The sequence below is a fragment of the Rhipicephalus microplus genome, chromosome 7 (genome assembly GCF_043290135.1).
Source record: "Rhipicephalus microplus isolate Deutch F79 chromosome 7, USDA_Rmic, whole genome shotgun sequence".
NCBI classification, from domain to species: Eukaryota; Metazoa; Arthropoda; class Arachnida; order Ixodida; family Ixodidae; genus Rhipicephalus; species Rhipicephalus microplus.
Genome location: NC_134706.1, coordinates 128,197,217 through 128,341,395, shown reverse-complemented (window position 1 = coordinate 128,341,395; position 144,179 = coordinate 128,197,217). Strand labels below are relative to the sequence as shown.

General features: G+C 45.8%; 2 protein-coding genes across 2 annotated transcripts in view; both read right to left on the bottom strand.

Annotated features, from left to right (window-relative positions):
- Positions 1-8,232, bottom strand: part of LOC142767863 (peroxynitrite isomerase THAP4-like) — a 12,383-nt gene extending 4,151 nt beyond the window's left edge. The window contains exons 1-2 of the mRNA XM_075870110.1: positions 7,906-8,232; positions 7,698-7,832 (exon numbers count right to left, since the gene is read on the bottom strand). Of these exons, the coding sequence (XP_075726225.1) occupies positions 7,698-7,832; positions 7,906-8,232 (462 nt within the window). The remainder of the gene's footprint in view (positions 1-7,697; positions 7,833-7,905) is intronic.
- A 43,470-nt stretch (positions 8,233-51,702) lies between these two features.
- On the bottom strand, positions 51,703-137,693 carry LOC142767623 (BCL2/adenovirus E1B 19 kDa protein-interacting protein 3-like). The gene is made up of 6 exons (XM_075869689.1): positions 137,366-137,693; positions 69,515-69,662; positions 67,680-67,734; positions 66,662-66,729; positions 56,085-56,237; positions 51,703-52,111 (listed from the first exon to the last, which is right to left on the bottom strand). The coding sequence occupies exons 1-6, from the start codon at positions 137,421-137,423 to the stop codon at positions 52,069-52,071; spliced, it is 525 nt and encodes a 174-aa protein (XP_075725804.1). The 5' UTR covers positions 137,424-137,693; the 3' UTR covers positions 51,703-52,068.
- Positions 137,694-144,179: the final 6,486 nt, after the last annotated feature.

Here is a 144,179-nt window from a genome sequence, read left to right as displayed (position 1 = left end):
GCACAGAGAATGTTAAGTGCTACCTATAACTGTAGTATACTAATTGCGAAGACAGTTGAAGGGAATTTTAGTTTATGGAAAATCACCATTTCCATAGGTGGGATCTGAACGTTCAAATTTCGAATAAAGCATAATTTTTCGTAGAGGGGGGATGGAATCGCAAATATTCAGGGCTAAACACTGAATGTGCCATCATTTAACCACCTTGAATTCATGCCATATCGACAAAACTATACCATTGGCATCATAGCCAATACCACCCATAGCTTTCAGTTTCTGAGCAACATAATGCAGTTATCCTGAGCAATGGTGCACACCAATCTTTGTGCTAAATGTTTTAATTAGGCATTTCAAAATGAGAGCACTGCGCAAGTTTCTACAGAAAATCGGCCAACAAAGCACCCTGTGCTCTGGCATTCCATAAATTGCCAACTTGGACACCTTGCCCTGATGTCATTTAAGCTCTCATACTGCATGTACAGCCTCCTCTACGTAGGCTGTACCTCTTCTCAAAGAAGTCCACTTTTTGCTGTTTTTACAATGCTTGTAATAAGTCACCATTGTTATAGTTGTGTCTACTGTCTCTTTCTCTCTGCATGCCCCGAGGTATCGTTAGTCTGAGAAAGCTCTTTGCAAGAGGGACTAACATCAAAATTTTCGATACTTTTTGTACGTACAGGCTTTGACCACACACTGGCAAATTGGTCAATGATGTTCGGGCTGCATCCTTACAACACCAAAGCAGGCTACCTGCAGCAATGAATAAGTCAGGCTTAGGTTATTGCAGGTACTATGTTGAAGCAACAGCTGGCTAAAACATCGAGAATTGAAGAAAATCAGCTGGACTGTGGGGGTATAGGAAGCGCAGCGCCAGTTATGTGGAGATAGGTTTGCTGGAAAAACTCACCCTACGAAGCGACTCGGCTTCATGAAAACCTAGCTCTATGCACTACCACCGTGCATAGAGCCGGTTTTGTGAACTCTGCAGCACGGCACAGAAATGGCATTCGCGGCAGTTCGCCAACAGGCAATGGTTTATTAACCAAAGATGCAGCACAGTGCGACAATCACGGAATGGCCAGCCATCAGGGTAACTCTGCTAGAGCGATCAAGTACACCTGCTTGCGACACTACACTTACCACACAAAGCAGAAACTACCCAAGCGGGAACGATAAGTAGCACACAAAGGCAGAGCATGACTTCTTCATTGAGGCCATTAGAGCATTTCTCCTGCGGCAACAAAGCGCCAGACAGCAGCGAGCTCCAAGTGAAAAAAGAGGTGTCACTGGCGACCAATGAGGATAGGCGTGCACGGCGGCATGTCGTAGCATGCCGTGTGCTAGCCCCACACGGCTTGGGCTAGCAGAGAACAAGGCCACAAGGTCAAAAGGGATTCGCACATGTACAGACCCAGCCTTATTTTACTACGTGTCGTGAAGCCAGTGCTTGTCTATACATCAGCCTTTGAAGCATATGGAGATCAGTCACAGTTCAACTGTTTTTCTGCTAGGTTAACTCTCGGCTAATTAGAAAAGAACACCAGGCCTGCACAGCAGAACCTAAAAACTTTTCAACAGCCTTTATTCAAGCTTGTAATCTCCCTCGGGACCACTTGTACGGTAGTTCCTACACAATAAAATTATCACGATTTCATTGAACCGGGAAAGCACTCGCTATGCCATCATTCGTTACTCTGCAGAGAAGCGTGGTGCCCGTTACACGTCTGCAAAGCATTATGTGGCCTTTTTCAATGGTGTGGCTTCTATGTGCATTTTGTTTACGCTGCGTACCAAATTTAAAAACACAACCGTCAAGCATTTTCCGCTCCCTCGAAAATGTGGCCGCCACAACTCATAATGCATCATTTTGGACTAAACTGAGGTATAACCACGGGCTCAGTACCAATATACAAATCTACCATGCCTTGTCTTCCACCCCAATTTTAGTGGCATTTGCTTCAACCAAAAATTGCTGACAGAAATAGTACCTATCCAGATTTTATCAACATTACCCTGTAAAATTCAAAGAAAGTTCCAGACTAGGAACAGTTAAAGCATTCACTCACTTTTATTTCTTGCAGTTAAGGTGAAGTATGTCGAAGAAAGAATAATGGAGAGTTATTTACCTTATAACAATATTACAATGTTTAATTAGTAACGGAGTTGGTGAACTACTATCTACAAATGAAAACGCCATCTAGCTTATAAAAAATGCCACATCACAAGCTATTCTTACATTTCGCCTGTGCAAATGTATACGTAAAAAGCGCAGTATATATCAAGCACGGAACATTACCAGGTTAAAGGGGCAAATAGACGCAATGGGGTTAAAGGCCAACTCGGGTGATTTTTCTACCATGACATGATAATGGTGCTTTTAAGTTTCTGAGACACTCTTGTGACTCGCCCGATAAGCGAAATACTCAACCAATTCAGAAATTTATTACCAAAAAATTACAATACCAAAATTAAAAACCCAACCAAGTACGCTTTTATGCATGACGTAATTACATTGACAGAACCTCCCTGGTTGCGCATAATACTGCCAGAAGGCACTACTTGTCCAGGCCATCCAAGTTTGTGCCTGCGGCAATCGGCTAAAATGCTTATGCTGTTATGATGAATATATGGTGAATCATGTGTGACCCATAACGCAACACCACTTGCCACAAATTGCACGCCCACAAACACAGAAGAAAATCGCACGCTAAACCAAGGAAGCCTTGGCCAAACTCGCACAATCCATGACATACAAGCAGATTGTGCAGTGGCGCATAAGTTCCGTCACTTCTGCTTTGCAAAAACCAATGTCCAACACACAAAATGTTCCCATTATTTCTGAAAAGCAAGGCAAGCTAAGAAATTCATTTGAAAAGAATATGTGAAACTCTCAAGCCTATAATTTGGCATGAATGGCTCAAATGTGCAAGTTAATGTGCCCAGTGCATTTCATTGAGATCCATTGAACTAGAAAAATTTCCGGTGTTGGCCTTTATTGCATCTCATCAGCTATAACTAATTGATTTTTATGACAAGCAGTGATAACAGGCATCACTTTTGGGGCACAAGCTCCACTCAAGCAAACTTTTTGAAACCAGTCATGGGCCCGTTAGCAGTAAATACTAACAGTATTAGTTACAGAAGCTAAAAAGTAACTGCCACTTAAAGCCTGGATGGTTCGAGCACCCAGGGCGGGGACACATCAGCAAGCGACGGAGGGACTCAGTGTGAGATTCCGCCAGTGAGTAAAGGCCGTCCTACAGAGGCAGCATGCGAGTGGACAACGGTGATGACGGCGAATAAGTTTTTCGGTAAAAGCGGAGACAGTTGAAGTTTAAGTGTGGGGAAGTTTTGAAAAGCTTTTTCGGAAGAGAAACCTCGGACGCAGCGACACGACATTCAGCGCTAGACTTTCTGCGAGTATTTCTTGGCAGAGAAGCATTCCAGCCTAATTCCAAGGACTTATGACTCGAATTGTTTGGAGAACATTCTAATCTATAAGTGTTCTTGGATAGTTCATGCAAGAGATCACATTGCAGTGCGGGTTGCGGTTTGTGCTCGTTGTTTTGAATGTATCGGAGTACCTTGGGAGTTGTTTTTGATGTTAATAACTGCCAAGTGTGCATGTCTGTGTGTGGTTTATACTGCTTTATCTGAGAAAATAGCTCGTTTTGTTATCAACTCTCGGCTCTGACTCCATCTTAAGACCACGACCAGAATATGCTCGAAAACCAAAGGGACCAACACTAAATTGTCTGTACTTTCGTGGTGCACTTCGGGAAGCCGATACGTCAGCTCTTGGAATCAGCCTAGTGATTGCCTCCCTATTAAAGGGACAAGTGACACCATCACACAACATATTGCTGCTGTTGGTACAAGGTTAGCATAAACAAAGAGGCGTTTAGATTATGTACCCTTCATGCCCCAGGGGCTATAATGTACTGCACTTTATAGTGTGCTAACATTGTGCACTAGTTACGCTATACTCGTCCAAAACTTATCTTGACATTTGAAGAAAGGCTACGCAGGCGAGGTTTCCACACATTGCTCCACAAGTAGTACGGCAGCTTGTGGCTGATTTCGGTTTTGCTCGTTCACAGCTTTACAGCTTTTGAAAAAACACGTACTCAAACCTTTTTTGTTTGTTACATCTGAAAATTCATTACAAAGGTTTATTGCTAACACTATATCTAATGCAAGACAATTTTTCATTTACTTTATTGTAACCAGTACTTTGCGTTATCTGGGCTCGTTATATCAAGATTTGAGTGTACTTGAGAATGCGAATGGGAGGTACATTTCAATATTTTAGCACACATTTTAGTGCCGTATTGTTCACTTACAAAGTGAACAATAACTGTTTTTTTACATACGACTTCCCACATCTGTCCGAGTCACCAAATAAATAAAGCAGTATTTATTTCAGCAGAATAAATGAGCATAATATCGTAAACTTAAGTGCTATTTTTTTTGCCATGGTAGCAGGCATGCACTTCTGTTTTGTAGCTTCCATAAAGCTGTCGAGAAAAGTTGTCACCGAGCACTGTGTGCTCATATTGCGCCAGCGGTCATAACTAAAGAGCTGTTGGTGCGAGCAAAGTCTGCGCTCTTTGCTGTGTGTCAAGGGTCGCTGGGGTATCTTGGTAGCGATCTGCGTGCAGAGTTCCGGTAGAAGGTTCTGAGGAAGCTCGTGCTCTTGCGACACTGCCGTTGTCAGGATGGTGCTTGAGCTACTGATTCTCACAGTTCTGCATGCTGTAGAGCGTTCCGAGACAAAAGCAATGTCAGACATGAACTGCACTGGCTGTTCTTTGAAAAGAGCGGTCTCAGCTTCTAGGAGGTGGTGCTTCGCATGTGCACACCCAGCCAATGACTGCGGGGAATGTGGCTTCTGACTCTCGGTCAAACCTGGAATGGCGGTATGTCCTACCACTAAAATTAGTTCTGAGGACACTAGCATTACAGAGTAGGCCAGCGCCTCAATGCTCTGTAGTGCTGGCCAGCCTGGAGGTCGCGTAGTCAGCTGCTGTGAATGGAGAGCGGTCACGGAGTCTTTCCAAGACGTTATGAGTCATACAGACGCAGGGTCCAAGGTTGGAAGTGGTGAGCCTGGTCTCTCAGCTTAGCAGGTACTAGGACAGGTTGTGAAACTGCCTGCAGGCAAAGAATTTAACCAGTTCCATGGCTTAGGAACGATCAGACTGCATGGTTGTGAGCACGTGTGTGTGAAAGTAGGTTATGAGTATTTCTAGCATCACAATCACCATCAGTCCATTCCTCTTATTTCTAATTCCTCCTGCCCCCTTCTTGGGTCCCGTTACCCGCCTTCAACTACGACGATGGCCCACAATAGGCACCCGGAAACGCAGTTTACGAGATCGGATGGTAACCCTGCATAAGACAGCCTGCGAATAGGCGCTGCAAAAGCAAACTTGCCACTGCACTTTTTTTTTCTTCAGGTGAGAGTAGAGGGGTAATTGGTAATTACGGAAGCACCCAGAAAGCCTGCTTTGAAAACGTGCCATAAAGGGCACTGACAGTTCAGCATGTCCATGTGTTAAGCGAAAGTTTTTTCTTGGTATCTTTATTTATACCCTGGTGATCGGTTGGTACTGACAATATCACCAATGCTGAGGCGGCCCAAAGTAAAGCCCCTATATTTTGAAAGTAGCGACACTCTCCTCCCTCCGGCCGCTTTCCTCCTCGGATTTCGCTCTCGCACCGGCCGGCGCGCTGCACACGGCACGCTTTGCCGCCCTCCGTGCTCGAGACGCTGCGGCAGGGTCAATGGGATCGCTTATTGCTTCGGCGTTTTTACGTATTATTATTAGAACTTTCGCATGCAGACGCCACGATGGCTATGCAAAGGTCAGACGATTGTGATGGACAGGTGTTAACCTCTTAACGAAGAAGTGGCGACGAGAAAAGCGGCGACAAACACAGAACCCTGTTATTGTATTACCAGGTACCTTGCCACTCCGTTTGTGGCGTTTGGTTTTTTCGCTTTAGCTAACATTTTATATATTGTATCATGCTTAAAGTGTTTTTATTTACTATGAAGTTTATGTCTGTACCCACTCCCCTCTGTAATGCCCATTCGCTTGTGACGATATTATTTATGAAAACGAATAAATACACGTTGATCAGAGCACTCTACGAAAACTCTTTATTTGTACTTCATTTTTATTATAATTAGGACATCATGATGCACCCAGAAAATACTGGACACACATTTTTGGAAGACATGTTCACGAGAATGAAAGGCGCGTACACTACATTTTAGGGTATATACATGCATTTCAAGAAGACAATCAGAAAAGAACACGAACAAGAAAGAACATATATTACTAACAAATTATACAGATTATGCACCAAATAACTTCGCACTCTCAACGAACCTCGGCAACAGCCGCCCGCATGCCAACGCTTTTACTACCGCATTTGCTACTTTTCATCGTAGCTACTTTTGCGTCTTCGTTCCGGACAAGTATTTGGACTCAAACCTTTAGGAACACACGCAAAATGTCTTCGAGGACGTCATGGCACGTGGGAAAAGAGGTGACGAAGGTAATGCTGCTTTTTTTACTGGCTTGCAGTTGTGCAGTACTGACCGCATTTTTCAGCAGTGCTTCTCTGTTGGAGCGGAAAAAGTTCTCAGCAATTTTCACAGTCTCTACCAAGGCTGGTGAGGGGTTTGTCAATGACTGTCGCGACTGTGAGAAATTCTTAAGCTCAATTAACTTCGATGGTGCACAGTCCAATATTAAAGAAGCACGGCAGTTTTCACAGCGGAGCGTGGATCGTAGCTTTGATGCCACATAGCCCGCCAAGTAGATTACTACTTGCTCGATCTCTGAACTTAAATCAAGCAGGTCATCCGGACATTGGACTTCCTCTGTCGTTTCTGGCGCGGTTGACTAATGTGAAAGAGCGAATTCACCACATTCTATGAACTCCTCGTGCCGGCGGGGAAATACCAAAAATTATAGTTTACCTCACACAAAGAAGTCCTTCTGGTAGGCGCAAAGTCTTTTCTTCCGATATTGTGCAGCCATTGCTTCTTGCGCTGGACATCTCTTTTTCCCCACGGAATGTTGAAGAGCGAGAATCCTTTTTCGCTTCTGCTATTACATTGATGGGCGCAGCAGAACGGCATCGCGATGATAAAAACAAGCGCGAAGAAGCACGTGCGCGCTGAAAGTCGCCGTGGCGACAGGGCGGCAAATGGCGACCAGCGAAAAAAAAAAAGAAAAAGGCAAACAAGTTTGGCCCCCGCTCGACGAAGGGCGGAGACGTCACGGTGACGTTTCGCTCCCCGCAGCCAATTAGGGCCCGCGGAAGCCCTGTCGTCTCCCCTCCTGAGAGAGCTTGCGAGGAGGGAAGTGGCGGGTAAGGGAAAGGGCGGCAAAGATCCAAGAAAGTCGCTACTTTCCAAAATATAGGGGCTTTAGCCCAAAGAGCTCCGCCGCGCCCTCTATTCCAGTTTCGGGTGCCTAGAGACAATAATCGCAAGCCATGCGACGGCGTCGATGCAAGAATGATGCTATTTCAGCGTACCAAAAGTGGCGCAGGTCCCTGCCCACGCCACACCAATCTGTTCTTCGCTCTGCAAGTGTGCGCGTCAGGCCCGCCCAACAGTGCTATTCAATGAATCCCGCCTGGTTGTCGCTCGTACTGTAGCTCGTCCGCTTTCTCACCTCAGCATTCGTCATCGGAGATAACGTCCTGTCGCCAGCCTGGTAGGCGTCAAGCGCACCGGCAGTCGTCGACGGCATGCAGTGCCCGTCGGAAACACGGACAGCTTCGGCACTCGCCAGTGCATTCCTAACGATCTGAGAACGTGCAGACGAGTGTCACACAGTGATACTTTCAATTAATATGGGACAAGTTAGGAAACACGAATACCTCTTGTCGCCGACGCTTCTCGAACGGTGGTCGGGGCTTCCCGCTGGCGGGTTTGCGGTGACTGAATATAGTAGGCACCACGCCAGGCTTTAACAATCTTTTCATTTTGACCGGAAATTGGTCGAAGATAGAACGGTCGTGCACGAAGTCGTCGTCCTGGAAGTGCGCTGAGCAAAGCACCGAATGACTCGACGGCTCCCACTTCTCTCGCCGCACTGCGATAACCCACAACTTGCGGAGCTTTGCACTCTTCGGAAAAGCGTGAAAGCTGATCTCGGCCGCGGCATACGTGTTCTGGCAGCCTACAGCCACGCATGTTGCTGGCATCGTACGTATAACAATATAACAAGCGTTCTAATCTCGCAGCTCGTACGCTGACCAGAAGAAACGAGGCGTATGCGATATACGTCATTTCCGGCTCTGTACGATTTGCCTGGGTTCGTCACTAGAGCTCCGGCACTCCGCATTAAAGCTGATTCTGCCTGCAGGTCAAATATAATTTCAGTTTCTTCAGATTCACAATTTGTCTTAAGCGCAGTCAGGACCAACGCCTCCTCTAGAAAGATGCCCGAGGAATGGCTCGCGCTCCTAACGGAGTTGGCCTGCCTTCAGTTTTAAACAAGCGCTGCGCAGTGGCGCTTGCGACCGACACTATCAAGGGAGCCTACATGAACGGCCGTTTGTAGGGTGGAGACATCTTAATAAGTGCCTTCAAGAAACTCAGCCAAAACCAGCGGGCAACGGGGCAGGCTGTTGCCAGCTTCCACCAAATTCAGCATAGTTTTCTGTGTGCCGCCATTTTGGAGCCAGCCGCCGCTCCCTCCAGCTAGGCGAAGTACGGCGCAACAAAAAGGAGCCGACCGAGTGACAGCGGCGGTTCTCGGGGTCGTGTAAGCGACCCAGTTCTCAAAGTGAGCGCACGAAGAAATTCGCAGCCCACACACAAACACTTGCGACATAATACTGAGGTTACGCTGACACGAACGCAAGCGTGGCAACAGCTCAGACTAGCGAGCGCGTCTCCGTAAGAACGCGCGGACGCGTCCCGTTTGTGGGCTTCCTACTCGCAATGCGTGGACGCAGCAACGACAACTTCAGTTATCTACTCATTCGCGAACACCGCGAAACACATATACGTGTGCCGCAGGAAAAAACAGTGAACGAAATACGCAGTACTCACAGAGCAAAATACGAGACGCACTGGTGGGCTCCCAGCCGTCTCGCTTCACTTGAGCCAGCCATAGTTGTCGTCGGCCAGGGCTCGCTGCACCCCCTTTCTGTTGTGGTTAGTGCAGAGCAGTACGCAGCATCCAGGCATTCTAAGGCTTCACGGGCAGCGTTTAGCACGCTACCGCAATGTTCGACGCCGTATTATTGAGAGCTAAACGCAACCGGGCGTAGACGCAGTGCGGGCACCAAGATGGGGCGACAGCACGGCGTTGCTGTCTGGCAACATTGTGTTTTGGCGGGCGGCGGTGCCTTGGCGGCATGTAGTGGGTCAAAGGCTGACATCACCCTAAAAACGGCTGTTCATGTAGGCTCCCTAACACTATCATCACGGCAGCCCTTCCTCCGTGACGGCAGCGGACGCTCCCAGCTAAGCGTTTTTCATCTGCGGCCCATATGGCGCGTCAGTCAGGAGTTGTTCGAGACCTGCAATTGTACACCACTGTTTCAGAGACTATGCAAAGTGTTGCGTTGTTGCACCGTCTGCCACAGATGACGCTAGCGACCGAGAACATTCTTGAATGAAGGAGGAAAAGAGTGTGGCAGCTGTTTTTCTTCTCATACGACACGCATCCAAAGAGAGGAGGTGTTGTCAGGACCTGCCACTGCGCTCGAAAACATCGTCGCAAAGACCAATTCGTTAGGCAATAAATAGTTTTATTGCATAAGTGTTTCGGGAGTTGGACACCGTATCAAGTATCTAAGTTTTTCTCCCTAAGGAAAAATTTTGGGAAAAGAAGGCTGCATGTACTTCTGGGTTTGTCGCATTCATCCGTCGGCTTTTAAGAAAGGAGGCGTTTTTAGCAGAGTATATTCCCTCCTTTCAGGGCTAATGCAGGGTCGACGTCACAGCTTCGGCCCTGCATGAGCGCGAGAACAGAACGCCGACACGAAGACAACATGGACAATTTTGGGGATAGCATAAACAGTATAACTTTATTGTGAGTTCCGAACCACAGTGACTCTCTGAATAGCGATCAAACTGCGCTCCTTCGCGGGACTACAGTGTCAAGAAACGAAACCGTACATACGCAAACCCAGCCAGGTTTCATGCAAAAATTGTAACTGCCAGGTAACATGTGGCTTTTGCGATCGGGTCGCCCAAGTAACTTCCGGAGCATATCGCAAAGGCTACGTTTTAGTTGCTTTAGTTTTCATATGTTCCATGGATGAATGAATGGATAAAAGGTTGGATGGATAGATGGATGTGGCTGTACCCTTCAGATCGGGTGGTGGCTAATGCCACCAAGCCGCAATACTTAGTGAACCGAAAACTAGATTTATTTTTGTCCTTCAAATAGTGAAGTTGAGGAGTCGTACTTTGCAGTGAATGGTTTATTTTCACTCGTGCCTTGACTTTAGCCACCAATCACATAACCTCCTTCTAGTTAAGTCTACCCGCTTAAAGTCTATTTTGCCCTCCCGGTCCCTAAACCCCAGTGCTTTGAAAAACTCTGCGCCATCATCCTCAACTATAGGGTGAAGCCCTTTACAGAACTGCATACTGTGTCTACCACTTCGTATTAGGCTCGATATGTCTTGGTTCGAAATACTCCCGTCCTGGCCTCAAACAGTAGAGAACTACCACGAGTATTATCATAGATCCTTTCCTTGGCGATTTCGTGCTTAAAAGTTCGATAGATCTCTAGTGCGGACTTCTTAATCATGCCGATTCTCCACATGTCAGTCTCCGTTTCCTTCACTTTCTTTTTAATTTGATTTATTTGTGGGGTTTACCGTCCGAAACCACTATGCGATTATGAGAGACGCCGTAGTAGAGGGCTCCGGAAATTTCGACCACCTGGGGTTCTTCAACGTGCCTTTCTTCTTAACCAATAGTTCTTTTTGGTTTGGCCACCTGCTGTTTTCTAAGTACTTACCAGTCCATTTCCTGGTTCGCTTCCTCCATTTTGTATCGACATTCTTCATGTACAGGTACCTGAAAACCTTCCTAGCCCAACGCTCCTCCCCCATTTCTTTCAATCGCTTCTCAAATTTTATCTTGCTGCTAGCTTCCCTGCCCTCAAATGATGTCCATCCCATATCACCTTGTACTCCCTGATTTGGTGTATTCCCGTGAGCTCCTAAAGAAAGCCTACTTATTCCACGTTGCTCAATTTCTAATCTTCCTTGAACTTCTGATCTCATGCACAAGACCGCATTGCCGAACGTCAGAACTGGAACCATGACCCCTTTCCATATTCTTCTTACAACATCATACCTATTGCAATTCCACAGTGCCCCATTTTTCATCACTGCTGCATTCCTGTTACCTTTAGTCGTCACGTATATTTCGTGTTCTCTTAGGTACTCGGTCCCATTGCTTATCCATACGCCCAGATATTCGTATTTATCTGTTATCTCTAGCGTGACCTCCTGTATTCTAAGCTCACTACCTTCATTGTCAATAAAAATCATGACTGCTGATTTTTTCTTACTGAATCTGAAATCAAACTTATCTCCCTCATTACCGAAGATGTCCACCAATCTCTGCAAATCTTCCTTGTTGTCGGCCATTAGCACTATATCATCTGTGTACATTAATGCTGGTAGTACCTGATCAATGAGTTTTCCTTGTTTGACTAAAGAGAGGTTGAAGCCAAGTCCACTTCGCTCTATTTTGGCCTCTAATCCTTGTAGGTACATAATGAATAACAAGGGTGAAAGAGGACACCCCTGCCTAAGTCCACGTTTCACCTCTGTGGGCTTGGATACCTGTTTTTCCCACTTTATAACTACATTGTTACTTTTATAGATTTCCTTTAAAAGATTAGCGACTCCATCTCCCACACCCAGTGTGTCCAGTATTCCACACAAGTCCTCATGAACCACGCTATCATACGTTCCCTTGACATCCAAAAATGCTAGCCACAGGGGCCTGAGTTTCTTTTCTGCTATTTCGATGCCCTGCGTCAAAGAGAACAGATTGTCTTCCAACCGCCTGTGTTTCCGAAACCTATTCTGCAATTCCCCCAGCACCCCCTCATCCTCTATCCATGCCTGCAGTCTTTCTTTTATAATCTGCATCGCCAGCCTGTAGACCACTGATGTTACTGTTACAGGACGGTAGTTGTTTATGTCATCTTTGTCCCCCTTTCCTTTATAGATCATGCTCAATCTGCTAAGTTTCTGTCCATCAGGGACTTCACCATCGATTATTGTTCTGCTCACTGCCTCTCTCAAAGCCTGTTTATACTTGGGACCCAATGTCTTTATCAGCATAACTGGAATGCCATCTGGGCCTGTTGATGTACTACATGGAACCCTCTTCTCAGCCCTTTCCGACTCTCGTTGTGAAAATGGAGCCATTGCGCCACTTGATCCATCCTTCTCTATTGTGGTGCATAAGGCACTTCTTTGTTGAAAATTTTCTGTCAACCTTGTTCTTGTATATTTAATAGCTTCGTCCCCTTCTAGCCTAGCACCATGACTTGTAGTCCTAAACCTCTGCTCTAGGTTTGTTTCATTTCTTAGGGAGTTTATATGGTTCAAAAATTTCGCAGCTGCCTTTCTGTCCTTTTTATGTACTTCTGCCAGCCACTGAGCACCCTTTCTTCTAGTATTTTCATTGATCAGGAGGGATGCTTTCCTTCGAGAGCTTAAAAAGATGTCCCACTTTCTTTCAACCTCATCTTGCGGTTCACCCCGCTGCTTAGCATGTCTGTGTTTCCTAGAGGCTTCCTGATCTTTTGCTATGGCTCTCTTAACTTCCTCATCCCACCAACTCTTGGGCTTGTGTCTTCTTTTCCGGGGTGACTTGTCACGTGCCTTAGCAAGCTCTAGCCCAAACAGTCTTATTAGATTTGTGTATGTCCACACAGTTTTATTATCCTCAGCGATTACTTTCTCAACATGTTTAGTAGCAAATTCTATTTGCCTTTTTGAATGAAAATTTTCCTGTAGTTGCTCATCTTGTCTCCTTCCCGCTTTCGCTGCTCTTCCAAAACTTAGCTTGATACGTTTGTGATCACTACCCAGACTTCTGGAGCCACCTTCATCTATGTGCATTCCCCTGAGCTTATCATACATCCTATGTGACATCAGTGCGTAATCTATCGTTGACTGCAGCCTTCCTACCTCCCATGTTATTTGCCCTTCACACTTCTCGGTACTGTTGCAAATGATCAAATCATGTCTTTCACACATATTCATGATCATTTTGCCCGTTGAGTCAGTATACCCATCTATATCTTCTATGTGCGCATTCATATCTCCTAGTATAATTATCTCGCACTTTCCTCCTAATTCCTCGATGTCCTTTTATATACACTCCACCATTGCCTGGTTTTCCTCTCTGGCCTTTGCCCCCATCCACAAGTACCCCAAACCAAAGAGTGTCATCTGCCCAGCTACTTTCCCTCTTACCCATAAATGCTCCATGCATCCTGCTTGACTCTTCGCCAACCCATGCTCTTATGTATAAATGGACCAGTTCCACCCCACTTTTTGCTGCCTTCAGTTATATTGCAATATTCGCATACGTAGTCCGGATTGCAGGGTGGTTGCTCCATGTCCCGAAGATGTGTCTCCACAACCCCATATACCATCAGCTCCTCCTGCCTCAAGTGCTCTTCTATCTCTTCCTAATTTAACCTATTCCTGCCACCCTGCATGTTAATATAGCCTACATCTGACTTAGCTTGGCCCTTGTGCTTACGTCGATTTCTTCTCCCACGGACTTTGTGTGGCTTGAATATTTGTGCCCCATTAAGTCCGTCTTTGGCTACACAGTTGGCCTCAGGGCTCTGGGTCCCCCTAAAAAAGCTATGGCTTGGCGACCCATTCTGTTACCGACCCTCCTGCCCGTCGCTCTACTGTAGTGAATGCCATCCTGTGCAAAGGGGCGAGCGCCGGGCTCGTACACGTCTTGGTTAACTTCCATTACGCTGTATCCGAGTTGCCGGCTCAAACCCTTACTCTCACAATTGGCCTCCGCTACCCTTCTTTAAATCCCACGAGGCTGCCCCCAGACCTCTATGCTGTGCATACGGTCACATGCACTCTCCCAGAAGCTTCTCGAAGCTTACGCATCCCATCCTCTAACTTTCTTTGAAGGTTCTGATACTTGCCCTTCAACACATCATTGAGCCCAGAATGAATAATGACGAGATTTTCGCCCTCCATGCTGTCCTCTACAATCTCCTGAGCTTTGGCCAGTGCATCCACCGTGCTCTTCCCTGACTGTGCATACACACTGACTCTCACATCTTCCTTCAATGTCTTGAAGACGCCATCCCAAACCCTGGGCACGTTAAAGTCCCCCACCACTAGGACCCTTCTATGCTCCAATCGCTGGCTTCCTGTTTGTGATGGCGCCCCTGATTGCTTCATGTGTTTCTCTGCCGTCTGTCCTGTGTTCCTGCCCTGCTTAAAGACTGCCGTGCCACCGAGCTGTATGTTCTCGTAGCCTCCGTGCTGTGGCCAGACACTGCGGCCCCCTGACCTCCCTTCTCGCCTGTTCCTTCCCACCTGTCGCCTTCTTTGCTACCCACGCCTTCCATCCCACACCGCTCAGGGCCAAGGCAAAGCGCCATTAGCTCCTTTACCCGCTGCTCGAGCTTGGTCCGCCCTTCTTGCTAAGAAGCGCACCACTACAACAAAGAACACACAACACAAGCGCTTGTTATAGTGGTGCGCTTCTTAGCAAGATGGATCCTTACCAACTGGCCCGATACAATTGTTTATTGGTCCGCCCTTCCCGTTCTTTTCAAAGGTAGCCCTTCATTCGCTCTAATAGGCTGGCGGTAGCCTCCCCCCGCTCACGCGACGCTCCGAGCTGTGTTTGGAGTTCTATCCTCTGCTCTCGTTCCGCCCTAAGCCCCCCCTGAAGCCCCTTGATGCTAGCCTCCATGCGCTGCACGACCGCCTTTAGTGCCTCGCACAGCCTGCACACGAAGCCCACCTTCTGCGCGTCGGCCAAACTCGTGAATGCTGTCTCATCTAAGTAGCACCAGCGCTTGCATTCTTCGCACTGTACCAGCTCACTCTCGTTCGTGGTTTTCCTAGCCCCCTTAGCCATCGCCCGCCCAACCATCGGACCGAGTGCCTGACAGGCCTACGTTCAACCCTAATCCCGCTATCCAGCCGCCTCCGTTAACTCTCCTACCTCAACAACTGTTTGAAGCTGCCGCCTACACCGCACACATACGTGTTCAATTTCGCTAGTAGCCTCTCACTAGGTCCCCTTCGTGTTCGGCTCTAGCTCTTTAACAACTAACCGGGCGCCCCGACCTTCTTCAAAACAGCCGCCTAGCCCGTTGACGTGGTTAACGTCACTACAACGTTGCCCGTGTCTCACACCTACAGTACTCGCAACGCTAATTATTGATTAGGAGAGAAAAAATAATAATGGTGTCCACAAACACAAAGAAATGAAGAGAAACTTATCTCTCGTTGCGCGCTGGTTCTGCACCAACCGACCTTGCACAACCTTGCACGACCTTGGAATCGATCATAAGGGGTTCTGCCAGCGCCACCAGAGAATACACCGCAAGGTCGCGACCGTCGTGATTTCTGGCACCACTTATCCATGGCACCATTGCTCAAAAACTCTTGCGCGAGTAGCTGCAACCGCATGCTTACGCTGGAGACTTCAAAGACTTGATTGTACTGGCGTCGGCCGTAAGAATCGGTGCTGCGGCTACGTGTTGTCGTCTAGATACTGTTCGCGAAACAACTTCGCAAAAAACCCACGGCTACAGTGTACTCTACCACGGCTGTCATTTGATGCTAGCCGCCGGTGGCTGCAAGCACAGGCTGACGACGTATCCTACCACGGCTGTCATTTGAAGCTAGCCGCCGGTGGCTGCAAGCACAGGCTGACAGCGTATTCTACCACGGCTGTCATTTGATGCTAGCCGCCGGTGGCTGCAAGCACAGGCTGACGACGTATTCTACCACGGCTGTCATTTGAAGCTAGCCGCCGGTGGCTGCAAGCACAGGCTGAACAGGACAGCGTTCGTACACCTACTTTTTGTGCGATGATGGAAGCGTCGGGTGAGGAAATGGTGGAGAAACTGGAAGAAAGTGAGGATGCCAACACAACGTCGATGCCTGGGGACAGTGCGTCTCCCGACAAAACCGCTGGCATAGGTTCATACGACAGCATGGAGTTCTGCGAGCTAGGCCTCGTAAGGCCCACTGCCCACGTTGTCAGCATCGACAGCTGGAAGGACGAATTGGATTTCGAACGCGCTTGTTCGGCGTTGGTGCCAGGGGAGAGGTGCTGGTTGAGCAGCGAATTGACATCGTGGAACCGAGTTCTGAACAGCCTCGAATACGAGCTCGTAGAGACACGCCCTGGCTGTATTCGCCTGAAGAAAGCTGACTGCGATAATTGTGACTCCGGCAAGCATGTGAAGGACGTCGCCCGCGGAGCAGCGCTTCTGATCTCGTGGCTTTTGGAGCACCACCTCTGCATCCAGGAGATAAAACTGTTTTATCCTAGTGGTTATGGCCACAATGCACCTCCGGTTCCTTTCCCAATTCGCGTGCGCCCTTTAGTTGGTTTGAATCCCGACCGCTATCTAAAACATGTGAACATTGAGAAGGCTCCGCACTGGTCTTCTAATATGGTCAGCGATGATCATAGAGGTCATTTGTTCGAACTTGAAGGGATTCACACGGTCCGGGGCGTTGAAAAACTCAAGGTCACTTCCTCAAGCATCACTTTCAAGTTTGCCGCTGAACTGGAGTCCCTGCTACGACGCAATGCCAGCACCCTCAAAGTTGTTAAGCTTATAAAAGCGAGACTGCCCAGAAACGTTGACTATGCACTACGATGTCTCGAGAACTGCGAGTCGCTCACGCTCCATTCGTATTATGACTGGGACCGTCGTTTCCCGAGCCTTGTCTCAGTGGCACAGCTGTTGCACACATCAAGTGCACTGAAGGAGCTCAGTATCATTATCTGCCCGATCAAGAGGAAGAAACAGGTGACCACAATTGCCGAAGCCATCAAGGCCAACACTTCTTTGACGAAGCTGTCCGTCTTCTCTGGGGACATCCTCTACTCGCCTGAGCCAATATTTGCTGCGCTTCTGGTGAACAAGACCCTGAAGGAACTGCAGCTTCAGCAGTGCAACTTCGATGCGCCTTGTGGACGAACACTGGCAATAGCACTTTATAAGAACACTAGCCTCCACACTGTGCGCATTACTGAAAGTGCCATCTCTTTGTACGGCATGCAACTGCTGGCAGTCGCACTCAAGGTAAACTCCACACTGGAAGAACTTGAGCTTTCAAGTAGGGAGGCTCTGCTGTACAGAGGAATCTGCTTCCTATGTGCTTCCCTGGCCAAGAACAAGACGTTGAAGAAACTAACCCTTGGCACATTTCGAGCCACCAAGCAAGAACGGTATGAGTTTACGTTGTTTTCTTTTTCCCAGTTTTCTATAAATAGGAAAGAGTCGGGAAAATTGGCACTCTTTTCAAATCATATATTTAGTTTTACTTAACTTGAATGCAGAGCGTTGTTTTATGTATAACACAAGTTTGAACAAGTGGCAAAACTTCTGAGATGCACTGGACCCATCCACTCTTGATTCAACTGTACAAAAATAGTTTATCATAGGTAAAATCTATTTCATTTGACCAACCTCGAGTAATACATTACATGGTAAGAGTAGGACGTATGTAAGATCATGGTAAAAATGTCTTCAATGGTCATTATAAGCTGACATTACAATATCGGACATGAAACAGTACTGCACAAACTTTCTTCCCCAGTAGATTTTGATGCTGGCACCAATTTCGTCTTTGGGGAATTTCTATATCTTTCACTACAAGAAAGCAAGACTTCTTTTCCACGGAACTGCATACTCACAATGTTACTACTGCTCTTGACTCTCCCCCTTTATTAGGCGTCAATATTTGCAAGAGTTGACGAGAACAGAAGCGCCTTTTTTCACTTGAATAGGCCAATCGATTTGACAAATGTCGCGCCAGTTATTGTCAATAGCTGGCATGTCATTGTCGAAATCATCACAAGCTAGTGTGTGTTCTTCACTTGAAAAGCTGGAGTTCGTGAGCATAGGCCATTTCTTTTTTAGGCGGAAATGTTGTAGGCTCGTGTGCTCAGATTTGGGTGCACGTTAAAGAGCCGCAGCTGGTCGAAATTTCCGGAGCCCTCGGCTACGGTGTCTCTCGCAATCATATGGTGGTTTTGGGACGTTAAACCCCACATTTCTATTATCATCTTTTTTGGGCGTATGAGAGGGTCGCACAGGGGTGTGGCCCACGAGATGAGATGGCGCCAGCGTCGAAGAGGCAGCTTATCCATCTTTGTGGTCTCTCTCCCGGCCGCCGCAGGCAAGCAGTCGTAGAACGTACACTACAGGTTTTTCCGCTCACTTTAATCCAAGTGCCAGCTTAAGCGATCCATCGCCATTGGAATAATCTGAGCGCCAAGCTATTTAATCTGTGTGCCAAACATTTAATTCAAGTGCCAACTCAGTTCGGCCGCATGCCAATGAGTTTAATCCAATTGCCAATGGCTTCATTTCAGGTGCCAGTCAGTTTAATCCATGCCCCATATACACATGGTTTGCCATTTTATGAAGTCTAAATGTCGGAATAATGTAAGCATGAAGTGAAAAGAAGAACATGAAGTGACAAGAAGTGCAGTGCTATTTTCTCCTAATATTTCGGTGTGTCTTCTGCCCAGCCCAGTGAGAACGACGGTGACAGATATGTGATATTCATCTTTTCTTGAAATCAGAAATCTCCATTTAAAAAACAAAAGTGAATTTATTTGTGTTCTTGTGGAATTAAGTTTTTTTTAAACATCAAAAGTGATACTGCTGTTTTCATGTAACAGACGTCGCTAGTGTTGCTGAAACGTGTTTGCTTGGAACACGCGTGTTTCATCGAATACCCATAATTTCGTTTGAATAAAAAGATAACAACCAACATGAATGTAAAATAGGACTACCGTCATCCACATCGGGATCACAACTTTAAGTCTTATGTGAACTGCAAGATGAAAACCTCTTCGAACTATTTCTATTTCGATCTGCCCTGTGACGGCCTCCTAATTTCTTGATTATGTATTTGCTTTTGACCTATTGCTGCCCACGGCCAGGTTTTCCATATCTTGGTATGTATTCTGGCACTACAACAACCATAGTCTCTCTTTCGCATTACATGACCTCTCCTGGTCATGTAATGCTGCTATACGAATCCATTTATGAGCTTTAGTGACGAACAAAAATATCCGTTGACATGTATCTGCTATTTCTATCGTTGCCAATAAAATGATTTCACCCGGGTGAAGCACTCGTCTACAAACATGCACATAGCAAAGTACAAACATGGCTCAAGCAAACAATGGCAGTAATTTTTTTTTCACAAATACTAGCGGCGAATCAAATAACAATGATTTATTCTATTTTTCGACCATCTTTTATCTTACATATAGACCCTTTCCATAAATATGCCACCCGACGGTGAGCTTTTCGTAAGTTTCACTTCGCAAAGGAGCGTGGGATAGCTAGCGCCATCATGAGGGCATGGAAAGCGAGCCGTCAGATGCGTGAGTGCTGTGATGTTTATGTTGGCGGCTAGTTCTCCGTATCGTCCGCTGAAATCGCACCGCTTTCTAGCTTGAACGAGCTCCTAGTGCTCTCCGATAAGCTTTCTGAGCTGCTTGGGCTGCACATGAGCAATATTTTGTACCCTTCAATAGGTTGGACAAGCAGTTTGGCTTGTGACTAGCAATGCATGAATCCGTCCTGCAGAAACGCAAGAGGTGTCTGTGCGTGCTGCAAGAAACGCGCATCAGCGTTGCTGGGACACTGTCTGCGACGTCTGCTGTGGTGCCCTTACAATGGCGGCAGACTGTAGTTCGCGTCCGCGGTGCTAGGGGCACCCTTTTTTGAAAAGGGTCTATTGTAGGAACTGCATTTCAGTTCTCCTGTCGTTTTTATGCCTCGTATTCTGATTTTTGTGCATGGATTAAACTGACTGGCGCCTGAGTTAAAGCCACTGGCAATTGGATTAAACATGATGGCACGGGGCCTAATTGAGTTGACGCTTGGAATAAATATGTAGGCGCTTGGATTAAATGTTTGGCACATGGATTAAATAGCTTGGTACTGAGATTATTTCAATGCCGTGCAGATTATTTAGGCTAAAACTTGGATTAAAGTGAGAGAGAACCTGTAGTATGTAGGCGTTCTGTGGTACACTCACGCATGTGCGTCCGTGCGAGATTCCTCTGGTCGTAATGGTGAACTGTGCCATATTCGGTTGCTACAACCATTCGAGTAAGATGGCTCATAATGAGAATGTGTCTTATGTTGGCTATTTTCCCATACCTAAAATGACTGTAAACCAATCGAAAAAGTTTGGATGGCTGAGCCACACACTATGCCGCGTGTGCGTTAAACATTTCATTTCATTTGCGGTAAGTGTTCAGAGCCTATGCAACATCATAGAGGTTCGCTTTTGTGGTGAAAAACTTCAGTTTTCGCGACGTTCCATGAAGCTTTGTTTACGCAGCAGGAAACGAGCGCGCGCACTACGACTGCGATCGCTGCTTATCAGGGCTATCACTCACGTAGGTGTGGTGTGTTACTGATTTCGGTGTTAGTAAACAGTCAGCGACGCAGTCTGCTCTCGTTTACCGATGGTGTGACGAGCTGAGCACATAAACGGTGAATCACATTAACGTCGATCAGTTGTAATCGAGACCGTATGTGATCTCTGTGTGCGCAACTGCCCGACGCGTGTCATTGGACCCTGAAGCAAGGAGTATTTTTGATCGCAAGCGGCTTGGGCTCAACTACGAATGAACTATGCCAATCGTATCACCTCACATGCTCTTGCAAATGGTGAAGCCCTTCCACACAAAGAATGCGTGGAGCGACACCACTGCAGTGCAAAAAAATATTCGTCGGAGCACTGAACAAGGGAAACCAGTCACGTTTCTGATGACGATGTTGCGGCCGTCTATGAGGTCTCTAACTCGGTGCTGTCGGACCCATCCGCTAATCAAATAGTTGTGGGTGTCAATCAATTTATAGGCTTTAAGCTTGTGCCTTGTTGCGAAGCTTGTGCCGCCGACAAAGTGGTCCTTAGTGTCCGTGAGCTCGATGCGGGAATAGCACTTCACATCACACACAGCTTCATCGCTGCTAAAGTTGAACGGGTCAATATCCGCCGCAAAGGTGAACCTTATGTTCGTAGTGAAGTTTCGCCGGACCTTGAAAGTCACGCGCGTAAGCACTCGGTAGCATTTTACCAAATTGGTACCGCACGTAGTGGCATGCACACAACCTCACACTGCCGCTTCAAAAAGGGCGTGCCCAGACCACTGACATGGCGCTAGAGGCAAACGCTGCTAGCGCCTTAAGCAGCAGATTATGACACGTGCAACCCTCCTATAGAGGCGAAATGCTCTGAAATGTCTTTTTGCGTTGTCGTCATGCAATCCTTGTTTTATGGTTGTGGTGCTAACCTCTGAAATTTCTTGTTTAATTGTACGCTTCCCTGATCGATATGTGGAACTGTTGTCCTACCTTTTTTACTACCTTTTTCGTATTAAGTGATAGTTTAGGACGACGGCCTACAAAGCCAGTAAACTAGTCTTGCCATGATGCCAGGTACTTCCAGTGTAAGGCTGTCGCTAACTGGTGCACTAGTACATGCAATTGAATTCTCATAAAGCAGTAAGGCATCTTGCTTGTTACCGGCAAACACTCTTTCAAGAGTATTTCGTCATCTGCTGTGATGACCACCCTGTGGACAGAATTAGACTTGAATACCACCGTCACACGGCAAAGAATGTCGTTTGTTTGCTGTCACACGGGGAGACTCATGCCATTTCATGAAAATGACATTTTCTATCGAATGAGTTCCCGATACGCATTCGATTTCGGACCGAATTAATAGTCCCAATGCTTAGGACATTTAGGGAGATGACTGTTAATTTATGTTAAAGGAGCACTGACATCAAATTTGCTCATGCCAAGATTTTTTCATCAGCGAGTAGCTATAGACCCCGTATCAGCGATTCACGTCCTAAAACGCTACTGAGGGATGAATAACTATCACTTTTATTGATTTATATCACTGGTGTCCAGCACTATTCCAAACGGCCCGCAATCCCGCCATTTTTAGAGCTGGGAGCACCAGGAGTGGCCCTACCTCGCGGTCTCCTCCGGATCATGCCACAGTTGACCACTTCTCCACAGAAAAGAGTGACGTGGGGCTCAGCTGCTCCACAGACATTTCGTCTGCTAGGCGGACACATTCAGTCATGCCTTGTCACTTGCATTGCTGTCGTCGCCGTACAAAGTGTCGACTCAGGTTCAATATTATAGCCTGGAGCTTGGAATCCCCGCGATTGGCCACATCGCGAATTATTTTTGCTTCGATCGACCTTTTGCAGAACAGTGATTCCGAAATGGATGCCGTTCCAAGTAGCATTGCAGATGTGCCCGAGGATGCACGCTTCAGCCATGTTGGCTCGTGTGTCTCAGCTATATTGGTGTCTTTTGTCATGCAAAGCATTCAGGTATACGCAGAGGGGTCAGTTCAATGTAGCGATCGCAAATGAGCATCAGCGAAGGTATAGATAAGTTTCCTGCTTGCCAGTTTTTTTGTTTTTTTTTGCGCCTCCAGATGGCCCCACTATTGCAGCCTTTCGCGGTTAACATGCTTTTACCACTTTTACGTGGACGCAAAGTCTGCGGATAAACTGAAATTCAACAATACCTGCATGTTACTTGTTAGCGATGATATCGGACTATACGCTGTTCCACTTTTGATAGCTCATGGTCATGTTGATGTGTAAGGCATAAGTGATAATAAAAGACATCCTCATTGCGCTTTTTCTTTTTTTGTGTGTGTGCTTCGAAACGAGACGACTGCAACTCACTTTTATTTCCCTACGATTCCCCGACATGCTGACCGACAAGAACCCGTTTAATCATGCTCTTTTCTTTCGCCGTTCTTCTAAAGGTGGTTTTTATCTTGATAAGTTCACGAAATCATTCAAGCAGGTGCAATGAAGATAAGACGCGATGAGCGAGGGCGATTCTGCGCTTCGATGCCCGTCGACGCCACGATAAGAACACTCGGATCGTACTCATCATCGCTACTAGGGCATCGTCACTCAGGATGGTATTTGTGGAATGTATCACACCAAACATGTAGCACTAGTTTCGATGTTGCAGGGCAGTCTATTTTCTGTTTTTTTCTCCTCGGCTTTTCTACGCTGTTTGACATAGAATTAAAATAACTTCCACGCGACGGATGCCGTTCGAATTTGGCCAAGAAGGCCTATGCATACCAAGTGGGGAATGATCGGTACATCTCGATCTTGAAATTGGATGTCAGTGCTCCTTTAACATAACTTTGATTATTCGTAAATATCTTGTTCTTTACTGGACCGACTTATTACTAGCTACCTATCTCTTATTCTATATCACCTTGTCTGGCAAAGAGGTGAGTGAGTGATAGCCAGAATATTTTTCTGTTGGGGGGGAGGGCACTCTTTATGTGTGTTCATGCCTGCATATTTGTATCTGTTAATTTACATACACCCTCAAAAGTGAGAGATTTGTGTAAGAAAGATGTTAAAACCCAGCTTCCCCCCCCCCCCCGCCCTTGCAACCACCTCGAGTCTCTCATTATCATATGGTATCTGTGGGACGTTAACATACTAATCCTTCGCAACCCCCACTCTTGGGTACAGGTACCAATTCTCTTCAACATGTAAAGTTTGTTGGGATTCTTTTTTCTCTACACTCTTGCCATCCTCTCGAAAAATGTAAATGATTAGGTAGCTCGCTAATCGAAACGGTATAAGAGTCGTATGAGCGTGCGCATGCTTTTTACTCTGCATTTATTAGGCTTGCTTAGCCTCAGCAGCACTGATGTTGTAGGCTAGTTCATGCACTTATCTAGCAGTGCTCACAAGTGTGTAATGAATGCTTATTAATAGATAGATGTGTATTTTAGTATCCTTTAGTTCACATCACTTAATCCAAATTTCAGTCTAGCCAGCATGTCCAATTTTCATGGCATTGAACATTTATATGCTTAAAGGGACATGAAAGTCAAATAACAATTTACGTCAGAGTGAAAGCTCAATGTATGGCAACATCTAAAATGACAATACTATCAACAACAGTGCCCTACTTACCGAGAAAATAAGGCAAATGCACAAGAACACAAGAGCCACAGTAAGACATTTTCAAAATGGTCCCGATGACATCAGACGAACCTTTCTAGCCCAATGTGACTTGTAAATGATGCTGGTTTGCCAGTGACTACACCAGCCTGATATTAGAGTAAAATGGTGGGGAGTGTCTCGATCCACCTTTAGCTGCACTTTCTCGTTCCTCCCAAGCTACACTGTCTCAAATAAAACAATGTTCGTCTCAAATTCAGTCATTAGGCTTAAACTTTCTTTTTAAGGGAAACTGGCTTCTTTTTTTTTAGTATTCACTGATTTCAATAAAACTTTGAAGGTGTGTTCTCGTTGGTACCGTGGTGATATGTGCCAAATTATACAACAGCAAGTCATTTAGCTTTTTAGGTGACAAATTTTAAGACGGGTACCCGATTTTAGAATCACACTTGTGAACACAGGCCAGGCCACCCTGTGTATTTGACGTAAGATCCTACTCTTTTTCGAAAACCCTGCCTTTAGATGGATGCAGTGCGCGCTTTCTTCTACGAGGTGACGACAACGCGATCAGAGTTCACTTTTGCCAGTTGCGTGCAGCGTGTTAGCAGTCGTCGACGTCTGGTCTTACAATATTGAGCAATGAGTAAATCATTTCAAGGCATGTCAGATGCGTCACGTGCCTGTGGGTCAAAATAACAAAAAGCGACGCTTCTGCAATCAGATAGTAGCCGCTATCATCTCTGAACTTCTCACTGGTAAGTTCAGGCGAGCTGGCACAGCTTGATCTCGCGTCGAATGACGTTGCCAACTTGCTTTTCGCGCATTAGAAGAGACACGTCAGCTATGTTTACACCCCGGACAGCCGTGGCGGGGTGTAGCGTATCTCTTGACGTCATTGGCGACGGAATCTTGTGATGTCATCGGATACCCACCATTGACGAAAGAGCAGCTTTTTGTTTCGGTTTCTGTTTTGACTGGTCATTTATTGCTTAATTAAAAAATTATTGACAAGTGTCTGAGCAATGTGAACGTCCCTAGCTTTTGCAGGACTGTCAATACTATTTGAAAACAGCATTATCTCAGCATGGTCGAATATACGCCGAAGTTCCCTTTTAAAGGGCCAGTCCCCAAGGTCCAAAAATTGTTGTGAAGAGAAATATGTGCATTTTTACTTCATAAACATGCTGCCGCAAGAATTTTGCGAATACGTGATATGTTAAAGAAGTTAGAAACATGTATGATGAGAAATTGTATTTCACGCACTTGTGGCAGTTTTAGGTTGCGCCAGAGAGTAGTCCCTGCAAATGGCGGAGAAACGCAAACACTGCCTCCACTGCCGCTCATAATAAAAACAACAAAATATGTCTGCCAGCTTTAAACGACCACTGTGGTATTTGTTTTATTATCAAAGAGATCTTGATAATAAAACCATACGTGACCCGCCGTGGTGGTCTAATGGCCAAGGTACTCGCCTGCTGACCCGCAGGTCACAAGATCGAATCCCGGCTGCATTTTCGATGGAGGCGAAAATGCTATAGGCCCGTGTGCTCAGATTTCGTGCACGTTAAAGAACCCCACGTGGTCAAAATTTGCGGAGCCCTCCACTACGGCGTCTGTCATAATCATATAGTCATTTTGGGATGTTAAACCTCACAAATCAATCAAAGCAATCAATAAAACCGTACGTGGTTTCAGTTTTCGATTTCCACAGGCAATACAATTGTCCTTGCCTCCACCGACCAGTGTTGTGGGCATTCATCCCACCGATGGATGAAGACTGAACACGGATCAAAAAATTCTATTTTAAGAGTTTCTACACACCATCCAGAGAAACCGCACAAAGCTGGACACTTCAGACTGTGTGCTTTTTATTGTGGCACAAAACAGAAAAACATTGAAGGACGTTAGGCAGTGCCTGTCTAAATGCTCTTCGTGTTTTTTTAAGCGACATCGACTTGGCGTTTGCCTTTAGCGTTCCTTGAAGCTGTAAGCCAACTCTGTAAATAGCTACTGCATCACAGATGTTAACTTGGCTGGGTAAGCGCCTGATACTCTACCAACGAAGCTACCATGGCGGCTATCCGCCTGTCACTTCGTGGGGTAAATATGTGGGAGCTTCACTCAGCGCAGCCAAGTAGCGCACGACACCAAGTGTGAATAACTTTTTTTCTGCCTGTTGGGGTTTTTTTGTGCCTTCAATTCATTTGATTAAGGGACGACTTGGATGTGTCGGTACACCTTTTCAAAATACTGCAATGCAACAAACAGACAGGCATGAAACAAGACATGTAAATTCATACATGTGTTCTGTCCAGTATAGCAATGTCATCAGCAGCGTATTTGTAAAACTGCTAGGTTTTTATTGAAAAGCATTATAGACGCAATGCTAATGCAACCTTCTCCAGGATTTGAGATACAGTCAGCTTCAGCTATTTCTCACTTCACAGGCATTGTTTTTTTATTGTGGAGGTGTGTTGCTGGTAGGTTGAGTAATCCCGACACTTTCGGCATTGACTAGTTATAAACGTCTGTTCCTTCAGAGCCCACAATTTTCTTGTTCGCATGCTGTTTTAACCTATCATTTACACATCTCTCTGTTTGGCCAACGTATGCTTTCTTTACACATCCCTCTGTTTGGCCAACGTATGCTTTCTTTACACATCTCTCTGTTTGGCCAACATATGCTTTTTGCACCTTGAAAGCCAACTTCAGTGATTTTTCGAAGTCATTCAACCTGAATGAAGTTCTCTGGTACATCTGTTTGCATGTTCTGATCAGTTATTTCAAAATACAGTCTAGATAGATATGCAGATTGCTTAAAAGTGAATTTGATTGCCTTGGATAACCCACCTGGCTTCCTACAATTGTTATCAAAATTGTGAGTGTGCCGTTATTTACGTACGAAAACTGTAAAAGCCGCGAGAAGCAGACACTCGGCGGATAGTTCACCACGCCGACAACACCTCACCATGTCCGTGACTGATCGTGCCTCATGCACAAGCTCCTCGAAGCTGTAAAACAACTACAGTTACGATTTGCACACATTTGGAGGTCACCCAGCATCACCGTTCCCCTTCAATGAAGTAGGTCAGTTTCTCGTATTTGTTTTCCTGGTTGCGCATAATGCTCCCAGATGGCACTACTCCTCTCGGCCTTCCAACAATAATAATCGATGGTGAAGTTCCCGATGAATGGAAACTTAGCAGGATGAGCATGATCTATAAAGGAAAGGGGGACAAAGCTGACATAAACAACTACCGTCCTATAACAGTGACATCAGTGGTCTACAGGCTGGCGATGCATATTATAAAGGAAAGACTGAAGGCGTGGATAGAGGATGAGGGGGTGCTGGGGGAACTGCAGAATGGGTTTCAGAAACACAGGAGGTTGGAAGACAATCTGTTCTCACTGACGCAGTGCATCGAAATAGCAGAAAAGGAACACAGGCCCCTGTGGCTAGCATTTTTGGATATCAAGGGAGCGTACGATAGCGTGTTTCAAGAGGAATTGTGGGGAATACTGGACACACTAGGCGTGGAACATGTAGTCACTAATCTTTTAAAGGGTATCTATAAAGGTAACAAGGTAGTTATAAAGTGGGAAAAACAGGTATCCAAGCCTGCAGAGGTAAAACGGGGGCTTAGGCAGGGGTGCCCCCTGTCACCCTTATTATTCATGATGTACCTACAAGGATTAGAGGCAAAATTAGAGGGAAGTGGACTAGGCTTCAACCTCTCTTTAGTCAAACAAGGAAAACTTATTGATCAGGCACTACCAGCATTAATGTACGCAGATGATATAGTGCTAATGGCCAACAACAAGAAGGATTTGCAGAGATTGATGGACATCTGCGGTAATGAGGGAGATAGGTTAGATTTTAGATTCAGTAAGGAAAAATCAGCAGTCATGATTCTCAATGACAACGAAAGTAGTGAGCTTAGAATACAGGAGGTCACGCTAGAGATAACAGATAAATACAAATATCTGGGCGTATGGATAAGCAATGGGACCGAGTATCTGAGGGAACACGAAATATACGTGACGACTAAAGGTAACAGGAATGCAGCAGTCATGAAAAATAGGGCACTGTGGAATTACAATAGGTATGATGTTGTGAGAGGAATATGGAAAGGGGTCATGGTTCCTGGACTGACGTTCGGCAATGCGGTCTTGTGCATGAGATCAGAAGTTCAAGCAAGATTAGAAATAAAGCAACGTGGAATAGGTAGGCTTGCTTTAGGAGCTCACGGGAATACACCAAATCAGGGAGTACAAGGTGATATGGGATGGACATCATTTGAGGGCAGGGAAGCTAGCAGCAAGATAAAATTTGAGAAGCGATTGAGAGAAATGGGGGAAGCTCGTTGGGCTAGGAAGGTTTTCCGCTACTTGTACATGAAGAATGTCGATACAAAATGGAGGAAGCGAACCAGGAAGTTGACTGGTAAATACTCAGAAAACAGCAGGTGGCCAAACCAAAAAGAACTTTCGGTTAAGAAGAAAGTGAAGGAAACGGAGACTGACAAGTGGAGAATGGGAATGATTGAGAAGTCCGCACTAGAGATCTATCGAACTTTTAAGCAGGAAATTGCCAAGGAAAGGATCTACGATAATACTCGGGGTAGTTCTCTACTGTTTGAGGCCAGGACGGGAGTACTGCGAACCAAGACATATCGGGCCAAATACGAAGGGGTAGACACAGTATGCAGTACGTGTGGAGAGGAAGAAGAAACTGCCGAACACTTGATAATGTTCTGTAAAGGGCTTCACCCTATAGTTCAGGATGATGGCGCAGAGTTTTTCAAAGCACTGGGATTTAGGGACAGCGAGGGCAAAATAGACTTTAAGCGGGTAGACTTAACTAGAAGGAGGTTATCTGATTGGTGGCTAAAGTCAAGGCACGAGTGAAAATTAAATCCTTCACTGCGAAGTACGAATCCTCAACTTCATTATTTAAAGGAAAAAAAAGATAAATGTAATGGTTAGTTCACTAAGTATTACGGCTAGGTGGCGTTAGCCGCCGCCCGATCTAAAGGGTACAGCCACATCCATCCATCCATCCATCCTTCCAAGTTTGTACCTGCGGCAAAACACTTAAACTGTTGTGGTGATTATATGGCAAATGCTGTGCGGATCACGACGCAACGCCACTTGCCATACATTGCGCGCCAACCCACCCAGTAAAAGAAATCGCATGCTCAACCAAGGAAGCACTGGCTGAACCCGCACAATCCACAGCTGACAGGCAGATGCTGCAGAGGCACATCAGTTCCGTCGCTTGCAAAAATGAACGTCACACACACACACGCAATGTTCCCATTGATTCTGGCAAGCGAGGTGTGCATATGGAGGCAACCTATAAAGTTCATTCGAAAAAAAATTTGCATAATTCTCAAGCATGCAATTTGACATGAAATGGTGCAAACGTGCAAATGAATGTACCAGTGAAATTCACTGAGATCCATTCACCTCGAAAAATTGCCGCAGTCGGCCTTTAGCGGAAGAAGATGGGAAATTGTGGTGCACCTCCAAAGGTGTCGAAATGTCAGCAGTCATTATCCAAGAGCTCTGAGGTCCTTGCGCACGTATCCTGGTCAGTCACAGATGTGTTACTGCTGGTGCTGCATGGTCACCTTTCCACCAAGCATCTGCTCTTAACGGCTTTTGCAAGTTTCGTGATTCACACTGCCGTGAATGGCATGCCTTACGCCATATCTCTTTTTTGACCATCTTTACAATATGGGAAGAGAGTACTGCTCACTTGTGTTTTGAATTCAGTGGAGCGCTTGCTTATTTAAAAATATTTTTGTATTTTCTTGGTATTTCTACTATCAGAGCTGTCGCATGCACCTCGGTAATATACAGGCACCATTACTCTAATTTCATAAGAAAAATCACTGAAGTTGGCTTCTGAAGGTATTTCATATACTACTACTTCTACTGTAGGTTCAATTAAGATAGCCTCCTGTGCTTTCTGTTGCAATGAAGCATGGAAACTTTGGCAAGTTGGTAGGGCATGACTGAATATTCGAACAGCTCAACCTAGAAGTAGTGAGTGTAACTACGGAAGCAAACACAAGAATAGAAAAGAGCAGTGGAGCAGCGGTATTTTTATTCCTGTTTATTTGCTTTCGCAGTTACGCTGTAACTACTTCTAGGTGGCACTGTTCGTATATTATTTCTGTTGCAGTTTCATTCAATACATACCGCTTGGTTGATCATTTTGCAGAGACAGCCTGCAGAGGATGGAGAATGTAACTTTCACACCGTGCTTCTAGGTACCTTCAAAATGTCTAAGAACTTGTGAACCTAAAAGATCAACTACTCGTCCCTGTCATTTTGTTTCGTCCTTGTCTGTTTATTCAAGTGCAGTATTTTAAATCACTTTTTGTTCGTCTTGCAGTAGCTCAACTTGGTCGGTGGCTTCCGTTTCATCAACATGAATTTTTGCACTGCCTTGCAGGGAGGCTCTGGCGCAGATGCTGGCAAGAAACGATAGCTATGGCCGTGTACAGCTGTCCTGGACCAACCAGGATGTCAACGGCCTGTGCAGCGCCTTGATCTCTCCTACCGCATGTCTCGAAGAACTGGGCCTCCGCGACATTCTTGGCTTGTCAAAGGAAGCCCTCAAGCTGCTGTTCGATGCATCAGCCTCTAGCGAGCACGTTCGTACTTTCCGAGCTTTGTGGGAAGGAAAGGTTCGGACAAAAGGCGCGGCTTTCTGTGAAATGCTCAAGTCTAATCGATCCATCACAATGCTCGACATCTTCATAGGGAGTGGTAATGCCAATCTCGTCCATGACGTTTTTCATGCTCTTGCCGAAAACAAAGGGATAACCAAAGTCATGATCGGCCTTGATGCCGTCAAAAGCGGTGAGACAGCCGCAGACATCTCTCACTTCCTGGCTCGCAACAGGACGGTCACTGCACTTGACCTGACAATAATGCGCCACTCTCTTTCTGCTGAATTTGTCGATGATTTCTCAAAGGGAATGTGGCAGAACAGGTTCATTGTAAAATTAAAGTTGAATAGGAACTTGATTTGGGACGAAAGAAGCTTCACAGTTTTTGAAGCGGTACGAAGGAACCAGGCTGCTTTGAACCGTGCGGTTGATTTCATCCTTTCGCCCAAGGTGGACAGGGAGTGCGCAGAAGCCTTTGAGCTGTTTTCGGAGACATCGCTTCTCGTTTCCCACGCTGTAAAGGTTTCCGGCAAAACAGAAGGGGAAGTATTGGCAGACAAAGTCTTGGCTGCTAACTTCTTGAGTGACAACTATGTCACCATCACTGGCATCGTACGGAACTCCGTGGAATGTCATCCTGCCAAAGGCACTCAAATAGCGGCTCTCAACAAAGACTGCTGGCGTGCTATATGCCGCCATCTCAAAGTTACAGATGTCTTATTGAAATAGTAGAAATCGCATAAAGTCTTGTTTCCATGAGATGTCAGATGATACTTTCATTGCTGGCTGAAATTCTGGAACATTATATTTTTGTTTTGAGAATTATCTTAGAACTTATTTTGGGATTTTAATTTTGTTTTAATATCTTCGAAAAGCTTTTAGTGGTTCTTATACTGCTTAGTGTTGTGAATATTCCAATGCCTATTATTCAATCCAGTTGTAATACTCACTGTGTTCAGTATTGTAAAAATGTTATTAAGCTTGTAAAGACTGTGCTTGCAATCTGGAAGCTATGAATTTTCTTGTTATAACCTTTATTGAGAGTCATGATCACCTACTATGGCTAAATAATTGGAGGATGCTTGAGCTTTGCCTCAAGATTGAAGGCGCCTTGTCAACCTCCGTTCTCAGAGGCCACCTGAACCCTGCTGCAAAGAAACTTTTTTTAGTGGCACAAACGCTACCATCGTTGTTCATGCATGCACTTGTGCGCGTTATTATCACATCACTCTGAGTGCAGTAATAGAAAGTTCTAGTCCAGCGCCTGCTACAGCTGTGCTGACGCTGCTTGTCATTAGAGATGTGGCTTGTAGGTTGTGTCCGCATAGCTGCTGTGGATGGCCAACTAAAATTGTCTAGCACGCTTTAATTTAGAGAGCGTGCATGTTGTTCCCTTTGACTAGCATCAGGAGAACCTTCACGGGAGGACACAAGCGAGTAGAATTTCACAAGATTTTTTTGAAGAAGTATTCAAAAATATGAGAGTCAGCAAACCGCAGAGCTCTTCCGACTGCACCGTGTCACGCAGACAGACGCTACTAAATCAATGAGTGTTGATGTGTGCTTTCTCTGACTTTGTGTGGGGATGTACGTCTGCGGGATCGTCTCTGCAGTGTCTGTAGTGAAACAAGCAAGTGCTACGGGTAACTTTTCGTTCCAGCGTCACTGGAGCTGTCCCTGCCATTGCTTTGCAACAAAGTATGCACTACTACCACAGAGTGACCGCCGTATTTCAAGACTCCAACTTGCCAGAAAAGACGAGAACTTGCGTGTCGCCACCCTTAAATAACAGGGGCAGTGCTGAACGCTGGCCAAACATTTTTTTAAAGAAGAGGAACAATAGGGAAAAAAATCCGGCTGATCCCGCGTACCTTGGAAATGTTATGTGAAGCGAGAAGAGGGAAGGTGACTGTAATCTTATTTTTTTGTTGATCGAAATATTCCAAAGTAACCTATGGATGTGCGGAAATCTTGTATGCATATATGTATGTTAAACACTCGCATGTTTATTGTTGCCTGACGATACTAACAGCAACATGGCTATTAGTAACACCAGTAGTGGTAAGCTGGTATGTACCGTAGTGCTTATGGCAGCAAGGGTGGCGACCCTGGACACTGCGAGATAAATGAGCTTCAATGAATAGCGCTTCACTGCAATTGTCGTGAACCTGAAGCGATTGCTGTGTTACAGTACTACTAATGTAATGTCTATAAAACTAGATAGCCATCACTCCATCCCCAATTGACACCTCATGATCAATACGGTCTACCTGAAAAACAGTTGAGACCTGACATGGCTCTGTGGTAGAATACTTAGTTGCTATGCAAAATGCTGGCTTTTTTTTTGCATTTGTCGGGTTAACACTGCCAATGTCATATTTGTTCTTTACCGCTCACGCATTGTATTACCCTTGCCTGAACTCGCCGTTCCTGGTTTGACATGCTGTCAATCACGTCTTGAACATACCCGCATAGTGTTGACACATGTGCACCCGGGGTATGTGCCACATGTTTGGCGAAAAGGATTTGACAATGTACGTGACGGGATTTCGACATATTCATGTCATGACCAGCGAGTCATATTTGTCGAACCTTCTTCCCCTTCTGTACTAATTTTGGTTTACTAGAAGTTAAGAATGTGATTAAATTAGCACCCACACCGTGACCCAGACGTAAGCGGCTAGATCTATGGCCAAAAGAGCTCGCATTAATAAATAGGGAAAGGGACACGTAGACTTGCACACATAAACAAAGTAACCTATTGCAACAAGTCAATTCAGAAGTGTTATTGCTTACAGTAAGCAGTTACTGCCTGACGAAATTACTTAAATGCCAAAGATTACCTTTATATTGCTTTCATCCCACTTTTAGGCATGTATAATTTATTTACAGACTGCTTTCAGAGAAACGGTTTAAAACACGATCTTCCCTTGAACTCAACGCACTTTGGAAGGTGCCGTAATTTGGTAGCCTCGTATCGGAGGGCAGACTCTCAACAATTGGGCTACTCTCAGGTGTTAACAGTTGAATAGACATCAACCTTGCAAATGAAGTGCTCATAAAATTCGTGCAAATCAAGTGCTAGAAAAAGAAAACATCAGGACTGCGCGGAGGGCACAGCAGAGTCGACGTAATGGTTAGAAGTGGTCTTTCAGAGACTTTTCTAGACACTCATTGGGTAACTGCTACAAGCACACTGCTGGTTACGCACATAAATAATCATAATTTTGGTGTAGTAGGCCAGCATTCACTGTGCCATCCTTCGTCATTCTTTGGAGAAGCCCGGTATCCACTGCACACTTGTTAGGAATTTCGTGCAATTTCTTTATGTAGTGACTGACGACAATTGAGATTCATGCCAGAAGTGAGTATGCGCCACAGTTCATAGGTGAACAAGAACAAGCTTTTGTAATGAGTTGGAGCATTGGACGACCCACTTGTTACACAATTCGCATTGTGTGACGCCTGGCTGTTCCTTTAATGTTATAAAGCGCTTTATTGCTCATGTTAACGCGATTCCTTTCCTGACATCAAGCCTGTCTAAGTCCAGTTTAGAAACGAGATCCAAGCACTGGCGCGGCTCAGAGGTAGAATGCTGGGCTGGCATGCAGTGGACTCGGGTTCGAATCTTGTTGTGTCATAGGTGTCATTTACTGTGTGTTTTATTTTCTTTCTATATTGGTTACGGACACCGGCAGTTGCAGTAGTGGCGGCGGACAACTACGACACCATGCGTGACCGGTGTTTTGATCTCGTAGCAGCTTTTGCTGTAAAAGAAAAAAGTGCAGTGTTGTGGAGCTTTCTCATAAAACTTGCAGGTGCGCTCCTGTAGTATCGGGGCTTGCAGGTATGTAATCTCTGTACCATGTAATTCTTTGAAGCTAAAAAAGTGGAGAGCTTGTTGTACTGGAATCGTTTTCTGAAATAACGCACCTTTGTGGCCCGCAGCCCGGTGATGTAAAATGTGATCGTCTCTGCTTTCTGCATGGCTTAGCGAGTTAGTTTAGGTGATGTAAAAATTCGGAGCCTCTCTACTGCCTTTCAATGATGAAAAAAATTTCTTAATGCTCAGGTTGTGCACATCTGTCATGCTGCTGCGTCGTACCGCTTTTTCTGCTGAATACAAACGTTGTAAACGTCTGCCAATAATACCCAAACATCGACTGTGGATATAACAATGTGTTACCATGACACTTTCGCTCTACTTGGAGCATACAAGCTGGTATAACGAGTTTTTAAACTTAACAAATTAATAGATGTCCGGGCAATATCTCCTTTAACCTTGAAGTAGAGCTTTGAGACAGTACGGATTTTCTATGGATATGTGCTTTCATTGCTTAGCACTATCTCATTGCAGTGAAATTACTTTTACAGGTGGTTACACGCAAATTAACATACACTTGAATAATTTCAGACTGGTTTGTGTCTGAAAATTAATATGCACCAAACTAATTTGCAATAGTCTCAGTAGAAAACAGCCCTTTGTGATGGGTTGAGAGACTCTGGAAGTTGTAAAGGAATATGGCGACTCAGGACAGGTAGTAACCGTGAAGTCGAACGATGAGAGTGAAATAATTAGAAGAATAAGGATGGTGTGGATCACATTCGGCAAGCATTCTGAAATCATGACTGGTAATCTGCCACTAACTATCAAAAGGAAGGTATATAACAGCTGCACCTTCCCAGTACCTACCTACAGAGCGGAAACCTGTAAGCTTACAAAGAGGTTTCAACTTAAATTGATGACGCAGCGAGCGATGGACAGGAAAATAATAGGTGTAACTGTAAAAGACAAAAAGAAAGCAGGGTAGGTTAGGGAACAAACAAGGGTTAAGGATATCATAGTTGAAATCATGTGGAATAAAGGACATGGGCATGGCACGCAGCCCGTAGTCAAGATAACCACTGGTCATTAAGGGTAACTGACTGGATTCCCACAGAAGGTAAATTCACAAATGGGAGACTGAAAATTAGGTGGGCTGACGAGATTAAGAAGTTCCCAGTCATAGCGTGGCAGTAAAAGCATAGGACCTGGTGTCTTGGTGGATTTTGAGAAAGGCCTTTGCCCTGCCATGGGCGTAGTCAAGCTGATGATGATTATGAATTGCATTCACGCCTTAGCACCTCGGCTGCAGTGACACCACCTTTACAGGGGGTATGTGCAGACTAATATACATCTATTTGCTCATTTCAATTACATGTACTTCAAAATTTCCAATACTTTAGTCAAATTGAACTGATTTCAAATCTGGTATAGTCTTTCTAATATTCTCACTAGCTCGAGACTAGCTTCTGTCAAATGCTCGCATTTAGAAGGGCACTGAAGGCAAACAATGAATTGGTTTATATTGATAAATTTTACTCTAGAACTCCTAATAACTTTGCCCTCATATTGTTACGTTTGAAAGAGATGGGTAGAGGTTGAAAGGGACCGATTATTAGGTCGTGAGGGGCAGCTCAGAAGCGGCCAACTGGTTAGAGATCCTCCTGATCCTCTTCTTCCCTTCTCCCTCTGGGAGACAAGTGCGTTCACAGTATACGCTTCGTTGTCTTCGTGCATGTGCGCAATATTCCTCTTCGCGCAGACAAAGGCCGCCGGACGAGTCAGTCGAGTTGTCGTGGCGTGTACAGTTTCAGGCAGGCAACATGAATCACTTGAGTTTTGGCAGCTTGTCGGCCATTCGCCGTGAGACGAGCTATTACATTGTTGACCTCTGTAAGTCTGTCGACAATGACAAAAGGTCCATCGTATGTGGCCGAAAACTTTTGGCATAACCCGCGCTTGTGCATCGGAGTCCATAATCACACGTACCAGATCACCGCGGCGATTAATCACATGGTCGATGGTGAATGTCATAGCATGCTTTCGCTTTGTCTTGCGATGCCAATGCGCGCAGTCAAGCTATGTGACGCACCTCTTCGGCTAGGCAGAGAGTCTCGACGACAGTGATGTTGTCATGATCACAGAAAGTTAAGATTGTGTCGATAGTGTGCCAGGGTGAATGTGCATAATGCAAAAAGAAAGTGCTATAACCTGTAATCCCATGCTTCGCGGTGTTAAATGCATAAGTAATGAACGGGAGTACGTCATCCCAGTTCTTGTGGTCGCATGAGACATACATAGACATGTTGGTAATGGTGCGGTTGGTACGCTCCGTCAGCCCATTACTTTGGGAGTGGTATGGTGTCAAGTGATGCAGGCGGGATTCACATAAACGAAGCAGCTCCTCCACGACATCAGCTGTAAATTGTCATCCACTATCGCTGATAATCAGGCGAGGTAGGCCATGTCAGAGGATGACGTACTGTAGCGAAAACGACGAGACTTCACTGGCAGTTGCCGAGGGGACGGCCGCCGTCTCGCAGAAGCGTGTGTGATAGTCGACGCAAACAATTATCCATCGGTTGCCCTTAGCCGGTATTGGAAAGGGGCCCAGAAAATCAATCCCCATTTGTTCGAAAGGTGCGCTTGGAGTTGCCATCGGCTGTAGGAGACCAGCTGGACCAGTTGATGGATGTTTGTGACGCTTGCCACATAATTCTAAACGGACTTCTGCATGCCAGGCCAGTAAAAGCGCTCTTTAGTCCGGTGAAGCATCCGCGCCAAACCTAAATGTCCAGATGTAGGGTCGCCCTGCACGAGACTCATAATAACTGTTCGCAAGCTCTCCGGGACCACTTGAAGGAAACGCACGCCATTGCTGTAGAGGTTCCTTTTGAACAACAGTCCATCACGCATACAGAAACGGTGTGCAATAGTGGAAGCGGATGCAGCGCAAATAGTAGTGCTAGTTTAGCGTCCTTCCGCTGTTCTGCTCTGAAACTGGGGTAGTCCGGGAATGTGGGCGACACAGACGCTACAAGCTGGTGAAGGTCATCGGATTCACAGTCAGTTGTGCTAAGTGGCATACGTGAAAGACAGTCTGCGTCAGCATGTCGACGACCACTCTTGTAAGTGACGGTAAAACTGTATTCTTGTAGCCGGAGTGCCCAGCGCGCAAGGCGGCCACAAGGGTCATGAAGGTTGACAAGCCAACACAGAGTGGTGGTCGGTTACGACTGTGAATGGGCGTCCGTACAGGTAAGACCTAAACCGCTGAATTGCAAATATTACCGCCAGACATTCTTGTTCCGTGACAGTGTAGTTTCGTTCCGGCTTGCTTAGGGAGTGACTTGCGTATGCGACGACGTGTTCGCGGTCACCGTAACGTTGTACTAGGACGGATTCAATACCTATGTTGCTAGCATCCGTATGAAGCTCTGTTGGAGCTGGACTGAAGTGTTGAAGGATGGGTCGTGACGTCATCAAAAACTCCAATTGACGGAATGAAGAATCGCACTCCGGAGTCCATTCAAAGAAATTGTCCTTTCGTAAGAGGCATATGAGAGAATACGCAAGGTCGGCAAACTTCGGAATAAAGCGGCGGAAGTACGAACAAAGCCCCAGGAAACTACGAAGCTCCTTGACGGAACGCGGCGCATTGAACGCCTCAACTGCTGCTGTCTTCTTGGGGTCAGTGCGGGTGCCATCCTTGTCAACAAGATGCCCAAGCACAAGCTTCTGGTGGTCTCCGAAGTGGAATTTCTTCGAGTTTGAAACTAGGCCAGCGTTTCGGATGCAGTACAAAACAGTATCCAGACGAGAGTTGTGTTCACTGAACGTGTGGCCAAAGATGACGACGTTGTCGAGGTAGCACATGCAGATGGTTCACTTCAAGCCACGCAGAATGGTGTCTATAAACCTCTCGAACGTTGCCGGTGCATTGCATAGTCCAAATGACATGCTGTTGAATTCAAAGAGCCCATAAGGGGTTACAAAGGCAGTCTTTTTTTTTGTTCTCTGGGTGCATTGGAATTTGCCAATAACCGGATCGTAAGTCTACGGAGGAAAAACAAGAGGCGAAATGTCAGCAGTCTATCGCATCCTCTATACGGGGCAGCGGGTATACGTCCTTTCTAGTCACGGCATTCAGTCAGCGATAGTCGACGCAAAATCTCCAAGATCCATCTTTCTTCTTAGCAAGATTACAGGTGCTGCCCACGGACTGGCTGACTCTTGTATCACTCCCTTTTGCATCATTTCCTGCACTTGGTCGTTGATAATTTGTCTTTCTGACGGGAAAACACAATACGTTTTTGGCGAATCGGACATGCCACGCCAGTGTTTATGGTATGGCGGGTTCGAGACAGGGGGATAAGGATTACTTTGCCCTTCTGGGCAAAGTCAAATACCGAAACGTGCTTCAACAGCACATTAATTGAAGTTCGGTGCTCGCTTGATCGAAGCGTCTTATTTATCGTTGCCACAAGCGCCCCGTCCAATGTTCCGAAATTGCGACAACCAATTCCGTCACGTTCTTCCGGCACGTCTGTGAGCTCGACCACTGATAAGGTCGCGTGTCCTTTGCTGACTGAAGCTGATTTTAAACCATTGGGTGGTGTCACGGGCTCAGAGGAATAGTTTACAGTCAATAGGCCAGTTCGTCCTTCATCGATCGACACCACACAATGGGGAACCAACACATTCTTCTTCACACAGTTTATGTGCATTGGTTCTACGCTCGCGTCGAAGCTGTCAGAATCTGCCCCGCGACAAACAACAGGAACACGTACGGCAGACAACGCAGGTATGAACGTATCACCACAGACACACAGCGTAGTTTGGTCGTCCCAGGAAGTTTCCAGAAGTTCTGACGGCATATGGCCACTCACAAAGACTTTCCCTTGCGACAGTCTACAGTGGCACCACATTCTCGCAAGAAGTCCATGCCGAGAATGACGTCACGTGTCAACCGAGGAATCACTGCAAACTCTGTCGTTATGATAAGGCCTCCCAAAAATACTTCAGCACTACCCACACCAATAGGGCGTAACGGCGCTTCACTAACTCCACAGAACGTCGAAATTTTATCCCAGGTAAAAACAACTTTCCGCCCTAACACGTCTTTAAAGGAAGCACTCATCACGGAAATCGTTGCACCTGTGTCCACCAAGGCCATCACAGGCACATAATCCACCAAAACACGCACTTTGTTTTTAAACATACACACACGAGGTATTTTTGTCAGTAGCACATTTCCGGTGACCTCAACCCCATAGGCCGCGCTGGCTAGTTTTCCGGTGGCGAAGAGGGCACTTTGCGACGCAGCGGTGAAGGAGAACGATGAGCACGAGGTCGCGGTGGGGGCGTTGAAATCCTGTCAGATGCCGGGGAGTGGTTGCAGATGTTGCTGGGCCAATAGATGTCATCAGGTGGTATGTGGGCCGGCCGCTGGACACCATGAGACTGTTCGATGGGTCGTGAAAATTCGGATGGTTGGTGATACCGAAAAGTCACCCGACGGTTGCAAAACCACGGTATGTGGCCTGGCACACCGCAGGAATAGCACGCCTGCCGTGGTCGAAACGTTGGTCGCTCGTCGATGAATCGAGCGTCATCATTTGTTCTTGTGTAACGGATGTACCGGTCGGGTACGTCGTAACGAGATGTCGGGTCTCGAGAAGGCATGCGCTGAGAGCGCCGGTCATACCACGACGCGGGAAATCGGGTTGTCATCCTTGACTGTGGGGCTGGGCTGTACTCCACAGTTGCTGCGCTCATCCTCGGTTGTCATGGGGTCAAAGAAGGCACATCCATAGCCTCACGTGGCAGGCACAACTCTGGATGGTCAGCTGTCGAACACGACATTTCTCGGTGGGACAGTTCCTCGCGAACAATCCGTCGAATGGTAGAAAAGTGGTCGAGGCCAGGATTGTGTCCACACTGGCAACAGTTGTAACGTTAGCCAGCCGAACAAACTTGAGCGCAATTCGACACATCTTGAGCGTTTCAAACGTTCGGCAATGCTGAATGTTGCGGACACAGAACTGAGGCTTTCTTTTCCAATTAGAAAATTATACACGTCCTCGGCAATCCCTTTGAGCAGATGACCAACTTTTCCCTCTTCCGACATGGTAGCACAGACCGCCTAGCACAGCCTTAACACTCTCTATGTAAGTGGTGCATGTCTCACCTGGTAGCTGTGCGCGTTGCGACAGTGTTTGCTCAGCCGCTTCTTTCTAGCAACCAAGTCGCCGAAACACGCCCAGAGCTCTTCTACAAAAAGGCCCATGTCGTGAGTGCGTCCTCGCGGTTTTCGTACCATACCAGTTCGGTGTCGGTCAAGGAGAAGAGTACGTTGGCTAGCATAGCGGCTGTATCCCAACCGTTGGAATTTCCAACACATTTGTACTTGGTGAACCAGGCATCGACATCTTCTTCGGCTTTTCCTCCGAAGGGCGGTGGTACTCGGTAGTACGGAAGAGGACCAGACGGTGCTGTCCTGGGAGCGCCTGCTTCATCGGGCATGTCGAAGTCACTCACGGCAAATGGTGGGAGACCGGCAAGTCGACGGCTTCGTCGGAGCTGTGGCAGTGATCGTTTCGTAGTTGAAGCGCTTATCCAGCTCCTGCACCACTCTGTTACGTTTGAAAGAGATGGCTAGAGGTTGAAAGGGGCTGTTTATTAGGTCGTGAGGGACAGCTCAGAAGCGGCTGACTGGTTAGAGATCCTCCTGATCCTCTTCTTCCTTTCTCCCACTGGGAGACAAGTGCGTTCACGTATACGCTTCGTTGTCTTCGTGCATGTACGCAACAATATGTTTACTAATAGCAAAGAGAATACAAGCTCAAACTCATTTTTAAATTTCGAATCAAAATAGTAGCACGTGACCTCACATATTTCAAAGTGTATTTTGTAGGCTCAACAAAAGTTTCTTAACCTTACTATGTCAATTTGTCAAGCCCATTTCAAAGAACTGGGTTTCATATTTACTAATTAGAAGCTACGTAAGACCTACTAATAGATGATGTCACAAAATTTAGTGCGGGTATTTCAAGGCAACACTGCAACTTGCATTTTTTCTGTTTACTTGCCCACCCAGTGTCTTCGTTTCATATGTGATTTTTTAATTGTGAAAGATCAATTTAATAAATTGATAATGATTGTTTTTCCATTTCTTGTCTTTTTAAGTTCAACACACATGACAAATTTCTCTTCAGTTACGAAGTTTTACTTGTTCAACTGAAAGAAGTACCTTTTATTTACCATCAGACCGGTTATCATCAGTACTTGGATGAATAATGGCCGTTGCGGCATGAGACTACACTGAGAGTGACGGCAAATCTCTTCATAATGCTAAGTGTGTTGAAAGGAAGAATTGTATTCTCAATATTAAGTGCCAAAACTACTATACTATAACATGCCGTAGGAGAACAATAGCCTTAATTTTTTTTCTTTGGTATTGCCCCGATATAACTTACTGTTTTTTTAAGTGCTTCAACTTTTGTTGTTCTCTCTTTTTGCCTCATGCATGGGTGCTTGAGACTGCTTATATCGAGTCCAGACAGAAGAGTACTTTGTGCCCTGTTGTTTTTTCGAGTGTGTTGCAGCAGCATAAACAATGCCTCACAATCTAGCCTGTCGACAAACATTACAGAAGTGTGTGAGCAGCGCTTAACACAGCGCTTGGCTATAAATGCGAACGGAAGTGGCTATGGTGTTGGAAGACTACACCCACTCTGTTGTGCCTTGGCAGCCACATGCACTCCACATTTCTGGAGAGCCTTGGCTCACTGAACTCGAGCGAAGCCGAACGCATACACTTTGGGGCAGCATGAACACCCATCCAACGTTGCTGTGATTATCACTGCAATGAAATTGCAGTGTGAAGTGAAATGCAATGTGTGACGTCGCTCGCACTGCTATGAAATTGCAATGTGAGGGGGAGCAATAGCTAGGTAGGCTGCCACGGTACGCTTCTACGTCTTTCCCTGGTGTACGGGCTAGAAACCGGTTTCCCCGCCCATTTCGGACTACGTTGATTGCATCAGTGGAGCATGTCACCTGATCACGTTTGTGAAAAGGTGGCAAATGCACATTTTGTAACTATTCTAAGCCATCCTTTCTTGCCTTTATTCCTTCCACTGGCTCTCTTATTCTGCCCAAAATTTTTAAAAGTCCCTTTGCCTCAACACGGAGGTGTTCCAAATAAGGTAGGTGCAATCACATGCACGTTTAACCCCATGACCGTTTTGGACGAACAGCTCATACTTGGCAAAAGTGTGCCCGAATCGTTTTCAACGACTGTGGCTCGTCCTATTGACCTATCTCCTGTTGAGGGTTCTAAATGAGACTCGCTCATTTCCAGGCTAGTTTGTGCGTCACTTCACAGAAGCAGCTATAGCTTGGCAATTTTATTTTAACCTCAATTTAATGCTCATTTCACGACTTGTGTTTACGAAATGTTGCGCAGTAAAGACGATGCATACAGTGCTTGTGCGTATTCATAAAAAAAGAAGCCTTTTTGCCATTCTACATCTCTTCCCGTGCCAATTATTTCAGATACAGAAATTTGCTTTGGCTTGATGTGATATATATGCTACTTTCTCTAGGGCATCATGATTTTGCCAATTGTGAAAGATAGTAAAATTCCATCAGACAATAAACTTCATTATGCTAATAGTAGTTATTATATGCTTGATTTTTTTGTCAATCAAAAACATGCACTACAGAAACAAAAGGTTTGATAATAGTATTTCAAAAAAAACGTTTTTAGACAAAATATCTCTAAAAAATAAAACGCTTGAAGAGACACCAAAAAGCAAAATGATTTTTTGCATAAATTAGTGAAACACAATTTCACAATCCCCGAAAACAACAATTTTACCGCGACACGTCGCTTGGTAAGCGAGAAAATGTGCGAAAAGAAGTGAGATCGGAGTTCTAAGAGTGCAGTTTTTAATCTAAACCAAGTCACTGTTTTTCTGTAGTCTTATTTAACAAGGGCACTTGCCCCCCACCTTTTAACATCAGGGAGCACTTATGATTGCACTGCGATAACAGGTACCTAATATTGCACTTTACAATAGTATTGTGTGTGTGAAGCTTGATTTCGATTTCACTGGTTTTCTTGACTATAGGATTGCTGTTCCTATGTTGCATCTTTGAGTGTTAATGTTGTCGACACATGTGGGATTGTATGCATGGAAGCGTCATTTTTTTATCCTTGATTGTATAAAGGCTTAGCACTGTCATTGTATCAGCATGATCTGCGAGATCTCAGCAATTCAGGTTAGTACATATTCAAGTGCGTTCAAATAACTTACTTTCATGTTTAAAAGGACTCTAAAGTCAAATAAAAATTTACGTCAGAGTGAAAGCTCAATGTATGACAACATTCAAAAGGACAATATTATCAACAACAGCGCCCTACCTACCGAGAAATTAAGGTAAATGCACAAGAACACAAGTGCCACAGTAGGTCATTTTCAAAAAGATCCCGATGACATCAGGCCTACAATTAATCACTAGTAATCAATCTAACTGCACTAAACAAAGTGTCTTCTGTGCATCCAGAGACGCAATAAAATACTGCTTGTTAGTTTCTCTTTGATTCATAGAAAAAAGAACGGCCGCATGTTACTATGGGGAATGGCACGAGTGGTTCAAAAACTCTATTTTCACGTGGTTACATGGGACAGATGGTGTCATCTAACAGTGCGCAGTTAAAACAAAAGCATCTGCAATGTCGAAGCCAACGGCGGGAAATTGATCAATGGCTGTTGTTGCTGCTGTGGCTCCGCTGCCTTTGGTCTCCTGCTATTAGTGCGGTACAGCCGGGCAAGGTTGTGCACGGCAACTATGTTGTGAGTCAGTCCCGTTGGTCCGCTTTTTGAGGCGGGTAATTTGAAGTGCGCTAACCCGATGCGGAGCACTAAAACGTGATTTTATTTCAAAATAGGCTTTTCCTTGGAACAAAAGTAACACTACGAGGTTTCTAGACCGCCATTTCTAATATCAATGGCGATTTAATAGTTGACTTAAGTGTCTCTTTAATGCATGTGCTGTCTACCACTTCTGTCTTTTGCCTTCCTTTTTTTATGCACTTCAAAGTGATCAAGTATAGTGTATACGTGCTTGTGTGTGTGCACGCGTGAAAATGTCAGCACGAGCTTCAAGTGCTGCGAGTGGCGCACTGAATGAGTGCATTTGGTCTGAATGTTTTGCCCTTATTATGTTGTAGATATTGCAGAGTACGAGGACTGGCAGATTTGTATGTTTATGGATCAAGACAAAGCTCTGATGCTATGAAAATATTTGCAGAGTTCTCTCTAGTTGTGTTTGAAGAAAACATGCTCTTTGAATTGACATAGCAATCTCTTTTCCATATTGTTACAATTAAGACAAAAGTGCAATGTTTGTTTTTCTACATTTGATCCTACTTGATGTGAATTGCTACCCCCACATTGAGCACTATCAGGCATCCCTTGAAGTTGTTTTATCTTTTGTTCACAGAAAAGGCAGTGTGTACCCATTTCTACTATCACATCATATAATGCTTGCAGTTAAGGCTTCTTATAAAGAGTAGAAATGGAATCCTAGTAACGATTTCTCAAAGTAATTCATCCACTCCGTGGCATTTCTTAACTTTTGTACAAAAAATACAGAGCACCCAGACTTGAAGCGCTCAAGCAATGTTTTTGAGGCAGTTTCTTCAGTAGTGCCCTTGTATTTCTATCTTTCTATTCTATGACACCGTGCGACATTGTCGCTCGCACAGTTTTAAAGAGGATAGTCTTTCTTGGGGACCTTTGAAGCAAAAATTTCGGTCTGTCTGTTTGTCCACACATAACGGTATCGGGTACTTAACGGCACCAGCAGATATCCCAAACAACCGACCCCACCCGCAGTGCCCACCAATGTTGCTCGAGATTCAGCGTTCATACTTGTGCGATTGTCAATTAAAAACCAATTATCGCACATATCTGAGGCACCATAACAACACGTATATATTTTGTGTGTGCGTCTTTTACTAGAAAAGGCATACATAAGTTATTCTAAGGACCGTAGCGTTTATCACATGGCTCTGACCATGCAACACTTGCACGAAAAAGGAAGTGTTTCTACCGCTTTGATAAAACGACAGGGTGGTGGCACCTACCCGTCGCGTTGCGTTCTACACCTTATCACCTTTAAGACGGGCGCGCGCACACCCGTCTCAGAGCTGTGCGTTTCGTTTTTCAAAATGACTGCCAGATAGCGCTCATGTCTCAAGTGTGACGCGACTTGAGGCACTCGTTCGCTTCTGCTGCACGCTCGAGGCACTATACACAGCGCCTTCAGAATACCATTCACCGATTTTCTTGCGCAAAACATCAAATAAAAGTTTTGTTCAATTGCTCCAGACTTAAACCTATTGTCTTTCGACGACATTTGCAGATTAACATGCAGATACGGGGCCAATTTTTTATCATTCAGACGCACAAGTGGATAAACAGTCATTTGTTTATTTAAATCAACACATACAACGGGCTGCACCATTCCGTCACACACATCCTCTCCCTCTCGGGAGCACGAAGGGAAAGTAACAAAAGCAGCCCTTTGCGAATTACATTGAATGCGCATTCTCTACACAAACGAAAAACATGGGCACGAGGAACACTGTTGTGAAGAAATAAAAAACTGACACGGCCGTGCACATAACGTATACACCCAAGACAAAATGCAATGTACATAAACTCTGCCAAATGCAGCCCACAAAACGTAAATGATTAAAATCGAGTGCACCCAAGGCAAAAAACAAAAACGCGTCACTTCAAGACAGTATGTACACTTCGTGTAGGTTACAGCGACTGTCGCACAGTCAAATTGATGAGCCAATGTTGAGATGCCAACCAACAGCATACAACAGAAAATTTTGGCCAAGCTGTTTGAGACGAATGCCTCATATAGTTGCAGTCATCATTCATCCTTTGCTATACTTTCACCAACTAAAAGTGTGCGATGTCATTGCACCGTTCTCTCTCATTAACAGCGCTGGAGTCGCTGCTTGCAGTTTGATTGTGGGACAGCCGGCTACTCATGACACTTCTAAACTATTCACATTGAAACACATCACCACTTCTTCAACATCATGAAATTCGCACATCATTACAAAGCTCAAAAGCCTCCCAAGCCGGTAGCGCGGCAAGCACACTCGGCTTCGATTAGCACCGGCCAATCGGAGTGCTGCGACTGCGCATCCACGAGACCGACGTGGGTCACAAGGAGAAAAACTCACTACACTCTTTCAACACAACATCCCCAATATATGTGCAAGAAAATGCTAATAAAACATTATATAAAATCCCAAGCAAACCCCTCCCTGAACATTGTTCCCTTTTCACATCACCAAAAAACAGGGCACCTGGTTCTTCTCTGTGCCCTCATCATTGAAGAATATTACACAGCTAAAGGGGTTTCAAGGCTTCAAAAGAAAATTTACAAAATGATTATGAATTATAGGGCACCACTTTCCATTTCATCCAGAAAGCCTACATGTCGACTGAGAGTATGGATAAGTGTCTTTTTCGTCAAGAAGCTTCCGTTATAAAGCTGTACCAAACTCACGAGCCAAAGCAAAGCTCCTCATAGGAAATGGAAATGAAGATAAAAAAAAGCTAAGAAGCTATGAAACGAAGTGTGCACACGCTAGGTATAAGCGCTCTAAAATCGTCTGAAAATTTGAGAAATTTGGCTAGCTTGCAGCACTCGTGTAAGCTCAGATTCCCTACATTACCAACGGATGGCTAATAGGACTGAAAATAGCAGAAAAATAAATCTCTCCTCTTGTTTTTGTGTTCGATATGGAGTGTAAATATTTATCACCAGTTAAGAAAGACCAGTGCAACAATACACGCCTTGCCACGGGTCAGGCAAGGCTACGAAGGTGTTCCCGGCATAGATAATGCACATCAAGCCATTCGGTGAGCACCCAGCAATGTGTTGCGAACTTGCGCAAGTTCAAAGAAAGCTCAGAACTGAAGATCTAATGTACTACATGCCTCTAGCATTACATACTACGTACTAATGTGCTACAGAATGAATTAGAATGGGTGAAAGATGCGCTTTTTTTTTAAGCCTCTGTTGTTGAAAATCACTGTAAGTTATAACCAGAAATGGTAACACATGCCATTTTGTTTCAATTTTGTTTTTAAACAAGCACGGAAAAATCTCAGTATAACAAATATAAATATCAGGGATTTAGGAATATATCAAGTCAAAGTTAAAAATTTTCAAAAAATTGCCAGTGTGTGCACGTACAGTTAAGTATAACCAGGTTCAATGGTACTAAAGAAGGCAAAAAAGAAAGATTTTGTGGCTGACATGATAACAATGCACGTAGAACGCAAAACTGCGAGCCTTTGTAATAGTAGGTTGAGACAACAATGCCGCACATAGCGTTACGGTTAGAAAAGCCCAACTGCGGACACAGCCAACGCCATACTTGGCAAGAGTATACAGTTCTATCACTGAAGATTCTATGCATTTTTCTTTTCCAGAGACATTAGAGCCGAGAACTAGCGCAAGCAATCTGAGTATGTAACGAGACATATGGCACAAAAAGTGTTTAACAGGTGGGGGAGTATATAAACCGCATGACAAGACGGAAACGCACTTTCAACAGGCCTGCATTTAGAATGCCTGACTGCACTGGTTGTTTGCGCTGCCTAGCAACAGTGAAAGTCTCGCACTGGGAAGAAAGCAAAGCGAGCTCAGCGTTACAAAACTTTGTCAGCGCACGACAACTTGCAGCATGTTACGCACCAAACGAACACAGATACAGTAATTACATAGGGCGAGTCGCACTTGATAATCTTCATGCAAGGTTACAGCCGTGCTTCATATGGCATTACTGTGTTAAGTGTATGCCAGAAAAAAAAGAGCCGGCTACATTCAAGTTACAATCTTGGAAGTAGGCTCGGCATGTATTTCACAAATTGTGCTGTGCCTTAAGGGAAAGTTTAACATTACACGAATTATGAGGTGGAGCTAATGGTCTAACAACCACTGCTGCAGTGAAAGGGCTTTTGAAGTGTCATATTTATTACATACAAACCGAACGAGACTTTTCTTTTTAGGTCACATGCAGCAAACTTAAAACAGCTCAAAAGCGAGAACAGTGCAGTCTGGAAAACAAGTAAGCCATCAGCAAAATGTGGAAATCTTGACAGTGTATAAACTTCTGAGTTTGATGAAGCTATTTGATGATTAGCAGCAGCATTCTGTTTCCTGGAGGAGTGTAGAGTAAAAGGTTATACAACTGAAGATCAATATGCCATCTATTTACTGAATGTTGCCAGCTCCAAGTCATGGACATCATTGGTAAGAAACCTCTAAGTTTGCATGCATAGGGATATTTACATGTAAGCTGAAAGCCTACACGCCACTGAAGGCAATCCACAACCACGAACACCAGTGTAGGGGACACCCAGTGAAATTTTCCAGTATACATGCTCGTACCATTCTCTTCCATACAGGAATACACACATTAATCACAAGTAACAATAAAAGTTGGGGAGGAGGAACAAGGCTAGGCAGGCACTGCAGACATGCAGGAGGTACCGCATCTTCTGGTGTATAATCCACACGCTATACATGTTGAAACACCAGACATCTTATGCGATAAAAAAAAAAGGGTAATGGGGCCTCAATGATAAATTTTAAAGCCTAGCAGTCAGAGCCAAGGACGCATGATGTTGGTTTTGAAATTGCCCACTCTCATTGGGCACATTTGACAATTAATAACTGGGCCCAAATGCCATCAGTACATTTTAACCACATTGATATAGAGCAATAAAATTAGCTAGCCATCCATGAGCAATATTTTCACCGCAGCCTCCAACAAGCAAACGAATACCGCATGCTATAACAGAAGCCGATACTTTTCATCACATGAATTTGTTCGTGGTTACACAAGATATCTAAATTATGCACTAAGAAATATGCAATTGTCTGATATGAAAAGGACAGAAAATTGTTTTCAGTCAACACTATTCAAAAAAGATATATGTGCAAATATTTGTCTGCGGTGGGCTATATATGTTCTGTGCAAACTACAGACCAAAAGCTACAGTATGTGTTAAGAAATAAAAGCTGCAGTCCAGTCGTGGAAGACAACTTATGCAATCGTGCGAATCGACAAAAGCAAAAAATAGCGAGAGAATTGACCTAACTGTGCACAAGTACAGTTGATGAAGTAGAGAAATGCAAAGCCTTGACAGAACTGCAAGTTGCAAGCAGAGTGCCACTGCAGTCAAATGTACTACACAATGCAGTCAGAATGATAGCGTGAAGTGTATTGCTCATATAATTGACAAATGATTTCAGTGCTAAAATTTACATTTATTATCTGCACGAAATTCTGTTTTGGAATCTGCATCCATACTTGATTTTAACCTCAGCTACATCAACAAATAGAATTAATATAACTTCTTTACAGAACTCTGGGCTGAGAAAAATAAACCGCGGCCTTAAATGTTTCTGAAATATGATGGACACAACACTGGCAATGCCTGTATCACTGCGTAAGTGTGCGCAGCCAAAATATACTTTGTAAAAAAATCAATGATTTGCAATGGAATTCTGCATTCTGGACTGCGCATCAAATGATGGCAAACATTTAGGTACAGGTCCCAAGGGCCGACTAAGATCAAGTTGTGTTTTTTTATTCCTTCGATGGTTTTTTCAGACTCAACAGATAGCGCAGTACTGTAAGCGAGTGGAGGTTAACCAATCGCTGAAAGTAACGCGAGAATTCCAGCACAGACGTCAGTATTGTCAAAACAAAGTGTACTGAATGATACGATAACGTCGATATCGCACGTAACATTCGTAATTATATTTTTCCAGTATGGGGAAACATTTGAACATAATGTCCAAAGACTTAAATGTTCCAAGAAGACACGCTAAAATTCTATGTCAGTACACTGACGTATAGTAACAGGAAATTTGTGCACTGCGATTGTCACTGTAGTTGAACTGCGCTATACTACAATCACCGATGCAAAAATTACTTGATAGGTTTTTTGTTCTTTTGTGACAAAACACAGAAGAGCAAAGAGCTTTCGTTTGAATGAAGTGCTAGATGCAAACTATTCTAAACAGCCAAAAGCCAAGTAACATGCACAGTTTCTTCAAGATAAAGTATGAAAATTTAAGCAATACTCGTAATGAAAATTTTCACAGGGCCAGGCAGAAAAAAAAAAAAGCCTCTCCAATGTGGCTACATGCTTAAGTTATGGCATTCTGGTGATCGACATGTCACTTTATAAAAAAAAAAGATTCTAGAACTGCGCAGAGTAGTCTATGTTCATTCACCGGGACCTGTATACCTGTAAAATCATTTTCGTGTTTCACACCGAAATAGCTTGATATGAACTACGGGGCTTCAAACCTTTCTTTTTCCTCAACGGTGGAAGAGCTTTCGAAATCCGTGCTGAAGAACAGCTTGAAAGACAAAGAGTACGGGACGAGGAAGCGAAACGCCAAATCACGTTGCTGAATGTGCGCCTACTGTTCATGACTTCTTACCATCGGCAACTCAGTGGGCTACGACAAGTTTGCTCTGTGCAGTGTGCACGTTGCCTCAAGAGCCCCAGATAGTCAAGCCCAATACAGTCCAAGCTCATGGCATAGAATGAGATGACATGGAAGTGTTACCCCAATCAACCCATTTAGAGCTGACGCTGATCTCACAGCCATGCCATGCCTCGTCGCGGATGTACGGCACTTGCGCGGTAGCCACATAATGAAATTTAGGCCTTCTATGACGCCAATTGTTAGGATTTTCTTTTTCTGCGTGGTTGGAATCAAACGAAGAGCGGCGGTAAGCACAAATTGTGCACGGATATGCCTGAGGTGACTGAATTCACACATCTCAAAAGCACAACCAACTTTCTTTCTTTTTTTTTTCTTTTCTGTTTTCTAAAAAATGGGTGTACAACACTGTCAAAACTAATTGCGCTAAATATAAAGGAGCGATCATCGCATTACGTTAAGACACAGGAAGTTACATTAGGCTGCCTCCTCCACAGTCCAGGTTATTCCGAAGGTGTGTCGAGTGGGAAACGGAGGAGAGTTCAGTTTTCTTGGGGGGCAAAGGCTTTTGGCGAGTCGTTCCTCAGGAAGTCGACAACTGTTCAGGCGCTGGGCGATCGAGGAAAAGAGAAGCAGCGTTGATCGACGACGAGTGCAGAGCCTTCAAACCAGGTCGCAGCTCCTGCGCCCTCGTCGTTGGAGATACCACAACAGTGAGATCATTCAACGTTGGCCACCCTCATGCGCCGGCCAATGCACACCCTGCAAAGCAACAAAGGTAGTGAAAAAAAAAGATTACTCTTCTGTTGGTAATCATATGCATTTAAATCTCAATACAATGAAGTGGTTGAAAATAATTAGGTTTAACGAAATTTCTTTGCATTTAAAAGCAATCTCAGATGAACAAGGAACTCGACAAATGGTAGACCCTAAAGACATGTCAGCCAAATACAACCATTACTGTTGATTTGAACGCACAAAAAACAAAAGCTGCTGCATCAGTAGTGCTCTTCAACAGGCACAACAGGATGGTAGCCTATCATGGAGCACATGCTTCAGGACAGTTCTGGTTATTCACATCTACACCAATCGAGACCACAATTTTTGAATACCAAGCAACCCAGACAGCAACAACCAAGTGTGAAACAAACTGTGCTCTCTTCAGAACAGCAGCTTGTTGGGTGAGTTGGTTCAGCATGTTTAGTGCGAAAAACAGAGAAAAGGAGACAGGAACAAGTGTTTCTGTGATTTTTTTTTTTGGCCCTGCCGAGTTCTACTGTGAGCTATACTCTCTCTTGGCAACTTTCACGCCAGACATGCACAGCACTGCTACGTCACAAGTGATCCTCCTATCACCCCCTGGTGGGAAATATAGATGTACCATTTTTAATAATAATAATAATAATAATAATAATAATAATAATAATAATAATAATAATAATAATAACAACAACAACAACAACAACAACAGTTGGTGTTTTATATTACAAAACCAATACATCATTACGAGGGGTGTTGCAGGCACAGCGATTTTGAAAAGCTGAGGTTCTTTAGCGTGTACCTAAATTTAAGTGCACCAGCCTAAAGATTTCAAGCCTCCATCGAAAATGTGACTACGCACTTGGGATTCGATTTTGCGGCCTTTGGGTGAGCAGCCAAGTACCGTAACTATATTAGGCCACCCTAGAGGTTAACTGCCCCATTTACAACACAGACGTTTTATTGATTTCCTCATGCGTAGAGTAGGCTGTTCGAGCAGGGGGGTACACAAAAATGACTTAAAAACATGTGGTCCGCAATTCAGTTCTAGAACTAGTCGCAATTCAGTGCTAGAACTCCAATTTCTCTAAATCAGTTTCGTTGATAGCAGAAGCTGGCGCCTGCATTTGTGGTTTGACAGCATGCCGACAAGGTCATTTTCACAGCGGCCACAACGCACACAGAATGCCAAAACAAGCATGGACGCAACACCAAGCAATGATCTGGGTGAGCTGAGCTTTTTCATGCTCACTCCAACTCTATGGCAGTATTTTTGAGTACGGCATGAGACCGAAAAAAACACAGAGCTTGTCTGTGTCTCTTCTGTACTCTTCCGTCTTCGTTGATTTCGTGCTGCACTAAAAAATGCTGCACTACCAACTAACCCAACTTTCAATACCATTCCAACTCTATGGCTCACAAACGTAACCCTATAGGGTTTTCCCAAGAGTGCCACGACATTGGACACGAGGTTCGTGAAACTAAACCACTGCTCCACATCTATTTTAATGATCGTGGCACCAAAACCTATTGTGCACTGCAAGAATAACATTGTACGGCCAACACATCTGTGACTTTTCTCCAAGATTGCACACTCATAATGCCCAAAAGATGGAGGAAGATCCAGTAAGGCATCAGAAATTTTCATCAGCTCTAGATTCACTCAACAGAAGTCATGTAAATGGGTTTCACCAGAACAGAACAGAACAGAAGGTTTTATTGTGCTAAATGAAGAAGAATACATGTGCATGATATACAGAAAGAGGTCCCATAGTCAGAGACTGCAAGGGGACCTCTTGTACAATGTAGAATTGAGAATGATTGTGATGTACATAGCAGGGAGACCGAGCTACAGTAAAATGCAATTGAAACAAATAAAGTAAGAATATACTCTTGTAATCTCACAGAAACAATTTAAAAGCAAGAGTAACGCGCTAACTTCAATGACAAGTGATTACAGAACGCAACTCACAATGAACAGGAATCAATTAAGAAACAGTAAAACAGGCTAGTTAGTTGACATGATATGATTTTTTAACTTTGATTTAATTACCTTCAGGCAACGGCATACTTTAATGTCGGAAGGTAAACTATTCCAAAAGGAAATTCCGGAAAAATGAATGGTTTGTTTGCCATAATTGGTGCGAACTTTTGGCAGTAGAAAGTTATTGTTAAGGGCAAACCTTGTGACATTGTTATTTGAAAGAATGGTAGTGAAGTGAGGAAGTTGGTTATTTATAGTTCTATACATGTAAATACCAAGGTTATATTTAACTAGCTCAGATACAGTTAATATATTGTTTTCGTGAAGTAGTGACTTAGCATTCGAGAGATATGGGCTTGACGTGAGAATTCTTATCGCTTGGTTTTGAATTGTCTGAACTGAAGTAAGATGAGTGGTTTATGTGTTACGCCATGAAGTAATACAGTAAAAATGTGCGAATGAGCAAAAGAAAAATACAGTGACATAAGTATTGATGGATTGAAATAAAGACGAGATTTAATCAGTAGTCGAACGCCATACGTCATTTTTTTTCTAATATATGCAACATGTCGGTGGTATTTCAAGTTACTGTCAAGTTCAACAATATCATGTAGAGCTTGCAAGGTTTCATGAAAAAAGTGGTGCAAGTAGATGCAAAAACTCTGTCAGCTATTTTTAAATCGAGAGCCGTTGCAGAAAATTATTCACATGTGTAATGTTAATGAGAACTGACAGACAATTATGCCAAGAAAAGTATAGAGGATGGTATTAGGAGTAATTGTAATGCAACTACGAAGAAAGAAAAATGGACGAAAAGATAACTTGCCGTGGGCAGGGACAGAACCTGTGGCCTTTAAATAACGTGTCCGAAGCTCTATCAACTGAGCCACCACAGCGGCTATCCCCCTGTCCACTTTAAGGGGTATGTATGTGCACTTAAACGAGGAAGCGTCAGCCGGCGCCGCCTGTCGTCACTAGTCATTCGACCACTGGTGCGACAAGCAGATTAAATTGAATGTCTCACTCTTCCTATGCAGCACAACTGCAACCTACAACTGCAACCTAATGGTATTTAAACAGCAGAACAACACTTTGTTTAACTGAAGTTTCGAATACTCTGTGTTCTATGAATGTGAAGCAACGAATAGCTAAATATGCCACTATTGTGAGACAGTCAAGATCGTGAGAAAATTGGGCGTGAACGTGAGTGAGTACTTTGAGTGTGAGAAGGAGTGAGTATGAACGTGAGTGAGTACTCTGAGTGTGACAAGGAGTGAGTATGAACGTTAGTGAGTACTCATGAGTGGGAGTAGGCGTGAGTATGAACGTGAGTGAGTACTCATGAGTGGGAGTAGGCGTGAGTATGAACGTGAGTGAGGGCGAAGGCTGAAAAAATTGTGGTGAGTGAGTATGAGTGAGTAGTCTCTCAAAGTGCCGACCTATGCATAGAACCGCCTCGGCAAAACAGAATAAATTGGAAACCTTCGGTAGAGGCCTCCAACCTGTAGGAGACATAGAACAGGCTGCTGTCGCAGATAATGATTATAAACCAAACACCTTGCAAGAAACGCGAATCTGTGCCAATTGTCTCCACAGAGTGCCAATATTTGTGACCCTAGTATCTCTGATCAATACCACACTTGCCAGCTTATCAGGAAATTTCATGGGTGCATTTTGAAACCAGGGCCAGCTACTGCTGCCAAGCAAAACTTGAGCTTATGTAAAGAGGCCACTTCAGTAGCAATTATGTGTTGTACAGAGCATGATTTGCAGGCTTTATTAGCAAATAAGTGCTTGTAATTAAATCATATCACCAATGGTACCATCAGTAGTTTTGATTTGCTGCGGCTGTCTTGCATTGTGCAGCAGAGAGCTTGTGTTTATTCAATTTGTACATAAACATGTCCTTTTATATTTACATTAAAAAATAGATATTGGTCATGAATTTATAAAAGCCTTCATTCGAAAAGTGATTTGCTTCAAGGTTCATACCCAATGCCGGCGCCCAGTAGTATTGAGAGTATGTTGCTGAGCAGCAGTAGAGGAAAGATGTCGGCCAGGCGGATGATGCGAGAGCCACGCAGACTCAGCACAGGACGTTTCCGGATGCCACCCACGTTCACCGGGTGACGGAAGTTCCAATCCCTGTGTAAAAAAAAGTGAATCCGACCGTAAACAAACACCTCACAATGTAGCCTGAAACTACAGTTCCTGAAAGTATACGGACCTAATGCAAGGATGGGGAAAAAACAAAACAACTCTGCCGCATGGGCAGTAAGTAGCAACAGTATGATGATGGTACAGTGTTAACGATGGAGCGCATGGCTGCCAATCACAAAGACAGGCACAGCGCAAAAAACATCCTTTCCCATTTGTGTGCATGATGCGTGCTTTGCACAAAACATTGTATATAGTTTTTAAGTATGCAATATTGTTACACAGTACTAAAATTTTATTTATATCAAACTTTGTTGCTGCAAGTAAGCTTTTCCAACCTGACCCGTAATAGTTCATATCATCGACACAATACGCTGATGGAATTACATTGTTTCAGTAGATGAGCTTTCAACGAGGCATCAGGAAACCACATGCCACGCACGAAAAACATTTTCTTCGTGCTTCTCAAAATAAGTATTGGTGTGTATGTTGTTTACACATCATAATGAATGATTTGATTAAGTAACCCACAGAGTAATGTAGCTCGTCATGCAGGGAAGCATGCTAATAGCAGAGAGAATTATTCATCGCACAGAAAGCCACATTACATGGGACTTAAATCTCCGACGTTGAGTTGCTGACACGTCTGTTTTGTGATCTCGTTCAGATTTCAGATGTCGTGGTTCAGCTATATACCTATGTCTTCCTGGCCCTCTGTGTCATCACAGTTATCAGAAGTGCGAAGGCACCAGACCTTGTACAATGACATGCTCCAGCAATTGTGATTCCAGGTTCTAAGTGATAATGGAAGAGGCACCGTGGCAAAGTCCCCATACAGCAAGAGTTACTTATCAAGCACCTCCCCATTTGTCCAAACACACACCTCCAATGTAACAACATAATTAAGGGGGGGCGCGGCAAGTAAAGTGCCGATTTTGGTCAAAATATGCGATTTTCTGATTTATTTTTTTTTTCGTAATCTTCAGACCTTCAACTTCCTTGTTCTAAAATATTACAGCAAAACGTGCGCTACAAATCCCGCAAATAGTGTTTTTGCCGAGGCTAGTCGCCGAAAAGTGAGAAAAAAAAGCCCCTGAAACGGTGTTGTTCATGCGCGCAAACGCGCCAATACAGTGTACTAGAATAGGGGCAGTGTGCTCACTGCCCTATCCTTGCGGCGCTCCGCCGTAGCGCACTCTGTGTCGACTTCCACGATGCCCACCAGGGGCGCTGATGCTTGACGCACCCGAAAAACTTCTCTTGGTTCGTGTTGGCCGTGTTGGCGGACGGGGCTGGTTCGCTCAGTTCAGTTCGATCGGTTCGATTGGATCAACGTGGGTACCCCGTGTGCGTGTTCTGTGCTTTATGCTTGGATCATTGTGTAGTATGTGTTCGTGACGATGCCTAACCGCCGTCGAAATTACTGTTTTGCACCCGGTTGTCGAACTGGGTACAGTCGTGTGCAGGATGCACCACAGGCGTCTTTGTTCAGCGTCCCGCGTGATGAAGAACGGCGGAAGGAGTGGGAAAGAAATCCCCACCGTGCAGATAAGAAACTGGATGAGTTTTCTGCGGTCTGCGAACTGCATTTCGAACCGAGGTTCGTTATCAAGGAGTTCGTGCACCATATAGATGGCAAAGAGGTACACATTCCTCGTGATAAACCGATGCTGTCGGAAAACGCCGTCCCCACGATTCTTCCAAATTTGCCACAGTACCTCACGAAGAAGATGCCAAAACCAAGAGCTAAAAGGAAGATGTGCGAAAATGACCATGCAGCCGCAAAGAAAAAGAGCCGAAGTGCTCTCGAGACTGACTACACTGAATTTTCACGGGCTGCTGTTGGTGATTCAGGGGAGGACTGCGACTTGACACACGATGACGTTCCAGCGGAGCCCGAGCATTGCTTGTCGTTTTGTTATTGTTTAAAGACTCCTTCCAAGTACTGGAGTATGCATCACCATCCTGACCTTAATGGAGTGATGTATTGCTCGTCGACTTACCTTGAAGAAGGCGTTGTCACGTCCGAATAAGTTGTGTTGTTCCTCTGCGATAAACCGCCCGATGGCTACTGCAAGGTGTTTGTGAGGGGCGGCTGATTGAGGAGCGCATCATTAAATGTCAGGTAGAAGCGGAAAGTGTGCTTGAAAGTGTGGAAGTTACCGAACTCTGTATTGGTGCTCTGAATGCCAAAGATTATGACACCTGCTTTTTAACACCAGGACTCCAGAAGCAGCTCAAAATCAAGCATGCGACGTATTTCAGCATCAACTGCAGCGGCAAAGTAACAACCAAAGGTGGGTAACGAGTCACCCGATTTTCACTTGACTGAAGTAGTGCAGTTCTTTGTTACATAATTTATTACTTGCTGGCGCATTCTGGCGCCTATAAGTACTGGCAGTGCTTTCTTGTTCACAACCCAGTCAGAATTTGCTACAATTTCCGCACATTTCTATTTTCAGGTGGACAGTGCATGAGCTGCAAATACTTCAGGAAGGCTCTCTTGACAAGGAGGTCAAGAGTACAACGAACACCTTCCAGGGCTTCCAAAGCGTTGTCCAAAGGCTGAGGTTCCTTGCACGTAAAAACAAGCGCTTCGCTTCACGGATTTCCACAATGAGGGAAGATGTTGAAAAGATGCGGGCATCCAATGTAGCAGTAGCCGAAGAGACTCTAAGTGAGCAGATTTCGAAGCTTCCCCAGAAGCAACAAGAATGTGTCAGACAATGCTTTGCCGCAGCAGCAGCAAAAAAGAAAGGTTTCCGCTATAGCAAGCTGTGGATCCTGGAATGCATCATAATGAAAATGAAGAGTTCCCGCCTTTGTGAACACATCAGGGACAATGAGATACTCTCCCTTCCGAGCAAATCAACACTGAAACGATACATGGCTCTGTACAAATCAGCATTTGGCTTCAGCAAAAAAGCGTTGGAAGAATTGAAGAACAAGACCAAGACATGGACCCATTCAAAAAGCACGGCGGACTTCTTGTAGATGAGCTCAAGCTTGCAGAGCATACATCTGTGAAGCAGTCAGGTCAAATCGAAGGGTTTGTAGATTTAGGACCGTTCACTTCTGCAGCAGACAGGACCACGCATTCGGATCACGGCATGGTGATCCTATTTGTTCCGTTCGTCGGTGGATGGACGCAAGTGATCGGGACATTTGCAACCAGAGGCAACATCAAAGGCGATTTGCTAGCTCAAATAATGGTAGAGGCCACAGTGCTTACTGAGAAAAGCGGGCTTTTTGTTGACTTTATAACGTGTGACAGCGCCACTTGGAACCGTCGGATGTGGACATTGCTCGTTGTAAAGGGAACGCGTGGCAGCGTGAAGTGCAAAGTGAAACATCCAGTTGATGATAGCCGTTATTAGCACTTTGTATCGGACTTTCCCCACCTCATAAAGTGCTTGCGGAACGGACTTTTGAAGTGCTCATTTAACACACCAGATGGGGACGTAAGTCATTTTCTTTTGCCATTTATGAAAAAGGGCACATGTTTACGAAATTCGACATCTTTCAAACCACCTGGTGAAAGAAAAAGTGCTGTTTGCTTTGTTTTCCAGCTTTACTAAGCATTTTTTTTTCTCAGGTGTCGTTGTGGCATGTCAAGAAAGCCTACGATCTTGACTTCAAGAGCCTTACGTTAAAGGCAATGCCAGGAATAACCAAGTGCCACGTGGAGACAACTTCATTCGAGCAGCAGAGAGTTTCCTACGCATTCCAACTCTTTGGGGAGAGAGTTCTTCAAGGGCTCCACCTTTACAAGGATGAAATTGAGGCAAAGACAGGACCCATAGATGGCACACAGGAGTTTTTCAAGTAAGAATTTTGGAGATGTTATTTGGATGTGAGCAAGTTACTATGCATGCTTATTCATAGATATTTCACTACATAGATTAGAACTAAACCAACAAAGACAGTACAAAGTGCAAAGTTAAGGTGCGGCTGCCATGCAAGCCATAATATAACATGTATATGAAGAAACTTAAACTCATAATGATTCGAATTTTTTTTTGACAGGAGGATCAACCGCCTGATCACCATTATGACGTCTCGGCACCCAAGAGAAGCCCTGAAACCCAACTCCTCTTCAACAACAGCTCTTTCGGATTTTGTGGCGCACCTGGATTCTTGAGGGCAGCACACAGAAAAAAAAGGGGGGTTCTTGAGCCAGTCAACTGCGATTGGCCTGCGTGTCACGATATCAAGCACTATTGAGCTTCTTTCCTACCTTGCAAGTTTAGGTTATTCGTACCTTATGACATCCAGACTTTGTCAGGACCCCCTTGAGAATATGTTAGGAATAGTCAGGCAAGCCTCTGGCTGTAACGATCATCCGACACCCACTCAGTTTCTCATAACCATGAACTGCATATCTTTCTACAGTTTAGTGAAAACCGTTAGATACGGTAATGCAGATCCATGTGCACTAAGTGCCTTGCTAGACACACAGCAGAGCCGCACAAGTTGCCCTCCCAGCAACAATTTGTGGGAACAAGTAGATGTTCTGATTGCTTCGGGGAATTTACCTGAAGCCGAAGTGGTGTTGTCTTTGATGGAGCATGACGAGCACATACAGAGGAGCGACTCTCGCCTAATTTACTATGTGGCGGGATACGTTGCACGAAAGTGCGTAATGAAAACTAACTGCCAAGACTGCATGGATGCTCTCACCGGGCCATGTGAAAATGAGAATCCTGGGCTTGCTGCGCTGACGCTGCACAAGGATCGAGGTGGACTTCTCTATCCACGCGGCACACTCTTTTCGTTTGTAAAAACGCTTGAAGACATGTTTACAGAACACTTCAGCAAGAAAGAACTGCATGCTGATAGCATATTGAATGTGCTGAGTCTGGTGAAGACAAAGTGCACACGCCAAATAGGCTGCAGTGAGCATTCAGCTCGGCTCACCAAGGATGTAATCAGCTTTTACATCACAACGCGGCTTCATTCTTTGCAAAGGGCATTAATTCTGAGAAACTGGATAAGAGGAAGAGCGTGACACACCGGAAGATTGCGAAAACTTAATGAGGCAAACCTGCATGGTGCATGTTCACTGGTGCATATCAATGTGTAAATGTCTCGATTTGCCATTATTCAGCCTTTTTTTTACCCTAATATTTCTTGTGCAAATTCTTTCATCACTTATTTGTAAATAAACATTATTTCATCAATTTACATGGATCTTTATCATTTCTTTTTGATTTGCTACGTCATTAACTTGATGGATACACGAAATATGAAAATTCAGGGGCAATGAATGGAATGGACTCTGGCAGTGAAGGACAGGAGCGGGTGTACATCAATGAAAGAGGTCTCCGTCCTGCAGGACCTAACAGGCTGTTGATAATAATGATGCTACGTCTTGTTTACAGCAAGAATCACGCCACTCACCAATCATCACCTAAAGCCTTGAAGCAGCGATGCTAGAATGTTAAACGTCGTGCGTGGTTGTCGTGGGGTTAAAGTTTGGGTTTAGGGCGCGCATTCCTGCAGCAGGCACGTAATCAAGAAAAACCCGGCGTGGAGGCTGTCTAAGGCGTTGTACTGGTGAACTCAAGGACGTGTGTTCGATCCTAGCCGCAGTGGCTGTTCTCCTGACGGAGGAGAAAAACGAAACAAGCCGTGTGTCGGCATTTCGGCTGACGTTAAAAATTCTAAAGGGATATATATTAACCTGCAGCCCTCCGCTATGGCGCACCTCATAGCGGAAGTGTGGCTTCGGCCCGTTAAACTCCAAAATTTTAATTCTGACACTGCGAAAAAAAAAAAGTGCGTAGTGTTTTTTGCACCTCGGAACCGCAGTCGACATGACCACTGCATTAGCGAAACCACTTTGAACATTTAAACGGCAGGAAAATAATACGATGTCAGTTGCTTCACGCCCTGCACACTGATAAGATGCCCCAAAAGAAGTGTCGTGCATTGCATGTCGCGAACGTTGCATAATTTCTGGCATTTCAACAACTGCGCTGTGGCTCTCTACTTCGGCACGCAAAGGAGTTTCAGGTGACGCTGCGAACCGCGCCGCCTCTCGGCGTCGACACGAAGTGCGTCACCCACCGCCGCCTGTGAGCACACTGCCCCTATTCTAGTACACTGTACGTTCCAAGTTGTTGACCGTGAGCCGCCATTTTGGCAGCTTTGGAAAGAGGAGAAAGCCGGCTTCTCGATGGTCGCGGTCTCGTATTTCGTCGAGTGAAAATAAAAGCGCGAGGAGCGAGTAAAAAAACGAAAACGAAGAACGGCAATTGGCTGCGCGGGTCACGTGGTAGCAGGCGCGACCTCTTACTGGCCAAAGCTGCTCCGCGCACCTTGGCAACCTTGGAAGCGTGAGCGCATCTGCGGTCGCCGCGCCGAGAATCATCCGGCGTGCGCTTCGTTTTTTGCCAGTTTGCTGTTTTTGTGATAGTTCGCGTGCTTTTTTTACCAAGCTTTGTTTACATCGGTGGTCTCTTCTGAGTGCATGCTCATACTGCAGTGCTATGTTGCCGCAAAAAAAGTTCCGGAGCGTCCACAAGTACGGCAAGCGTCGGAAAGCTTGGAACAAAGGGCAGACGACTGCGGCTGCCGTCCCAGTCGCAGTTCCGGACGGAGCATGCTCTTCAAGCGTCACGGAGCCTCTACTCAGACCCTTCGCTGATTGTTGTGAGGCCGAGAGTGTGGAAGGTGCCACATCGTCGAATGTCGAACCGCCGGATGCCGTCGACCGTGATGGACGCTCTCGCGAACCCGATTGCGGTGGCACCGCGTCGGCAGCAGTTGCAACTCCGGGCGTTCGCACGTCGAACATTCTATCGCGAGTTTCGGCCCAGATTCCGAGCAGTGAAGAAATCGCGCAGCGGGCGCAGACAAGGCGGGATGTTTGGTATGCCGTAGCATCGAAGTCCGCCTCAAAGCGGAAGCTCGAGCTTCTGAACGAAGGCTGCGACGAAAATGACGGCGGTAAGGACTCCACATTCTTCATTGTAAATAAGAAGATGCTGAACGGTCTGCTTTCGTCAGCAAAGTGCAACAAGTGCGACGAAGGGTCGATACGCCTCGAGACTACGCACTGCCTTGGACTCGCGGCGAGGATGGAACTTTTTTGTGACAATTGTGGCATAGTGAACAGTGCGTGGTCGTCCCCGAGGTGCTCCGGGCAACAAAAAACGAACCCCTTTGAGGTAAACGTGCGTGCTTTGAGGGCTGTGCAGTCAGTTGGCAGAAAACAATCTGCCATAAATGACATTTTTTCTGCGATGGACATTTCGCATCGAGCACTGCACCACAAGTCCTACCAGAGACTGCAAAGGAAGTACAGCCACCCTGCCACCACATCAGCTGCCACTCGCATTGAAGCAGAAAGTGCACAGAAGGTGCATGACATTTACAAGGACCTAGGAGGAGTGCCAGGCAACATTGACGTCATTTACGACGGCGCGTGGATGACGAGGGGGCACAGAAGTCATATTGGCGTGGGCTGTGTAATCAAGCTGTACACAGGCTTGGTCTTGGACCACTGTGTCCTGTCCAACTACTGCCAAGGTTGTGCTGTTGGCCCTAAGCCTGGTGACGACAACTATGAGGAGTGGCTTGAGAAACACAAGCCACAGTGCCAAAAGAACACCGATGCTAATGCAGGCCAAATGGAAGTAGAAGCAGCTAGGATCATGTTTGAAAGATCGTTTACCAAGTACAAGCTTCAATACATCAATGTGCTCTGCGACGGTGACAGCCGTACGTACCTTGCCCTCACACAAGACAAGGTGTATGGCTACATGGTGATCAAGAAACAGGAGTGTGTGAACAATGTGAAAAAAAGAATGGGCACTTCCTTGCGCAACCTTCTCGATGAGCACAAATCCAAAGGCCGAGGACTGAGCATCGGTGGCAAAGGACGGCTGACACAGGGCCTGATAAAGAAGTTAACGAATTATTATGGCTGGGCCATTAAGAGCCACCCCAACGATGTTCCTGGCATGGAGAGGGCCATCATGGCCACTTATTACCATGTAACATCCACAGACCAGGATCCACACCACGACCTGTGCCCAAGTGGGACCGACTCCTGGTGCCCGCACAATCAGGCATTGGCCAAGGGAGAGCTGCTGCCGCCTCACAAACATAAACTGCCCCCTCACGTGCGAGTGGCACTGCTGACAATCTACAAGCGCCTCTCGAACAAAGAGCTCCTTGAAAGGTGTGCGCAGAAAAAAACCCAGAATGCTGTGGAGAGTATGAACAGCGTCATTTGGTCACTCCAGTCCAAGAGCCAGTTCGCCTCCCTTCGAAGTGTGGAAAGTGCAGTTGCAGATGCAGTCTGCCGTTTCAATGGTGGCTGAAAGAGTGCGCTCCAAGACATCACTGCTCAACTGGGCTTCAATCCAGGAGACTGCTCTTTGCGGCGAGCAGCCGAAAAAGATGCCAAAAGGGTAAAGAGGGCTCAAAAGGCGCATTGTTCCACGACAAAGAAGCGCGAAACTGGGTTGCGCTCTACAGAGGCCAAGGCCACAGCATCTCAGGATTACTGCCCAGGAGGATTCTGAGTGTTTTAGGCATGTTGTGAACTTCCAAACAAGGGTGAACTTTCAAAGTCAGTTTTCTCAACTCTTGATTTTCGCCTATGTGCCTTCGCTAGAACATCTGTCATTTTCTAACAAAGACTGATAGAGTCGTTCTGTTTTTTGCACTAGGCTCAAGAGGCCTTTAGCAGTGCAATAAAGCTTTATCTCTTTTCTTACTCATCATTTAAAATTTTTAGAACACATTTTATAATTACTGCGATGTGTGCGCAAAACAACATCCATGTTTTGGAAATTTTATTTATGGTTACAAGAACTAGAAAAATCAACTAATAGCTTCCTTGCACAAGTTGATGCTTTGGGAACATAATAATATGAAAAAATAATTTCATTTAGCAATAATTATCTATTTAATTGTGAAGAGCATTAATTAGTGTAATTATGCTTGTAACTCAAAAAGTACAAGAGGTGTTTGAAAACGGTTTTCATATTTGGAATCCTCACAATCATCCACATACACACACCAAATTTCATCACAAATAGTACATTAATAAAAAAATTAGCTTTACTTGCCACGTCCACCCTTAATATGTATTAGGTCATCAAGGGCACTAAGATCATACTTGATCTTTTCACTCCTTTAGAGAGAAACGTCTACGTCCACTTGGAAACTGCCACACACTGTTTAAACAAACACTTAAACCAGTGAGCACGAGTCCCTCGGACAACAACAGTACCAACATCTTTGCCTACGAATCTCTCATCAGCGTTCTCCCAACAAATGCTGCACATCACTCTCGTGCTCGTGATGCAGGCAGATGATCACTACAGGAAGTGAGGTTGTGCTCCTGTCGTCAGAATGATTGCTAAACTTTAAATGAGCGAGAAAGAAAGAAGATTAGAAAAAACGCCAGATCTCTAATGACTCCATGTCTTTTCGTTTGTTACTTGCACGCTGGCACTTCAAACAAAAACCGCCATGCGTGCATGGGACGTGCAGCACTGTCACAACGAAAGGCCTTTTTAGAGCCTTTTATACAGATTTTTGGGTAACTGCTACAAGTGCACTAGCAGGGAACCCACTACGCCATAAACAATACTTCTGTGTAGTGGGGAGGCATCCACTACGAGGTTCTTAGTCCGGAGAAGTGTGGTACCTGCTACACATTTGCAAGAAGTTTTGTGTAATTTTTTTATGCTGTGGCTGAAGACGAAGAATTACATTTAAAGTAATCAACTGGAGCATGCAACGACCCACTCTTTACACAATTCACATTGTGTAAAGGTTGTTTCTTTGCTGTTCTGAAGTGCTTTATTACACACATTATTCCAATTTCTTTCACGACATAGAGTTTGCAATGATCATGATCAGTTTGCAATGAAGTTTCAAGCACCAGCGTTGCTCAGAGGTAGAATACTGGGCTGGAACATAGGGGGCCTGGGTTCGAATCCCTGCCTGGCCTCGGGGTTTTTTATTTACTGAGTTTTTTTTCTTTATTTCACGTGACAGTAGTTACGGACACTGGTGGTGGTCCTGGCCAACTATGGTGCGATGACCCTTGTTGTGATCTCATAACAGCTTTCACAGCAAAGCAACCTCTTCCAATTTTCTGGACCTTTCACCGCGCAGTTAGTTTCGTCAGTAGTCGCCTTATCAGACACTCGCATCACAACTGGCCCTTGCTGACTGCTTTCCACACAACACTTTCTTGTGATCTCCGCATGCTTGAGAGCTAGAAATTACTGCATGGCTATCACACACACAGCAAAGGCCTCTTTCTCATAATTCTTTCCTGTTGCCTTTTTTGAAATTTTTCAAAAACTAAGCTTCGATACATTCACATGATGAGTTTTTTGATCTCAGTCCATTCAGCTGAAGCACAGAATGAGAAAGAGACTCACTTGGGAGGCTGCTGGTCAGGGCGGCTGCTCCAGTCCCAAATCCAATCAGTTGCAATCTGCTTCTCCTCCTACGGAGCAAGAGAAAAGTATTCAGGCATTTTGCATAGCCTTCTTGAATTCACTGAAACTAGGAGAGCTTAAAGATGTCATAGAAACTTCAGCGAAATTTTGTTGTAAACAATTATGCACAGTTTTCTTTTAGAATTATTTTTCTGTACTTTGTAACAAGTAGAAGTAAAAGGGTGCTATGAACAATTGGAATTGGAGTTTGTGAGACAGAGTGATTTCATGGGTAGTGCAAACTGGTCCTAACACTCGGCTACTTTCCAGACGGGCGGTGTTGTATGCGCCCAAAAACAACACATGGAGTTCAGCATATGAATGCTGTTGTGACAACGACAACAACAAACCAGGAGGAACATACGTGGTTGTCGCAAAAGCACAAAGCAGGAGCCTTTGTCCCCAACAGGCATGGCAAGGAAGGTCTGCAGTTTTCTAGCTGCCAGATACTTTCCTTTGTTCTTCTTTCTATTGTCTTCCATACAGTTTTCTTTTTTTTACCGAATATCACCGAATACAACTCTCAACATCAAGACATTATCAAATCACGGGCTGTGGATGTATACGCCTGAACAAAATTTAGTTTTTGCTTTCCGAGTTACTGAAAGCACAGCTAACTTGGGCAGTCTAACTGTAGTACTTATCATTCCTCTGTTTTCCAAGCCAGTTTGTGATGCAAGAACATTTTGAAAATATTATGGCAAATTAACAAAAAGAACAACAAATACATGCATGACGAAAACAACAAACGCGAGCTTTCTTTTTTTTTTCTCATCCTTCTACTTGGCTTAGTGCCAAACAAAAGAACGGGTTACATGCACCACTTCTGCGCTGTACTGAATGTTATCTGCCTTTATCAGGAGCACGCTCGTGTTACACGTAAGGAAATTACATGTCCACTTGACGTTGGACCAAGCAAACAATAATCAAGGCGAGGGTAAGCACAGGCGACACGTACCCTGTTTACGATGAAGGGGACGGTTTCATTTGCTGGACTGTGTGGGCTCTTGGGACTGTGGGCAAGAAGATGCCAAATCAAACACTGCAGTGCACACTGTAAGAGTTTGAGAAGTTGCCTCCTCGGCACAACACTGCTAACAAACCTCTACACGACAGATCGACAAAGGTTAAATCGCAGCAAGTTTTCTATACACTCGATTTCGAAGCTCTACTATGACTTGGGCAACAACTTCCAAAAAGTTTTTCTGATCTCTCCATTCCATATCTAGAAGATAATGGTATGGGAATGGTCTGAAGAGTGCAAATGCTGTACAAATGAAATACGTCCACGACAGAGCGCTTTCTTGCCCCATGTTTCCACAGTTCAAAGTTCTGTTTGACAAGATGTACCAACCAATATAAATGCACAAGCTGCCAACTATCTGTGAGCAAGTGTCGTTTTGTAACACCTTAAGTTCTGCCAAAAAGGTGTAAGGAACATGTGGTAATATATATAGTTTTATTTTTCCATCATCTTCAGTCTATTTCATGACATATAATGGACACTCCATGTCCATTACCATTACACGTTCATTTCCCTTACACTAAAAGTTTTGATATATGTGTATCAGTGCACAAGCACTGTACACTGTTATACATTGTATTACACTCATAACATATGAAGAGCATTATGCTGAAGATGTACATGTCCAACTGACATCGCAATGAGCTCACAGTCTAATACTGCAGTGCCTGTGAGGCTTTGCTGTAGTGTGAATTTTCTACAAATTGAAGTGCTGTAAACTGCTGCATCATATACTGAAAGTGAAAAACCTTGCTGTTAATTAGCATTTAATTTAACATGTGTGCAAACAAGGAGTTGTATAGGAATGTTTCAGTTGCTGGTGATGCTGCAAATGTCCATATGTTAAGGCAAGCCTTTCCTTGGGAACACAACTAGTAAGCCTTCACAACTTTCAGAATATCAGCTGTTACGCTACCTCCAATGACTATGGGCACCAACTGCCCTAGAATACACGACCATGCTAGGCTGAAGCTCCGCTTGAGCTAGGCTGTTTGGCTATCAACATTTGCTTACTGCCATGCTTAATAGTACGCTTATAGTAGCGAGTTCTGTGACACTGCTGTTTTGTTTTCTGATAATTACAAACTAACATGCAAAATGACTGACGTGTACCACATAAAAACAGTGTGCAAACATGTGTATTAGTGAACCCTCAACTGCACTCAGTGACAAGAAATTAGCACTGCTGAATTTTAAATGAAGTTTTTATTTGTTCTTGTATTTTTGCAATTAATGACTCATTTTGTGCATGCTCAGTGTAATTGCTAACTAGGCAACTCGTCGCGGAGTCACAACAGCTCATGGAGCAACAATACGTTCATACTTTTTATTAATCTCAGGGTCACACTCCTGTCAACCAATTCGACAAATACACCACCTCCCACTTGACCTGGTCTGTGTGATCACGGTCACTTTTCTTCAAGTTAGAAAGTGAAGGCCACGCATAATGACATGGGTTTCGGAAGGGGGGAGGTGCAAAGGGGGCACTTGCCCCCCTCAAGCCTCTTGCCCTCACCCAAGCCCCACTTTCCTTCTCTCCCAGCCCCAATGCAATACTGGTCTGCAGTCCCCCAAGAGAAAATCTTGCTGCTGACCATGCACGATGATAGCAATTTTTCGTCACGTAGGTAACCCTTAGCGGAGTTATGAACCGCCTAGTAATACGCAGCCTTGAAAGTGCATCAGATGGACATAGCCTTATTCACACAGCTTTGAAATTGCATCAGATGGACATAGCCTTATTGACCGGAAACAAAAATGTAGCTCACCTGCCACTGCCGCGTGCGGAGGACACGTTGGAGTCTCTCTGGGCCTCCAACAGCAGCTTCTCGAGGATGTGCATGTTGCCTGTTAGAGGGGGCGTGGCACGCTCGGATGCGGACGACGATGCACCATAGTACAGCTCCACCCACGACTCTGCGGGAAAAAGCAGGACCACCAAGGTTAGAGATGGGACCACAAATCTAGTTGAGGTAGTATTCTTTTGCATAAGTGCAACCATTATTTCTAATAATAAATGAAATGATACTTTCCAATTTGTTCATTAGAATCTTTCAGTGCTACAGCTCTTCGATGACTTTTTTTCACAGGCATAGTCGTATCGACAGATCTTGCCTTCGGCTGAATCATACAGGGTAATATGCGTCATAACACCTTTAAAGTACGCTGTTTCATGGGCACACATGGTCAGACAAAGACTAATACATCGGCACTGCCTAAGTTTAATCATTACATGTTGGGAAAATTTTCCGGATAACATGTCAAACTGTGAAGGCGTTTCGCCATTATCTGAATTCACTATTGTACGAAAAATTGTGGCGATCCACTGTACTCTGTTTTTAACCATTTCCATTTAGGATGATGAATTAACCTTCGTGGTGGATGACCATTTTTTTTTTCAGCTCTGTTTAAAATTTTATTTTTCTTACTCAATGTTTTTCAATAGGCCTTTAAAATAAGTACCTATACATAAAATGCAGATCATTCTAAACAGTTTCATACAAGAACATGCACAAGTATGCTGAATCTATCCAATATAAAGATTAGTGTCTGAGGAACCCATGGTATCACTTCCCTAAAGATTCTTACACTACAGTCACAATAACACAACTCTTCGTTTTTTTATGCCACGGTGCAGCAATCCATTTACCCATGAATATTGTGATAGAGGGGGAAAAAACATATCTTCCGAAATTTTTTTACAGACTTTATTAAATTTTTGACACAACACCACAGCCAAATTGATACCCCCCCTTCATGTTATTAACATATTGTTACGGTGCATCATCGACAAGAGCAAGCGTGGCACTTTGCGAAGATGAAGCAGACGCCTGTGCGTTAGGCGCTTGCATGAGAGGCAACTCAGCCATCTTGTTCGGCTGCCGATTATTCTCGGTGGACGCTATCCTATAAGCCTAAATCTTGCCCCGTCACAATATGATGACTTGCTTTCACAAATTTTGGTTCAAGCAGAACTACAAATAGCGTTCCAGCACACAGATCAAAATGGCTAAACCTCCTGGCAGCTTCTTATTAATATGTCATAGTTATTCAACTATTCAATAAATACATGTAAATTCTGCTAATTTTCTCGTATTGGATGCACATCATTGTACCTTGCCCTAACTTTCTGGCGAAGACAAGGATGCGATTCAACACTACCTACCAAAAACTAGATTTATCCAGTTGACACTTATCACAATACAGCAAAAAAAAAAAAAGACTAAACCACATGCGTATTGATTATTAAATAAAAGCATGAAGGGACTGCAAAAAAAGTAGTAAAGAAAAGCACTAGCTCCCTTTTCTTAATAGTAGAAAAGCCGAGGGCCGGTAAGAAATCCTTGGGCAGTAGAAATCCTTCCAAAAGGCCAATGTATGGTCAGCCTCATAATCAGTTATTCCTGCCCAGCCCAAGTCCAAGCTATTTTTGTAAACTCTTAATCAGATTGTGGCTCTGGCACGCGAAATCTGGTAACTTACTTATTTTTATCTTCAACTGTGTTTTTAGTGGAAAAGCCAGGAAATAAACTGAAAAGGCTACAAATAACCCTGGATGCGTCACTGGACACGTCATTGGCGAAATGTCACTGGACGCGTTGTTGACATCAAATAAAAAAAAACACAAAAGAATGGCGAGCACAAAGGGCCATGACCTTTCACCCCAGCATGAAAGCTACAGCGCAAAACAAAAAACAGGATGCTGCCATATGGCAGCTACTCAGAACAATACACAGAGACGCAGCTGGTCACACCCGTGTCATCATCAAAGAGAGCCAAAGAGAAAAGTAAACAGAAAAGAAAGGAGTGGAGCACGCGAATGGCACTCGGAGCAATCGGCCCATCAAAGAGACAGCTGTGTGCCGTCCACTTTCTCAGGCCTCCTGGTTATTCTCCAAGAACCTCTGCTCTTTTTTCTTTCAATCTTCTCCTAGCAAATCTTACGTCACCTTTAGACAGACAAAAGGAACGGGGTATTTACTTTTACATGGGTCACCAACCAATGGGCGTGCAACAAACACTGGCATGAAAAAGGAAACACTGGCCACCTGTGGATGCATTTTGTAACGATACATTTTTCAGTGTTGTTTCATGCTTTCTCATTATTTCGCATGTAACACTTGCTGCAAGAACTCATCCTTGCAGATCCTATAGCCTATGATAACAATGACAATGTTACCAGCATGCCCTTGGTTCCTCAGCCAGCTTGATGTAATTTGGAGTTAAGCACTAAATCCTAATGCTGGTCTAACGTACTGCCTACCTCTGCTAGATTACTCTTCTTCCTTAAAACTTATGGCATTTTTATAGTACAGTTGCCCATGCCTGTAGTGCCCTGAATTTATAAGGAGCAATTAATGCTTCTCAAAGGTGGACACTCTAAACAGCCTTTGTTGCACGTATATATATCTTCATTTGTAATTAAAAAGGGGTAGGGGGTTCTAAATTGTTTCCACACTTTGCTGCAGCAAGCAAGGATGCGTGTGCCTAATCACGTGGCAAATATATCCTAGGCACCTTTTAGAGAAATCTGATGTCCCTTTTGCACGAATCGTTGAGTCAAAGCATGCAGCATCACAAGCTCTCCAAAATAAAAGAGACCCTTCAAAGATTTACTTGGCACAATGGCCACTCTTAGGCCTTGCACACCTGAATTATACATGCACTTTCACCTGATTACCGATGCAGCACAGTTTTCCCAAGCTTGGAAACCCACTCTTCCCAAATGACTCGAATGTTGGCACACATGTGCACACGACTTTCTCAATAAGCCACCTCTTGTTGTAAAACAAATGTTTTATTGAAGGTCAGTGTATTCACTTAGGTTTGTTTAGTGTCCTATCAACGGGCACAAACTGGGTGTGAATTCGAACTCCAACTAGTCACAGAACAATAATACAGACGCACTAAGGAAAAAATTTACAGGTTCACAAAAAGTGGCAACATGCATGAATCCTTTAAAAGCATGCACAACTCCTAAGATTTGGAGCTGAAATTGTGGGTTACCTCCAAAAATGCTTCCTGGATGTGGAAGGCTGATTACACTTTCTGTCACAGTTATTTTGTCATAGTTATTTCCAAGTATAGTTGCGGCCAACGTGTCAGTTTTTTATTTTAGTCGCTGCTTGTGCTGAATCATAATTTTGCTGCAGCTGTCACACAATATGTGCTTGGTCTACAAGTGCTACATATGTGGATGCATGTAGTTCCAACCTAGATAGCAGGCAGGCCAATTTAATTGGGCAGCAGTGAGCTAGCGCCACAAGCAATGCTGTGTGTCCTTGAGTGTGTCAACTGTGCAATGTGCAATGACGCACTTACATTGCACAGCACCGGTGACTCAGAGCAGTGTTATATGGATTAATCAGTGATTCATTACTGTGCTGCCAGTCTCATTGCAATCACTGAAGAAATCAAACTTTATTTTGGAAGTGTTACCACGTCAATTTGAGTGCTTTGTTAGTAGTAAATGTGTGCACGTAATTCATGTATGAAGGCATCGCAGAAAGAGTGATGACTCGAAACAGAGGCCTTTCAACCATCCCATACGAAGTGTCTGCATTGTTTTTGTATTTTTCAAGCTATAAACAATAATTCCAAATGTTACCTGTAAAAAATACAGTAAAAATTTAGTTTTTCAGCTGGATTATACAAACAGGTGGACATGGCTTGCATGAGGCATCGAAGTGTGTGATCAACTAATAGACAAAACTTCACTAAGCAATAACTGTTCACTTTGTCTCCTAGGTTACAACATTTTGGAATAAATGGCGATTGGGTTTGCAAAGCTCTGCCTACAAAGAACACCCACATGCACACAGACAGGCAGATAAACGAACAGAGTGAGAGAGAGAGATAGTTGAGCCCACCACTTTACAAGTGATATGCACCGGTGAGCAATTTTTGTCTTTTATATAAGGAGTCTCTAATAAGCAGGGGGTACTTCATATGTGTTTTCTTTTTAGCACGTATTCCAATGTAGGCACATTAATGTCTCTTATAAATGGGTTTGTGTGTGTGTGTGTGTGTGTGTGCACGCAAGTTTGTGTGCGTACTATCTGCACATAAAGTACATTGCATTCTATTATTAAGCTTCAATGCATAAAATAGCACTCGTACAAAAGTAAGTACAGTGGCACACTCTTTTCCCTCAAGTAACCACACAAGTTCATAAGCACGGCATTCGTGTGTGCTCTTCCTGTCCCTTCCTCACCATTTCTGCGCAGTGTTAAACTTTATGAACACTTTATACCAACAAGGCCAACAATCTATCCTGGCTATAGCCACACAAACCATGTTCTAAGGCTGTTTTCAACATCGCCGCCGTAGGGGATCCAGAGTTTAAATCAGTATTTTAGTACCTGAAAGATATGAAGCAACCAAAACATTGGCAAACACAAAAAAACTTGCAGGGACAATTTCCTATTATATGGCAGATGTTTTTTTGCTGAGATGCCGGCCTGTATTAGCCACAATGTTATCTTATTTTCTCCGCTATTTCCCAGAGCTTTATCACAAGCATAGGCTGAGATGGCATTCTTTCCTACGCACGCCATCTGCCTTATCTTCATGCTATAAACAATTCATTCGCTATCATGTCACATGGCATCGGGGTGGCTTAACGAGAGACATCTTCACGAGATCATCAGAGCCACTCATTATCAGGAAGATTATCCACGCGACATCAACCACCATAAACATTTGACTCCTTGCCTAGCAAAGGTCAAATCAATTCCCACTGTACCCTGACGCCGTATTCCGAGATGATCATATTTGGCGATACTGTTGCTTAAGGTTAACAGCGCGAGCAAAACATGGCCACGAACAGGAAACACATGGGACAAGCACTGACTTTCAACTTAAATTTTATTGACAAGAACGCTCTTATAAATAGCTGAGCAAACAGTTGAACAACAAACCTACAAAAAAAGGACACCAATGCAAAGATCGGAAGCCAATAGAAACCACTCACATTGTTAACCTTAATTATGCAACGACCTACTAGTCCAGCGAGCTACGTTATTAAGATGCTGTTGCCTTGCATGACCTAGACTCTTGCGTCCAATGACAGACGCAAGGCCCGTCTTTCTTCAAGCAGCCAATCAGCGTGTACCGAGAGCAATATTATGGCGGTATCTCCACCTTAGAATACAGCCCCTGCTTCAGGAAAGTGACAGCCAAGCACTCTTTCCTGGAATTCTAGTCTCACTTTCTCGACCCCTAGCTGCTCGGGAAACATGGTTGGCAAATAGAGATGGGGACCAAGAAACAAATCAGGAGAATGCCAATTAAACCAGCGCCTACGACGCAAGCGCTAAGGTGAACCAGGTGCAAACAAAAGGAGAAGTACCCCGACTCGGAAGGTTTGTAGGTATAGGCGCTCAGAGGTCCCTGGAACTATGCCAGAGAGTTGCACAGTGCGTCGCTGTCTGTCGACACGCATGCGGCAGACGACGGCCTCTTACTAGCCTCTTAACCCCCTCCTACTAGAAGCGAACAGCTGCCAAGAACCCGCGCATTGCCCCATTGCTGACGATGAAAGCGGCCATCACGTCAGCATCAGATGCGCCACATGACTTGAACTGGAGGGTGGGTTGAAGAATCACGCGACTGGCAGAACAAAAACACAACAAGGCGTTTACAGTGAACGGCGAGATGTGTGGCGTACCCGCGTCTGGAACTGCAGACTTTGCAGGTCCATTAAGAACTGGAGACACTCACAAAAATAAAGTTAACTGCCCCATCCCTTAAAGTTGCAAATGTTTTAGAAGGACCGTCAAGTGCTGAGCGTATCTGTTTGCACTCGTGTGGGTGAAAACACAGACTCGACAAATAGTGACAAGCTTGCGTTCTCTTTTTCAGTGTGAGCCGTCAATAAAACTCATTAAGTACAAGCAACATGTTGCTCCGTTGATTTAAGACTCTTTTTTTTTTTCTTACGCTGTACAAATCAAGTGCTATCAATTCACTAACGCTGAAGATTTTCCTACTTGAACAAAAAAGTGAACTGCATCTCTTGATAATGTTGCTTTTGTAAAAGTGTTGCTGCTGTTAGTATTATACTAGTATACATTAGTATAGTTGTATATGAAAACATGCGAAAACAGGAAAAGGGACTTAGCAAAGGGGGCAGGCCAGCAACTGCCACCAGGGCTGACTTGATACTTGTACACTCTCAGAAAAAACTAATACAAACACAAGGTACTGGGAAATTAAGCAAAAGGGAGGAAAATAACAAAATACAATGTTACACAGGCAAAAGATAATGACTGAACAGTGCATGCCAGTAGGGAGACAACAGACATGTACCTTAACAAAAAGTTAAACAAAAATGATATGCTCTACAAAAGGGAGGCAACAGGAAATTATTTACGTAATTAATAAAGCACCAACGTCAATTCGGTGTGTAACCAGATAGTTATCAAGGGTCTGAGACTACTAACAAAAGTGTTTTCCTCAGACTTTTTTTTCGATATCATTAGCACAAAGCCAGGATTTCTTTGGTACAGTATTTTTTTGAGCTGCTACCTTTCTTGTAAAAGTTTGTGAAAATGCAAAAGGCAAAATAAACACCAGCAGCCCCTTCGTTTATGTATATAGGAGTGCATAATTCAGCCGAATGCTTGGCTATACATAGCATGAGTGAAATAAAAACAACATACGTACATTACAGACCATTAAAATAAATCAATAACATTGTACCACTTAATAGTAAAAGGAAAAGAACTTTGACACAAAACATGTCTTTGCAATAGACACAAGGCATGATATAAAGGATGTAATATTACCTGGTTGATGAAAGTGTTGAAAAAGTGATGTGACCTAGCAAAAGGGATTGTGGAAAACTTCCTTGTGCGAGAAATTTCAAAAATCCAGAAAGATGTTTCCAGAGTGTGGTTAGGTTCTGGGCAGAAAGCTTAGAAAAGGTGATAATTGTTTATTCTTCATATCTAAAACTATACTAGGAATATGAGGGATACTGTAGTGGAGTGTTCCGAAATTTCCACCACCTGTGGCTCGGTACCATGCACGGGAATGTAAACACACGGGCCTGTAGTATTTCACGTCCATCAGAATGTGGCTGCCACGACTGGGATTCAATCCCGCAACCTTCAGTTTAAGCAGTGAAGCACCTTAACCACTAGAGCACCGCGGTGGGTTGACGTGTCGCCGAGGGTGAGAAAGAGCCGCCGTTAATTTTCGGGAACTGTGGTGCCCAGAGACACCAGCAACAAAAAAAGCCAGACAGTTAAAGCAAGCAACACATATTTCGTTACGAAAGTTACGCAAACACAGAAAGCAATGCAAGGCAAAGGGAAGTGTGATAGCTATGCAAAGTGTCTAAACTGCCCAGACACTGCACTCATGAGCACTATATTTAAGCCAGTTTTGCAACGCACCGATATGGCTGCCTGCTTGCCAGCAATGAGAGAGTTTACGCTGGACAGCGATGTATGTGTGCTTGGGCTCCCGATGCCATCCGATTATTAATGGGAGGCAGTAACAAAGCAGGTGTGGAAACCGACACGATAAAGGAGACAGGCCTTACATAACTCCTTTACAGCCTTAAGGGTGCACTTGGATAAAAGAGATGAGTAACATGCTAAATCGGTAAAAACCGACAAGTGTTTGTTCGAAATTATGCTTTTGTTAACCTCTCAGTAATAGGTAACTTATAACGACAGCAGATTGATACTTCCAACTTTTTAATTTTGCATCAGAATTGCACCCCTGGTATCAGCTATTTTTCCCAACAGACTAATATTAGATTACCTCTGAAGCTGTAGGTGTTTTTAGGCTAATGCAGTGCTTGCAATCTAAACCACCTTTTTGTTATTGCTAATAACCACCTTTTCTTACTGCTAAGATGCCTGTGTGACTTTTATTTGTGTTCATCATATATTCGACGTTTTTTTTTACGTTTTCCACCCCTCAAAATACTCTCTGCAGGATGATGTTACTATAAAGTAAATATAAGAAGTCAAAAACGTCATTAAAAAGATAATTTTGAAGTAAAAATTTTGTATTACTTAGGATGTTACACACTTATTTTACTTCTGGTTTTTTTATAAGATGTAGTCTAGCCCAAATCACAATCATTAAGAAATGTTGCTTGGGCCAAGTAAAAAAAACATCACCGAAATGTTAAGACATAATTCTTTACGATGTTCATATGTTGGAACTCAAGACCTGGCATCACAGCCCATCTTTTCTTCCGAGTGCTCTTCAGGGTTACCGAGTATCTAATTTGCAAGGTGAAAGTTTCGTGCAATTCGAATGTACTATTTTTAATTAAATTTAAGGGGTACGTTCCAGCTTGCAGACTCATGCATGGACTATACATTTACCTTGAGGCTCGCTAGGACTCAGATTCACTGAAATTCATCTCAGTCAGACTCGCTGAGACTCACAGATCTAATGGAGTCTGGGTGAATCTGAGAGAACAGACTCATGAGTCCATCAGCAGACAACTGGCTTCTTTGAACATGGTGTGTATGCTTTTTGCCTTCTTTGAACATGGTGTGTATGCTTTTTAACACCTATATATTGTGCAATCAGAATTCTACTTGGCGCCTTTGAATCTTGTACCTCCAGAAAGGAGATATCAGTGGTTACAGGTAATTTTGATTGAAAGAGATGACTCACAGCATACTTTATTTAGAATTCTTGGGAAGCAGTTCGCAAAGCAGGGTGGAGGGGAGGTGATGGCACCCACTTCTCCTTCGTAACTCACACCTTTAAAGGGCTCTGCGATACTTTTCAGACAGCCTTATTTAGCAGCAGAACACGTGTAGCAATGATTATCGAGACAAATGCAACAAGAATTATGGAAATGGTTGCACGGGAAGTGAAGTTATGAGTCCTCAAAATTCAAAACTTCAGCAGATGACGACGAGAAACGTTCTCTTTCGCATTTAACTCGCCTGCTGGTGTCAAAGACCGCTTCCGATCACAGCACGTGTCTCGTAAACACGTATCGGAAATGTGACTTCATGGTGGTCTTCACACAATACCTTGCTACCGCTATTTTTGACAACGTCGTTAGCATGGTTACAAGAACCACGTGCATCGGGTAGCAGACGCTCCCTCAGTCACACTGTGTAAAATACACAAATACACTTTGGGCGGGGTCACTTCTCGGCTTGCTTGCAAGACGGGTTCTACGGCAACACCGGCACCCACCGCCTGTCACAATTTTGGCTCGCTAAAGATGCAGCATGCGTTTCCACCTTTAGTTGCTGGCATACCATAGCCTGGTTCGCAGGCTGTGTTGTGTTTGTTGTTCTGGAAATACATCTTTGATAAACAGGAATGATTACTTTCTGACAAAGTGTGAAGAGGGTTTTTGCTATTTTTTAGCATCCCCCCATATGGCCTAGCTACCACCATCTGAATATTGCACCCTATTTGTCGCCTCAAGCCAATCAAAAGCAAACAATCTTTGTCATCACGTCACATGACACGACATCACGAATTCTCATAACAATAACAGCCAATGTGTGTCGCCGTAGCCTAGCTGAAATCAAGGTAGTTTGTCCCGTGAATTAAAATTACAACAGCATCGATTTCGGCACGTTCTACAGCACCAGAAGAAAGGATGAGAAATACATGCTCAAATATGTGTAGCAGGACCCCTTTACTAAATCAATACTGAACTAACATATGACCTCTGGCGCTTTGAAGTATGTGTCAGCTGGCATAAGTGTAAATGTGAGTCAGCTTAACGCTTAGAATAATGCGGGAGATGAGAAAATACTACCATAGATGGGCAAAAAAAGTAAAGCTCACTCAGACTCACTCAAGAAATACATTTTGTACTTAGGGCTCACTCAGGCTCAGACTCATCAAAATTGGCCTCAGCCAGAATCAGACTCACTCGAAGTTTTCTCATTGTACTCACTCAAGCTCACCAAAATTATAATCACCAACATTCACTTCGACTTAGACTCACGGCTTGATCTTAGTCCGAGTGAGTTTGTGTGAGTTTACTGACTTCAGCTTCTTACTGCAAGTAATGCTGCATCAAGCAGATCCCTTCAAGCAGATAAGCTTCGAGGAATACAGTTTCATATTGAACAAATTGTAGAATGGATAAGGGACTGACAGCAGTGCTAGCGAAAGATGAAGACGAAAATCACTGGTGATCATGCTTGCTCCGATTCAGACCACTCAACAGTTCGCCTGAGCTGGTTCTTTATTAAACACATCTCAGACAACGCTACATGCGTACTATTAAGTGTTGGAGGTGCTGGTTTTCTTTTGCGCTCTAGAACTTCGTAACCAAAATATTTACGAAGTAAAATCCACACATAAAATGCGGTAAACAAAAAAATTATGGTGCATACTCCGTAATTGTAAAATGATATGTAGTACTTACGGATTCAAACAAGACATCAAACTGTTTATTATAACGACTCATATACACAATTGCTCAAGATAATGTCATACAGTGATTCATCTCCTTTCCAAGGAAAATGCTGGCTCTGATCTACCCGTCCGAGTTGAAATTGCACCGATATGAGCTGAACTGAAGACGATAGAAATGAAAGTATGTTGTTCACTTAGCCCAACATTGTCCTCTTTCAATCTATGAGTGCTATACAAGGACATAATATATGAGCAAGGGATGAAAAGATACACCTTGCAGAGTGCCTCACTGTCTCGTGTGTCACGTGCTTGATCATACCATGTCAGTTGTGGCTGCTCGTGACAGATAACGCTTGACGTGTTGCAGAAGAGCCAAGGGCCGACGTAGTAATGAAGCGCCTGTGATAAGGCGGGCGATAGCGAGAAGAAAGTAAACCTCCCTACATCACAAGACTTTCTGAATGAAAGGGCATCGCCTACCGACAGGAGATATGTTGCAAGCAATAAGTACGGCCGTCCCTAATGGGTCATTGAAAGACAAAAACAGCGACAAAAGCTAATAGCAGGAAGCCAACAGTTTTCACGCATCTTTGCACACGCCTCTCAGCGGGAGGCACGTGACCGATTGGAAAAAGCCCCCAGTGCAGAACGCTCGTGCAGACAATGTCTGCGTCACAGTGACAGCTGACAGCATAGCCTGTCAACTAAGCTCGTGCATCGCACCATGACAGCGCGACGACATCCCAGCTGAGTCATGTTGTCAGTCACGAGCCTCCCAGTAGAAATCGTCGAAACCACGCAACGCACAGGTTCCCAAGGTGGCAGTGAAGGAAGGATGCTCCGATAAGATAACTCAGGCACAGCGTGTTTGGCAGTGATGTCATGGCTGTTTATCAATAAGATGAGGATACGTAACTATGGTGTATGCATCCAGATTCCAGACAGTCCTATGGAATCCCACAGAAATAAGTGGTGCTGACAAGCTTTGTGACAATAAAACTGCACCATTGCTTGAATGCCTCGACCATTTGAGCTTTTACGAGCAAATGCAAAACCCACAAGCTCATAGCTGACCTTCCAAAACCAGCTACAAAACACCACAGATATCAAAAAGCCCAGTATGTGAACTAGTTTTGTTACTATTCCGCAGCTAAATGCGGTTTAAGAGGATGCCTGACAAAATAGGAAGAGCAAACACAATTACGAATTCCTTACAGTAATAAACGGCAGTTTTACTGACACGACAAATATACCTCAAGTATCCGTAATCACACCCTCCATGAGCTAGTCTATTATGCAAATAATTAGCGAGGGCAATGTTAATAATCTTGTTTATACTGTTTTTCATGTTCATCCCACAAGTTAAATGAAACAGCTAGGAGCATGCTGCTTCCAAGTTTAGCTTTTTAGTTCCCACTTGCAAATGGCCCCATGCAGAGAGTATGAAATATGGTAAACTAGACAGCAAGCTTATCCCAATGCAATCCAAGAAATGAATTAATTTTATGATTGTGTTTTTTAATATGTACCACCGGTACACTGAAAATGCACAAATGGCATGAAAAAAAGAAAAAATAACAACAAGCATGTTATTGCAGATTCTTGTACAAAACCCCGCATTCACCAATAACATAATAAGCAGACGCTTTGGTATTTTCCATTTATTGTCTTGAGTATCCCCAACTTATTGGTATAAGACTGAACGTGCTCAGCAAATTAAAGATAACCTAGCAACGATGATCAAGTGATGCTTCTTTGTCTGTACCACATACGTACATCCAATAAAAGGAAACAGCCAAGCCAAGCTAACCTTGCAAATATGATAGAAGGCTGAGAGAGGAGAGTGATTCCTATCACAATCCTCTGTGATTATCCATAACAAATGTGGAAAGAGAGACTGGGATGGGAACCGATAAGCCTGCGGCATCTGCTTTTAGCAACACACTTCCCATTACAAGCTGTTTTGCCCTAGTTGATAGCAGAGTTAAGCTGCTGGGAGGCCAAACACGAAGAGAAAACATGCGGTTACAATCTGTTTGCCCTAGCTGATAGCAGAGTTAAGCTGCTGGGAGGCCAAACACGAATAAAACATGCCTCAGCTCGTCTCTGTTCTCAAGGAAGTGGCGAAAGTCCACATGCCTACGCGAATAGTTATTGGTGTCATAGCAACGAAAACATGCCTCTGTGCAAATAAGCTAGGCACCGTAGACAGAAACATCTCTGTGCCAGACTCTATATATAGCCCCATGGTCCGATTTTCAAAACTTGTGAAGAATTCCTTATAGACATAAAGACATGAAGAATCGCATATTTCATTTTTAAAAAAGAAACAGCAAATTAGGAACATACAGAACAGAGTCGGAGAGCACTATGATCAGAACTCACGGGTTCTTGGTCATGGAGCGCAACATGATCATTTGCTTCCTTCCTTAACTTCAAAAGCTCTTGCAACTGCCAGTCCGCCCAGCTAGCACGTTTTAAATTGCATCTGTGAACTGCATGTCATCCACACTCACATAAATTGCCAGGCATAGCATGTAATCAGCTGTAGGAGCTGGGACAGATGTATTTAGAGAATGCAGGAAAGAACAACTGCCTTGCTTTGTAAATAAAAAGGGTAATTATAGTAATGATAATTATGAAAGACCTCGCACAGTGCTTGAAGAAAACAAGAACATAATCAGAACCATTCAGGAAACAAAAGAGGATGTCTGTCAATAAAATAAGATTGATGAAGATGATGTCGACCCACTCGATAATTGTCACTGCCTGTTATAAAGAAGGGCAACTTCACTGAGGACTGCCTCTAGAATAGGGATGGTGATGTGTTTAAGGCTTTGATGTCTGTACAGAGCTGCTCTGTCGCTCTTAGCCAATCATACTGGCAAATGATAGAGTGACTACACTCGGCAAAATTAGTATTCTCCACTGTGACGCAACACTGACAGAGAGGCAGAAAAGACTGTACATGAACATTACACAAAGAAATTCAAGGACAGAGGGATACAGTGGCAGAATTTACAGCTGCCAAATCATCGGTGCCTAAAAATTCAGATTCTTCAGGGCATTATGGCAATTTATCTTTCTCTTTTGTAACTTTCTTGCAAACAATTTTGAGTGTCTGCCAACAGTTGGCTACAGTCATCAAACAGAGTACTGAACCCACAACATCTATATAATTGAACTGCTATTGTTTTGAGTGACACTTTCCTCACCTTTGTTGTATTGAATTTGTGTAAATCTGGGGGCTGTTACATTTCTGTGTCCTATGATATAGCACAATTACACAAGAACCACCTAGCTCTTCATGTGCACTTAAAAGCCTCTGTAGCTGCTGTCATTTGATGTGAATAAATGCAACATTTTGGGAGGATAGAATAGGCAGCCTAATGTCTGCTAAAATCAATTTCTACTCTCGTACCATTTGTACAGTGACTCAGTGCTTCTATTGTGCAACGCTTCTAATCGCACACTGGTGCAGGTAAAAATACGATCAACGAGAGCAGTGATAAGCGACTCTAAATAAGCTCAAACTACTGCAGTACACACTAAACCAAACAGGATGCATGCTGCTTATCTTAACCTTTGCCCAAGGTGTGCAAATGCTGGATATGTTGCATACCTAGCACAAAAGCACTAAAATAGTTAATTACGATACGTTGGATACCATATACAGACACAGGAATTAGGCCTGCTATTTCGTTCATAAGATAATGAAGCCATTGGCTCATCGCTTTTCTCGTCAGGCGTGAGTTCTTCAGGCCTTCAGTAGTGTTTTTGTGATGTCAATCTGGTGAAACTGTGCTCCGCCAAAACTAACACAAATTCAACTGTAAGCGCGTTGTCGCCACGACATGGAATTAATACAAACATCACCAATCGCTTCTAACTTGTTTCTGGTGCCTTGGTTGAGGACACTGTTGCTTTCGTGTGTTAACACAGAAGGGCATTTAAGACTTAGTTCACACGCAGCTGTGCCTAGAACTATGAGTTTTTACAATGCATCCAGCTCGACACAAATTTGCTGTACTCTTTTGGCTAAAGCAAAAATGATAAGCACCACAACAACTTATACAAAGGCTTGAAAGATTGTCACTTTGACAGTTGCACAGGTAACAAAATCCACGAAATAGGAGGTGTAAGTCAAGCATCATCCCGCAACGCTTTTGAAAAGCGTCACAAAGATGAAAATACCTCAAAGAAATGTTTCCTTCTGGTAACATAATGATATCTTGTACTACCATGAGCATACAACATATCGAGCTCACAGCAGCTTTTAATATTTTTTTTTTGGTGATTTTCCACCTAGAACACGCCATATCATTATGTGTGGCTCTCAAACAAGAAAACATTGCTGTACGTCTGCATCACATTCGAAAAGCAGTACAAATCACGAAAGCATGCTGGCAACATCTTCCCTAGTGCAGCTGCTTGAGGCTAACAAGCACTCTATTCCCCCTTCTGTGTTAGATGAATATGACTTTAAAGGGACCCTGCAACACTTTACAAACAAGGGTAAGAAAACACCACCGATCCGTATAATCAAGGCTCCTGCATATATGCAAGCCGAACATTATCATGCTACACATGGCAAGGAATTTACCACTACTTCTCAAAGGCAGCTAATAATCGCTCACTCGTCTGTTGGCAAGTTAATGTCAGACAGGCCCAATTACACTGCACGTTCTAGGGCAGGGCCTTCAGATGATTTGAGCACGTGCTGTCTGCACAGTTACACTGTAAAATTACACTGGTATCCTTGTAATTGCGCTTAAGTGATTACGCTCAAGTGAAGTGAAAAAGCTTAGAGTATGCGACAAATCACTGTAACTACTTTTGAAATGAAGAGATCTTTAAAAAAGAAACTTTTAAACTGCTTGATTCGTGGGGTAAAAAACACCGATAGGTCAATCAATGATCACTCAGTAAACTGTTGCAGGGTCCATTAAATATAGCCTCTAAGCATATTAATGTGCACTGCCCACAGCTAATTATAAACCAGGAGTCCCACCTTTGTATATACCTGCATCACATATTAATGTGCAGATGGTTAAATTTTCGAACTAAATCAGGGCCCAGCTTAAAAAAAAAAGGCTTTCAGTGTGCAACGATAACACATTTCTGAAAAGTCATCAATTAAAAATTTTACTAAGAGTCTGTTTGATATAGATACAAATGCAGCTTATATGCAATGGCACGTGCAAACAATGTTACATAACATATGTAATCATTAACGCATGTACAACTCTTCCACAGAAGGATGGATGCACTTAAATTCATCATGTCCTGCGCTTCGGTAATTCAATGCTGTTATCCATTGTATACTAAAGGACGAATATTTGCCAGCTTTAGCTATGTAATTATTGAATACAATATGAACTTGATAACACAAGAGCCGTAGTGAAATATATTTCAGTAATAGCAATATTCAAGATCTTCAACACTGAAGTATCTCGATCCACCTTATTAATTAAAGCAACAATGCTATTACAATATAATAAATTGGAGAAATGTTTCCAGAAGAAGAGTGTATATTAACCCTTCGGGAGGAGTTCTGCTACAGGCATGTTGCAGTGGCTGCGCTCCACACCATGTGAATGCTATTTGACCTGCCACTCATTTTGTGGTGCAAGCGGGCGTTGCAGCTTTTATCTCTTACAGTTGGCTTGCATTGACGCCACTGAAATCACCGCGCTAGAGGACCAGTCTGGGCATACGTGACGTTTGCGACGTCACATTATTAATGTTATCAAAACATACCACGCAGGTTCTTTTGTCATATGCACGTTCCTGTCAAGTCGTCGCTAAGGTCGACCGCGTCTTGCTTGCCATCAAAGCCGCCATCGTGGACTGCCAATACGTGAAGAAGCTGTGTCCATGACGTCACATGCGAGCTACGCACACGTCAATAATGTTAAAACTGCGTCACGCGGCCTAACAACGTCACGTGAAACCCGCAGACCACGCGCGTAAACAGCTCGGCGCTGCTTTCGGCATTTTCACCGTGCACGACTTTCAAAACAGGCGGCGAATCCACGAAAGCAAACCCACGCGTTGTAATGTGCATCCTCTCGAACTAACAGACGTAAGGCTTCGCAGGCGCACGCGAGTGGTTGTTGCGCGTAAGATCGATAGACGGCGAGTCAGTTCCGTTAGTTCCGCGCAGCGCAACAGAACCCGCAGCTGCGAAGATTCCGGCAGCTCATTCTCATAACCAGCGGAACTTCCAGGTCACCCGAGCATAAACGTCACATATGACGTCATGCAACCGCCAAAGTTCGAAAGAAAAAAAAGGGAAGGCTGCTACGTCACCATGCCAGTGTCCCGTGTCACTGGCAGAGAGGGGGGGGGGGGGGGTAGCAACCTATATATGCACTGTTATGCCAGCACCACTACTGCACCCCGTAACTAGAGTCAAAAGTGACGTGTCGCTCTGCCAAAGACACAATATCAATAAGGTATAACCACGACCATATCCAGCTTTTTTTGTTTTTTTATATAAGAGCCGGGAGGGGGCGTTTACACGTCAAGAACGGCTAACTTTGACAACTGGTGGACTCCTGAACAGTAAAAACACGAAAAACTTTCGGGGGTGGGGGGGGGGCAGTGATTCCTGCTGCCCCCCCCCTAATTACGGCCCTGGATCTAACAGACAAGTGAACGCGAACAAAAAAAAAGCGCACGAAAAGATAACTTGCCGTTGGCCAGGCACACAACAATGGCAACGTTACGACCAAACCTGCAACCTTCGAACAACGCGTCCGATGCTCTACCAACTGAGCTACCATAGCGGCTATTCCCTCCGTGCACATTATAGGGCATATATGTCAATTTCAACAAGTCGGCGCTGCTAGCAGCCATGCGACCAGTCGCGTAACCAGGGCGTGGGGCCCAGAAATCTGCCATCGCGACAAAAATGTGCGTCACCTGGAGACCGCTTCCAGTTTTATTACATAATGCCCCATTCATTCCTCAAATTTCATCCGCTTCACGACCCCCTGGCAATATTTATTTTTTAGCCACGACCGAATTTCTTTTTAGGTGTTTAAGAACGGAAATTCCATGAGCACCGCCAAGGTATTTTGACATTCTTCGTTTGCGAGCCTCTACATGAGGGAGCCGGAGAAGCGGGAAGGGGTTCATACCTCCGCCCTTCCCCGAGTTTACATTATGGTTGAACCCCCTCGCTCAGCCCTCTCCTTAAAAAAAAAACAACATTCGACAACGACCTCCTCCTACCACTGGCACAGATAGTTCCTCAGTCGTGAATAGATGTATGAAAAAGAAACATTTTAATAAGCTCTGCCGTGGAGAAAACTTGGTTTTGTTTATGGGAAATTTTCGCAATGAGCTCAATGCATTTTTTTTTTTCGTTGTTTTAACAACGAAGTTGTTATAGATGGAGCATTTCGCATCTGGGACCCGTGGTAACGCTGGTGGGCATCATAGATGGGCCACAGATGTTGGGACTACTCCAGTGGTCCACTAAAGATGAAGGCAAGAGTCGGCCCCGAAAAATGATTTTAAGCTCACCTAACCCAACCTAAACAAACAGTCACACCTCTGTCACGTGATGTTTTGTGTTTATACATGGTGGTAGCTATACTACCATGTCAAAGCTTAACAAAAGAGAAACGATACAGCATATAAAGACCATTGACATAACGCATCTCAAAGACTTGCAAAACATCGCTCTTCGATCAGTATCGGCGAAGCGGAGCTAGTTTTTTTTCTCCTGTAAGTATGTATGCGCTCCCAATTGAACCATCAAATACATTGACCAATTTAATTGTTGCAACAGTGCACGGCTTTCTAGAGAGCGACGAGAAAAGCTGCCGAGCCGAGAGAAACAAAGGCGAGCGCCGCCCATCGGACACACACCCCGCACCACAAAAGCTAAACATACATAGACTATAACAGAGACGCAGCGGGGCCTTGGCCTCGCTCGCCACGGTCTGGGCACTCCCTTCGAGCGGCGCGTTGTTTACAACGCCGAGATCTCTGCTCGGATGGATGGATGGATGGATATGGCTGTACCCTTTAGATCGGGCGGTGGCTAGCGCCACCAAGCCGTAATACCTAATGAACCAAAAAACAATATTCATTTTTTTCCTTAAAAAAAGAGTATGAGGATTCGTACTTTGCAGTGAAGAGTTTAATTTTCACTCGTGCCTTGACTTTAGCCACCAATCAGATAACCTCCTTCTAGTTAAGTCTACTTGCTTAAAGTCTATCTTGCCCTCCCGGTCCCTAAACCCCAGTGCTTTGAAAAACTCTGCGCCATCATCCTGAACTATAGGGTGAAGCCCTTTACAGAACATTATCAAGTGTTCGGCAGTTTCTTCTTCCTCTCCACACGCACTGCATACTGTGTCTACCCCTTCGTATTTGGCCCGATATGTCTTGGTTCGCAGTACTCCCGTGCTGGCCTCAAACAGTAGAGAACTACCCCGAGTATTATCATAGATCCTTTCCTTGGTAATTTCCTGCTTAAACGCTCGATAGATCTCTAGTGCGGACTTCTTAATCATGCCAATTCTCCACATGCCTGTCTCCGTTTCCTTCACTCTCTTCTTAACCGATAGTTCTTTTTGGTTTGGCCACCTGCTGTTGTAAGTACTTACCAGTCAATTTCTTAGTTCGTTTCCTCCATTTTGTATCGGCATTCTTCATGTACAAGTAGCTGAAAACCTTCCTAGCCCAACGCTCCTCCCCCATTTCTCTCAATCGCTTCTCAAATTTTATCTTGCTGCTAGCTTCTCTGCCCTCAAATGATGTTCATCCCATATCCCAAATTTTTATTGCCTAGAACTCTTCGACGCGCACCTAAATCTATGAAAAAAGACCTCGAACATTTTTGCTTTCACTAAAAAATACGACCGTCGCTGCCGGGATTCGATCCCGCTACCTTCGGGTCAGCAGTCGAGCATGGTATCGACCACCGCGGAGGGTCTTAAGCATATCGCACCAATAAAATGGAAAGGGAATGATGGGAGAAAGTCTGGTTCTTGTTGGGAGAATGGATACGTTGGGACACCATCACAGTGTGTGTACGGTGCATGCGCTCATATGTGTACATATGCACAGTCGTCCGCAAGCTTAACAAGATCTCTGCGACGCGTGGCCTGGACTATAGCTTTGAGTGATGCCCGTCCTGATAGCTCGGTACGCTTGGACAGTATGTCGGCGTGCATGGGTAACAACATCTCGCGGCAACAGAACCCAAAGCTATGCCGCGCTGGCGACAACCAAACTGTTTCAGGTCCCGCTGAGGAGCGTTCGTGTTAAGCTTGCTGGAGACTGTAGGACGTCATTTGTACTGGGATAAGCGTACGTGCTATAGTCCGTAGTAACATGTGTTCATCCTCTGGTGTTAAATATGTTCGTAATAACGTTTTATGTCAATTGAGCTTAGTCGTTAGTGCTAGTTCATTACTGTACTTGTTGTATCGACACTGTTTCCGATTGTTTATTGCGTATTACGACGGAATAAACTTATTCGAAACGAACGAGAGGCATGCTTCTCATCATGTCTGTCACTCTATACATCAGCGTTCCGTGTCTAGCGCAGTTTGTTTCAACCAGCTCTATCAGTTGTTCGTGTGTGTGTACGCGTGCATATATATATATATATATATATATATATATATATATATATATATATATATATATATATATATATATATATATATATATATATATATATATATATATATATATATACACGCAAACTGGAAAAAGTTTTCGGCATGGCGACGCCTATATGGACAGGCACTGCCGCGAGTATAGGCATGACAATGGGGAGTTTTAGAACAGCGCACCGCGAGCCCTTGCGGTGCGGTCGCTGCCACTGCGCATGCGTCGTAACGCGAGTCGCCGTTCGCGTTCGCGGCCCGCACGCACAAAATCCGAAATAGCGTGCGGCGATCGCGGCTCGCATGTGGCCCGCAAACGCTGGTTTTGAGGTTACGGTGTCGCTGCAATCGTGCGTTGCGGTTTGCAGCAGGGCAAACGCTATTCTAAAACTCATATGGCTCCCGCTGCGCCCATAACGCCATCAGCACTTGCAAACGGTATGTTAAAACTCCTTAAGGTTCGCCAAGTGTCCTGCGAATCAGATGGCGGCTCCTCGTCACGCGCCTTATATGTTCCCCTCGCCAATCAGCCAATGAGCGTGTCTCGTCAGCTCATTCATCAGCTCACAGTTGTTCACGCAACTCTCTTTATATAGAGGCAAGAAAGAAGAGCAGGGGTTGCAGGAACGACGGCGAGGACGTCTCACGCTTCCACGTAGCTTTCTCCAGCTTCCACGAGGCGCGCCTGCACGAGTTGCGTCACAAACGACGTCACATTCTCGAGAGCGCAGTGGACCGCGACACGCCACTGCAGTTGGCAGCGCTGCCAACTTACTCTTTTATTATCTATCTCTCCCCGGGACTCATCGGATGACTTCCCAAATGCCTATTTCATTAACAACCGGTTGCGCAGTGAACTGCGAGCGCGTGTTGCCGCCCAGCGATAAGAGTGTGACGGATCGCAAAGCTGGGAGGCGCAATCGCGAATGTGTACTGCGGTTCGCGGGAAACAGTTCTCAGCAGTGGACGGCAGAGCTGACCGCGCGTCCCCGAAAAGTTGCTCTGCGCGCGAACTCGCGAGACTGGCACTTGGCGAGGACGAATCGCGAAGTAACGTAACACGTGACCTCAAGCGGCATGTAACCGTATGGTGGAAAGAAACGATGAATCGCGCAGTTCATGAACTTCGGGCAAATCCAATAAATTGATTGATTGATATGTGGGGTTTAACGTGCCAAAATCAACATATGATTAAGAGAGACGCCGTAATGGAGGGCTCCGGAAATTTAAGACCACCTGGGGTTCTTTAACGTGCGCCCAAATCTGAGCACACGGGCAAATCCAATAAATAGACGGTGTGTATATGTGTGCGTGTGTGTGTGTGTGCGTTCGTCAGCTGTGAAGTGAAAATTCTGAGTACCACTTGTGCCTGCCCGGGTTATTATTTGTCACTGAAACGAGCCTTTTGTCTATGTTTACGTCTATTCTCTTAATCAGTCTACCTCGCTCCCATAAAAAATGAAATAAAGAAAGAAGGCAAGGAAAAGACCGCAGTACTGGGGAGAGCCACACTGGCAGGGTTCCCTTTACGCACATGAAATGCGCTCATCCGCTCGCACGAACAACCAGTCCAGTATGAGCGCAGCAAGCGCACACGTAACAAACACACCATGCATCAAATCCTTCAAGCGCGTTACACTGAACTCTCTCCTATGGGTGTTCCTTCCCCTGACACACGCAAGGGTATGCGAGTTCACTCTTACTTCGCGGAACTCGCGTGGTTCGCGGTTCGGCAACACTGCAGCTTCGATCCGGGGTTTCGCGTATGGCGAAACAACTTGAACCGCGCCTGCGCACTGGTGTGGTCACGCCAAGGTTGTCTCCGCGCGTCGGATGAACGACCGACACCGCCGAATAGCGAAGGTGTTGCCGACCGCCGCTGTCGCGAGGCGCCTTTTCGATAGAGGTGTTGCTTGGAAAAAAAAACGGATTTCGTAAGTTGAGCGCGACGGGTGGTTTGTACACGGTCGATCGCACAAATATCGACGCATTCGATGGAGACCAATGAGGACGCTCGATGGAGACGATGGCGAACAATGAAAGTTCGCTCGCTGAAAGGTTGAGATGTACGCATGTCGTGCCGCACGGCACGCGGACTTCGCTTCGCGCGCTTTCCTCGGTCGTTTTCAACTTACTTGCCGTAAAGAAGACACCGGCAGGGCGAGAAAACCAATAGATTCGCGTTTGATGTGTTAAAATTGAAGCAACATAGCGAGAGAAAAAAAGAAGAAAGAAGGGGGGGGGGGAAAGAAGGGAGGCACTGAAAGCTTGCACTATAAGCTACGGAAGGCTGCAAACAGCGCAACCGGACGATTGTGAATGCTGTACTTTGATAGCTTCTATAGGTCATTTCAAGGTTTTCGCTGGTTGATGATGGTTGTTTCAAGGTTGATTCTATATCGCTCGTTGCTACGCTTTAGCAACGTGATCCTATAGGTCATTGCTAGAGTCATTCTTCAACCTAGAGAGGTTCGCGTTAAGCCACACACGTACCTGTCACACACACGACACGGATGTCTGAACTCCAGAGACGCATTGAAACTAAAGCGTTGGTACCTCTCAGAGAACTACGTGCACGTCATTGTAGGATTCTTGAAGGCAACATCACTGAGCGACCGCCCGTAAAACCCTGCACTGCGTGTGTGACGTGCAATGCGCGTTTCTTTCTCTCTCTTTCGCTTATTCCCCTCTCCCCACGTGCAGGGTAGCCAACTGGATATTCCTCCTGTCTCTTTCATTGTTGACGTAGGCCTTTCATCGCTTCGGGTACTTCTTGCAGCCACCCTTGCCTTTTCGTTTGCTCAAGGCCTGGCCCTACTTTGACGTTTCAGCGCGTCGGCACGTGACTTTTTGACGCGGCACCATGCCCTCTCCCCATGAAGAGAGAGGGCACGTGGCTTCACGAAGCTGCTCGCTCTCTCTCTCTCTCTTCATATAGGAGAGGGCTCGGCGCCGTGCCAAAAAGATGCGCGCCGACGCGCTGAAACGTCTACGTGGGGTCAGGCCTTCATGTGCATATCCTCTCGTTGTATGTACCCAGAGTGTTCCGCTCGACGCCGTCGCTTCACAGCAGTTTGTTGTTGGGCTTAATGTAGCCTCCTTCATTTTTACTGGACCAGTTGTGTGCAACTTCGCTGTTAAAAGCACCGCGACGACGGCCGAGTATTTGGGCGATGGGAGCGCGCGTGCTCATAGCTGCTTTTCCCGCACTTAGTACGAAAACAGTGCAGAAAATCACAGGCCTGCGCAATGCTGCGTAACTAATGGCGGTCAGGTTGTGACATCAACCTTCAGGCGAGTTCGGCTTCCACAGCTGCGCTACGTTTCCACAAAGTCAGGTGTAAACACGCCTTTCCCACCATACTGTCTTCCCCCTAGGCGAAATCCGGTGTAAAGACCGGAACACCGTATAAACGAGCTACACGTCGCGGAGACAACAAAGCAAGGAGCGTCTTAACACGTGCAACTTGATTGCGCGTCCAGTCCGCCATTTCCACTTTGCAGCCCTCTCTGCGTCGCCTTTCCAAGGTTCTCAGTCGACAGTGTTTACAGAGACACGGGCGAGCCTCGCATTTGGCGGCCTCCGCCAGCGCGCAGTACTCGCGAGGCAGCAAAGGATAACTGCAAAAAGGCGAGCGGAATGTGGGTCAGCGACGAGGTCTGCGGGAGTACGGTATATGCGCCATAGTGGCTCGGGCAGGCGGGAAAGCCGCCACGCGAACTGCTGCCCCTCGCAGTGCCCGAGTGCTTGGCGCCTTTTTGTTTTCTAACAGCGGAACTGCTCTCGGTCGAGCTTTTCAAGTCCGGGAACCATCGTAGATCGCAGCGGGACTCAGCACCAAAACACAACGAAAGGGAATTGTATCAAATTGGTGCAGCTGTTGCACCCCTGGCTGTAGCAAGGATATTTTTACAGCGCTTTAATATAACCAGTCTTGAGGGGACAGCCTGCCATACACTTTAAAGGCTTCTCCTGTGAGACACATGCTCAACGCGATCGTCCTTTGTGATGAGCCTTAGCTTGTCCCAACGCACTCGAATCTTTTGAGGTACACGCCTAAATCGTTTCGGATATCCTTAAACTGCAGGAGAATTTTGAGCAGATTTACCACTACGGGAATGTGCCCCTCCTCCCATCCCTCTCCACTATACGCCCACTTTTCCCACTGCACGCCACTAGGGGTGCCACCAGGGTTTTTTTTTGTTTTTTTTTACTAAAAGGGTACTGATGTCAGGCGAGTTCCTTTAAGGGGGAAGCAAGGCGGCCAATTCGTACGAGGTGTGTCAGTAAAGTAATGAGACTGGCAACACTGCGCGCGGTCTAGCAACGTTGTGTCCAACCACCTGTGCTGGATCAGTCTGTTCACCCCTTCCACTTACTCAGCCCGAGTTAGGAAGTCCGTGCAGCCAACACAACGATTTTGACAGCACCCTAAATGAAGTTAGGTCTTTGTTGTTGTTAGGCGTTACAGGAATGGAGAATCAAAAATTGGAGCAGCGTTGAGCCATAAAGTACGACTGTAGCCCGACGCTAGATTTGGCCAGCTGGCCGCGCCCAAAAAGAAGCGAGGCGTGTGGCGGGAGCCACGAGGAGGAGGAATCGAAGAACGGCCTATAGCTCCTGACTTGGCTGGACGCTGCAGCGGTGACACCGCCTACACCTGCGTCCCAAATAAAAACTGCGACCTCGCCACGGGCTTGCCGCCGCCGCCTCGTCTCACGTTCCTCAGCACGACTTTTTAAAAGTTGTAAAAAGTGTATGGGGAATATTGTTCATCAAGAGCATAAGCTTTCCCGCTGGTACAGGTCATTTTTGGAAGGCCTATAGATAACGTTGGAGACGAACCTCGCTCAGGAGACATTGCAGACAAGTGGATGCTTCATCAAAACAATGCACCGGAAAACGCAGCCCTTTTCATTAGTGGTTTTTTTTCTTCCTCAAAACGCATTACAGTTATTCGCCTGATGTGACTTTTCCCTTTTCCCGAACTTTGAAGCACGTCATAAAAGGACGCTATTTTGTAGCTCTGGAGAACATTCAAAATGATGTGACGTACCAGTTAAAGAATTTTCAGCGCTGCTACAAAAAATGGGAACGACAACTCCACCTGTGTATATCTGCCCGAGGAAACTGCTTTAAATGTGATACCATTGTCGTTTCAAAAAAAAAAAACTGAAAACATTGGCTAGTACAAACTCAGTCTCCTTACTTTGCTAACACACGTATTATGCGTTGTCTTTTGACTGTCTTTGCTCTTGAAAGGCAGGCGAAAATTTGGGGTAGGGGGAGGCTTCAGCCTACCCGATGCCCCCACCGCTGGCGGCACCCTTTCATCGGTATAGGGCAAATGGAAATTTCTTACTATAGTTTTGTCTTTTGGAAATGCAATATGAAACGAAAGGACAACGTAAGACGCAGATTGGCCGTTGCGTAACTTCTTCAAAGTGGCGGCTGCCATGCTGGCACACCGCGGTCTGGCGCTCACCCGCGGAGTGGCTCAGCCGAATGCCGCGGATCGGATTTCGATGGAGGCGGAATTGTAGAGGCCCGCGCACAGTGCGATGTCTGCAGTGCACGTCAAAGAACACGCAGATGGCCGAAATCTGTCGGAGCCTCCCAATGCGGCGTCTCTGGTAGCGTGAGTCTCCTCGAGACGTTAAACCCTCTAAACCGAGCAACCACCACCTGAAGGAGAGTCGCGCATACGGAATAGTTCGCTCAGCGAAAACGACGGAACAGCGAGTCACCTGCACATACAAGAATACACACACAAACTGCATACAGCTATAACAATAATATATGCGAGTTCAATGTTGGCGAAGGCAGGACGAAGACACGACCACGCGAAGACGACTATGCAGGCGTTGGCGTGGCAGCTAATACGATGCCGCCGCAAAAGAAACGGCCACGCGACTTTGCCAGCTATACACACACGCGTAACGAAAATTTCTTTTCGCCACCGAGTCCAATTATTTAACGCAGCCTCTCGACGCGCCACGCAGTAGAGGCGCATACATCGAGCACCTGTCCGTACACATACTGCCCTACCGACACAGACAGAGCTAAAAAAAAGAAACAAAACAAAAAACAACCCCCAGCCATCTTCCGCTCGACCGCACTTTTTCCTCGTGCTCCGCGAAGCGTCCATTCGCGACAGACAACAGCAAAGTAAATATAAACATACGAACGAGAACAGAAGAAAAGTTCGGCGACTAACGCCATTTATTCAACGCAAACACGGTCTCTATATCAACTTTCTTTTTACGGCAACGTCGCGCGCCCTCAATTCGCATACACAGACCATATCCACACACTTTATTGTTACGTATTGGAATAGCATACGCGAGCCTGCGAGCCTCGTTCCAGCTCTGCGAAGCCCTCTCTCACACCACTCTCTCAGCGTAGCAAGTTGCATGCCAGCCTGGCTGCCTTCACAGACGTGCGTAAGACAGCTACCGCAGCGTGGAAGCGCGCACGGCCTGCTGCGCATTAAAAAGAAAAATGTACGCGCGCACATCTCCATCACGGACACGGCAGGATGACGACGGGGGGGGTCCGTGGTGCGCGTAAAAGGGCCCACTTCTGAGCACAAAGGGAGAGACCGGACAGTAGGTGAGTTCGAGGATGAGGGTGAGACAGAGCCTCGTGAGAGAGAGAGAAAGAGAGAGAAATAAAACGCGACAAGGACATTTCGCGCGAGGCCGCCACACAATCGGCGCGAAACGACGACGCTCCCCTGCAGGTGCCGGCGGTGGACATGCACGCAGACAGCGCACCTAGCGGCCGAGGGAAAGGTCGTTAGAGACGGGAAGCCAGAATAAATGGCGCCGAATGAAAAACGGAGAGACAAAAAAAAACGCTTTGGAAATTGCGAGCAACGATTGCTGGCAGTCACTTTCAACACAGCGCTCTGGTTCATGCGATGTCATTGGTTCTGGCTTCGTGCATTCCTTTGTTTGCGCCGCTAACCAAGGGAGAGGGATGCAAACACGATGAGAGAAGCGAGAACTCAGAAACATAGATTGACTCAGCACGAGTTTCAAGTGGACGTCCTAATTAAATAGTCGCCGGTATGGTTTCATCAGTGACAAAACAATTGTTAATAGTTAGCGGGCTGGTACCGAACCATATCGTAAGTGGCAAATAATTTGTTTACACTAAGCATGCAGACGACACCAAGGCTCATCGTTAGTGACAAAAAAGTTGTTAAAACAATTAGCAGGCTGATGCGAACACACACACACACACACACACTGTGATCTATCGGTAAGTGTGACAAAATGACCAAATAGCCCACTGGCGGAGCTATTACGAGTGCAAGTGTCTCTGTCTTTAGATTGGACTAGTATAGGGGCAATTGAGCTTTTGCAGCCACTTAGGTGAAAAAGCAAGGCGGTTGACATAGCACGGCGTGGAACGTGTCTGTACATATGTAGAGACGCCTTTAAATCTCACTTCTCCGCAACGACACACACCGCGCGAGAAAGGCTGCTTTCGCTGTTGTGTTCGCTGCACAGAAGGCGCCGAAGACTGAAGTATTTGCAAAAAGATACATGGTGAACACTTCTACGGAAATACGTCTGGCGGGAAAGGAACGTGACGAAATCAATCGGTAACTGGTGACTAGCTATTCCACTTTTTGGCGAATGTTCTGTCGTGCGGAACTATAGACCCGTCACGACGGTCCAGTGGTCATGGCACATGACTGCTGACCCGCAGTTCGCGGGATCGAATCCCGGCCACATTTTCGATGGAGGCGAAAATGCACGACGCCCGAGGACATCAGTGGGCAAAAAATTGGGGGACCCTTGAGCTTCGCCTTTAAGAGTTGAGCGCGATAGCGAAATCCGGCCCCTAGTGCACCCTTCAACCACTAAGTGCATACTTATTCATATGTTTTGTTACATACGCACGCACACAAACACGCACACAGTAGATTGGACCAGCGCGCGCTATTATTGCCGAATGGGCTCGTTTTCGTCGGGATACCCACCGAAAAAAAATGCGTTAGAACGGCCCTGAAACACTTTTTTAAGTAACCATGGAATGAATTCACTGAAAGGGCTTATTGTCTCGTGAATTCAATGCCGCAAAAAATTTTTAAAATCCGTCCAGTGCGAGTGGAGTTACAAAGGTTTGTCGCATGCTGCAATTGCGTCATCTCTTCACTCCTCCCGACGAAAGCGCTAGAAGCTAGGCGGGAAATGGTGGCAGGGCAAACAAACTGCCGCACCTCATGACCTTGAGCCCTTTTTTTTTTTCTTCGAATGCGCGACTTTGTCAGTGTGATTGCGCGCGCACGCCTGGACAAGTAGCGGCCTCCCGCGGCTATCTCGGTAACTTGATTTTTCAGTCACAGACACACGGACTATTTTTCGCTTACAACCAACGGGGCCGACGCCGGCGGCGGGTTTTCTGCGACACGAGCTTTTTAACGCTAACAGTATGCGGTACGGATTTCGGTGCGCGAGAGCGCGTGCCGAAATCGCTGTATATTTCGCCTGCTGGCGAGCTGCCCGCTGTCCAGAGCATCGCTTTGGCGGAACGAGAAAGTCGGAGTGGACTGGAACTCGGCCGCCGGTGGTGCACTGCCTTCAACACGTTCACCCACTTGGTGGCGCCGCCACTGTGGCATGTTTTCATGTTTTGCGACAGCTCCGAGTCAGAAAGCTGTAGTTGCCGCACGAGCAGTTGATCGGATCATGTCACCGACAGCGAACCTGCTGCGCACGAGCGGCAAATCAACAGAGTTTGACAGCTGAATCAGCGGAATGGAATGGCCACACGCAAAGTATTCTGGGCAACTCACGAAATCCTTGTTTCCATGCTTGGTCCGGCGGCACGGATTGTGTTCCACTTGCAGATTCACGGGCGTTGCTCTACGCCATAGTCGAGTTGTCACTCACTGCAGAGTCCATATCCGCTGCTCCGACTTTGCCATTGGAATTGAACAGTCGTCACCCTCTCACCGACGTTCAGTCCTCATCGATTGGTGTGCACACTTGCTCGTAATAACCTCGTCGTGACGCTAAGAAATTGGCCGCCAGATGTAATGTCTGTGATGTAAAGCGTTCCGAGTCAAAATTACGCCGTTATGACACGAGATGAAAACGACGGAAAACAAAGGTACGTTCAGACGGGCACATTGTAAAGGGGAACACTTGCGTGCTGAGGTACTAGCGGAAACTCACCCGACAGTTCTAACGGCGCGCACGAGGTGCAGAACTTCAACGCGGTAGCCTGGCAGTAGGAACTCTCTGAGAAACTTAGTCACGCTTTTAAACGGAGTATGCGCGGAAAACGCGATGCAGAAAGTTAATTTCCTCTCCTCGACTAGCTTCTGCACTAGCTAAGGAGGGAAGGTGTTAGGGTTCGGAATGGGCGTCCCTCGATGACTCGAGTGCTCGGGGGCGGAGCGAAGGAAGAGCCGTTGTCCCGTGAAGAGACTGCCCGGGTCCAAGCCACCGCTCTGCAACAGCCGCCTAACTATAGCTCCACACAACCACACGCCGCTCTGAACCTCTTACTAACTCAGGGTGAAAAGGAGAGGCGATGTGGACAAACTATTACGCCGCGCGGTTCGTATAGGTAAACAAGGCTGACTGCATTTCGCTGGTAACGAAAGGCAGCGAGATACCGCGAGACCGGTTACACCAGGAGCAGCTGCAGGACTCTCGCACATATGCCGCGGCCATGGAATTCAGGCACTACAGCGGTTACACACAAAGGTTGCATAACTTTCGTCCGAGACAGTCGGCCCTGGAGTCGGAGACTTAAAGAAAAAAAAAGGGGCGAAGTAGAATTAAACAAAAAATACTGGCAGTACACACACGCAGTGATACATGTTGACCGGGCTAACAGGTCTTAATTATACGCTATTCTCTGTTTGTTGGGCTTGCTTTCTTTTTTTAAATCTTTCTCTCTCTCGAAACGAAACGGCGGCATTATCACAGAGCGGTAAACGCCATAGCGCAGTCGAAAACTATCCGGCGCACAGGTATCGTGGTCAAAGGGAGTGCAACGCAGAGCGCGAATAGACGAAGAGGAAACAAGAAAACAAGGTGCGCGCTTATTAACTAATGATAAGTTTATGAAAAAAGAACCCTGATGCACAATATTCCGGCGGATTGCGCATGTCAGGTGAACAACTACCAAAGCTCGCTGTCGACTGAAAGGTCGCGGGTTCGACACCGGCCGTCGCATTTTAGATGGAGGCGTGATGGTAGAAACCCGTGTAGTGCGCGGTGGCTCCGCAAACATTGCCGCCGGTACGAATTTCGGGAGCCCTTCACTAGGCGTGCCTCACCAACATATCGCGGTTTTGACAGGTAAAACACCAGATACAATTACTACGCTCAAAAAGAGGCGGCGTTTCCGACAGGTGAATTCATCCGTTATTCCTTTATCGTAAAGTAGACGGCCTGCACAGAAAACTGCAGTCATCTGGGCATCCAAGGAGCTGCTTTTTGTTTCTTTTTTTCAGGTGAGCACTGAACAAAATGCCACGTTTCTTTAAAGAGACCCGTTAACTCCTTTTTTGGGTCTCACGACTCTCAGAAGAGAGTTTAATGATCTCCGAGAAGAGGTGACATGCCCCTTTGAAAAGAGTCACATACGTGGCAGGTCAGGACTCCAAAAAGGGAGTCAAATGACTTTTCTGTTTGCTTGTAGAGTAGCCGTTGCTCATATATTACACCATGGGTGTCGTCAGCGGGAGAAGTGCCCCCTCAAATCACATCAGTATACATGCCCTCACCCAAATTACAGCTGTGACCCCTCCCCCGTCATCCGCGAAGCAACACCTGTTTGGACCCTCTGAGAAAAAATCCTACCGACGAACATGCATTATTGGGAATTGTACAACGAGAGACAACACAACGCCTTCGTGTCAAAGAAAACGCCGGACACTGGACGAGTGCTTGCCGAACATTCTCACAAAGGCCACGGCCTCGAGTTCCATGTTTGTGTTTGTCAGATGTTGCAAGTGGCAGCGAGTTCGAAAAGCGGCGTTCGAATGAACAGTTTCGAGGCACGCGTGACGCACGAATCACCACGGTTGAAACGGGAGGCCGCAGCTGTGTAAAAGGGCTTCGCGTAACTACCTAAAGAAGCGATGCGCGTGATGGTTACGTGTATTACCAACGCCTCCTAGAAACACTATGCTTGGAACGTCGCTCTCTTTTGAACTGGGAGCCTCCTGCCAGCACGCAATCTCGGAGGCCATAGCTTCTGCCTTGTGTTGCGACCGTACGCCGCGTGAGACCACTCGCCTCCGTACCGCTGTCACGGGACATTATTACCGTAGCGCTTTGTCACGTGACATCACAACTGCTCGGAGGCAACTGTGAGAGCATTGCTGCGTCGGCAAGGGGCGGCCGCCAAAGGCATTCGCCTCCGTACCGGAGGGGGAGGGCATAGAGTTTCCTACAATACTTACTAGAGGGAACTCTGGCGCTAGTGAGTATGGAAACTGCAACACACGGCGCTTCAGCGAGCATGGGAATGATCGGTAGTACACACATTTGTCTAATATTCGTACTTCTGGCCAGCTTTTTTTTTTTTATTCGCTCGGAGGATTTCAAGCTGGACGGTCGTGCCCTCGCGATCTCCGACGCCAGCGTAGCTCCCGCCGACTGGTTCGCCCTCCGCGGTCTCCTGACCCCGTGCAGCTCTCGCATTGTGGTGCCCCGCCCTTGAACTGCTTCGACCGGATCCCCACTTTCCTATCTCCTTCTATTTTCCATCGCTTGCCTCTCTATTTCTTCATCTATTTCCTTCTATTCTTTTTATCCCTCCTTATCCCCACCCCTATAAGGCACTGCGCCATGTCGCCCCAGAGACAGACAGAAATTAGGTGCCTTTTTCCTCTTCGTTCTAACCACAACCACCACCAGCTGGCCTGCTTTTGGCTCCGTGTGTGTTCGTGTGCCTTGGAGCTGTTTTCTTACGAAACAAAGTTGCACTTCACCACTTTATTTTTTTCGAATAACCTTTCCAAATTGGGTCACGAAGTTCAAAAGGGTTGTATTTTTCCTTTCAAAGCAAAACCAAAACACAGCAATAAACGAAGCCGCAAGTACGATTCGCCGCCCGCAAGTACGAAGACTAGGCAAATGTGTGTACTACCCATCATTCCCATGGTCGCTGAACGATCGCAGCGCCAGAGTGCCCTCTAGTTAATTTTGAGAAACTCTACGGGGTAGTGTAAAATCAGAGGATAGGGCGGCACATTCGCGGCTCACGTTCTAGGCATAATTTTTCTAGGAGGCATTGGTATTACTAATCTGAACTCGCCCCTTCATCCAACGCCTTGTTCTGTGCAGTTTTTTTTTTTTTTGTTACAATATACCAACGACATACACAACAATAAAGGAGTCTGGATTAACTGTCACCATGAATTATTTCGTTGTATTCAGGCCTTGCACACACGCGAGCGTACTTTTTAAGACGAAAGCGTTTTACGGTGGGATCGTACGAGAATCGGCGAACGTCATTTCCGTCACGGAACAGATCTCAAATATAAGGGCGCGATGGTAGCTAAACTATTTGCATTTCTTTGCATCCAGCCTAGCTGCAACTACGCAAACACGTTTCACGTTTTGTGTCAAGAAAATTGAAAGATCCCACGTACCTTGGGAATCGACGTTATGCGAAGCATGCGGAAGGAAGGTGACCGTGTTGAATTTTTTTATTGAGCAACGCGTTATAAAATTACACTAAATATATATCAAGGATTCATACGGAAGAAAAATAACGCATTTTTTTATAATTTTTCTGCCGGAAGGGCAAGCCCTCAGGCATATTTGTGTGTATGTATTATGTGTATTAGATGTATGCTGTATGGCTTTTGTCGTGCATGAATAATGCACACATGTGTGCAAAACAGATTCCAGAGAGCCTTGTGAAATGTGACGTATATATCGGTCATAGCCAGTCGTCCCACTATACCGAAGACCGTTTATTTTATATGAGACGGACTCGTTCCAATTGCAACGCAACCCTTTAGAAGCCCCTAAGTTTACCGTAAAGGGAAAGAATTAAGATTTTTAATTATAATGTTGGAGGGAGCCGGAGAAAGAGAGAGAGAGAAAAAAAAGGAAAGGTGGGGAAGTTAACCAGTGATTCTCCGGCTCGCTACCCTGTACTTGAGAAGAGGAAATGGCTGCGTAAAAGAACGAGATGGAAGATGAAAGAGTCTGTGACGGCACTACAAATCCGTGACGACAGCACTGACCAAGTGATATACACCAGCATTGTCTGCGAAAAGTCACAGTGTGCCACTCCAGCCCGGTTTGTCGAATGAACCACTACACCACCCTCAGAGCGACTGGCGTTTAAGACCGGGTAAAGTAGGCCCTGAGGTTATAGCTTTTTTATTGTTATTATTCGTCCAAGGCGCATTCGAACCGTTTTATTCATGCAAGCCGCTTTATACACTCTCTGCGAGAGGTGCATTCAGAGAATGTGCTCCACTGTTTCACTGCCCTGCACGTTTAAAAGGCGTTCGTTTGACAGAGTATATGATGACAACACCGAAACTAAAAGAATTGAATAAGAAGAATGAAGCAGCTATACGCATTAGTGGCGTGAAGAATGAGGAAGAGGCGGAGCTGATGGCGTTGCGCAGCTTTTTTCTCACACTTCCCTCTTCCTTATTTACTACACAACACTTTACAAGACTGTGCTATGCTTGACCATCTCCCCTCCTTCTCGCCCTCTCTTCCCTTTCCCGCAGCATTACTATACTATTTCGGACTATTCATGTCCCTTATATCATCTGCTTTTGTGTGCGTTCATTTGTATACCTTTCTTTGTCTTTCTGTCTCTGCACTAGTTCTTTCAATTTGTGCACCTATAGTTCTCTCTTTCTTACTACTTCTCTCTTTGTAGTTATTCCTCTCTCTTTCTCTCTATGCAGTCGTTCACTCGCCAATCAGAATTATTGCAGCTCCCCGTCGCACAAATCGCCGCACGCGCTCCAGAAGCGAAGAGGACGACGAAGAGACCGCGCGTGCTGGTTTGTGATGATGATGACAGTTTTCGGACTCGGCGGACACACTACACCATTCGTGAACAGTCCCGCTGTAAAACAGAGTTTTCTTCAACTGTAGACCCGTTACCAAACAGGGAGAGCTCGTTCTTAAATGAAGTTTCTTTGGAAGCCAGCACTCCAAAATGATGCGCAAGCCACGTCATTCTCAATTGTATACACGATCGCAACGTCCATATATATATATATATATATATATATATATATATATATATATATATATATATATATATATATATATATATATATATATATATATTATTTAAAACTATACTGAGAATTGAGAATTCGCTAGAACGAGCTCCGTAAAAAAAAAGCAGAAAAGAGCGAATTTCATCCTCGTTAGGTTGTTTACTTTCAGAGGCAGCCGCTTTAGGCCCGAGCAACTGCGCAGGACGCTACGCTAAAGAAGGTCCGCAGTGTAATTTAACAACCCGTACAGCTCTACGCACTCTCGACATCAGGCGGTGTAAATTTGGAAGCGCAATTTGGTGAGCACGCCCGAAATTGTGTTTTTTTAAAGCTTGTCTCTAGGCACAAGTACATTTATTTATTTATTTATTTATTTATTTATTTATTTATTTATTTATTTATTTATTTATTTATTTACGCAAAAACGTGAGAGGGCAGACTACGTTACAACCGGCCATCTCATCATGTTGGTAGTATAGTATTCGAGACAAACACAAAAACAGCAAAAAGTAAGAATAATAATAAATTAACAAAAAAAGTCAGAAGCACCATGTACCTTGAGTGTGCAATAAACAAGCAGCTGTGGCAAACCCTTCGAGCAACAAGATGTTTATTTTTCAACTTCACGTGACTGTTACGGCACGCTAATTTTGTCTGCTTTAGAAACTCGCATAATTCGTGTAATACGACAATTGTAAGTTCGGATTCAACGGGAAGGGTAATTTTTCCTACGCTTTAATTCATTCCAATTTACGTCACAGATACCACACTGCAGTTAAAGACACAACAGTTAAAGTCCCCAGTGCTTCTACTATAGCATGATTGTCTGCTGGATAAATTTAGTTCTACATGATCACGTTATCAGAATACTCGCTGAAGCAAGCCGCAGAGCGGAACGCTAACATTTGCATACAATAATGTATACCGCTGGGTTCCCTGCTATCTGTGTCGGCCTACGGCCTATATCATTACAGACAGTGCACGGATCTTCGGCCGCGTTTCCCGAAAGAAGGTGACTCCCGCGTTTCGTAGATAATGAAGGCCTCTCCGAGAGTGTTGCGTAGGGCGTGGAATCTTTATGGGTTTCTTTTTTTTTTCGCCAAGAGCACATGGCAAACGCGGTTCGTGACTGCGGCATTTTTTTCCCGGAGCATTCATAGAACGAACGTGACATCTGTCGCGTTGCGGTGAATCGTCCGCGCTATACTTGTCAGCGACTACGCCATCTACCGCAACGTAGCTGCACTTAACCACTACTGACCAATCAAAGCGCCTATGACAGACAGCCAGAAATGGGTATTATATAAAATGTGGTCATGTATATACTGACATTAGATTAGTAAGGTGTGCGTTTAAGTAGTTTATGACTGTGTGAACTGTTCTAAGAAAACTGTGTATTGGCATGATATTTGAACTGGTTTCAGTGTGCTATTATGTTTTTTTTTCTTTTCCGTATTGTTAATTTTTGGGTACCGTTCTGTATTATTATTTTATTTTTCGCTGCAGAACTTTGTGATATGGAGTAGCCGAGGCAATAGGCACCCCAACCTCTCCACACCAAAACAGTTAAAACAGAACAGAACAGCACCTGATGTCGGATATTTACGGCGTAGCGACGGAGGTGGACACGCTCGAAACATCATGTGCGAGTTAAAAAAAACAACAACAAAGGAGCAGGTGGTCAAAATTATTTCGCAGTCTCTTAATACGCCATCATCAGACCACGGTTTTAGTATCTTGGCATGTCATGTAACAAGCCGCGACTTTCGAGCCTCACCAACCCCCAGCCGCACATTGAAATGCTATATTTTGTTTGTCTACAGATGGAAATCCAGAAAGAAAAAAAAAGAAAAACAAAGCCAAGAAGTGGAAAATGGGAGCCAGTGCTAAGGAAATCAGTTCAAGCCTTGAAGAAACAAAGTCAAGCGGTCGAAACGTCGGTTACAGCAAACAACCCCTGTTCACGGATTTCTTTTTACAGGTAGATTTACACGACATTTGGAGCAACGTTGTCAAGGCTCGAATTCTGCGCTTCACGAGTAATGGGTGCCCCCGTTATTTTTAGCTAATAAGGGTTAAAACTTGCAATATTTGAGGCAGGCGAGTGAAATCAGTTGCTTATTGCTCACAGTGATCTTGCGCACTGAAGAGAAATTTTGTCTTTGTAATTAACCAACTTCTTCATTAGAAATCTTTAACTAGGTTGCTAAATATTCAGTTTAAGTGAGCAATGTGAGTTACAGAGTTCGGGAACGTCTTCGAAAACACCCACTGCGTCATTCGCAATAGGGAATGTCTCACGTGTAACGTTTTCCCCAAGGTCAAAAAAGTAATCCTCTTTAACAATTGAATTAATTACAATACAAAAAACTGCCTGGAGTGCGCAAAGTTCCTGTGAGCAATATGCAACTAATTTGAATCGCCTGCCTTCAATACCGTATTTTTCAATCCTTGGCTAAAGACAGCTGGGGCATGCGGTATAACACTGCAAAAGATGGCCCGTTAAGGAGGATAGATCGAACTGAAGGAAGCTGCGGCTACACCAGGAAAGCGACACTCCTGAATGTGAAACACGTTTTGTTTGTTTCTCTGAGTCGCAACGCGTTTACCAGATAGGGCCGCAAGCCAGCAACGAGTGTCGCAAAACATCGAGAAGACCTTCCCTGTATACACACTGATCTGTGTTACGTTTCACTCGGGAACTGTTTGCGAAAACGGATACAGCGGCGAGACAGGTTTCCCATCCCGGCCCGACGACAGCCGGCTAACTTTACAGACAAAGCCGAGAACGCATACGTTAGTAGCGTAACCGGAGCCAATTGCATAACTCCCGTGTTGCCGCTGCGGTCGATCGGCGCTTGCGGCGCTCTAGTCCGAAACACGCGCTTTCACCGGGCAGCAGGTCGCATTACGGCGCAGGTGAAATACTATACAAACCCTTCTATACTTGTGTTCAGCTGCACGCGGTGGAAAATTTCGGATCCCTGCACTACAGCGTGCCTCGTGTCCACTTCGTCGTTTCGGTGCACGTAGAACTCTCAGATATTATTAGCTTTCACATGCGACGCCATATTTTGTCGGTGACATCCCGAAGTTGGCGAATTCGCTGTCTGTTATAACAATGTAAGAGGGTAGAAGAGTTTCAGAATGGTCAGTATGGTCAACGCAAACGAAACACGGACAGAGAAGAAAACGACGACATAAGCACCGTCAATCAACTGAACGTTTAATGGGGTAAAAAAAAAAGATTAGCAACACAGCACACGCCTGCATGATGACCAACCGAGAAATAAACTCATGAGTACATTATCAAAACAGCTGAACATCTTTCAAGAAAGCCACAATTCCTCATCAATTAAAGTGATAGAGAGACAGTTCACGCACATGTTTCCAACTTTATTCTTTCAAACGTCTCCGCGATTTCCCGAGTACGCTGTGTTATAACAACGTCGCCGTAAGCTGATCTTTTCTGAAATTTGCAATACAGTTCTGAATATTAGGAAAAAAAACACCAATGAATTGGACAGACAGACAGACAGACAGACAGACAGACAGACAGACAGACAGACAGACAGACAGACAGACAGACAGACAGACAGACAGACAGACAGACAGACAGACAGACAGACAGACAGACAGACAGACAGACAGACAGACAGACAGACAGACAGATAGATAGATAGATAGATAGATAGATAGATAGATAGATAGATAGATAGATAGATAGATAGATAGATAGATAGATAGATAGATAGATAGATAGATAGATAGATAGATAGATAGATAGATAGATAGATAGATAGATAGATATCCCCACTGCCTACCGAATCATACTGTAGTACGCAGAACATCAACGTCTCTGAAGCACGCAGCCAAAGCTCTGTGCGGCAGAGATCATTTAAGCGAACAGGCGCTAACGCTTCGCACGTAAACATGCGCGGCAATCGACGACGCGACGATTCCGTGCCCGTAACGGCGGCGCGCGCTGCACACAACTGTCGAAGCGCCGATTTAGCGCCGCGGAGTCCTCCACCTCGCTTCCAGCGGGGAAGATTAGGGTCGCTAATGGTCTCCGCCGGCCGATCATCTCGCCGCCCGAGAAGCGAAGCGCGACAGACGGGCTACTTCGCGTGGCTGTGCGTGTACATAACTGTATACGTCACGATTGCTGCTGCAGCACCGCATTTCGACGAAGACACGAGAATAACCTCACCCTAGAAAGACTTTCTTTCTTTCTTTCTTTCAATATCGTCCGCGCCAAATTGGCATTCCCAGATTTCCAAGAACCAAGCGTACTGTACTTTCGTTGCACACAAACGCCCCTTTTATGCACCTCTGCGCCGATGGGTCGGTTTGAGGTCGACGAAGACATTATGCCACTTGTCGGTATAAGAGTTTAAAGGTGTCAATAGATGATATCCCCCAAAACTCTAGCTTGCGTTAGTTTAGTCGGAAATAGGCTGATCGCACCGCTCCAAGAACACCAAGACAGTACTAGCGTTCGTGTAACTTCCATTCATACATTACCGCGGCGGCACCAGTGCGACGCATGGATGGTGCGACGTCGGCATTTCTAAGCGCGCCCTCGTATACCTGAGCCACAGGGGCCTTATTTTTATTAACGTCACGTTTCGCGTGTTAACCGAATCATCACTTTTACAACCTCATTCGGGATAGAATTCAAAGCGCCAATTTCCGGATAAATTGTTATCCAGGAAAATAAATACAATTACAAGAACGGTACTGATTGATTGATTTGTGGGGTTTAACGTCCCAAAACCACCATATGATTATGAGAGACGCCGTAGTGGAGGGCTCCGGAAATTTCGACCACCTGGGGTTCTTTAACGTGCACCCAAATCTGAGCACACGGGCCTCGACATTTCCGACTCCATCGGAAATGCAGCCGCCGCATCCGGGATATGAACCCGCGACCTGCGGGTCAGCAGCCGAGTACCTTAGCCACTAGACCACCGCGGCGGGGCAAGAACGGTACCATTCAGATATGTAGACGGCTTAAAACTTCTGAAGCGGCGTCGTTATTCAACATTCGTCTCTAAAATAAATATAATCTATGTCTGCCTAAAACACCTCTCGTGAGTTCTTCGACATATAGCGACTTTTTTTTTTATGAGTTACTACTGCGGGATGCTAAGTCAAAGATGAAGTATTTAGACATTTACGTGAAGCTCATAATTACCTTCTAGCTGGCTTATCAAATTTACTCACTTATTACCAACACTGTGGCCACTGTAAGTACCAATACCGCTGGCGGCATCGTTGGCTAAACAAATTAACGCTGGTTACTACTGGTTATAGAGGATATGAGGTCATCGCATTTATTAAACGGTAGTATTTCTCACGCAGTTCTAGAGGCGTGAATAAGTTAATAACCCGGATATACGGGCGCCTAATTATAGCGTGGACATCGAGCTCCTCCCGGCTACACCTCTAGCGCACAAAGGCACACGTTGACCGTACACCTGTCCCAACAAATTACCCACGTAAAACTGGTGGGGCGTGAGAGAGAAATTTTCTTCGTTGCGCGCTATCGTTTTTGTCTTGCCACTGGTAAGATGGCGGATCGTTGGGTTCGCTTATCACGACAATTGTCCCACTAAAGAAGTTTTTTTTTTTACTTTGGTGCTCCTTACACCTGTTAACACGAAAGCGTTTTATGCCGGGGTCCACCACGGCTCCACTGACGTATTTCCGTCACGGATATGACGTTGTGACATACATTTCAACAGATTGCGGAGAAAAAAAAGAAAAACGAGAAGGTTAGGATTTATCGCCGGGCGTCGAAACAGCGACCTTTCCATCTTTAGCGCGCGGCACTAGCCACTACGCCACGGAGCGTACGATGTCGATAAAGTTAACGTACATACACCATACACCAATTGGCGGTCCCCTTAGTTTCGTAACATCCGCGCGTTTTTGTCATCAGTTGCCAGATCGCGCGAACGTCTCGCATTGAGCAAGCTCTCAAGGTCGTCGCCTCTAGCGTTTCGATCAGCGGCGCCTCCGCGGAGCGTGGTCTCAACTGCGCGCTTACCAGACTCGTGATTCGGGAGAGCACGATGGTTACTTCGCTCGCTGCCGCGGCTGCGTTTACGAAAGGGGCGCGCTGCTAACACACGAAGAAGTAAATATCGTGCTCGCGCTTGCCCTGTGTGTACTTGGGCGTTCGTTTCGGGAGTCTTTCTGATTGAAAGGCGCACATCAAGTGTCGAGCTGTGACAGTCGCTGGTCCGGCTTCGTCCTGCGTATGCTCCTTTCGTGCATGCTTTTTGCTTGATGCGCGCGCAGCAATTTTTGATCTGGTTGTCGTTCGTCGCGTTAATTTGCAGTTTCTTGCTGTATCATTCGTCATTCATTCCTTCACCGTTGCGGCGGAAAAATGCAGAAAAAAAAGAAGCGCTTAACTACCTCTGTGAGGGCACGTTCCGCTTTCGTGTTGCACCAATTGAATTCCTAGGGATCAACCACAGTTGTTCCTAGAGATCACACACACACACACACACACACACACACACATATACATATATATATATATATATATATATATATATATATATATATATATATATATATATATATATATATATATATATATATATATATATATATATATATATAAGTGTATACTTAAGGGCTCGCTTTTCCGCGTTTCACACAATATTAATAATATCTAACAGATAGTAATGCCAAGGAAAATATAGGGGAAGTTATTAGACCGAATTGTAATGTAACGAAGAAGAAAAGAAGTGGGTGAAAAGATAACTTGTCGTGGGCAGTATCCGAATATATATATATATATATATATATATATCGTAAATGAAAGAGGTCACCAGCGTCGACGCCGGCAGCGAAATTCAACCGAGAGTGTGCATATAATTGCTATCGCAACAATAGAAAGAAGAAAGAAAAATAGACATCCGCACAGTTAGCGGAAAAGGATCCCGACACAAATGTGTTTCCACAGAGAGAGAGGTGATTACGAAACGGGCGTCTGCATCCGGACGCAGACCACGTTTAACGTTGCATGCAAAATGTAGTACATACGTGTACGCTCTACGTGGTTGCGAAAAACAAAACAAAAAAAAAACACGTGGATACACGCCGGTCGTTTCAGCGCAGAAATATGCGAACGTTTCAACAATCCGTATATTTGTCGATGCTATAGACAGTATGAGTCGGGAATAGAGAGGACAGCGTGCGGAGGCGGTTAAAATTAGAATCGCCCGTCGTGCGCCGCTTATAGTACAGTGTGGATGACGCCGTTACTATGTGGTCAGATGGAGTGCTGCTGCTCGCAAAGGCGGTGGCGTAGCCTGTCGGTGGGTGCGCTACGCTTTCAAGTATTGTTTAATAATTGTTGTGGTTTAGCGTCCCAAAACCCCGAATACAGGGGCGTAGGCGAACTTTTGGAGGGCGGGGAGGGGGGGGGGGGGGTAAGGGGCACCTTTTGAAATGGTCATTCATCGCTCTGCATACCATGGCGGAAAAAAAGTTCGCGGAAAGGGGGGCACGGACCCGGTGTTCCAACCCCTGGCTATGCAGTGTATGAATATCAAAGGTGCCGTTGTGGAGGGCTCCGGAAATGTCGACCACCTGGGGTTCTTTTGTGTGCACGCAAATCTAAGTACACGGGCCTCAAACATTTTCGCCTCCATCTAAAATGCGGCACCGTGGATGGAATTCAATCCCGCGACCTGCGCAGTCGAACTTGATCTAGTACTAGGGAGCCATAGCGGATAGATAGTGCGGTCTTCTTGAAAGACCAAATAAGGCAGTTGTGCGAAAATCCGCCTATACGCAAGGCATTTCGCCAAGTAACTCGATTTGTTGGCTCGTGTACATAGATCTCAAGACATTCTGCATCGCAACTCCAGGCAGTCTGGTTAGCACAGAAGTGTTGTTTGGCATAGGAAAGCCCTACCAACGCACTGCCCCTTCACTTTGACTCGAACTAAATAAGCACCGACGTCAACAGGACACGTTGGGCAAATAGGAACGGCCGAACGCAGTGACATCCCGTCGCGACTTGCGGGGGGCCAAGAAGACGCTGGCCCTGTCGAAACCGACGAAGTCCCTCGCCGCGCGGTCTTGCGCAGCCGCGACGATATACATACACGACTAGCAAACACGATCGTTGCGCAAACGCGACACCAGGCCGTAGTTTAGAAACCTCAGTGCATACGTGACGTGCGGTATGGCTGCTCCACAGAAGAAACGCAACCCACACTTCCGACGCCTTCTGTAGCGACAAACAGATGCACGTGCCCTTCGAGCAACATCAAAAGGGAGGCAGTGCTGTAGAAGGTTCCTTTACTCCACCCTTCGGTAAATAATGACGATCCTTGTTGGCATGGACGTCAGCAGCTAGGGCTCTCCATAAGGAAGCGGTGAGGGGGTGACAGAATCCTCCCCCCCTACCGTCTCTCATTAGGTCGATCCCGAAAGGGAACATGCGTCATAATGGACGCATCGATGGAAATAAAGCGACGGCGCGCTCTTTCCAAAGGCCATGCCTTCGGTGCCCGGCTCTCCGGGTTTAATCTTATAGGCTGCGGTGACGTTCTCGGAATGCATAATCAAGGTTTCTCTGCCGCTATTACTGTAAAAAAATTTCCCCGGCCGTAACCTCGCACTTTCACCGACGGCACGAACAGGGTAAGAAGCGCTGCACTGGCACTTGCTGTGGTAATTCAATTCTTCATGGGACAGATGACACTGATCGTCCGTCTCTTTGCATCATTTGGCCTCGGCATGCCCGCACAACCACTGCGTTTGTTTTGCGAGTGATCGCGTACCTGTGCAGACGGTCGAAGAGCTGCACGTGACCGTCTGCCTGGCCTGCCGCATTGCCCGGACATGAACGGAGGGGCAGCCGGCGGGAGTTTCGTTACGTAAGTTTCGAATATCCGCCGCTCGCTTCCCGGAGCGCGAGAATAAAACTGAGACTGGACTGGCGGTGCCTGCTGGGACAGGCGCGTTCCTGGAAAGAGGCACAGGGGAGACATGCACGCACATGTAACGCCTCTCCTTCACCGCTTTTCAGCCTCAGGAAGAAAAAACAAAGAAAAAAAAAACATCAGCATATCCACGAAGTGAATGATGAAGAGTGGGCGAAGCTCCAGGGGAATAGTGACCCCCGTACATTGTCCAATCGGGCATGGAGAGACGTGACAACACGTGTGTACAGTATATATATATATATATATATATATATATATACAAAGTTGTTTAATAATCACATGCGCACATAGTCTTGAGATGTTCATATGAATATTCATACGGATATCCATATGGCATCCATGTGGGTATACATATGAATATCCATAGCATAGATATCCATAGAGTGTCCCACCGACGAACAGGGGACGTGGCCCGACTCATCGTAGCTTTGCACCTAAATGGTTTTCTGAGCAAGCCACAATTCTACGCGTTGAATCATTCGAGCTTCCCCGCACTTATCGCGGCATCACCCGGCAACGAAATTTTCGCGCACACATCATATGTATATAGTATATGCAAACGTCGCTCTATCGCCCTATATAGCGATCTCATGGTGCACACATCGCGGACACCTTATCTCGACAAGCACGACGCAGCTGTGACGCCCGCGGCGCTACATATCCTCGTAATCTCTGCAGGTCACGCGACAAACACGCGGAAAAGCCTCGGACGAGAATCGATCCATACGTAAACACGTGACAGCTGCGCGAATTCGCCGTATGTCGCGCACCGGCCCGCACTTATCGCGGTTTCCTTTATTGCAAAAAGCCACGGCGACTCCGGAAACTGCAGAGAGCTCTGGAAGAGTCGAGTTTCATTTTTTTTTTTTTTTTCACCGCGATATACCTCGCCATTCCCGAAGGAGGGAAAAAAACCTTCTAGAATTTATTGTGCACTCACCCAAGACAAATGAGAATATAAGCATTTGAGCGCAAAATTAAGCTAAGTGGTTGCCACGTTAACACGCACGACTTAAATCGACAGATCAGAAAGCCCGTCACCGCTTAAACCGAACGACTAACTAAGGCAGCTTCACTCTAGCCTGAAGCGGTGAAGCGGAGTTGCCATTCCGGAGTCGGAACGATTCCGAAGCCATTATACGTTTTCGCGACCCCAGAATGGAATGGGAACAATGCTTGAAGAAATGGAATGAGATTGGAGTTAAGCACCTGTTGCCTGAAATGGAATGGCAATGAAATTACGTCTTTTTGTTTTGTTTTTAATATAGAGCATGTTTTCGCCTACGTGCAGTTTCTCAAACTTCAAGCATTAGTAAATCGGAGCCTGGAATTTCACAATAAAGCAGCATTTTTTAACTGGCTAGGCTGATTACAAGCACGGTACGTTTATAAGCAACGCGCCTATACTTCGACTCTGTCCTTTTATCGACTGTGTTCCTCTGAAGTGAGTCTACAACCGCGGTCGAGCGGAACTACGGCATCTGGTCACGCCGCAGTCCCAGTGCTTAGGAGTGGGATCTTTTTTTTTTCTCCTTTTCTCAGAGCTCTTACCCAATGCAGAGGATCAGTCGAGTTTTATGTGAATCTTCTTTTTCTTGTTGTAGCTTTGCTCAATTCCTACTACTCGGCACATACCCGTGTTCGCATCGCCAAGCAACGGGGGCGTTGAGGTGGAACGTATTTTGCTACATTATTAATAGCTACTACTGATAATCATACTTAATCATGTAGGCCTGGGTGCACGCTCTATCGAAGTCGAAGGCCACAATACATTCTCTACGTCCACATTTATTTGCCAAAGCCAAGGAAATGCGGGGTGTAAAAGTGTGAACAATCTGTCAATTTGTTAAAGAGAAACCGCGGCATGAGTGAGCTTACAAACAAATGCATTATCCCAACAGATACTGAAGGGGCAAAGAAATTATCCCTGCACGTCGGTTCTCATCGATACCCTCACACGAAAGTGGGGAATACTCTATGCACAGCTTGATTTTATCTGACGATCCGTTTAGGTTCCTAACACCTCTTAAATAACCAAGGAAGACATTGCGTACCTGCGCAAAGGCGAACAGAGAGAGTTCTCATCACCCCATCCGTGCTTGAGAGGCGCGCCTGACAAGCGTGAGTGCTGACGGGCAGTGCGGCCCTGTGTTCCCCATTGGATGCAAAGGCACAAGGTGCCCGAGCGGTGGTGCACTGTCCCCCATAATACCAGCAGATCTGAAGCGTCTTGTTCCCCATAAAGCAATTTTTAGTTTTCTCGATATTGACGACCACTCCAGACGCGTGGTACAACGATACTTTTGTGAACATAAAAATACGCTGTGTCGGGAGCTTATAGCATAAACAAATTTATGCTCAAACAATAGAAACATCCCCATTCGTTAAAACATGCTCACCATGCAAATAGTAAATGTACCGGGAGAACTGCTCCTAAGGGAATCAGTACGGTGTATTTACTGCACGAGATGTGCCACCAAGCTGCTATCCCTCGACCTTAGTAACGTTTTTTACATACTTTTGCAGTTTTTAATGCATCTCATGAAACCGTCTTAGTGGGGGCATTCATTCTTAACTAAACATTGAAACTACGAAGATGCATTTCTTACATTGGGGAATTGCAGGAATAGAGTTGAATTGCCCCGCCATTCCCGGAGTGGGAATCGGCCAAGTTTTTTTTTTCTGAGGATTTAAAAGGAATGCAGTTCCGGTAAATCCTTATTATTGCCCGCAATGGTGACTCCCATTCCGCAACACTGGCCTGAAGTAAGTACGGAGCTGGGCAGCCTTTTCAGTTTCTCTCCGATTGTGCCTTTCTCTTTTTTTAATTTCCCACTTTTCCTTCTCTCCCATTTCATTTCTCGCTTGCTTCCTGTCTCTTGTTCAATTTTTATACGCGGTTTTCCCTGCGTTCCGCCAAGCCACGACGACAGTCAGGCCAGTAAGCTTCGCACCTAAAAAGCTAGCGTGATCAATGCAGGCACGTTCAATGGAGAGCTGCGGAAATTTCGACCGTGTGGCGTTCTTTTAACGTGCACGCACTAACAAGGCACACGCAGTAAACCTTCCCCTACCATTTCACCTCCATGGAAACGCGACTGCCGGAATCGAACCCGCGACCTTCCGGTCGGCAGCCGAGCAACGTAACCGCTAGACCACCGCGGCGGATAACATTCAGGTGTCGTCCTGACATGCACAGTATATACGGTCTACTGTTGGCGGGAACACACGAGATCGTGGCCAGTGGGCCGCACGGCACTAACTGGCAGAGAGAATTGTAAATACGGCGCATGCGCACAGGGCACGCGCTCAATTTCGTCTGCTACTTCTACGCCTGTGCGCATTACAGCGTTGGAAAGCGCTTCCCTATCTTCACTGTGCAAGTTATCCGCCCGTCACTTTGACTGCAGCACGAAAAGGGTATGATTTATTTTATTGCTGCAGCCCCGCCGTGGTGGTCTAGTGGCTAAGGTACTCGGCTGCTGACCCGCAGGTCGCGGGTTCGAATCCCGGCTGCGGCGGCTGCATTTCCGATGGGGGCGGAAATGTTGTAGGCCCGTGTGCTCAGATTTGGGTGCACGTTAAAGAACCCCAGGTGGTCGAAATCTCCGGAGCACTCCACTACGGCGTCTCTCATAATCAAATGGTGGTTTTGGGACGTTAAACCCCACAAATCAATCAATTATTTTATTGCTGCACTTTTTCGCAAGCTATCACCGTTGGGCCCGTCATATTTTGCACAAACTGCTCACTGCAACTGGCCGCTTTTGATAAAAGATAAGGCTATCGAAGTCTGGCGCAGCGAAAGTTCTCTGCTCGTCTTTTCGACCTTGAAATAATGGCTCAATAAAGAAGAGGAAAGTCGTGTTGGTATCAGTTGATTAACAGTGCGACGACGAAAGGCGCGAAGGGTCATGGCTCCCTAACACGCACGCCGTGTGCATGGGCACATAAGTAGCAGACGACGCACCACCATGATGAACCAATGCGCATGCCCAGCATTTCGAAATTTCGCCAGCAGATGGCGCGACACGTACCGGCGGTGACACAATCGCCTGTTCCATCCCTATCCCCTCCCCTGTTTTGCCGGATAGAACCAATAAAGTTGTTCTCTCTCTCTCTCTCCCTCTAAAAATAGATCGTACTGTACAAACACCTACCTACACCCTTGGAAGAAGCAAAAACCCACAAAAACCGAAGCCTTCAGAGACTGGTTTCGTTATCTCTCTCTCTCTTTTTTTTTTAATGCATTCAAGTAAGACCGTGCCAAATTCGACAGCAATAAAGAGGAGCGTTGAAAACGAGTTTCTGCCATGGCGTTAGAGCAGCCTAAGATAAGGATATGGAAGGGTGCAGAGGCACGTGCGACAGCCATGCAACAACGCTGCCAGAGCCTAAGATTTTTTTTTTTTCTTTTAATGCGTACAGCACTAATACTAACGTCCCTCTTCAAGGTGCTCGCCCGCCATGTTTACACAAGACTCAGCGTACAGTACATAGCGCAATGTTTTGGAACTCTGGTCGATCCAAAGATTTAAAGAAAGGAAAAAGAAATAATTTTCTAGAGCAAGTCTGAAACCTAAAAAAAAAAAAAACCGGGCACGGACAACGCATGTAGGGAAGGCTGTTTAGGCCCCATGCACTATCGTCGTCGGCCATTTGTTGGGCCAACTGCTGCCTTCCTCATTTCCTGTGGACCCGTGGCGAGTCACGGAAGTTGGCCACAATGTTTGTGGCACACGCACGTTTTTTGTGATGGATCGTAACGACAGGCGACACCTGAGGTGCTTCGCGCCCGGAAATCCACCGCGACACAGAGTGGTCCGCAAACTTTTACTCGAAAACTGTCCTAATAGTGGTTCCAGCACCGAGTTTACCACCAGCTCGTCGGTCACTATAGACTGACACACGTAAAGGGAGATGACGATTTGCTCTCCGCGAAGCATCCCGAAAAAAAGCAGCGGAACGTTTCCTCTCTGGAAACAAGATAGAGAATTCATTAAAAAGCACGAGGCAAAGAGGTAGGCTTGAGCTAATGCTGTCTACCCCGCTACTCTACAGAGGACTGAACCGAACAGACGCTGGGCAAAGCGTGAAGGGTGTGAATCGTTGCCTTTTGCGTGCAGTGTGTACTAGCTGTGACGCACATGGAAATGAACTTAAGTGGACGAGAAGTCACCCTATCCGACGTTCTTGAGAATACAGAAGTTGTAAGACAGCGCCCGGTGCGCTTGTCTTGTTTCCTGCTTGAAATATGCGCTGAAATAATTCACCTTAGAACAACGTAACAACCACGCAGTCTTCACTCAACTTCAGCCCAATGACGGAGTGCGTACTACTTCTTTATTTACTATCTTATTCAATGATTTTGTTGAAATACAGTACAGGTCGTGATAGCGGGGCAGCAGAAAGCACATGACTGGTTTGATTGGCGGGACACAGGAGAGGACTTTGCCTAGGCGTAGTTGGTGATGATGATGATGATTAGTTTGTTCTAGCTCTGCTCTTGAAATACAGAACCGTGAATACCGCCGACCCGACACTGCACGCAACTACAGCAGGCTAGAAGGGCCCCGAGGAGCGTTCGCTTCCGGAGACCGGATCACGGAGACGGGAAGCGCGCGCGCAGAACCCGTTGCGCCGCCGCGTCGTCCTCGAGACTTGGCCGACGCCGCCGGAGGTTCTTCCGACACACGTCGACGACCACGTCGAGCCAAGTGACTCCGCGACGTCTGCTCTTGCTCTTTTCGCCGCCCGCCGTCGCGTGCACGCAAAGCCAGCTGGATTACGTCCCGACACGACCTCAACACAGTAAACTGTCGCGCAGCGGAGTTGTCTTACGCAAAGGCTACAGGCGGAAGTGAATGCGCAGAAAGCACGGAGTCATCGTTGTGAATGCACACAGGGACGACCTTTCTTACGACTTGCGAAAGCGTCAAACACGCATGACGCAGCCTAAAGAGAGACAGTCTCCGTCGAAAGACGCTGCAGCAGTCGCATGCGCCACGAGAGAGGCGGTGCTGTTGGCCGTGTCTCCAACACGAAATGGGGTGTTTTGTAAGTCACGCACGGGCGACGGTCGAACGACGTGTGATGTACTGCACAAAGGGCAATATCAAAGCAAACACAGTATGCTCGTACGAGTCATTATTTGTGACGTATCGCGCGCCGTATGAATACTGTTGACAAGATCGATCATTACATCGGTGCATGCTATTGACTTTATGCACTAAGTCAACTTGTTTACTTTTTTACGCACCTCTTGTCAGTTTACGCAAACAGCTTATGCTTATATGCAGTCTCTCGAATAATAATAATAATAATAATAATAATAATAATAATAATAATAATAATAATAATAATAATAGCTTTGGGACGTCAAAGTCACGATATGCATGATTTTGAGGCACGGCATAGGGGGAACATGATAATATTTCGACAACCTCGGGTTAAATAGGCGTGGTTAACGTGCTTCCAAATTTAAGTACACGGGTGTCGTATTATTAAGTTTCCTTTGGAATGTCTCCGCCGCGTCAGAGAAAATCGAACCCATGACATCAAGTGGGTTTTTTTATTACTTTCTGACTCGCGGAGTCCCACTGCTCATAGTATAAGGTCGGCCTTCACTTGCTTTACTAATTTTTACGCCGAAGCATCAATTAATACCGCAGTTAAATTATTATTTAATTCAGTGTCTCTCTCGCTACACAGATCGATCATGTAATCGTTTGGTCCGTGTCGGTTGAGCATGCAATCATGAAAGATTCATTGTATCAGCTATTCACCAGGTTGGGCGGATAGGCCACGCCACTTTTTTTTTTAAACGACAAATCAACAATATTCTGGCATCTTGCATCACCCACAAGTTTCCTTTTCTTCGGTCGATCGTTCCCAGCGAGCTTCGTCCTTGCATACAGCTCTTATCGGCCCACGCGTATCCACCTGGCGAGCAGCCGGAGAAGTTTTCTTGGCACGTTTATTAGGCCCGTCGCAGACGCGCGCGTACGCGTCCAGCTGCTTTTCGAAAAGCCGAGCATAACTGACGGGTCACCGTTATTTATTTCTTTACTTTCGAAAATTTCCTGTAAAACCAGCACGCTACACCGGCGTCCAGCGTTGTGTCACCCGACAGCTTTCTAGAACTAGAACTACGCAATACCTCGAGTAGCAGGAATGCATGAACAGAGCCACATGTGTGTATATCAGAAAAAAAAAATGGTCTACGCAACGATGTAACGTCCGAAAACTGCGATTATGAAAGACGCCATAGTGGAGGGCTCCGGAAATTTCGACCATCTGGGGGTTGTTTAACGCGCACTGACACATCACAGGATACGAGAAACCGCTCCACAGCAATCCGGATTCATCGAAAATGCAGCCGGGATTCGATCCCACGACCTTCGGGTTGGCAGCCGAGTGCCACCACGGCAGGACACAAGAGTGATGCGCAAACAGACACGAGGACGTGTACACACATCATACGCACTGTTTTCGGCCATTTATCGAGATATATTCTGGGAGTCGATCCCCGCGACCAACGCAGAGCAACACCACAGCTGCTGAGGTGGGCACACCACGCGAGAGGTCAATGGGGCATAACAAGTAGTCAAGCGATATCTTTCTTTTTTTTTTCCTCTCACGCAGCGTCCATGTGGTATACATTGGTATAATGAGAATAAGGCGCGAATAATGAGAATCAATATCGGGCGTTCAAAAGCGCGAGTTCAGTTATGTCGAGTGAAAGCGGCCACAAATTGAAGGGCCATCCAGTATTATAGAAAAGGGTGTGCCGCTGCATACCAAGCTCCGCTGGCTTATCGCCAAAACAGCAGTGAACCGGCTGGTGGACCATGCAACAGAATCAAGCCCAGAGACGTCAGCTCCTCGAAAACAAGTTCGCGAGCTTTTATGCGTAACGGCTAGCCAGGCGAGCTGGTATGCAGTTTCGCGTCGCAGACAGAGTGCCAGCAGGCTGTAAGAAAACAAATGTAGAAAAACAACAACACTGAGAGTGACAGTAAGCCTGGGTACTCTGTTTTTCGTTTTGTTTAACTTGAGGATTTTTCTTGTTAGTGTTACCTAACCACTTCCCGACATTATGCGACGCAAGAACCTAAAAGCGAGCACGCCCGATTCCCCTCCCTTACTCGCAAAGCGGCCTCACTACAGCCAACAACAACAAAAAAAAAAAGCCCAAATACTGCCTGTAATATCTAACTCATTTTCTGCTCAAGTTTCGATTGGTGCCGACAGCAAACGAGTCAAATGGAGACTGCCCTAAACTTTGCGATCTCTGCAGTCGTGAATACCTAATTATTACACTCTTAATTACTACGCCTAATTACGCCTTAATTACTACTGTGCGTGTGACTGCTGATGCACAGCTGTGGCTGTTGCTAGTAGTCACATAATTTCTATCGCTAGTAAGGGGCAGCCGTCCTTGACAGGAGTGCTATACAAACTGACCGGGCTGCTTCCGCTTCTGACCGTCCTTGAGAGGTCAGGTGGAAACGAATGACTACATTTCACCAGTGTTTGCTCGACAACGGCTGTGACATCACGCGAACATGCAACTGCCTCTTCGGACAGCACCGACAGGCGATAACTGGTGTCAGCGTAACGCAGTACGATTGCGCGAGAGGAGGAACGTGGTATGCTCGATAGTCTCCCAAAAACAGCACTACAGTACACTCGCAGTTCAACGCGACTCCTGCATGGGGTCGCGGGTCTCTTTCTCAGTCCCTGGTGGATAATGGCCGAGGCACCACTGCGTGCAGCGTTTTTACTCGGCCTTTTCTATAGCGCGCCTGGACGTTCTCTCACGAACGCCAGAAGAGAGCACGACCAACCAACGCCCGAGAAGCGCGCCGTTCAACCGCGGCAGCCTATAGCGTCGCTCTTGACCAGACGGGGCGCAACGTGTTCATGGATTGGTGTTTGCACAGTCATCACCGCCAGAGAGTGACACCGGTGAACGAAAGCGCCGGAAAGCGCCGGCAAACATGCTGCCCGAAATCGACCGACCTCAACGAAACACCGGGACAAACTAATTCGTGTATATCTATATGTTAACACAGATAGGTACTGAGCAGGGCGCGCATTTACTGACGTTTATTGAACGCGAAACAAAACACGTATGAGCCTTACCCAAGGGAAGCTTGTTGGCCTCGTTTGTGTAGCACGTTCATAGACGTAATCGCTGCATTGCATTCGCGAAGACGGGACAAACAGAACTTACACACAAGGGCTGAGTGTGCGTTCTCCCTTGTGCCGTCCTCGTCAATTCAGTGCGGCGCTTACCTTCATGAACGTTATTAGACCTCCAGCGTATAGAAAAAGCTCGGTCATGGCGCTACATCAAGACTGCACAAATGAGCAATGACGCAAAAATTAGGACACGCATTAGCAGGATATAGGGAGCACGGCTGCTGGCTTGAAGGTCGCGGGTTCGATTTCTGCCGCGGCATTTCGATGGAGGCGACACGGTTGAGGCCTGTGTTTACTGTGCGATGTCAGTGAACCTTAAAGAGTACCAGATGGTAGAAATTTCCGGCACCCTCCGATACGCTGTCTCGTAATCATGCCGTGGTTTTTGGGGCGTTAAACGCAAGATATTATTACAACAGACCATCTGACTGTGTACTGCATCCTATGTCCCTGTTCTCCATCCGCGCTGTTTGTTCCGAGGTTACCATATCCATGTCTACGTACAAAATAAACGCTGCGCTTTAGGGCGCCACCCAAACGAACGGCCTATTTTCTACCCGTATTCCGCCAATGAAGAAGTGCGAAAAGCGCGGCGCGTCCACGCGGAAAGCGCACGTAGATGTTACAAGGTGGCAGAAAGTATTAAACTCCAAAAGGAGGGCACCAACAGCGCGCTCTAGACTAGGTGGCGTCGAGCGAAGGCGCGTGGGGCTGCGGCATAAGGTAAAACGCCTATCACGGTAAACCCTCCGCCAACGAAGAAAAGAAAAACAAAAGTAGGAACGAAAGTGAGCAACGGTTCCGGTCGAAAAACCGCGGGGCACCCACTCGCTCCAGAGACGAATGCGCGTCGGTCCGAAACGTCGGCAGGCGAGCAAGGGGAGGCGGGGTGAGTGCGGGGTGTAGAAAGAAAGAAAATAAGTAAACAAATAAATAAAAGCCAAGCCAGCTCACGAAGAACGCGAGGCCGTCCGCCCTCCGCGGATGCAAACACGGCACCCCGCCAGTAGGCGCCGCGGCATTCCCCGATGGAAGACGACGAAGGCCGACGCCGAGGTTGGTAAACATCGCCGTGTGTTCGCCTTGGCGGGATGAGGACGGTCGACGCTCCCGCCGCGACTCACAGACGCGAATAATCTCGCTCGCTGCACAGCGGACGCGCGAACTCCTCTTCTGTATATTAGTAATTTGAAGAAATGCCGGGAAAGGTCACGGCGCACGTGGACAGGGACGATGGAAGAGCACACAAGACACAGCGCTGCGTCTCACGGTGGAATACCAACCAGAGGCGCTGCGCCGTGCACCCTACCGGGCTGCAGAAATTAGGCGCCTTCTTCCTCTTCGAACCACCACCGCCAATACAAACCAGCCCGCGAAGCCATCCTCATGTGCAGAAATGGGGTATATTTATTACACTACTCCTTTCCCGTAATTGTACTGAGCCACTCCCCGTTCCAGACGAAGATTATTCGATTGATACACAACCGGGTTCGCATGTCACATTGAGGGGCAACAACGGGGCTTCACAACGCCCACAATAAGTTTTGATAAAAGAAAACAAAAAAAAACCTTTGTAGTGTTGCCGCGCCTTCCCTGGAATCGAGAGGGGAAAAAGGGCAGCGAGCGAGAAAGCAGGAGCTGTACGGTGGCACCTTACCGCATTTCTGCAAGTTGCTAAAAGGCTCCGTCGTTTTTATGCCACCCTTTTTCACCCGAAGGAAAGCCCCGTTATGCAAAGCCTCGTCGACAGATTCATTTACCTCCTTTCCCGTTTCATTTTCGTCCACTCATTTCGCGCCCGTGTTCATATCCCTTCCTTGCAGAACAAGCGGAACATCGATTGAGTCAGTGGTGAAATGATGCCACTCCAACACAGACGGCATAGCCGGGCTGTAAGGTTACAAAAAAGTATGTTTTTGTTTTGCACGTACGTGTACATACACGCGCACATAACGCCCAATAAAGCTTTCTAGCTAAGGCCCTGCACTCTACACGGCATAAGCGCGCGGGTTCGATTCCCGACGGGTAGAAAACCTCTTTTCTAAGGCACGTTGCCTGACTACTTGATTAGAATCATCAGTGGCGTACCAACTCTTTAGCGAGCGAGGGGGGGGGGGGGGGGCTGACCTACCGCACCTGTCAGCTGATTATATATATATATATATATATATATATATATATATATATATATATATATATATATATATATATATATATATATATATATATATTAGGAGAGAGACAACTTCTTCGACGCGCTCGCACTTTGATGTGATTTTTCATACACACAGCACTAGCAATGCAATAGCATAAAAAAGGACAGTCAGTTTTAATTAGCATGCACTGGGACAACACGCATATGTTTGTCATGTATGATGCATGAAATAATGTTACAGGCAACGCTTTTGAAGCATTGCCTCACAACTTTCCGCATGAATACAATTATATTGATGGCGGCCTTCTTAACAGTAAATATTTTATCATTGAAGGAAACTTTAATGGCTACAAACAGCTCACAAAGATATCAGTTTGTTTTTTAATTCAAAGCACTCCTGGAGGAACCGAGGGTATTTTGAGCACTTCTATCTACTTATTCTAGCTTCCCACTGAGCTCTAGTCCACTGCTTTATTCGTCGCCGCTTTGCAAGCTGCCTTCATGGCTCCAAGTTGCCATAAGCGAGGTTGACCAGATTTATCGGAGATTAAAGCGAGAACCTTTCTTGGCGCTTCCAGTACGGCAAAACTAAAATATTTAGATATAAAGATTTGTCGCAATCATGCGCTCACAGCAGCTTCGACAGAGCAGCGGTAATGTTAATCCTTTTTGTTGAAAGAAAATGGTTTTCCTGAAGCAGAAAATGCTTTGACCGGTCCATAAAAAGTTTGTTAGTTCCCATTTATAACTGCTTCGGCCGTTTGCAGTAGAATATAAACATGAACAATTGATGTAACATATAGCGCCCGTGTTGATCGCTAGCCTGCTCTGCGGTGGTACTGAACAGGGCGGAAAGCATCGCAAAAAGCATTCAAGGAAACATTGTCACTGCTGAAATGTTGAAAAATTATCACTACATTGTACCTTTGCTTCATAAATATTGTCTTTTTCTCGTAACATTTAATTGAGTGATTACAGTGGTGAAGGAAAATTTTGCCTCAGTTGTTTTTCCCAGATTGCAGCCGACAGTGACCACAGTCGAAAGCGGGGGAGAGGGCTCAGCCCCCCCCCCCCCTCCCCAACATTTCTCAGAGGGTGGCTTGCGCTCCCCTTGCCCCTCCCCCCCCCCCCCTGCTGATACGCCTATGAGAATCGTCAAGTTCCACTAAGCAGCGCAACACGACAGCGACAGAGATCAGGACACGCGCACAGCACTAATTTTCGAGCAATTTGTTTTTTCTTGTTTAAAACCTACTCGATTTGGGATGAGGCCAAAGTTAGCGCTATGTATGTATCCTCTTATCACCGGTCCCCATCACACCGAGCTGCTCCCGGTGGATCTTGAAATGAGTGAGTTTATGGGAACGCACATATATATGAAAGCGTGGCAACTTCCGTTTCGCTAGTACTGGAGCTCGGCCCGCAACGGACACAAAACAGGCTCGATCAAGTACAATGAATGTGACGATGAATTACGACGACGACGACGCGCGTGGATGAGGTCGCGTGAACTCCACTCTCTCCTTTGCGAGGCTCTCGCATCATAACAAACAGGGCAGGGTCAAGCTAGCACGGCGCCGTTAGGGCACGTCCGCCGGGACTCTTGGAGAGGGCATCCGTGAACCCGTTACGACGAGCCCTTCGTTTATTTGTCCTGCTTCTCTTCCTCTTTTTTTTTTTTTTTCGTAAACGCGTCGACCGTCGGCCATCTTGCGGAGCTGATTGGCCGCGCCCTCAGCCGGAGAGGAGTAATTGCTGCTGCTCCCCTCGCATTCCGACCGGCCGCTCGAGTCGTCGCAACGCTGCAGCCAACGACCCTCCCGAGGCCCCTCTCTTTTGTTCGTACTTTTGTTAGTTCCTCTCCAAAACACCGCCGCGCGAAAGCGAGAAAACAAGTGTTCAGCCGCGGCCGCTGTATGCACTGAGGCAACCGATGAACAAAAACGAAGAGGAGCACACGTGAAACGAGAGACGCTCGCCAAACGTAATTGGCTGAAGTGAACGCTCCACTAATTCTCGCGCGAAAGTGTTTTTGTGATACGAAAAAAAAAAAGAAAACTGGGAAAGGCGCAACGTGATCGTGTCGATGCAGCATGAATGTGTGCGGCATGCAAACATCGGCCGAGCATGCACTACCAACTGGCTCGAGCCCGCAACTTGTCAAGCCAAATATTTCTTCAAACGTCTGTATAGGAAGAAACGGAGTTGCGCAAGCAATGCAATCAATGCATCTCTATAGCTCGGCACATGAAGAGGCCTGTTTCACAGAGGCACCGAACGCCGCAAATTGAATGAAATTGCCGAGACAGAATGTCGGAAACACATTTCGTGACCAAAATACAGCAATAATAATAATAATAATAATAATAATAATAATAATAATAATAATAATAATAGCAACAACAACAGGCCATCCGAGTACTCAAAGCGAGGAGAGCGTGGGCAATATTGGACACGAGTGGGCAGTGTTTGCAGCCGCCAAATCGAGCGACAGAGAAGCGAGGGACGTGCGGAACTCCGAGAAAGAGGAAAACAAAAAAAAAAAAAAGAAGTCATCGCGTCCACTGGACTCCGTCAAAACAAGCGTCGCCCACCAGCCGCTGTTGCTGGCGCGCAGAACCGTCACCAGCACCTCCTCGAGTTGCCCAGTCCTTTCCTTTCTCGCCATCAATTATCTCCCATACTTCGCATATGGCAACTTTTCTTTCTTCTTTCGCTGACAGCCAAGCAAGACGACGACGACCGAAGAAACGGAGGGGCGGGGGGGGGGGGGGGGGGTAAACACCTACACACACAAAAAAAGAAAACGCGTGATCCCCCACGCGACCAAGTCGCATCGAAAAAGCACGCGTGCTCATAAGCACGTAGGCTTGCTTAACTGGTCTCGCTGCTTCGGTACCATGCAGCTAAAGGCTTGAGAAGCGGAGCGTATCAGTCGGCACCGTTTTCTGAACGATGCGCTTCGCGAGCACCACCTGGCGTGTCTGTTGCACTGGTCCAGAGCGCCGAAACACGCGGGGCGAGCTTATTACGCACTGCACCCAACTTGTTGCGTGTTGCTGTGTCGGTGGATGTCAAAATGTCCGCGCTGATAGATTAGATTAGATTAGATTAGATAGATAGATAGATAGATAGATAGATAGATAGATAGATAGATAGATAGATAGATAGATAGATAGATAGATAGATAGATAGATAGATAGATAGATAGATAGATAGATAGATAGATAGATAGATAGATACTCAAAGCGTCTCCTACAGCCCCACTTCTATTATTATTATTATTATTATTATTATTATTATTATTATTATTATTATTATTATTTCGACCAACTGGTATCTTCAATCGCGCACCCAAACGCAAGTACACGGTACTACTCCATAGCCCATTCGTCTTCCCTCGAAATGCGCACCGCCACGGCCGGAGTCGAACCCTCGACTTTCGCATTAGCTACTGGGCACCGTCAGCTGCGGACGTACACTTGCAATAAAAAAAACACACATACAGCAGTAACGCAATATAGCAAAACCAATAAAGGGCTGCAACTTTTCGAATGACTGGGAGACTGGAAGGCGGATGCGAGTGCAGTGACCTCTCTATCCGCAAGAAACGAGAAACATCTGCGAGCGACCAGGCGCCTCCTTCCGTTTCAGAGCGGATAATAAATAAATAAAAAATATCGATATCCTTTTGCAGTCTTCGCACTGCAGGCACACCTTTCCTATCTGTGTGTGTGGGAGCTATAGATGTCAGCTGCACTAAAGTTACTGTACATGATACCTTTGTATATGCTACCTCGATGCAGCACATACTGTAATTCTAAGCTGCACTAGAGTTACTGTATATGCTACGGAGGAACTCTGAGGTGCATTGCAGAGCAGTGCACCGCTCCCGCTATTCCAGTAAATATTCCAGCGCCCGGCAGGTCGGCCTGCCAACCGGTTGGCCGTGGAAATGGCGACGTTTGGAAATCCACGCACGTTCCTGATCTTCTCATTTGTTTGTGCTTATTTATTAGTTTTCTAGTGCATCCACACACAGCAGATGACTCGCCAGCTATGTGCGACCGCAGTGCCGTCTCGCGACCGCACTACATATACTTCGTGTAGGCCAATCACGTGGCGTACTGAGCGACCGATAAACTTTACGCTTATCGTGAAGATTCGCTGACTGCTGCGAACACTGCACGGTGTTTCCTTTCTATTCGTGGATACCGAAGCCAAGGATTCGGCCCTGACCGCAAAACTGGCACCGAATCCATCAACGGATGTAATATGTGCGGATGCACTGAAACTCATGTCGTGGACATTACTACGGGCCCGCACAGTTTTAGCGAGACGTTAACAGAGCTGTCGGTTGACGTCCGATCATCAGCCCGACTACGCGCACTGCAGGACAAAGGCATGTCCCGTGTTCTACTAATCAAACCGGTCCTGCGCTTTCAGGTGCCCCGTTATACTTAACCTCATCGGCCCACCACACTTTTGTTTCTCCTGCGTACGTTTGCCTTCTCAGGGAATCCAGTCAGTTACCCGTAACGACCAGCGGTTATCCTGCCTACGCGCGGCCCATGTTCATATAAGTTCTTCATTTCAACTGTGCTATACTTATGGACCGTTTGTTCCCTCATGACTCACTCAACTCTCTCGCTACTGGCACGATTTTCACACAGCGCAAAAAGGATATTTTTTTTCTTTTCCTTGGTATGCGGTGTTAACGATCTCCACACACAGAAGTCAGCCCAATGGTTTCAGTCTATTTTAAAAGTTTTTTCTCTCAGCATCAGCAAGCCAGCCCCACCGCAATCAACATTATCGCGACAAGTCAACACAATTCTACTAAATTTTCGTGAACTCTGCATCCCATGTGCAACCTAAATCGCAGAAAATCACCACCGGGGTCACTGGAGACGATGCACCCATCGTTGCTCACGTGTACCCCGAGCAGATGACAGATCTGCCGCTAGTACGTCTCACACTACCATGATGACACGTCACGAAGAAACCGCCCCCTAGTTATCTAAACGGAAAGTGTCCTTCATATGTATGTATGTATGTATGTATGTATGTATGTATGTATGTATGTATGTATGTATGTATGTATGTATGTATGTATGTATGTATGTATGTATGTATGTATGTATGTATGTATGTATGTATCTATCTATCTATCATTTTCAGACCTACATAGGAATGACCAACTCTCCTTCATGCAATGATCGACCAGAATGCTACAAAACTATAATAAAAATCATTTAGTTAAACAATCACTGCATTAACGCACTAACGCACTTATGCTTAACATGGGGAACGTGAAAAGCAAAACGTCCAAGTCAGGATTTACGCTTGTTTTGCATTTTTTAAAGAACAAATATGGCTGATGTTCTTAGACAAAATTGCCCACGTAAAAAGTCAAGTTGAACCGGAAGGTTGGCAGCGCCCTAAGTCTTTCTACTACTTTTATCGCACAATACACCAAAGATTTGAACCATGTTACCAGCGATGCTGCGTGTGGCACGAAAGAGAAAATTGTCCGCATTATGAAAATTTCTGGTGCGCCACAGAAATTGGCGGCAAACCCCACTATTCTCATCACTGTTCCACTAAAATGAACAAAGAAGGACACTGGTGGCAAACATCAATTATTATTTCTGGACCGACTTGACGAATAATTAGGAAATGACTTTCAAATACGGTCACGATTAACCCTGTGCGAGATACACACCCGGGCCACATGTTTCGGCTCCGCTGATCAACAAAGTACTACTGCGGTGATCTTACGACTTGAGATCCGTGAGACCAGTTCGTGCAAGACTCGGAACAGTCTTAGCAGAGAAATTAGGGGAAAAAAATTACTCCGTGGGCCACCGGGATCCCGACGTGGTATTCGCCCCGAGATCGAGCGGAGTGGCCACCTGGCGGCCACTGGCCGAAGCGCACCTAATGTGGATTGCTCCCGGCGTAGTCTCCTATGCATGCACATAGGCTAGCACGTGCGCGTACGTCATGCTCGTGCTCAAAGGGCGGTTCGTCCCACTCTGTTGGCGCAAAAGTAACCGCTTGTACGTTTGCTTAGCACTGTCTACAGAAGCATATGGCCTTACTCGCCTGTATATGTACCGCAATAAGATGAATCGGCTGCTGACCCGCAGGTCGCGGGTTCGAATCCCGGCTGCGGCGGCTGCATTTCCGATGGAGGCGGAAATGTCGTAGGCCCGTGTGCTCAGATTTGGGTGCACGTTAAAGAACCCCAGGTGGTCGAAATTTCCGGAGCCCTCCACTACGGCGTCTCTCATAATCAAATGGTGGTTTTGGGACGTTAAACACCACATATCAATCAATCAATCAGCAATAAGATGAGGTCGAGCACTTGGCGAGAGTGATGTGTATCGTCGTCATAGCCTCTCTTCGCCAGGATCATGTCGGTGTAGGTGCCGCTTTTTAGCTGCAGTCCATCGTAAAGTGCACTTGGCATCACCCCAAACATGACGAATAATAAATATTGCGTGAATGCAGAATTTTAGCGAATGAGGGATAAACTAAAGTTTTACATTGTTGTTAGGTGTCTACTTAAAAAAACATTGTGGCGTTCTTGCTTATCGGTTATGCGACAAGCCTTAATTGTGCTTGAGATAACCTTGTATCGTACGGTCCTAGTCCCATGACACTGCTGTATAGTACATTCTGACACTTTGGTACTTCGGTTGAACGACACGAAGCTGATTAAACTTGAGTTGCCGTGCACAATTTTAACATTGGGCGATATATTTATACAGACAGACCCGTGTTCCTATCAAAGGTGAACACTTGGCAAAAGTCTGCCTGGTTGGAATAGGAATGAGGCAATTAAAAAACTCCAACCAAAATTTGTATTCAGAAAACCAATGTTTCGAAGCCAGACCATGCACTGACTCAAGCGCTGTAATACAATTTTCGGTTGGAGTTTCCTAATTGCCTCAACCTTGTTCTTAGGTTTGGGTTCGCTTAAAAGAGGTCAGATTGTCAAAGTTATTCCAGACGGCGTGCCTCACACATTACGTATAATTTCAAGGAGGACGCCACTTTTTTTTTTCACATTATCTTGAGAGCTTTTGTGGCGTTGTGCTACACAGAAGGAAGGAGTGGACACACACTCACTTGAAAAAAAAAAAAACTTAGTACCATCAATCAATCAGACCTTTCCATTACTTTGATGCAGATAATCAATATAGGAAAGCTGCGGGCTGAACTATTACCTTTTTATACTGTTCTAGGAGTAAGCGCTGTAAGTTACGTAGCTTTCCTGAATAAACTTATCAACTGACCTGCGTTTATTCCATGAAGGAATGATTAAGACGAAAAGGCGAAATGAGTAATCACTGTATGTTTCGGTTCATCGCTCCAAAATATCGAATTGCTCCCTTTTGGGGGGGGGGGGGGGGGAAGGGGGCTGGTATTCATGGCCATCGTGCATGAAGAATGAATTCAGTCATGCTCAGCAGTGCATAATAGACGGGGCACAAGCTCAACACCTAAAATAAATATGTAAGAAACGTGACACACTGCAGTGCGAAAGTGCAGACAGTCGCCAAGCGCGAGCATCCCTTTTTAATGGCAGACTGCGCTTCTGTCACAAGTAAAAGTAACGTTCGGTGAGCTCGCTTACATCCGTTAAGCAATGAACGGCATACTTACTACGACTGGACAGCAGCGGTCATTGCATTTTATTCGCCGACAATCGGCTTACGTCGCTCAGAAAAAGCGCCGTTGCGTGCATCTGCATGCGCGCCGCCGGCCGCCTATCCACACTAGCACGGCGACGGTGCTGGCCCCTATAGCCCAATCTCGGTGCGAATACGACGCGGCATTCCTCACTTCGGGGAAGCACTCGCCGAAGCCCGATGATGGACGACGCAGCTAAGCGCGCAGGAGTTCCCTTTTTGGAGGACGCCGGTCGGGAATTCCCTCCTCTCCCTTTTCTACACCGAGGGCGTCCAAGTCTCCAGCCGCGACTCGCCATCATTCTCATCCCCCCTCTCTCTCTTTCCGCTATCGCGTCCAGCCACTCGATACACTCGACAACAAGGGTTGGCCGTGAGCCTCACTATAGAGCAGTGTGTCCACAAGCGCAGTTGCAAACAGCCCAATCCACACAACACACACACACACACTCGCCAACGCCTCAGTTGTCACGCGTGGGTCAAGAAGATGCACCGAGGTGGATACGGATCCATTTATAGAAGCGACACGACGTACGAGGCAGGGGTGAGAAATGACGACGTCGCGAAGAAGCTGAGTCGACTGTGGGACACGACACGCAGGCCCAGTTGGACCGGACCACGCTGCGTGAAACGGGGTGCATCCGCGCCCACCCAAACACACAGTAGGAAACTACCAAATGCTGGATAAAATGTGCCACGAAAGTGCAGACGTTATCTTTGTGGTGTTTAGCCGCTAATAGATATAGCAGATAAACAAAAAAATAATGTCTGTAGTTTGCAGTTGTTCAAAACCGTCATTATGCGCAAATGAACAGCTACCAACTGGCCCAAACGGCTGTTTCGATACTATATGCAATGACTGCTCGGAAAGTGCTACCATCACACACTGTCGATGAACCCAAAGTAATAAAGTTTGAAGCACACACGACTAACCACCTAATCTTGTTATTCTTATTAGACGTGGCGGTGAGAGACCTTTTACGCTGTTTTGCTTTTACAAATTTTAGTGCCCCCCACGCATTTTTTTTTTGTTCTTTTCTGCGATCTTAAGCTACGTACGTTTTACAGATCACGTGCAACGCTGCGGAACCTATGCAATCCAAGTCAAGTCAGTCAAACGTAAAACTCCGCGCTTCCCGCTGTCGGCCATTGCAGTTGTAAACGCCCGTTCACTAGGCCTCGCGACTGGCCGCGAACGAACAAACAGAAACCGTAAATGCCAAGTGAAGTAAAACAACATACCGTCAGCCGTAAGACGGAAGAAATTTATGCAGCGCGAGGCGAAAAAACAAACACAGTAAAGAATAGACTGAGAAAACAGAGCGTCACTAGCAACAACAACATGTAGCAACAGCTATAGCAAACATGTTGTTGCTAGTAGCGCTCTGTCCTCTCAATCTATTCTTTCCTGTGTTCGTTTTTTCGCCTCGCGCTACATAATTTTCTTTCAGATGTTTCACGAACAAGCCCACATCGCCACTCTTGTCGTAAGACGGAGTTTGTTTAATTCTACAGGACACCAAACAGATCTCTCCCTGCAGGGTGCCGCCTTAACGCCCTCGAGGCTGTGGTGATCCGCTTCCGAGACGGCGACGTCAGCCTTTGTACTCCCGAGCCACAGCAGACAGAGAGGGCAAGCCCACCATGTCCGACGCAAAAGCGAATTAGTACGAAAAACCGTGCGGAGCGATGCTCGCATACAGACAATTGGGTTATCGAGCACACGCGCACCATCAGCGCGATCTTAAGTTCTAATTGCGGCAATTATAGGAGCCGGAAAGAGCGCACGTCGACAGCTCTGGCCGTAGCTTCACTAGCTTGCTCTTTATTTTAAAGTTGAATAGGATGCACAAGTTCACCGTGACACAGCCTCGACAGTAGTGCAGTGTTAAACGTAACAAGGTGTTTATAGCGCGCAATGTTTGCCCAATTTTCCTGCGCGATGATCGACGTCAAAGCATCGTTCAGGTGCAAGAAATTGCAGTCTATGTAGACCACTGTTTTCTTTTTTTTTTTTTTGCCGCACTATTTGCAATGCCCACGGGCTATCGGTGGCGCGCCGTGCAAAGCTAAATGGCTTCAGGAGGAGCGTCAACCAGTGAACTGGCATATATATGACGCTCGGACGTACTCCCCATGACGTTTTCACCAGTTGAACTCTCGATCGTCAAATGAACGTATATCAAACCGAAGTAGTTTCCCAACCAATAGGAACTGCTGAATGTTCACTAGCTCATTTTTTTTTCCGCATGCAGGGCGAAGGGTGGTGTCAGCTGATCGGCCGTGCATCAACGATGCCTGGCGTAATCCTGCGGGTGCTAGAGAAAATATCGCGAACTAAAATTGACCTAGGAACTCACCGGCACTCCGAGGTAATTGGTACCGAGCCTGCCTGACGGATTTGCCACTGTAGTAGGCTGCTAGCGAGTAGCGCACCATCGCGGCTTCACAGGACCGAATGTCGAACGTTCCGATGAATTGCGAACATATTACGCCGTCGTCCTTACTTGCGCTTGTAAGCAACGTGATTTTGCTTCTTCAACAGAACACAAGCATTTAACTTCCCACTAAGTCACATCCATACGCTCAGACTCTAACCATGCGCAATTCACTGCACTCGGACGTTGCAGGTTACAGATCGAAACAAAAATATCGAAAAATATAGACACGTATGCTCTTTGCAACGTAGAAATTTCCAACACTCGTCGAACAACAACGCCGTTCGGAAGGTAACGGTGAAGTGCAGGAGAAGTTAGCAGAGAGAGGCGTCGATTGTGTACCTGTAATGCACGTTTCATCCCTATAACCATTTCGCTTCGCCGGTCTATAGCTCGAGTCGAGAGTGTTAGTGACATGCGGCGCTTTGTAAAATCTCCTGTACTAGGACTACATGAAATGCACAAGAAAAGCTATGCGTTTTCTTTTGACCTCACCGAAGGATATTATACATTAAATACAATGAAAATGACTCACAAACGTGAAACTCCCTCCTCGCGAGTTAGCAGCTGACCATTCATACTCGCTGTCACTCTCGGTGCGTTGACAGCCTTCTACGTCCAATTAAAATCCTCGTCGTCAAGATGGTTTCTTTTAACATCGCATGCTGATAGCAATCTCAGGTAATACCCTCCTCCGAACGACTTCGACAACACGAACCCCGCGTCACTCACCACGTTTGTCTGGGCGCAGAGAATATATCTCTTTGAAGCCCGTTCGCAATTGCTTGCAGCATGCTGCCATCTATCAACAAACGGACATAAACAAATGGCACAGCACTGGCCATGTTTTCGAGAGCAAATCTCGAGCCCGCGCGACTTTCCGCGTGCAATGAATGTTATGGAAATGATGCTCTACAAAAGCCCTGACGACTGCTATACGCACGTAAAACAATAACATTTAACTATTCAACGTGGCTACAGAAATTGTAGTGGGTAGCTACATTTTTCACTCCACGTAAACTCCACGTCTCGCATCAGCTTTATCGTCTCACGGTCCGTCGGGTTCGTTCAATGACGCAGGAAACATGCAAAGTGGTTTGTGTTCGCCTCTTGTTCTTGCTAACGCATTAACACTGAGGCTAGCAGTGCCCAACAAGGGAGCGTCTGCCTACTGACCATCCTCGAGAGGACACTCCGGAATTCCGCTTGGCGGCGCCACAGTCTATGGACATTGCCATAGAGTTAGTAATCTGAATATTAATTCTATGAACATTGCCCCATTGCAAAGGGGTAGGTCACCACTACATCATCATCATCATTACGAACACCCCCTCACTCCACCCGCAGAAAACCTTAATGAAAGGTCGTGCACGTTAGTGAGACGGGCAAAATGCCCCGCTATCTTTTTCTTCTTGTTCTATTTGTGTGTGTATCTTAATAGCGGCAGTGGTAAGGCGATCCCGTAATACAGAAGATCCACACGCGCGCGCGCGTTGCATTCTCGACATAATTTACGCTTCGTCGGGCAGAATATGTAAATCATAACCGGATGATAAGATCAGGTGAGAGAGACGAAATGTCCATTTCTCGCACAGTTACAGAGTAGCTAAGCGGGTCAGACAAAAAAGCAGAAAAAGAGAACTGTTTTATGCAGTGTGGAGGATCACCCATACATAACTTGACGGTCGTCGATTGACCCGGTTGCGACAACCTCGCAATTCAAACTAGAGTGTGACACAGCTCTACGCATCGAGTGACAAGACATGGCACTGCTCACCACGGAACTAGCAACGAAACCTATACAGCAAGACCTTATAGGTATATTTTCTTTCCCCATTTCACTCATCGAACGTTCTAGCATACGAGGCCCTTTCTGTGGGCATGCTCTCACTTGCGTAGGAGACCTCGAGGTCGCAATAGCGCTTCCGACGCGAGTCGACCTAGCAACAGAATGGGCGTAACGCCTCATTCAATCAACACGAGGAAAAAAAAGAAAATAAAGCAGGCGAGATTGATAGCGTCCGCCTCGCTGCATATGGCATAACTCCGCGTATACACAACGCTGCATACAATCAGGGAGGAGTCAGTCACCGGTTTCTTTCTTTAGTGCATTGCACGCAAGAAAACGCGGAAATGTATGCACAAGCGCACGCGAACGGAAAGCTGGTTTAAACAAAGAGCGCGTGCGCTCGGGAAAAAAATAAAACTCGCATGCGAGCAAGCAAAAACAAGACCCGAGCACTACGACGCAGCTTAGCGAGCGCGCATCTGCGCAACTAGGTGTGCGCTATAAACTATGTCACGTCAAATACGATCTCTGACGATGTTCTCGACTGAAGGCTCTATATAGATTAAATAGAGGTGCGGAAATCAACACGGAACGCGATTCGTCATGTCAGCCGTCTTCCGGAATATTAAGCACACGTCGCGAACAGCTGTTCGCAAGGAGCGTTCTCGCGCGAACGCATAAAATCACAATAAAACCACAACCAATGCGCACTTGTTTATGGTGTGACTCGTCAAAAATGCCGTGGAACAACGCTGTGGGGTATGTTTGAAGAACCACAGGAAAACGCGTGAACGATGCTAACTGTCGCGCACTATGCCTGCAGCGTTTCTCCGCAAGAGGGGGAAAAAATGAGAAGATATCGCGCTCATACGAGAAGCAAGGACGAAAACTTGCGTCAGCGACTTGGCCGCGGAAAGAGATGCGAGCATATTACGCATCCGTGCACAGCTGAGCGCGAAAGCTGCGCTGCTATTCGCCATCCGAGCAGCCACCGCGAACGAAACTGACGACGCGACAGCAACTGGCGCGCTTTTAGCCCGACCGACTGCATCGAAGAAAAAAAAGAAGGGACGAGGAAAAGAAGCGAGTGCTCTTTCGCTTACCGTTGAGCGAGTCATCGTTGGCAGATGCTGGAGGCTGATGCGGCGGAGTCGCCGACATAATCGACGGCCGGAGTGGCACGTACCACGGGGCTTTGCTTTCGGTCGAACTGCGGCTGCGACGGGGCGCGAGTCCACTCTTCACTCGATGGAACCGACTTCAGAGGAGCTGATCCTCCGACCAAGGCGAACGGCGTCGACTATGCGATGTGGCAAAACACTCGGGGTAGGCCGTGAAGCGGGGGCTGACACCACCGACTTGTCAAAAGGGCAGGCGCGGGTCTTTTGTGGACCGCTTCGCTGTGCGCGTTGTTTCGAGGCGACGTGTGCGCTGTGTCACGTTCGAGACGCTCAGCTGGGCGGGCGAGGACCTTGAAAGAGCGCGTTCAACGGCTGGTTCGTTTCCCTCCTTTCCCGGAACAAAAAATATAAAGAAGTACGAGCGTCTTGGATACGCAAAAACTCGGTTTGGTGGCGGCGCCAAAGCTAAAGGAGAACAGCGGCAAGCAGCGAAGCACGCGCCCGGGAGCGCGAGGGAAGGTAACAACACAGAGAGCTGTGGGAGGAGAACGAGAAATCACCCCATGAGCTACGTCACCGTTTGTTTTGAAAATGGTGGCGCCGCCTCATGACGAATCGCGACACTACTTGCTCGCGAGGCGGCGGCGCTGGCTCCCAGCTCTGTTCTGCGAAAACCCAGGCGCGCAGTTTAGATTGTGAACGAAAATGAGAAACAAACAAGAGTAACTCGTGGGGTCACAGATTCTTCTTTATTGTTTCTGATCGCAGCCGTTCGCAGGTTACGTAATGACAGAGCTCGTTGCAACACAAAACATTCTAACCAAAAATTCAATTCTTGTTTGTTAGATGTCTAGGTTGTTGTATGAAGAAGCGAGAGTTTCGCTGGTTTTGTTTTAACTCCTCCGCGTCACTAGTGCGCACTTCTAAAAACTGACCTTTGAATGTTTCTGCGTGCTGCCAACTCTGCAAGAGACGTAAGCACTCACGTAAATACGAAAAAAAAAAAGAAGGATCACTATGTGAGGGAGCAGCCGTCCGGCACACATTTAACGACCTTCGGACAAGCACTTGCGGTTTTCTGTTAGGAATAGAACACTGAGTGCGTACATTGCAATGGTGTCAGTATAACGGACATCCACGAGGGTTCACTCCTTCCAAGCCGTGAAGACGGAAACTTAGCGCCGCGAAGAACGCTATCATTCTGCGTCCTTGGAGTGCCGTTAGCCAGAAATAGCGTTTAGCTGGAGCGGCCACTGCGCGAAAAAAAAAAGAAAGAAAAAAAGTAGTGCAGGCTATTCAGATAAGAGATATGCGCAGGGCAGATAACAGTTACTAGACAAACATACGTGTAAGAACGTGCAGCAAATGCGTCCGTGACATACGCCTCGCAGTGCAAAAAAACAACGCGGGGATGTTGTTGTCGGTATCTGGCGTTGTCGCGCCTATCGTGTCGCGGCTTCTCATCTCTAAACTTCGTGCCTCCTTTGAAATAAACGCCCACGTGCTCGGAAGCACGCATGCTCACGATTGGTTTGTTTCGCTGACAGGCTCGGAATATTCGCCAGTCGTACACAGCGTATGTTGTTGGCGGCGTGCATGGGAATCGTATCTGTGTTTGAGCAGCCAAAGTGCTAACCGTAGTTTCCGGCTGTCACGTAGCATGGCCAGCACGTGATTGTGGCTATCGATTATATCTTCATTCCTTTTTTAGAATCATTGTCCGTCAACACATCCGTCAGTGTTCATGTATGTATGTATGTATGTATGTATGTATGTATGTATGTATGTATGTATGTATGTATGTATGTATGTATGTATGTATGTATGTATGTATGTATGTATGTATGTATGTCTTCTAGATGCAACAACTTTGCTGCACTTGATGTGCGCTGAATTTGGTCATGGTATACTAGCTTCGTTGACCGACAGTGGCACTCACACAAGTTTTCTTTTTAACTCTTGTTTATTCATAAAACTCACTCTCTCCAAGTTCCTTTTTTTTTTTGCTTCCTTGACTCCCTCAAAGCTCCCTAGTGCAGGGTAGTAAGCTGGATGTTTAGCTTCCAGCCACCGTATTAGAAGTATCCGTGCTCCCGGTTATTCATCCCTCCTTACGCTTATAATTTGCAATAATATCCCTCCCCTCGTGAGATCTGCTGTCCTCCGTGATGCTTTAGCTGTCATGAGATTTTTGAAGGGTGCTTGCAGGCCAAATCGGTAACTAATTCAGAGTGTTTAAGGGGCAATTAGATATGTGATTTGATTATTAGGTGCGTCAAGGCGTTTTTTTGTCAAGCTGAGATTATTCCTTGTACATTTAGGCGAACATCGAAGAACATTATGCTGGAAAACCGCACACTGAAGTGCGCATTGAAGTGCGCCCACGACCATTCCCCGTTCCTACGTGGGAGTGGCCCGCGATCCTCCCCCTATAAAACTGGGTGGAATCCTACAGGACCTCAATAAAGTTTTCCATCCATCCATCTATCCATCCATCCATCCATCCATCCATCCATCCATCCATCCATCCATCCATCCATCCATCCATCCATCCGTCCATCCATCCATCCATCCATTCATCCATCCATCCATCCACCCATCCGTCCGTCCGTCCATCCGCCCGTCCCTCTATCAATCCATGCATCAATCTATGCATCCATCCACCTATCCAACCATCCGTCCGTCCATGCATCCATCCACAGAAATGCGGCGGCCACGGCAGGAATCGAACCCCTGTCATCAAGCTCAGCTGCGTGAGGTCATATCTACAAAGCCTTACCGCATCACAAAAGGAGGGCATCATGAACCGTTGAAGCTGTGTCAACAACGCGTGCGTTGTCGTGCCTTATACAAACACGGATCAAACCAGGAAGCGGAGACGCGTAACACGTCCAGCTGTCGCTGTCGTTTATCGGGACTCGGAAAAACAATACTGCGCGCACAGATCTCAATTAAAAACGTACTCGATCGACGTGCATGGTCGGTTATTAGTCTCGTGACAACGGGAAACTGACGCAGTATGACATCCCCTGATTAGTGGTTTTCGCTGCATAGTGTCATCGCGTCCTGCGGGCCGGCTTTATCAACACCATCTAGACTAGGTGGTGTTGCTTCACCGCGGTGCACCAGCCCGGCCGGTGTCAGCGTGGACACCTCTGGGAGAGAGACGTTGCCGTCTTTCCACGGTGCGGTGCCTAGAATTACTGTATATGCTACCTTATATACAGGAACTCAAGCTGGGTCACCACCTGGTGACGTAGCCTTGTAGTGAGCATACGCGTGGCTTTGAGGAACGATGCTTTAGTTCTTTGTTGTGTACGATGGATTCTATCGCACGTGATGAGGACATCCGTGCTGTTATTGTGAGGGGCGTTTTCTACTGGAGTGTAGTTAGGGATTTTTTCGTACGTGGTGAGAATATCCGTGGTGGAATTACGCGGGCCGTTTTCCACTGTAGGGCAGTTACGTATTCAGAACGCCGTTTTCAGTTATTAACAGTTTTAGTCGTATTCGCAGCTTCGCAGTCACCACTGATGTGTAATCAGTTTCGTTTATTCTATTTGCCTGTTTAACGAAGCACAAGACATGGCAAAAAAAAACACTATCTTCAAAAGTAGTAAAAAAAAAACACACCACTATAGTAAGTTTCTCATCGATCGTGCGGTGCCAATCCACTGCTGTGTGAATCCGATTCGGATGAAGAAACGCGAAATACTCGAAGAGTAAATGACTCTGCAACAGCTTCTTCGTCACGCGATAGTTAATTTGTCATGTATCACAAGCTGCAGAAAAGAGCAGGATCACGTGTCGAAAACTTGGCTCGACTAGCTGCCACCATCTGTCAGAGCATTCTTCGTCTCTCGACGTCCCCATCATTTTTCGTGCAGCAACTGCCGCAGCATTGTTTACGGCATGAGAAGTGACTAATAACCTCGCACTTCGAGCATTGCTGCACGTCCGAAACAGCGTCCTGCAGTGTCAACGAACGAGCGAACAAATCTTTCGCTCCCGTTGCAGTGCCCGCGGAGTCGACGCTCTAGCGAAGGTGCGCACGTCATCGTGACGAAATCCAACATTGCAAACGCGTGCCGCGCATGACGGTATACCTGCCCAGTGACTTGGTGTTCTCTGCGTGAGTGACATGCATTTGTCACTCGTGGCGGTTGCTGCACCGCGCACAACGGAGTGCCTTGCGATCTTCCTATTTGGAGGATATTAGTAGCTAAGTGTTTTAGAAGTCAAAATCGTTGTAGTACTATGAAAAGACACCGCACAAGAGTGCTCCGGAAATTTAGACCATCTGGCCTATTCTTAACGTACACTCGTCCCGCCGCGGTGGTCTAGTGGCTAAGGTACTCGGCTGCTGACCCGCAGGTCGCGGGTTAAAATCCCGGCTGCGGCGGCTGCATTTCCGATGGAGGCGGAAATGTTGTAGGCTCGTGTACTCAGATTTGGGTGCACGTTAAAGAACCCCAGGTGGTCGAAATTTCCGGAGTCCTCCACTACGGCGTCTCTCATAATCATATGGTGGTTTTGGGACGTTAAACCTTACAAATCTAATCTAATCTAACGTACACTCACATCACACAGTGCACTGACCTCCAACATTTCGCCTCTCTTGGAATGCAACCGCCGATCTCCGAGGTTTAACAACACTCGAAAGTCGGCGAGATGTGCATAACATACGGGAATCATGAGCGCAAAAAAAAAACACACATTCACAAGATCAGAGGTGAGCATGAGTGCGAAATTTACACATGAAACATTTTTATTGATACTGGAGGGAACAGTGCAAAAGACGGGACGGAGAAAGATTAAACACACGACACAAGCGCTGACGAACAACTGTGTGTAAAATTTATTACACCTGGAAATATATAGCTGAAAACAAGAACAAGAACCATCACGTGCACATAAGAGTGAAAGGCAAAAAAAGAATCTGCCTTGAATTGAAAAGTACAAGTTAACTCGTCAAAAACATTGTCTCTTCTTCCAAGAGGGCGAGTGAAGGCTCACTGGCACACATGTTCCCTTTCATCTTGATATGAAAAGCTTCGTTAATTTCGCGCTCTGTCTTGTTACGATAACTCTAGAGTATCTTGCATTAATGAAAAAGTGGGGCGCAGCCGCACAAGGAGCAACGGGCTGCCAAGGTGCTGCTTGTTGAATTCCTGAGATGATTCTTGTTGAGTCCCGAAAACTGGCCCTTCAAGAAGCCCTTCTGCAAACATTTTATCTTTATTTCCTCGTCTTTTGACCTATGGTGTAGTTACGAACGTAAGATATACAAATTGATTTAACGTTGCACTTTAAACATGTCCCTGTTACGCCCATTAGGAAAGTTACACGGGATAGATGTAAAGAAAGGAAAGAAAGGTAACCATGGTAACCAAATAGTGACTACGCACAGGTAGCCAAGCCGATACGTCGTGAAGAAGCATTGTCTGGCTAGTGATAGCGGTAATGCTGCTGTAGCAAAACTGCGTCACAACACACTAAAAAAAAAAAAAGAGTGCACGCCTTTCAGTGAGAGCGAGCCTCTACGAAGCTGACCGCAATAACCCTTTTCGTCAAACAGTGATCTCTGGCACTCGTTTCAATAGGAGTTGTAAAGCTATCATTTCAGATAGTATGAATGTAAGAATGCCGTGCATAAGCTCGCCTTAGAGTCGTCCTTGTGGAATTCAAATGGCTTCACTGTACATTCGCTTTCAAAAAATTATGTTGGTTGGCAAAGCAGTCAATCGCAGTTGAGTAGAGTCTGACTGCTACCCCCCCCCCTCTTTTTTTTTTTTGTCCTCTGCGCTTTGAAACGCGAGGAATGGCTTTGAAAAAATCGATCCGTGAAGCAGATAAAACGCAGTACTAAGACGAATCACGTTCTTCGAAACAGTGCCACATAGTTGATCAATAATTTCTCTACAAGATTTAAGATGGTCAAATGTTGAATCAATGTATTTTTTTTTTTTTGTCACTGCGAAGCATAAAATACGTTACTTGGTTGAGTTAGTAGGCAGAGGAGCCCCTTTCAGCCTTTGCTCGACATTAGCTCCTGTACCATTCTCGAAAAAGTTTTCAAAGTGAAATAAAAATTCATTCATTCATTCATTCATTCATTCATTGGACGACCCGTCGGGTTCAGAAAATTTGTCCTAATACATCTTCTTCCAGACATTGCACAGCACAGCTCATATATAAGTTGCACACGCGTGTGGTTTGACTGCACAGCTTGAGAGGGCGCTTTTATTACGCGAGACAGGTACAGGAAAAAGCCTCGGCAGCAAAAGGAAAGAGGAATGCGGCAATAATGAAGCACAGAGCGTTGTGGGGATACAATAGGTATGAGGTGCTTCGAGGTCTGTGGAAGGGTGTAATGGTTCCAGGGCTTACTTTTGGGAACTCAGTGGTGTGCATGAGGGCAGAGGTGCAAGCGGGAATGGATGTAAATCAAAGGACTGTGGGACGCCTCGCGTTGGGTGCTCACGGGAAGACGACAAACGAGGCTGTAAAGGGCGATATGGGGTGGGCAGGTTTTGAGGCGAGGGAAGCGCAGAGCAAAATAAGGTTCGAAGAAAGGCTAAGAAATATGAAGGAGAGTAGATGGGCAGAGAAGGTGTTCCGTTATTTGTATAGGAAGAGCGTGGACACACAGTGGAGAAAAAGAACTAGAAGACTCACTAGTAAGTATACGGCTGGTATTGTAAGCCATATGTCAACAAAGAGCGTTAAGGGAAAAGTCAGGGAGGCGGAGAGGATTTACTGGATGGCAGCTATGGAGAAAAAACCGGCTTTGAGT

Excerpts from the sequence above, each read along its gene's own strand:
- LOC142767623 (XM_075869689.1), bottom strand. The coding sequence starts at position 137,423 with ATGTCGGCGACTCCGCCGCATCAGCCTCCAGCATCTGCCAACGATGAC. Across the intron at positions 66,730-67,679 it reads TCCCCTTCATCGTAAACAGG|GAGGAGAAGCAGATTGCAAC; the intron begins GTACGTGTCGCC and ends CTTGCTCCGTAG. Across the intron at positions 56,238-66,661 it reads CCTGACCAGCAGCCTCCCAA|GGATTGGAACTTCCGTCACC; the intron begins GTGAGTCTCTTT and ends TTTTTTACACAG.